Source organism: Macrotis lagotis, chromosome 3 (genome assembly GCF_037893015.1).
Source record: "Macrotis lagotis isolate mMagLag1 chromosome 3, bilby.v1.9.chrom.fasta, whole genome shotgun sequence".
NCBI lineage: Eukaryota > Metazoa > Chordata > Mammalia > Peramelemorphia > Peramelidae > Macrotis > Macrotis lagotis.
In genome coordinates, this window is record NC_133660.1 from 280563436 (window position 1) to 280707174 (window position 143739).

The window sequence follows — 143739 nt, forward strand, 5'->3', positions numbered from 1 at the left end:
AGATCCTTAATAAATGCTTGTTGAAAGGTTGATCCGAAAATAAAAATAAACAAAGAAAGTTGTGGCCTGGGTGACCTCTCAATAAGGTACTAATTAGTGGGGCAGCTAAGTGATGCAATGGATAGAACACTGGCCTTAAGTCAGGAGGACAGGAGTTCGAATGTGACCTCAGACACTTGACTCTTACTCGCTGTGGACCCTGGGTAAGTCATTTAACCCTGATTGCCTTGCAACAGGGCCATCTCCAGTTGTCCTGATTCCTGTCTGGCCACTGGACTCAAATGGCTCTGGAGAAGAAAGTGAGTCTGGTGACTTAGCACAGCCCCCCCTCACTCAAATCCAATTCATGTGCTTGTCGTGGCAATACCCCCCCCCCCCATGTGGTCTTCTTTGAAAATGAAAGACAAAAAAATAGTGTCTTGGATGAATAAGTAGAGACACTGAGATGCACTGGAAAGGAACTGAGAGTCATGGGACCCAGATTTGAATCCTAACTCTGCCTCTTACAGTTTGTGTGATCTTAGGCCAGTCTTAAGCCTTTTTGAGGACATTTCATTAGATGACCCCCAAGACACCTTCTAACTCTAAGTCTATGATCCTGTGAAATAAGCCTGATAGACTGAAGAATGAGCCACCATGTCTCATCCAAAGCCAGGTAATTGAATCTGGAGACAAATTCAAGGAGGACCCATCTCTAGATGGGAAAAATATGGAGCTGAAGAAAGGGTAGCTATAGGGATAAGCAGAAGCATTTGGAACAAAGAAAGGGGCCAGAATTCTGAGAATGAAGCTGCTGGGGCGAATCTGGCATGAGGTAAGTTAAGAAAGAAGCTGTATGGCTGAAACCATGCCCTGCTCCCACTACCAACCTCAAAACACTAATCTTGTATCTACTTTCCCGCCTTGAGATCCTTCCTAGGAGCCTGAAGCCTTTTGCTTAAGCAAGGGGAGGAACATAAGGTTTGACTTGTCTGTTCTTTTCCTTTATATACAGTAGTAACAGAAGGAAGTAAGGGGACTCTTCTTGTGAATATAGTTTAGAGGAAGTAGATGAGGGCGAAATAACACCACATAAAAGATGGACAGTGCTAACTCATAGGTGTTGCCAGTGTTTTGCCATAAGTGCTGTCTCTGGATGGTGCTCAGAACTAATAAGAGAAGTGGGGAGAGAAAGAGAGAGAGAGAGAGAGAGAGAGAGAGAGAGAGAATCCTTTCATCTTATTTCTCAGAGTGATAAAAAAGGATTTATATTTGGAAACTTATCCATGCAATGAATCAATACTAAGTTGATGGGCAGATAAGAATGGTTAAATAATTGCAATTATATGAAAATTTTTTAAAAAGTCTTTGACTTCATATTTCCATTTATATAGGTGCATACAAAGTAATAGAACTGGGGAGGGACACAAACCAGTGGGGCTTGAGAATTAGTTTCAAGTAGCAGGTGACGTCTGAGCGAAGTCTTGAGGTGAGATTGATATTCTAAGACACTGAAGAGAGAAGTGAGAGTATTTTTCAAGCATGGAGGTTAGAACCAAAGTGGAAAATAGAATGCCTTATGGATGAGGAAAGATGTGATGTGGTGCAGGAAGAGGCATTCCCTAAAAAGATGGTAAAGACTTGCAGAAGCCCCCCTTTCAGATAACAAAGTTCCAGAGCATTCATTGCAGGGACTCCATAGTGATATCCCCATCACGTAGCCATTACCTAGTTACTTAGGGGATCAATAGTGATGAAAGATTAGGAACAGTGTCCATGACTTTCAAAAGGTTTATCAGTAGGACTTGGAGGACCTAAGGAGCCTTAGGGTTAGGTCCATAACACTAACATATTTTAGATATTTTATAAATGATAAAGATGAAGATCCAAATAAAATAATAATAATTGTAGGCACTTGGTGGTTCCTTAAATAGTATTCTGGATTTGAAGTCAGAAACACCTGGGCTTCATTCCTTCCTCAGGTAACCCTAGGCAAGTCACTAAAATTCTCAATGACATCATGGAGATGATGATAATGATACCAAACTCCCAAGTCTGTTGTGAGGATAAAATGAAATAACATTTGTAAAATGCTTCACAAACATTAAATTACTATTTTACATCAATACTTTTTAAAACTGATTTTCTTAAAAAAAAACCTATGAAATAGTGAAAAGAATTCTAGTTAAGAAGAGAGGTCTGTGGTCCAAACCCAATATCTGGGTTTTATTTTTTTATGTTTCTGCAAGGCAATGGTGTTAAGTGGCTTGCCCAAGGCCACGCAGCTAGGTCGTTATTAAGTGTCTGAGACCAGATTTGAACTCAGGTACTCCTGACTCCATGGCCGGTGCTCTATCCACTGTGCCATCTAGCCGCCCCTTAATCAAGGCTTTTTGTGGACATGACCTTGTGTAAGCTTGGGGGCTTCTTGCCTATCATTTATAAAACAAGGGCATTGGATTGTATGACCTCCAGAGGCCCTCCATATCTAGCTCTGGAATCCCACATTTTCTTCCTTTGTTTTACCAGTTCTGTAGTTTCTTCCAAGCTAGGATCTTAGAGTGAGGCAGATCCTCCAATGTAGAAGACCAATGCCTTCTCTCTGATAGAAAATCTTATGGGGGTACCCAGATCACCAGGAAGTAGCAGAGGGAGAGCTTCAACCCAGTCTCCATCTTACTTATTTGAAGGTCAACTTTCCATCTCTTACCCTGGACCACCAGATGTGGTACTCTATAATAAAAAGGATTATTAGTTCTATTTCAAAGTTGAGAAAACTGAGTCTCCATGAGGGACTCTTTCATAGTTCAACTTGCTAGTAAAAATCTAGGGCAGACTAACAGCAACATGGGAGTGATGATCAACCCTGATGGACTTGCTCATCCCTTCAGTGCAATAACCAGGGACAATTTGGGGCTGTCTGCAATGAAGAATACCATCTGATTCCAGAGAAAGAATGTGGAGTTTGAACAAAGACCAAAGACTTTTACCATCAAATTAGAAAAAAAAGCGTTATATTATTAGGTAATTTTACTATCTCATACTTTATATTTCTTCCTTAAGGATCTTTTTCCCTCTCATCACATTCAACTGAGATCAATGTATACCATGGAAACAATGTAAAGACTAACAGAATGCCTTCTGTGTATGGGGCGGGGGAGGAAGCAAGAACAGGGGAAAAATTGTAAAACTCAAAATAAATAAAATCTTTCTAAAAAAAGTCTAGGGCAAAACTGGAACCCAGTCTTTTGGTCACTAAGTTTCAGGGTTATAAAGGTTTTGTGGGTCAGTCTAAGAAGCTCATCACTATCTCAAACATTATTTCCATGGGAAAATACATCCCAAATACCTAATGTGTCAACAATTAATTTTGGGAACATGATCCCTCCCTATGATGGCCCAAGCAAGTAGGTGAACCCCATCTTGAAGGGAGTTGAGATTTGAACCCAGATGGGGAACAGAGTGCCTACACAGTAAATGTTAGACAAAAGACAATAATATGGGGGTGGTCAAGGAGGTTATTCTGGCTCAGGAATTGGATCCCCAAGAGAACTTAGGAACAAGGCCAGTCTGGTCCTGTAGACCTTAGGAAATCTGAATGTTGAAATATCAGGCAGATGAGTTCCCTTGGGCTATTAATAACTAAATTTAGATAAAATTCAGCCTGTAAGGAAAAAGAACTGGGGATCTGGGATATAGGAGACCTCCCCCCCAGCCCCTGCCAGGAGGGAGGCCCCTCTCGCCTGCTTGCAGGCTGAGCTGGAGGGTAAGGTACCATTCCGGGTACCTGAGTCATACTGGGTTGTGCTGTCACTGGTACAAAGGTGAAAGTGCCACACCTCTTCCCAGGGCCCTGACTTGTTCTTGCTCCTGCTAGTCAATTGAGAGAAAGGAGGGGGAGAAGGAGGAAGAGATAAGGCTAGAAAGCACTTGAAAAACTCTCCAGGGATATCCAGAATCCTCAGCTACAGGTGAGGACCAAAGCCCATCTTGCTCACTCTAGTACCTTTCTGGAGATGCTCTGGGGCTTCGAATCCTGGAGCACAATGACCTCTGAAGGAACTGAAATTGCAGGGGACCCAAAGAGCAATGGGGGAATGGTTCTTGGTGGGTGTTAGCCAAATAAAGGCATATGAAAAACACATAAACACAGAAAAGACAGAACATGTAAATAGTTCCAGTTATGGATGGAGAAGACTACCTATGATAAAGAAGTGAGGGGTTGGGGATGCTGGGAACTTGAAGTAGAATAAGCTGACAAGAGTGGGACAGAAGTGTATTTGGAGCAAGACTTCAAGGAAGAAAGGAGAATGGCTTAGTGAGGAGGTGCCAGTAGTAACTTGGGAAAAACAGAAACAGTATTGTACAAGACTTGCATTGGTCCGAGTCATACTTATCGTTTAAAACTTCTGATTGATGAAGCCTTCTACTGTTTCAGGAAGGACTGTGAGTCATAGAAACTCACATTTTTCAGAAAAATAAAACCTGCACTCTCTCCCAAGACAGAGTTCAGATGCTCAACAGCAACAGAGAGTAAGAGGTGGCAGGAGAATCTCAGCCTCTTAAAATAATCTTCTAAGATCACCTGGCCCTACCCAAACTTGTACACACTCTCCCTGACAAAATCCATGGCAAACAATGGCTAATTATAATAACTAGTGTTTTCTCTGTGTTAGGGTTGTGCTATACACTTTAAAATTATTAGCTCATGAAAGCCTTATAACAAACCAGATTAGGAAACTGAGGCAAATAGAAGTGAAATGATTTCCTCAGGGCTATGTAGCTAATGTTTGAGGCTAGACTTGAACTCAAGTTTTCCTGACTTCTGTCCCTATTCACTGCACCTCTAATTGAACCAAGGAACCACCCAAAATTTAGGAAATGATGTCAGTGGCCAGGAGAAAACATTCCCTAAATGACTGGAACTCACATTTTTTCCCTTCTGAATCAGTTCATTTCATCTGCTAGGACCGTTTTCCTCACTTAAAACCTAAACATGCCACTTCTCTACCCCTTCCCCCTCTCACTTAAACTCTGGGTCCCCCTCTGGAGTCAAGTAGAACTGATAAGAATATTTCTCTGCCAAAAGACAGCCTTTCACATATTTGACCAGTCAACCATTCTGTGGTCTTAATGGTGTCCATTTGTGTATGTTTGTAGGTCAGTGAAGAGGGTGGTTGGTGTGAGGGAGAATGACCCAGCCCCAGGATGGTTCAAAGTCTAGGTCTGGGATCTGCTCCTAGACCTGATCTCAAAAACTGACCCAGATAGTTCTTAGTTGTGTGACCCTGAGTAAGTCACTTAACCTCTCTCTCAATTTTCTCACCTGTAAAATGGGGATAGCCCTTCCCTCCCAGGGTTGTTGAGAAGATCAAATGAGATAAAATTTATAACACTTTAGAATGTTACATAAATGCTAGCTATCATGATTATCATTGACCCACTGAGAAGACCTGCTATCCTAACCCTACCCTGAATCAAGGTAAGAGAGGCTGCCAGTCCATTGAGGGGGAAAAAAAATTGAGTAGAAAGGCCATTGGGTTTAGAGGCAAAGGTCCTGTGTTCCAAACCCAGCTCTATTTCCTATACATGTGACCTTAGACAAGCCACTTTTCTTTCTGTGTACTTCAGTTTCCTCACTTGTAAAAATGGAGTGGGGGGATGGATCATGACAGAATCTGGTGGAATCTCCTTCCAACTCTGAATCATTGGAGCTTATGGGAGCCTCTTGAGACAAAGTCAGTGTGGTGGATTAAAGCCATGGGTTAGGGGGTTCAGGACACTACATTCTAAAAGAAGCTCTGACACTTGCCACCTGTAGGATCCTGGTTGGGAGGTCTCTTCTGTTCTCTGGGTCTTAGCTTCCTCATGTGTCAAATGACATATTGGGACATCATGATTCCCAAGCCTTGTTCTGATTTGTAGGATCCTAGAATTTACAGCCAGAAGGAACCTTGGGGTTAATGTACTAGAACCCCTGACTTTACAGGGAAGGAAACCGAACCAGAGAAAGAGAATGATCAGCCCAGTCAGTCACAGCCAAGCTGGCTGGCATTGGAATTCTAATCTTCTGATCCCAAATCTGATTTCCCTACTCTCCCATATTGCTGTAATGCCAATGACTAAACTCAATGAGCAGGCAGAGGGACATAAGGAGGAGAATTCTAGATTCTGGGTTAGGGTAATTCTAATAGGCAGTGAAACCCTGGGGACCCCATGGAGTTGGAGGTGAGATGGGATTAATGAAACACATTCATCTGGTAGGTTTGTTGTAAGAAGCAAATGACTTAATGTATTTCAGGTGCTTTACAAACCTTCTATAACAGGTTTTTCTTATCTTAATAGTATTTTTTCCTCAATTACATGGAGAGTTTTCAAAATCCATTTTTGTAAAGGAGCCCTCCTCCCCTCTCCCCAAAATGGCAAATAATCTGATATAGGCCATACATGCCCCACATTAATTTTGGTGTGTGAGAAAAATCAGAACAAATGGGAAAGATCAGAAGAAAGAAAAAAAACAAAAAAAACCCCAAATTTTTTAAAAAAGTGAAAATCATCTGTTTTGCTTGTACACAGACTCCCTTGTTCTTTCTCTGCCCCTCTCAGGTGGCATTTTCCCATCTCAAGTCCTTTAGAATTGTCCTTGTGGTATAGTTGAGAAGAGCTAAAGCCCTTATAGCTGATCATTACACAATGTTGCATCCATTGTATACAGTGGTCTCTGGTTCTGCGCACTTCACTCAGCATCAGTTCATCCAAGTCTTTCCAGGTTTTTCTGAAATCCTTCTGCTCATGATTTCTTATAGGACATTCTTATATCACAACTTGTTCAGCTATTCTTTAATTGACAGGCATACTCTCAATTTCCAAGTTTTGCTACACCCCCCCCCCCCCCAAAGAGCTCTACACATATTTTTGTACTTGTGGGTCCTTTTCTCTTTTTTATGATCTCTTTGGGAAACAGACCTCGTAGTGGCAGTGCAGGGTCGGAGAGTGTGCACAGTTTTTATAGCTCCAAATTGCTCCAGAATGATCGGAGCAGTTTGCAATTCCACCAATAATGCATCACTATTCCAGCTTTCCTCCATCCCCTGTAACACTGACAATTTCCCGGTTCACAGATTTTATTCTAAACTGTGTATTTTGCTCTTAAAAGCAACCCAAAGTGTCATTTTGCTAGCAAAAACATGAAGCCTGGAGACTGGAGACTCAGCATATCTGGCACTTACAGAGGGCTTTAGGATTTTCGGAGAGCTTTACAAATTCTCTCTCCTTTGCCGCCCACCACACCCCGGGGAGAGTGGGGCTATTGTTGCCCCCATTTTACAGAGAAGGAAACCGAGGCGGAGCAGCTAGCGCCTAAGGCCCGCTTCAAAAGCAGGTCTTCTGATGGCTGTGGCACCTGACAAGCTTTCTGATCTCACTAGGTGCCCTTGGGTCCCCCTGTGCCTCAGTTTCTCCGGGTGTAAAATGAGAGGTTGGGACCGGGTGGCCGCTCCGGATCTACTCTGTGCTGCTGGAGAGGCGGTCCGGGGCCGCGCTGGTTCTCCGAGGCCCTGAGTTCCAGTCCGCCCTGCCCGGGTACCGGGCCTGCGCCTGGGGGTCAGTCGCTGTCTCAGGGCGGCTGGTCGGGAGGGGCTTCGCGAACCTCGGAGCCAGGCGGGGGGCGCGAGCAGAGGAGAAAGGGGGTGCGCTCCCCGGCCCCGCCCCGGCCCTCCCTCCTCCCCAAGCCCCGCCCCAGGGCGCCGCCGGGCCAATGGGCAGGCAGCCGGCAGGGAGCCCGCTGGCCAGGGCCCCGCTGCTCGGCCGGGCCCCTCCGCGCCGCCGCCGCCTCCTCCTGCCGCAGCCGCCGCCGCCCGGGCTCCGCCGCCGCCGCTGCCTCGGCGGCTCCCCGCGCCTGACTCCGGTAAGGGGACCCCCACCCTGCGCCGGGGGCGGGGGCATGCCGAGGTGCCAGTCACGGGGAGCCCCCCGGCTCGGGCACCGTGAGGGAAGATGAGGAACTTGGACGGGGGGGGCCTGCGGGTCCCGAACCTGGGGAGCTGAGGAGCCGGGCACGGGGAGCCCTGCGGCTCTGCCAGCATGGGGGGCCTTCAGGGCCCGAACCTGGGGGTCAAAGTTAGGAGCGGGTCGTGGGGAGCCCTGCGGCTCTGCCAGGAGAAGGAATGGGCAGGAATTTATAGTGGGGGCGCCCTCCAGGTCCTGAAATCGGGGGGCATGATTAGGAGCCAGTCGTGGGGAGCCCTAGCGGTCTCCCGTGAAGGGAAAATCAGGACCTGGACGGGGCGGGGGGCAGCTGAGGAACTAATAGCCATGGAGAGCCTTTGGGGTCTGACATGATGAAGGGGAGATCGGGACTTGTGTTGGGGGGTCCTGCGGGTCCCAAAATCGAAGGGGGCAAAGGTAGGAGCAAGTCATGGGGAGCCCTTCAGGTCTGACACGATGAGGGAATAATCAGGAACTTTTACCGGGGGGATCCTTCGGCTCCCGAAATTGGGGGGGGGGCAAAGTTAGGAGCTAATCATGGGGAACCCTTCGGTCCTGAAATGAGGGGGAACAGTCAGGTTCCTGAAGAGGCAGGGACGATTAGGTTCTAAAAGAAGGAATGCAGGGGAGGGACTCGGTTCTTGCTATGAAGGGCAGTGGGGAGTTAGGTTCCTGAAGCGAGGGCGAAGCCCTTAGGAGTGTCAGGGGAAAGGGTATCTGAGGTCTTGTTTGCCGAAGGAGGAGGAGGATGAGGGTACCGCAGTGGACTTGGCCACCCCCCTTTCCCCTCTGTTCTCCATCCCCTTCTGTTCTGTCTCCCTCCCCCTTTGGAAAGAATGTGGGAGGTAAAAGCATGACCATCTCTGTGGTGTCCCGGAAATGGACAGTCTTGGAAAGAATCAGAAACTTTTGTTCATAGGGGCTTGAAGGGCATCTCTCTCTCTCTCTCTCTCTCTCTCTCTCTCTCTCTCTCTCTCTCTCTCTCTCTCTCTCTCACACACACACACACACACACACACACACACACACACACTGACTCCTTGAAGACTCTGCCCTTCCTGTACCCTGGTGAGGAAGGTTGCAGGTGATGATGACTGGAATCTTCACAACTGCCACTGGGTGGTCTTGGGCAAGGTCAGGCAGCAACACCTCCCTCTTTCTTGCCCAGAGCTAGAAATTCCCATCTGCTGTTAGCTGCCTTCTCACCTGGAGCCTCCTTCCTCTGCCCTTCTCCTCTTTCCACCCGCCATTCTGGAGGTGCCAGCTGCTTCTGAGGCTTTGTCTGAGGGGGAGCCATTCCTCTCACTCAGGCCTGAGCCTCTCTGAGGAGGGAAAGGGCAGGTGGTATACCTAGTTTACTGAGCAACTGGCATAATGTGAAGCCTAAGGGCAGCCAGGGGATGTGGGAAGGTATGGGAGGAGCTGGTAGTCTGGGAAAAAGGAAAAGGAGACACACACACACACACACACACACACACACACACACAAAGACAGAGACTCCTTTCCTGCTTCTAACATATGTTATCCAAACTGAGTTAAGACTCAGTAATGCTACAGAAGATGCCCAGTCTTATTGAGGAGTGGCAGCTCATGAAATGCTACCTGGAGCTGGCACAACAAGATAAGGCAAGGGAACAGTTAGTTCTCTCCTAGAGGTGTCCCTTCCTGATCACACACAGCCACCACCCGGAAGCACACCTACCCTGTCTGGTCCGGTCCAGGGTGAGGAAAACGCACCTTAAGCTGCCCATTCTTCCAACGCTCAACTCCCCTGCTAGACTGTAAGCACCTTGAAGTCCCCGCTTCCCCTTATTCTGTATTTTCCACAGGAAACGTCAGAAATCTCTGGGATCTCACTGTGTTGACAGCAGGAGCCAAGCCTAAGCAAGCTGATTTTGTTTCATTTCGCTCCTGGGCTCACCCTTTTATTCTGCTTCACGTGTCTGGGGGGCAGGAGAGCACCACTTTTGTCATGTTTCCTTCATGAAAGCTATTAAAGAGAAGCAAAAATACTATTGGGAGCTCTGGTCCCCAGGCTGCCTCTGCTCCCAGCCCTTGCCAAGTTCAAAGACAAAGTGAAGGGAAGAGCTGGTTTCCAGGGTGCCTTTTGACTTCCCCGCTTCTCTGTAGACACATCATACCTAGTGAGGACTTCCTTTCTGGGAGGAACCCGACGGTCTGTGTGTTGGTAGGTTCCTTGGGAAGAAAGAGAATCTGCTGGAAACCTGTCTTTTGTTTCACTCTTTTCTTCCAGGGTTTCTGGTTTCTGGTCATTCCAGATAGACAGGGGTGTTTATGTTCCTCCGAGCAGCAAAACAAGTGACTGCAAATGTCTGCCTCCCTATCCAGCCCTGCTCCACACTGCCGGGGAGCTATTGGTTTTTCATGAACGCGAGTGCCCAGGGCACCCTTCTGTGCCAATGAGCCTGCAAGTGGCAGAACCCGAGGGCGGAAGGTGATCTGAGCTGCTTCTTGGGGCACTGCCTGCGGGGCTGTGTCTGAAGGGGGCACTCCTCCATGTGAGGCCTTTGGGGGGCCATGATTCTTTGTGGGCCCCTGATCCGGCCCCAGGCCGGCTTGGAAGGGACTGTCTTCTCTGATGTAAAAACCTGTCTCCAGGCTTTCCTTTGCCAGGGATTTTCTTTGAGTTCATAAGAAGGGGGGAAAGAAACCAAACCTGGCCTTGGGACTGCTTTGTGTGTCTCTGTGGAGGTTGGGAGGGGGAGGAGCCAGGCCGGGACGGGGCTGAAAAGGCAGTTTGACACCCCGGGGAGCCACTGAGGCCCGGATGGTGGCCCAGCCGCGGGAGGGCACGCCTGGCATTCCTGCTTGGCCGGGCCCGCTTTCCTGATTCATCACATTATGGTCCCAAGCAGCTGCTGGGAGTCCAGCGGGGGGGGAGGGGAGGGGAGGGGACTCCCCGAGTCTTCCTTCCTGCCCCCCCCCCGGCTCCAGAGTCCTAGCCCGGCTCCCGAGACGCGCCTCTGCCTGGCCCGGGGCCGGCCCCGAAGCCGCAGATCCGGCCTTGGCCCGGGCCGCCTCGGAGCGGGGCGGGGCTCCAGCCGCCTAACCTTTCACCTACTTTTCTGGGCTGCTCACGTGACGCCCCGCGCCTGGGGGAAGGGGAGGAGAGAGGCAGCCAACCAGCGGGGCGCTGAACTTGCCCTTCAACTCCCGCCGCTGCGGCTGCCGCTGCCCCCGCCCCTCTGCAGCCGGGCCGCCCAGGGAGAGGATGCTCCGGGCTGGGCCTGGCCCAGCCCTGCGGAGCTCCTTTGTCTAGTCACTGAGCGGAGGTGAGTCTCGGCCAAGTGCATGTGCCCATGTTGGAAGGGTGGCCTGGAGCCGGCACCTCAGGCTCTGCCCTCGGCCCGTGGGTGCCTGCGAGGAGGCAGGGGCAGGCCCGAGCCGGGCTCTCTGGGGCGCAGTAGATAACACGAGTCCTTTTTAGTGTGATGTTTTAGGTTTTAGTAAAGCAGCGGGGTTGAGTGACTTGCCCAAGGCCACACAGCTAGGTCATCGTTAAATGTCCGAGGCTGGATTTGAACTCAGGTGCCGCTGCTCTATCCGCTGCGCCACCTAGCCACCCCTTAATGGTAGCGCTCTACCACCTTGTGGCATCTTCTTGGAGCCGAGGCCCACTCGAAGGGATCCCACTTGAGGGGTTGCAAATATTCTCTCACTTGATCCTGGGAGAGGCGATCTACTCGCTGTGATGATTAGCTGTTATTGCCATTTGACAAAGGGGGAAATTGAGGCCAACAGCCTTAAGTGACTTGCCCAGGGGGTCGCCCTCGTCCGAGGTAGGGGTTGAACCCAGCATCCTTAAGATCCCCTTCTGTCACCCAGCTAGCCAGAGTGAATTTTGGAGTCGGAGAACCCAGCTTGAGGTAGCAATGTGAATGGAAAAATAGCCGGTCTGGTTTTAATAATGGGCTTATTCAGTGTGAGCCGCGGGGCTGAGAGGGCGGCCACAAGAATGCATGAGATTTTGACCGTCTCAGAAGGCTCGAAGGGGCAGGTGAGGCTTCCAAGGTTCTACCCTGGCCACACAAGAGCCGGAGGAAGGGGTTTTCTTGTACCTGCCCCAGGTTAAGGGCATGGATAGGTGGGGGGAGAGCCCAGGGGATGGCAGCCAGGCCCAGGAAGGACCTGGAACCCCTGCAAAAGGACCATCTGGAACTCAATTGCCTCATGCCTAAAATGGCCCCTGAGAGCTGCCTTTTAGCTGGAGATCTAGGAAGTCATCGTTTTCTGCTTCTGATATTGTGTGGCTTCTACTAAATTGCAGGGATGATAAAGAGCAAATAATGAGCTGCTGTGCTTTGGGGGACAGGGTGCTTCAGTCAAGCTGTACCTGTCTGAGGCGTGTTTGCCCCTGAGCCTAGATCCTGGGGAAGGTCCAGCTTCGCCTTCATTCTCTTTTATCGATGAGTTTACAGACAATAAGCATGTGTGTTCTTAGGCTCCGAAACGGCAGTGGGTGTTTTTTTAATGGCTAACCAGTACGACAGAGGTGTGTGCTGTTGGGATCTGAGCACCCTGTCCCCCCAGGAGTCCACACACTCCCTCAGCTGCCACACTATGAGAAGTTAGAAAATATTTTCCTAAGGATTAGCTATTAGCCACCCACGTGACCCTTGCTGCCCCAGAAGGCTCTGGGGACCTAGGAGATAGATCATCGTTGGGAATGAAAGGTTGCTCGAATCTGCCACTGTGGTCTTTCCAAGGCTGAGGGGGAGGCTGGAGAAAACAGTGTTCTGGAGTTCACAGTTCAGACAGGGAGTCAGGATTGTCCTAAGCCCAAGGTCATTGGCTAAGAGTGAGGGCTTCCGGGAGGGCAATGGCTCTGAGCCAGACATTGACGGATTTAGATTACAGGGAGGGTTTAGGAGGGTGGACAGAACAAGTTTTTATCAGGTGCCTAGGATGTATGCGAGCTCTTTACAGAAAAGATCTCCCTTAACCACATGTCTGTCTTTAAAATTGTATTCTGGGGGCAGCTAGGTGGTGCAGTGGATAAAGCACCAGTCTTAGAATCAGAGAACCTGAGTTCAAATGGGATCTCATACACTTCATACTCACTTGGCTGTGTGATGACCTTGGGCATGTCACTTATCCCCACTGCTTTGCAAAAATCTGAAAAAATAAAAAACTAAAAAATGAGATAAAAGGAAATACAATTCTATTCTGAAACTTAACAAACACCAAATAAAACTAACTTTTCCATCTTGGTAGAAGAACCATAGGGGCAGCTAGGTGGCTCAGTGGATAAAGCACTGGCCCTGGAGTCAGGAGTACCTGGGTTCAAATCCTGTCTCAGACACTTAATAATTACCTAGCTGTGTGGCCTTGGGAAAGCCACTTAACCCCATCTGCCTTGCAACAAAAAAAACCCTAAAAATAAAATAAAAATAAAAAATAAAGAAGAACCATGAAGGAGGATTGTAGAGGGAAGTGCTTATCTCTGAGTGACAGAATAGAAAGGTCTTTGGTACAAAATTAGGAATAGAGACACCCAGAAGGAACCAACAAAGATTACTAATAAAACCCACCTTGGAATTGGAATTAACCCAGGAGGATGCCTTCCTCTATTACTGAGCTTTGATGGGATAAGACCCATGACTTCAACCAAGCTTTGTTTTCTGCCAGCATAGGCAGGAAAAGACTTTAATAGGGAGCTGGTGCCCAGGATTAAGCCAGGAAATCCAAGGTGTCACCTACCTGCTCTTGATGAATTCACACAAGTCAGGATGAACTCAATTCTTCTTAATGAGGAAGGTGACTCCCAGGAATTGTGAAAGACCAGAAAGGTAGTGAATTAGTCAGTAAAACTTTATTAGGAGGGTCAGCTAGGTGATGCAGTGGTGGGAGCACTGACCCTGGAGTCAGGAAGACCTGAGTTCAGATGTGGCCTGACACTTCATACTTACTTAGCTGTGTGATCTTGGGCAAGTCACTTAACCCCATTTCCTTGCAAAAACATTAAAAAGTTTATTAAGTAGCTACTATTTATCTATCAGGTCCTTTACTCTCCACTGTTGAAGTAAAGGAAGGCAAAATGATTCCCTGCTCTCAAGAAGCTCTAATGGGGACTAGAGACCATAGAGCAGATGCTAATAGTTTATGGTTCATTTGATGGGAGGTCTGGGGGGGGCAGTCTCAGGGTTCGGTGTTGGCCTATTGGACTAGTTAATGTTTTTATCAATGAGCAGATGGAATTCTTATCAAATTTTCAGAAAAGAAAATTTCAAGGCCTAGCCTGGATGGTGGAATTCAAAGCAATGTTGTCGGACTAGAACACTGGACCGACTCTAATAGGGTGAAATTTAATGGGAATAAATGTGAAGATTTGAACTTGAGTTCAAAAGGCCCGCTTCGGGAGGTGCGATGAGGTGGCGGTGGAAACGGAAAGCTAGCCGGTCCGGTCTGGTCTGGCATATTCAGCGTGAGCTGCGGGGCTCAGAGGGCGGCCACAAGAATGCATGAGGTTTTGACCGTCTCAGAAGGCTCGAAGGGGCAGCTGAGGCTTCCAAGGTTCTACCCTGGCCACACAAGAGCCGGAGGAAGGGGTTTTCTTGTACCTGCCCCAGGTTAAGGGCATGGATAGGTGGGAGGAGAGCCCAGGGGATGGCAGCCAGGCCCAGGAAGGACCTGGAACCCCCAAGCTAGGAGGATCAATTGGAGGAACTGGGGATATTTAACTCAAAAAAGAAGGCAGTGAGAGGACTGTGTCTGAAGGGCTGGAACACCACAGGTTGATTCAATTTCATCTGCTTATCCCAGGAGGCAAGAATGAAGGGTAACCAGAGGAAGCTGCAGAGGCACAAACTCGGGCTGGGTCTAAAGAGAAAAGTGCTAATAAGAGCTGTCCACAGTGCTGTCAGCTGCTGCCAGAAGGACAGGGCTTCCTATTAGGAGCTGGCAATACCAACTCTCTCTCTCTCTCTCTCTCTCTCTCTCTCTCTCTCTCTCTCTCTCTCTCTCTCTCTCTCTCTCTCTCACTCTCTCTCTCTCTCTCTCTCTCTCTCTCTCTCTCTCTCTGTCTCACTCTCTCTCTGTCTCTGTCTCTCTTTCTCTCACTCTCTCTCTCTATGTCTCTTTCTCTCTGTTTCTCTATATCTGTCTCTCTCTCCCCCTCCCTACAGTGGAAAGAGGAAAGAACATATACAGTCGAAAGAAATACCAAATCTATATAGGGTCAGTACTGGGGGATGGAAGCCCTGGTAGCTGGGGGCTCAAGACAGCCTTCCTTGGTCTGAGCCTTGGAAGAGATTCAGGAGTTTAAGAGGCAAGGATGGAGGGGAGTGCACTTCAGGCAAGAGGCACCACCAATACAAAGATGTAGAGACTAAGATGGAATATAGAGTATGAGGACCGTTTGAAGCTGGACATCAAAACATTTGCAAATCTGTGGACTCATGGCCACAAGCACCTGAAAGGGATTTGAATGCTGTTTGTCTGAATTTGATCCTAGCCCAGTTGGAAGCACCAAAGCTTTTTAAGCAAGGGTAGGGTAGGGTTGAAGGAAAGCTTTCCAAAAAAGCCTGTGGTCTCGTGTGGAATGCATTGTAGAGGGAGAGTTGGGAGATGATTGATGATTGTGGAGGCTGTGCATTAGTCTAGGTGAGAGGTGAGGAGTTCCTGGAGCTGGAAGTGAAGAGATAGGCCCAGATATTTACCTATACTGTAGCCAGGGCCCTCCAGCAGCCTGTGTGGTGGCCCAAAGCTTGAGGCACAGTCCTTGGTGAGTAGTGTTGGATGGGAAGGAAGGAATGCTAGCTGGTTTACACCATGGCAGGAGTCTGGCCTGGTTCTCCTGGAGCTCCTTGGGCAGTGGAGGGGCAGGCCAATTAGACCCACCTCAAGATGTGGGATCTTGGCCTTTGCCATTTTCTAGGGGGAAACCTCTAGAACCACCATGCCTTCGTTTTCTCATCCCAAAATGGGGCTAGATATCTGCCCTGTGAAAAGAGTCCAAAAAAATCTTTGAGTCGTTATCAACAAGCAGTTATTAGGTGTTTACTGTGTTGTTAGCTGCTAGAAGTGCAAACACATGCCACAAGCAAAAAATGTTAATGTTTTCTTTAGTTTATAGTATTTTAAAATTTTATTTTATATCATTTTTACAATAACTTTATTTTAGATTATTTTAAAAATTATTTTAAAGTTTTCTTAATTTTTAAATAAAGTTTTCAAAATATGTGGCCAAGTCCTAAGCTGGACTAATAATGCCATATGCTTATTACTTATGCTTATAAGACTGTATTTCTTGAATTAAGGGGCAAGGAGCACGGTAGGATTTTGCAGCAAAGGGTTAGTTCCAGAGCATGGAGAGTCAGGAAGCCCTGGTCTTAGGTTCCAATTCAGATCCAAGTATCTATGGGAAACCTGGGGCTGTCTATGGCTCTCTGGGCAAACTGGTGAAGTCCCATGGTCCTCATGTGGAACTCTCAATTGCAGAGAAAAGATTGAGCCGCATTGCAGGAAGTTCCCAAGGCTTTTTGGGATGTCCCAAAGGCAAAATGATTTTCACAATAAAAACTAAGATATTTTCCTTTCTGGGATGGTAAACAGCAATAGATAGAAACAAAAGCTCTTTGGAGTCAATCTCTCAGTCACTTTTTAAGAGTGCCAAAGAGGCCTAAAATGACAACATTGGAGAACCATTGTGGTTATCCAGCAAAATCCCAGATACAGCCCTGTGCCTTTATGGCTTCTTTGAGTGTTTTGTTTTGTTGTTATTTATTTATTTTCCCAATTATATGTAAAGATAGTTTCAACATTCATTCGAGAACCATTTTCTCCCCCCCACCTTCTCTCCTCTCCCCTGCCCCCAAGATAGCAAGATATCTGATATAGGCTACACATAATTTTCATATTAGTCAGGCTGTGAAAGAAGAATCAGAACAAAAGGGGAAACTCTGAGAAAGAAAAAACAAAAAAACCAAATCTAAACAATGTGAAAAGCATCTTCTTTGATCTGCATTCAGATTCCATAGTTCTTTCTCTGGATGTGGATGGCATTTTCTATTACAAGTCTTTTAGATTGTCTTGGACCATCCATCCTAACTGATCATCACACACCATTACTGCTACATTACTGCTCACTTTATTTAGCATCAGTTTGTATAAGTCTTTTGTGCAAGTCAATAAACAAGCTTTTCTGAAATCTGCCTTCTCATCAATTTTTTTTACTTTTTTTTTAAAGTTTTATTTATTTAAGGAAATGGGGTTAAGTGACTTGCCCAAGTCACACAGCTAGGTGTGTCTGAGGCTGGATCTGAACTCAGGTCCTCCTGACTCCAGGGCCGGTGCTCTATTCACTGCACCACCTAGCTACCCCTATCATCAAATTCTTATAGAACAGTAATATTCCATTAAATTCATTTACTCCTTCAGTCATTTATCAATTCCCAATTCTCTTTTGGATACAGATCTAGTAGTGGTATTGTTGGATCAAAGGATAGTCCTTTGGACACAGTTCCAAATTGCTCATCAGAATGGTTGGATCAATTCACAACTCCTCCAACCACTTGGACATTAGTTTCCCAGTTTCCCCACATCTTCTCCAACATTTATATCGTTTCCCTTTTTTGGCATATTAGTCAATCTGATAGGTGTGACCTCAGTTACTTTCATATATATATTTCTCTAATTAATAGGGATTTCGAGCATTCTTTGATATGACTATAGATAGCTTTAATTTCTTCATCTGAAAACTATTCATATCCTTTAACCATTTATCAATTGGGCAATGAATTATATGCTTATAAATTTAACTCAATTCTTTAACTATTTTAGAAATGAGGCCTTTATGGGCAGCTAAGTGGCACAGTGGATAGAGCACTAGAGCACCGGCCCTGGAGTCAGGAGTACCTGAGTTCAGATCCAGCCTCAGATATTACCTAGCTGTGTGGCCTTGGGCAAGCCACTTAACCCCATTGCTTTGAAAAATCTAAGAAAAAAAAGAAAAAGAAATGAGGCCTTTCTTAGAAACACTTTATAAAAGATGTTTTCCAAATATGTTTAATATATATGTAAAACCTATAGCAGAATATTCATGCCAAGGAGAATGGGGGGAAAGGGGTAGAGAAAAATGTGAAACTCAAAACCTTACAGAAAAAAAATCTGCATGTAGTTGGGAAAATAAATGAATTCATTTTGAAAGTCAATAAACATTTATAAATTCTTAAGAAATAAAATGCTTTCCTGCTTCCTGCCTTTCTTCTAATCTTGGTTGCATTGGTTTTGTTTGTGCAAAAACTTTTCAATTTAATCTAATCAAAATTAATCATTTTGCATTTCATAATGTTCTTTCTGCTTCTTGTTTGGTCATACATTCTTTTCTTCATAGATCTGGCAGATAAATGATTCATTGATCTTCTGATGGCTTAGGTATCACCCTTTATGTCTTAATCATGTGCCCATTTTGGTCTGTGGCATCTTTGTTAATTCTTTCAGATTATAATTTCAACCCTGGGGGTTCTCCTTCCATTGCTACAGGTCTAAACAGATGATTTTTAAAAGAATTATTATGGCTGTCTCAGTGAGGCTGGTACTAGCCAAGACATGAGTGTATCCCAAAACCTGGCTTGAATGGCAGAATTCACTTGGCAAAAGCTACCAGACTTATATTATGGTGGTTATGGTGTCCTCCCCCTGCCCCAAGAAATAGAGGAAGGTATCAAGTTTTGTCCAAGATTTCTGCACTGGGCTGAGGTAGAGAGCTATTAAAAATGACCATTTTACTCTGAGCAAACCTGAGTATCCCCACTGTTTAAATGGCTCTCTCCTAGAATATTACAAAGTTTGAGCTAGTCCAAGCCTCTTCCCATTATTCGGCATCCTCAGCTCTTCACTCATTAATGAGTGTATTGAAGTGTATTTTCATTACCTCTCCACCCCTGCCTTTTGAGGTTCCATTGCCATTCCCCAGTCCCAGACCCTTTTCATCCCTGGCCCAGATGTTTGGGAGAATCTTTGAATGCATCTCTGATCACAGCATATCTCAGGAATTCCCCAAAACTTTGCTTTTTCTATCAGAGCTAGATCAGCCCTAAATCTCATTTTCCAGAATTTTTCAGAATTGGAAGAGACCTGAGAGGTTGTTTACTCTGATGTGTATGAAGGCACATTTCTCTTCTTTGACCCCCCCAGCCTTTGCTGAAGGGCTCCATAGCCAAAGGAGAATTTTGCCTCATTGTTCCAGTGATCCCTATCCTGGTGCTTTCTCCATGATGCCATAGCTGCCTTTCCTGGAGAGGAAAAAGATTTGACTGGTCACTAGTCTCCAAAGATCAACCCTCATTTGGTCATGCAACAAAATGGAGTTCAGCCTGGGGTGTCAGGCCACCCTAGACCTTAGTTGTGGATTATGATGGAAGTTAAGAGGGCAGGCTGGCAGAGGGAAAGGGAGGAAGGGGAGGGTTGTGTGTGTGACAGAAGAAGCCATGGATACCACTGAAGGAAACCGGTATGAGGTGGACAAGTGTAGCTTAGCTTTGCTAAAGGACACTGTCACCACCATGATAGATGTCTGGCAGCTGTTTCCAAAGTCTTTATTTCTGACAAGTGACTTGAAAATGATTTTTTTTTGACATTCATTACATGAAGAGAAACTAAAACTCATGTATCCGGTATCTAGCCTGGTTACAAAATGCAGTGGTGGCAGAGAGGGAGGTAGGATATTAACTGTGGCAGGTCTCTGTTTTCCCCCCTTTGGGATTTTTTATCAGCTTCATATGAATGAGCACAGGTGGTAACCCAGGAACTCTCTAGCATCAGACACTTCTGGCCCTGCTTGGCCTCAGACAGGAAATTCTCTTTTGGAAAATTCTGTTTTGGAGAAAATGAATTTGACCATGTCTCTTTTCTTGTGCTTGGGAGTGGTTCATTGCCTTTTCCTCAACACACTCAGTTCTCCTTTCCATGTGTTCCAGGGAGATCAGAACTAAGCTGCATCACAAAGCAATAGATAAAATTTTAATTTTGCATTACATTCTTAGTGACTAGTGGCACTAGCTATTGTAGAGGAGAAAACCCCTGTTGAATATTTCTATCACTGATATCTATTACAGAGAAAGAGAGGGAGAGGTGGGAAGGGAGAGGAAGAGTGAGAAGGAGAAGAGGAAAGGGAAGGGGGGATTGGGGAAAGAGGAAGGGGAAGGAAAGAGAGAAAGGGAAAGGGGAAAAGAGGAGGGAGAGAAAGAGAAAGGAGAGAGAGAAAAGGGGGAAAGAAAGAGAAGAGGAAGAGAAAAGAAAAAGAAAAAGGGGAGAAGGAGGTAGGGAGGGAAAAAGGAAGGGAGAGAGATAAGGTAGGGAGGAAAGAGAAAGAAAGAAGAGAGAATGAGGAGGGAGGGAAAGAGAAAGAGAAAAAGGAAAAAGTAAAGAAAGAAGAAGGGGAGAGAAAGAGGGGGAAGAGAGAAAGAAAGAAAGGAAAGAAGGAAGGAAAAGGGGAGAAAGAGGTGGAGAAGGAAAAAGGGAGGGAGAAAGATGAGATGAGATGGTAAAAGAAGAGAAGGAAGGAAAGAAAGGAAAGAGAAGAAAAAAGGAGAAAAAGAAAAGGGGGTAGAGAAAAGAGAGAAAGAAAGAGGGGAGAAAGGTAGGGAGCGGAAAAGGAAAGGAGGGAGAGAGAATCGAGATGAGAAGGGAAGGAAAGAGAAAGAAGTCTGTAGGGGTTGCTCTAGAGGACACATCAGTGCAAATGCCCCACTGTTCTTGCTCTTGAGGACTAATGTCTCCCATTAGTAAAAGCTTGAACAACTTGTTCCTCTCCCTCCAAGAGGGGTGTGTGTGTGTGTGTGTGTGTGTGTGTGTGTGTGTGTGTGTTAATGTGTCTATTTTTCTTCTATCTCTGTCTCTCCAGTGCCTAAGGGTCTTCCCCAAACTTCCCATTTCTGCCCAAGGTTCCATCCTCCCTTTCTTACAGGTCCATATTCTTGCCCTTTGGTGACAAACTCACATATCCAGTCAGTTGCCAGATGTTGTTTCTGTTGTTCTTCAGTCTTGTCCACCCTCCATGATCCTGTTTTGTTCTTTTGGCCCAGCTACTGGAATGGTTTGCCATTTCCTTTTCCAACAAACAGGGTTAAATGACTTGCCCAAGGTCACATAGCTAGTACATGTCTGAGATCAGATTTGAACTCAAGAGAAGTCTTCCTGACTCCAGACCCAGCACTCCATCTACTCCACCATCTACCTTCCCAATATCTGGCCCATCGGGCCCCTCCCTTCCTTTCCCACCCCATCACCTCTCACCTATATTATTGCAATGCCTCCTGCTTGGTTTTCTTGCCTCCAGTCTCTCCAATCCAATCCATTCTAGGCACTCTTGTCAAAGTAATTTTTCATTAACAATTTTCTGACCATGTGACTGCCGTCCTCAGTCAACTCTAATACCTTCCTATTGGCTCCAGGGAAAATATAAACTGTTGAGCTTGTTAAGCCTCCCCAGGCTGGCCCTGCTCCATCCTTCCAGCATCCTTGTTCTTAAGCCTCCGCCTTTCTCTCAGCACATGCTGCTTTTCTGTCCAACCTCCGTGACTTTGCCCTGACCATTCATGGCCCCCCTCAGAAAATCTTTCTCTTATGATGCAGTTCAGGTCCCCCCACCAACTGCACCCACTCTCCCTCCCTAACTATTGTAGAGCTAAATCCCTGGGTTTTTATTCACTTTTTTCTGGGTACATTTTTCCATCCCCTTGTTGTCTCCCCATTGGAATGTCAGCTCCTTCCAAGTAAGAATTGTTTTGTTCTTTCTCCTTGCTTCCCCAACACCTACTTCAGATCACAATACACAGTAGGGACTTAATAAAAACTTGATTGAGTTGGTGTCTAATAAATACTTGTTTCATGGAACATTTTCCAGACCTGGTGCTTGACCATATGTTCCCCATTGCCATACAGGAGATGCAATATTAAGCATCTATCAATTCTTTGAATAGGAGAAGAGTTCACAAGAAATCCTCTCCTTCAGCTCTGGATACATTTGGTCCCCATCCTATTCAGTCATTGCTCCCACTCCCCCATCTCCAAGTATATCATGTTTTTTCTATTTGTAATTGATATTTTATTTTTCCAGTGACACATTATGAACATTTTTCAGCATTCGACCGCATGCATATGATATTTATAACTTACATAATTTCCTTCCACCCTCCCCAGTGGTGATGCATCTGGTGAATATTGTAGATATACGTTTATGTTTAATATGTTGACTGATTAGTCATTTTCGGGATGAGTAATTAGGATTAAGGGAAAAGAAAGAAAACCATGGGATAGGAAAGAAAAACAAGAAATGTTTAAAAAGTGAATGTTGTGTTCATTCAGATTCTGTAGGTTTTTTATATTGTTTCATTTTGTTTTTCTTCTGAGGATAGCCTTGCCCTTAGCCAGTCTCCTAGGGTTGTCCTAGGACTCTGATCTGCTGAGAGGAGCTGCATTCAACAAGGCCGATCAATTCACAATGTTATTGTTCATGTGGATGACGTTCTCTTGGTTCTGCTCCCTTTGCTCAGCATCAGTTCATGTAATTCATCTCATGATTCTCTAGAGTCGGACATTTATGATGTCTTATAAAACAGTAGTACTCCATAACATTCATGTACTATGACTTGTTCAGCCATTCCCCACTGGATGGGCATCCCCTCAATGTCCAGTTCTTTGCTGCTATAAAAAGAACTGCTGCAAATATTTTGGAACACAATTGTTTTTCAGGGCTGTTGTTTTTTTAAATCATTTTTTTGGAGGCAAGTGGGATTAAATGGCTTCACACAGCTGGACTTGTACTCAGACCCTCTTGACTCCAGGACCACCTAGCTGCCCCCTCTAGGTTATTTAAAAAAATAACTTGCCCTAAAACTTTTATGAGCTGAAAAGTTACTTATAAACATAGTTAAAAAAAAAGCCAGGAAAGCTAAGGAAGGGAAGAAAAGGGAGACTGCCAAGACTGCTGAGATTACAGAGCAGTAATAACGACCTTAAAGTAGGATGGCAGTACACCTGGGCCAAAGCCTCCTCTGGCCAAGGGTTCAAAGAGTTTCAGGCTTGCCCCAGGAACTGGATCTTCTATCCAGGACATCAGTAGTAGAAGGGTGGTATCTGTAGTTCTAAAGTCAGGATTTTTTTTTTACTGCATTGCTTTGAAGCTTCAGTCCTAGTTTCCTATCTTGTCTCCCCAAAGCCCCTACCTTCCAGTCTTCTTGCCCTAACACCATCCAACATTTTTTCCTCTTACAAAGGATTTAAAGGTGTGGCTCAGAAAGGTTAAGTCACTTGTTTGAGGTCACACAGCAAGAGACATTCCTGTGCTGTTTTCTCTCCCTCTTGTAGTATCTCTACTTCCCAATGCTCCCATATCCATTAGCCCCAATACCTCCCTTGGCCCTTGTCTTTTCCCTTTCATATCTGCCCTCACTCCTCACTCTCTCTTCTCATGCCTCGCCCACTCTGGTGATAGGGTAGAGGTAAGGAGGCTGTGTACTAATCAGGTGAAATAAATAAATTCTAGACTCAGTTTATCCTCAACCTCCCCAGGACCCACTCATTCCACTGGGAAGGGCCTGCTGGTTACTATTGCCTTCCCATTTACTGGGAGATTTCCTTGATCTGAAGGATTTTTTTACCTTCTTAGATGGATAAGATGGGCCTGAGGACCCAAGCACCCCCTACTCTGCCCTTCTCCATCCTAGAAGCCAGCTCTTTAGTCCAGCAGATATAGGAGGGGGAAACCTCTTTGGTTCTGGCTGCCTCTGACACTGCTGATCCAGGACCTAAGGGCTTCCTGTTAAGTTTCCCTCCATCTAATTCAGTCTCTGAGATATAGAAACCAGCAAATGTACTCTTCCCTAACTGAAGTCTTAGCTTGGCTTCTCTGAAAGAGAACCTGTCCTGGAGACCTGGAATTAGCCTCCTCTGTCTTTTTTAATTGAAATACTCCCAGGAATCAACTGGGCAGTGCGATCACCCAAAAAACAGAAAATTATCTTTTTATTGATATTTTATTCTCTTTTTTTCCAGTTACAAGTTATGGAAGTTTTTCAGCATTCACCTACTTGCATTTATAAGTAACAGTTTTCTCCCATCCTTCCTTCCCACCCACCCCTCCCTTTGGTGGTGAACAATGTCAGTTGGTAAAAGATGTGTATACTTTTGTATTTAACATATTTACATATTAGTCATTTTGTGTAAGGAACTAAGATTAGGGGAAAAGAAAGTCATGAGATAGGAAGGAAAAAGAGAAGAGAAGTTTTTAAAACGTGAACATAGTATCCATTCAGATTCCGTGGGCTTTTCGTTTTGTTTTGCTTTTTCTTCAGGATGTCCATAAAGAACTCCCAGGGTTGTCCTAGATCTCTGAACTATGATGGAGCGGCAGCCATCAACTCTCAATGTTGTTGTTAATGTGAATGATATTCTCTGGGTTCTGCTCTCTTCACTTAACACCAGTTCATGTTTCCTTGCTTCTCCAAAGTCTGACCTTTAGTGATTTTTTTCTTTTTTCTTTTTGCAAGGCAATGGGGTTAAGTGACTTGCCCAAGATCACACAGCTAGGCAATTATTAAGTGTCTGAGGTTGAATTTGAACTCAAGTCCTCCAGGGCTGGTGCTCTATCCACTATACCATCTAGCTGCCCCTCATTCATGGTTTCTTCTAGAGCAATAATACTCCATAACATTCATAAACCATAATTTGTTTGACCATTCCCCCAAATGATGGGCATTCCCTCAATTTCCAATTCTTTGCCAATGCAAAAAGAGCTACTATAAATAGAATATCATCTTTGAAATTAGGCCATTCCTAGGTGATAGTGCTACTCCTGATGCCCTCTGACGCAAGACTGAACCCATACTTGATCCATGCACATCCTCACCTCATTCCCTTATGAACTTGCCAAGTTAGGGGCCGGGGAGCAGCAGCTTCGTGGCTTCCAGAAACTGGAGGGCATGGTGATCGGGTGAAATAAAGAAATACTATACTCAAGTTATCCTCAACCTCCACTCTGCCCATTCATTCCACTTGGAAGGGTCTGTTAGTTACCAGCGGGTTGTAACAGGAGGCAAAATTGGCCCAAGCTTAGAGTGACTTGTGTAATTCTTATGAGACTAACTGAGCACATAAATCATTTTAAGGTATTGGCACTGGTTGAGTTGTGTTTTTTAGTGCTTGTGGTCTCCCTGCCAGCTATCATGGATTTACGGCCTGTTGCAACAGCAACCTCAGTTTATATATCTCTAATCTATTCATTCAAATAGATGGAGATAGGGACCTATGGTCTCATTGGAAGACAAAGCAAGGAAACCCATCCCAGCAGTGCAGGCTGGTGCCTTTGATCCACCAACAAGCATTTTTTATGTCCCCAGCAAGAAGCCACCCTTGTACACTCACCACTTTCCTGGTGCTTTCGCCCCATGACCTATCTCCAGTTCTTCCTCTATAGAGTCACCATGTTGTTTTTCCTAAAGGGCAACTCTGATCATTTCACCCCCCCTCCCACTGAGTAACTCCAGTGGTTCCCTGTTATTGCTACAATAAAATATTATTTCATATTTATCTCATGTTTTTAAAAATGTATATTTATACACTTTTATAATATATATACTTAGTATAATGGCTTCTGAACATAGTCATAGTAAATAATAATTATTAAACAATGACACTATAGAGCAACACAGTGTACTCAGAACTAGGCACGCAAATAAAAAAAAAGACACGAAGCTTGCTATTTAATGGGAGAAGACAATACGGATACAAAAACATAACTGATGAATAAATTAATGTACACATAGAGAAGGCTCAATTTTTTCTTCCCAAGAAGTGTGTACAGGGGGGCAGCTAGGTGGCGCAGTGGATAGAGCACCGGCCCTGCAGTCAGGAGTACCGGAGTTCAAATCCGGCCTCAGACACTTAATAATTACCTAGCTGTGTGGCCTTGGGCAAGCCACTTAATCCCACTGCCTAGAAAAAACTAAAAAAAAAATGTGTACAAATAAAATACTTTGGAGATGCCAAACCCAGGGCCCTCCCTGCAAGGATATGTCTGAGGTGGACTTGATGGCAGGCTTTCCAGACTCCCAGGTTGGCTCCTACCCCCCCAAACTTCACTCCATAAAAATCTTAGGGCTATAGATAGCAGATGCTTTTATAGAAGAGATAATTATAAGAAAGAAAATTCCCTGATCAGAAATGAAGAAATCAGAAAAGAAGGGAAGGATACTTGATTCTAATTGCAATTCCTTAAGAGAGAGATTTTGGTAGAGTGATGTGATATCAAGGGTCATTCCAGAAATAGTTCTGTGCCCATCACTATGAAGGCACCACTGAGGCACTTTTAGAGCAAGATAGAGTTGTGTTGTGTTGGGGTCCTCCCCGCCAAGGTCACCCCTGTTGTTGTTCATGTCTTTCAGTCACATCTGACTCTTCTTAACCACTGTTGGGGTTTTCTTGTCAGAGACATAGGAGGGGCTTGCTATTGCCTTCTCCAGCTCATTTTACTGATGAGGAAACTGCGGCAAACAGGGTTAGATGTCTTCTCCAGGGTCACACAGCTAGCAAGTGTCTGAGGCAAGATCTGAACTGAGGAAGAGTTTTCCCGACACCAGTCCTAGTACTCTATCCACTGCACCTAGCTGCCCAGGTTACCCTGCAGTCGGTTTTTAAAGTCTCATATTTGGATAGAGTGTCTCTCCTGTCAGAATGTCCTCTCTCTGAAGGCCTGGCACCTTGTAGGTGATCAATCAGTGTTATGTGAATGACTAATACTCAAGGGCCTGGCTTGCAAATCCTATATTTGCTAGAATGGGGCCTTTCGTGTTGCTTCTCCTCCCTGCCCCCACCCAACTTGTCTCCTGGCATGAGGAAATAAATCTGAAAAATGATCATTTTGCTTTACAAGGGCCTCTCCCTTACTCCTTCAGGTGTCATATGTCTGACTCAGCATTGGATGCTGAGGGGACTAGCAAATTGTCAATAGCTTTCTGCCTCACAGGAAAATGAGTTTGCAGGCCTTAAGGATTATTTACCTAATTATGGGAAGGATTTTATAATGTGTAGATCATCGAATTTGGAAACAGTGCTTTGGATAAAAAGTTATTGATTGGGGTAGGATAGAAGGATGTAAGGATGAAGACAGGATTAAGAAAATAGAAGATGCTCTGGGTTGTTTTTGGGGGGGGGGGGGCTAAGACATCAGTCCTAAAGAGTAGGTGCCACTCTTTGTGAAATGCTTAACAAACAATGGATGCTTCTGAAGAACCACTATTCTTTTTTTTTTGGCAAGGCAATGGGGTTAAATGACTTGCCCAAGGTCACACAGCTAGGTCATTATTAAGTCTCTAAGGTCATATTTGAAATTAGGTCCTCCTGATCTAAGGCCGGTGCTCTATCCACCGTGCCACTATTCTTGTCCTTTAATTGTCATGGAGAATGGTGGGTTTAGTGAGAACCTACTCAAAAGAGGACCAGGTCTGGCAGGGTCCTGACCTATTCAAGAAGACCCATCAATGGGCTCTCAAAATCTCATCTTCCTCATTTAGAAAACTAGAAGTGGTTGTTCTCGATGACCCAAGGAAAGGCTGCTGGAGGACTCTCAACATTGTGTGTCTATTTTTGTTTCTAGAGCCAAGCCACAGGTTGGGCAGATGGGATTCCCTCCGACTGACATCTTCTTCTTATGTTTTTGGAGCCATGCTTTGTTGGGGGAGGGGGGAGGGAGACTGGTCAAAAGGTGCATCACCATGAAAATGACATCCCTATGGGGGGACTGTAAGCAGAAGACTTAAGGAGGAGTCCCTGACCCCAAAGAATTTGTATACTATTCTTTAAATAAAATAAATATATAAATACGTTTTAAAGAATCAAATGCATTAAAAGTGAAAAGTTAAATACTAGTCCCCGTGCTTTAAGGTCATCGATCTTGAAGTAAAGACTTAAGAAAAATAGGAGATGGGAGCATCTAGATGGGAGTCAGGAGTAACTGAGTTCAAATCCGGCCTCAGACACTTAGTAATTACCTAGCTGTGTGGCCTTGGGCAAGCCACTTAACCCCACTGCCTTGCAAAAACTGAAAAAAAAAAAAAGAAAAAAGAAAAATAGGACATGATGAATTCAGAAGATAAAGCCTTGGAGGAGGTGAAGGAAGGGACCCACCCAGAGTGAAAGAGAACACAAGAGAATGTGAGCTAAAGCCCATAAAAATGGGAGAAAAAAGTTTGTGTAGAAGAAATTCACAACAACCTCACCACCACCCTGGATTATTTTTTATTATTATTAAGTTCTGTTTCTATCCATATTTTACAGCTGAGGAAACTGAGGCAGAGAGGTTAAGTGACTTACCCAGAGTCCCAGCTAGAAGGTGGCAAATGTCTGAGGGGGATTGATCTTGGGGATCCAATATGGCAATGCCTGTAAAATACTTAATCAAGTTGAAGGTTTGTATTGTTAATGAATATTCATCTAAAAGTTGCCAACTCTAGCCTCATGCTCCCTTGAAGCTTGGGATCATTTAATAGCAGGGAAATAATCTACAATAAGTTATGTCAACAAGAGAAAAAAGAAAGACAGGAAGATCATCTAATTATATGTAGAGAGAGGAGGCCTTGGATTAAAAAAAAAAAAAAAAAGACAACCAGTATCCTCTCATAGGAAAGAGGCCTGGGTTTGGAATCACAGATGCTGAATTTGGATCCCTGGGTATCAGTTTCCTCAAACACAAATTGAAGGCGCTGACCTGGGCATCCCCTAAGATTCCTTTCATCTTTTTTGACCCACTGCAATCATAGCAAGCCCCATCCTAATCACAATTATTCTCTCCAGCTTCTCCTGTCTAGAGCTCCCTTTGAATATATTTATTTAATGTTGTCTCCCCCCATTAGGTTGTGAGTTCTCTGAAAGCAGGGACTGACTTTTGCCCCTTTTTGTAAAAGCACAGAGAAGGCCCTCAAACCCTCAGATTTGTTGACATAGACGTCATTTATTTTGGGGTATCAGCTTGCAGTTCGGAACATAGCTCACAAGGCTGTAGTTGGGTGAAGGGTAGCAATGAATCTGGATCATAAAAGGAGAGGGATTCTGTGAGGCAATGGGAGGAAAGAGAGCTTCCTAAGCATAGAGGGCCACCTGGACAAAGGCCCAGCAACAGGAAATTAGTATTATGGACAAGCTATAGAGAAAAGGCGATTTTGGTTGAATAATGGCATATGGAGGAGGGGGTCACATATCATACTAAACAGAGAACGTTCTATTTGATCTAGAAACAGTCAGGCGCCATTGAAGTGTATTGAATAGGGGAGACACATGGGTCAGACCTCTCTGCCTTTGCCCAGGCTGTGCCCAGGTCTGGAGCACCTTCCTTCCTCATCTAGTTTCCTCTTCATGAGATCTAAATGATTCCTTTATCTAAATGATTCTCCTTATCTGTGGAGGCACCATTTCCCAGAAGTCAGGGACAGTTCTGTCTTTGACTCTCCCTCCCCATTGCCTGCCATTATTGAAGTACCTGCTTGTTTGGGTGAGAGCCTCAGTTTCTTCTTCATCTGTAAACTGGAAATGATGCCTTTGGTACTTACTGCCTCCTCCACTGGGGTAATACTGTGTATAAAGAGATTGGCCAGAGTCCCGTAGCTAGTAATTTCTGAAACTGGATTAAACTCAGGTCTTCCTGATTCTAGGCCTAGTTCTCTATCCATGGTACTACCTAGCGTAATCCAAACTGGCTAAACAAGTAACCCAAATAAGGACAGAACATAGCCAGAGACAAGAGCTGACCGTCAGAGCAAACCTGCTAGGCTTTTAGAGAAGAGACTCTTGGATCCAGTCTTGGCTTTTGCCCTTGAAGGTGTGTGGTGTGTGTGTAAGTTATATAAGACTTGACCAAGCATAGACCAACATTTCACAAGATAGGTATATCAAGAGAGGTCAAAATGGGTACGTGATTTAGACACACAGAATGATATCATAAACAAATTAGGGGAACATGGAATAGTTTACCTATGATCTATGGATAAGGAAAGAGTTTATGATCAGGTGAGAAATAGAGATCACAGGAGGTAACATGGATAATTTTCATTACATTAATTAAAGTTTTGTGGAACAAGCACAACCATTACAGCCTAAATTAAAAGGGAAGCAGGAAACTGGGGGGGGGATTTTTATAGCTATTTCTTTGATAAAAACTTCATTTCTTAAACATGTCTAGAGAACTGCATTGAATTTATAAAAATGAGAGTCATTCCCCAACCGATAAATAGTCAAAGGAAATGAACAGGCTGTTTTCAGAAGAAGAAATCAAAGCTATCCATAGTGACATAAAAAATGCTCTAAATCACTATTGTTTAGAAAAATGCAAAATAAAGCAACTGAGGTATCACCTTACACTAATCAGATTGGCTAATATGAAGAAAAGGGAAATGACTAATATTCGAGGGGATGTGGAAAAGCAGGGGACATTATTGTACAGTTGGTGAAATTATGAATTGATCCAACCATTCTGGAGAGCAATTTAGAACTATACCCAAAGGGTTATAGAACTGTACATACTCTTTGACTCAGCAATGCTAAGTTTGTATCCCAAAGAAATAAAAGGAAAAGGACCTATTTGTATAAAAATATTCATAGCAGTGCTTTTTCTGGTAGTAAATAATTGGAAACTCAGGAGATGCCCATCAGTTGAAGAATGGTTGAACAACTTGTGGTGTAGGGTTGTGATCATCAAATTTGTTGACATAGAAGTCATTTATTTTTGAGTATCACCTTGCAGTTTGGAGCATAGCTCACAAGTCTCTAGTTGGGTGAAAGGTAGCAATTAATCTGGATCATGAAAGGAGAGGGATTCTGTAAGGCAGTGCTAAGGAGGAAGGAGTGCTTTCTAAGCATAGAGGGCCACCTGGACAAAAGTCCAGCAATGAGAAATTAGTATTGTGTACAAGCAATAGAGAAAAGACCATTTTGAGTAAATAATGACATATGGAGAAGGGGGTCATATTTCCCATGGCTGCTAAACAGAGGAGGTTCTATTTGATCCAGAAACAATCAGGAGTCATTGGAGTTTATTAAGTAGGGGAGAGACATGGGTCAGACCTCTCTGCCTTTGCCCAGGCTGTGCCCGGGTCTGGAGCACCTTCCTTCCTCATCTAGTTTCCTCTTCATGAGATCTAAATGATTCCCTCTGTATCTCCTTATCTGTGGAGGCACCATTTCCCAGAAGTCAGGGACAGTTTTGTCTTTGTCTCTACCTCCCCAGTGCCTGCCATTATTGAAGTACCTGCTTGTTTGAGTGAGAGCCTCAATTTTTTCGTCTTCAGCTGTAAATTGGAGATGATACCTTTGGTACTTACTGCCTCCTCCATTTTTTTTGCAATGTGTAGATGTCACTGTTATTAGTGGGAGTCACTCATTCCGTGTTCTAGGTCAGGAATGGCATGTTTGAAAGTGGTGGTTGGACTTGGAGAAGGAATGGTCAGTTAGAAGGCAATTGTTGGTGTCTGACTTAAGTGGAAGAAGACCTGGAGATGAGCAGCTATATAATAAGGAAGGAGCAGGGCCAAGAGAAGGGCCCAAATGTGAATTACCAGGAGGTGTTAACAGCGGGTTGGAGGTAGGGCTTGGGCACTGGACTACCATGTTGTTCAGTGCCAGTTGGGTGATGGACCAAGTTTGAGGGGCAAGGTCAGATGGAACCAGTGGAGTTTGTAAACATTTGATTTTCATATATTAGCAGAAAGTCTCAGTGGGCACCAGTGTTAAAGAGTCCAGGACATATCTGTGTGATTTCCCTGGGTCAAGGAACTCCCAGAGGCAGAGAGCCCCTTCACTAAATCAGACTTGACCAGTCACACAGACAGTAAAGGTGTCATAGTGGCCCCTTTAACTTGGGTCTTCCTGGTTTTGAGGCTGACTCTGTCCAATAGGCATGAGTAAACCCTACTTCAGACACGACTTTTCTGTATTTAATTAATGTCAACTGACCATCCATGGGAGTGGAGCCCAAGATCCGAGGGTGGGAGGGTAAGAGAGACTCATGAAGGAAATAGAGGTGGAGACTAGTCAAAGGGTACATCAGTGTAAAAATATTGGCATGAAAACCAAGAACGTGATGCCAAACACAAGTGAGAAAAACTCATTGACCTTAGAAATGAGAAGGAAATGGTAAGGAGAAAGGGCATGAGGAGGTGTGGACTGCTGAGGTGCTTGACCTTGATCTCATTAAGTTAATCTGTTGGATCCACTCACTGAGGGCTGAGCATTCTCTGTGACCCAGTAGCTGTTTATCTCATCAGAATACTTTTCATTCACGTCTGCCATGAAGCATATCTGTCTGCCACTGCTGCCCGGACTGAGGACGATTATCAAATAATTTACTAAATGAGGATCATTTAAAATAACATAATTGAGATTTATATTATATGCCTAAAAGATGTCATTATCTCATTTGATCCTTACACTTAGTATCTCGGAGATGATTATTAATCACATTTTACAGCTGAAGAAACTGACCCTCAGGGAACCTTCCTCTTTTCAAGTAATCTTACATTTTCTTTTCCGTGTAAAAGTTGGATATCTCCATTGACTATAGACTTTCTAAGAGCAGGAAAAATGTTTTGTGCTTTGTAATTGCTTGCTCCTACTTGGTTGAACCGCATTAAAGTCTCTCTAGCAACCAGGTGGGTGGTGGTTGGCAGTGGGGTGGGGGTAGGGGCTGCTTTCTTTTGAACCCATCCTTCCTCACTAGCAGAAAGGAAAGCAGAAGTCCTTCTCCTCTCCTTCAAGGCCATTGGTTTGGTTTGAGAGCTCCTCTCCCAAGGAGGGCATCTTCCCCCTCAGGTCCAGAGTGTAGCCCGTCCCAGGGCAACAGTCACCACTGGAGTCAGGGCTCCCTTGTAGCTAAGCAGGGAATGCGGGAGGATGACTTGTCCGTTCTAGCGCCCCCTACGTGTGTTTGTCCTCTGCGATGTAGAAAGACTGGTGGAGCACAGAAGCAATGGTTAAATACTAGCTAGCCTCATCACATTTTATTGTTGTGATTCCTGCCTCACTTTTACGGCAGCACAATAAAAGGCGGGGCACCGTCATCAGCGTTATTTAATGCAGTAAATGTTTATTAGAGGCAAGTATGTAGGCCAGAAAGCCGGCTTTCCTCATCTGTGAGGAGAGGAGTTGGACTAGATGAGATCTGGGGTTCTACCAGCTCTAGACCCTGTGTTGGTTTTGCTTCCTTCTCCTTGAATCCAGCCCAACCCTTATTAATCTCTTATATCCGGTAGGTGCTTCATTAAGGCTAGAAAGAAAGACAATAAATAACATAGTTCTTGCCTGCGAGGAGCTTTCATTCTGCTGGAGGAAGGGCAAAATGTGTATCCTAGGAATTAATACAAGTAGAATCTGACTTTGTTCTCTACTTCCCCTTGCAAGCATGGATGTAGCCATGAGGTTGGTCAATAATGTCTTGCTCCCTGCATCTTTCGGGGCCTGAGATCCATGCTCCAGTGGGTTAGGTTCAGGACAAAGAGCATAGTGGGTGACACCGTTATAAGGTCACAGTTATAGCGCTGGATGATGTCTTATCAGTGGCATGGTGGAAATGAGACACTGAGGCAGGGTAGGTCACTAAGAAAACCATCCAACTCACAGGTGTTTATTCAGGGTATCCTATCTGGCCAGCAAGTACCCAGCTTCCATTCTTAGGAGGATACAACAGGTAAACATATAAACAGATAAAAAATATATACAAGGTGGTTTGGGGCTTGGGGGAGGGAAGGAGCCTCAGTATCAGAAGGGAATGAGAAAGGGCCATGTGTAGAATGCACTTGGGCTGAGCTTTGGATGAAACTAAGGTGATGGAGTGCTTTCCAGAGTAGGATTGAAACCTATGTAAAGTCTGAGAGGCCAGAGATGGACTCTTTTGTATGAAGAATAGACTGAAAAGTCCAGTTTGACAGTACTTGCAGGGAAATAATATGTAATAAATCTGTCAAGGTAAATTTGAGCCTGGAAGAGATAGACCTGGAATACCAAAGGGCGGCAATAGGAAGCCCCTGGGGGATTTGGAGAGGGGGGAGACTTGAAGAAGGGAGCTCACTAAGAAGATCATTGGCACTGGCCAGGTAAGAGGTGCTGGGACCTGTGCCAGAGGGATGGTACTGCTAGTGGAGAAAATGGGAAACTTTTGGAGGCAGAGATGATGTGGGAGGAGATTCTCCAAGACTTGGCCTTCGATTGGATGGAGGCAGTGCAGGGAAGGAGTCCAAGAGTCTCTTTCATTGTTTTCTCAAAGTCTGAATACCTCATCTGCTAATGGGGTAACCATTTGCACTAATTGGCTTTTTCAAAATGGCTTCGGTTTTTCTTTTGGTTTTTAAGTGGTTCTTTAGAACTATGGGAAGATCTTTATTTGGACATGGGAAGGTTTCTTTCCATCTTTTCACCCTGCTATCAGGACTGTTTTGCTTTCTCTCTTCCTCTTGATTCATCCATTATCGTTGACTTATGCCCTACATTCCAAAGGTATTTATGGAGAGGTGGAGGGAGGGCATTGACCTCAGGGGTACTGGCAGCTACCAGGAAGAGAGAGTACAAATGTGATGGCCTTGCTGGGTATGTGGAGGGATGAAGTCTGCTTCTAAAAGAATTGACCTTGACCAGGGTGACCCCCAGAGTAGTGTGGTGCCTCTAGATCAGCCATATAGTCTCTGAGGCTTTGGTGGTGTGACCTGAATACTGAGGACTATCTAACTGAGTCAGGCCCAATAGATACTATATATAGTTTGTTGTTGCCTCTCATAATCAATATTTGATGAATTTAATTGAAAGAAACAGTGGACATGGCCTTTCGTGGTATGTGCTCAGGGGAAGCTCCAGATTTAGAATGAGTCAACCCCCAGAGTATCATAAGCTCCACAAGGCAGGAACCAGCTCATTGTTTCCTGAGAGGCTGGTACAATATCTTGAGCTCAGAATGGTATATCTTTCTTCTAAAGACAAAATTCATAAGTCATCCATGTTCTTCCTCACTCTGTGGGTTGCCAGCCTCTGGCCCCCTGGATGCCATGAGAGTAGACAAGTTGTCATTGGTTCTCTATTTATGATTTAAAATCTGAGCTCATTTGGATTAGGGATTGTTTCATTCTTTGAACTCAGAGCCCGGAAGAGTGGCTGGTACATACTGGTCATTTAATAATACTCATTAACTGGTTGATTATCTTTGTCACTCTGTGAAGGGTCCATCTTCTCTTCTCTGATGACTTTTAAGTCCCTTCTTTGGGGTGACTTGCAGCCTACTTATATCCTTCTCCACTGGATTAGTCTCAGCTATGGGTCTCTCATATAAAACCTGTGGTTGCTTAGCCACATGAGAAAATTCAAGTGGATGAGAATACCTGTTGGCTGAACTGCTGTTGAATGAACCCCTGAATTTTCCTGTGGTATCTCTATCTGAAGCAGTCACTGCCCTGAGGAGAGGGAGCTGCTAAGCCCCAAATGGAATCCTATAAAATTAGCTAAAAAAACTTCTTGAAACAATGAACAACTTTGGCAATGTTGCAGGATATAAAACAAACCCACAAAACTTATTGGCATTTCTGTCTTTTACCAACAAAGCACAGCAGCAAGAGAAAGGAGAAATTTCATTTAAAGTAACTGTAGACGATATAAAATACCACCAAGAAAAATCCAAAAACTATATCAAAATGATTATAAAATACTTTTCAAAGTCAGATCTAATTAATTGGATGAATGTCAATTGCTTGTGAGTAGGCAGAGCCAATATAAATAAAAATGACAATCCTGCCTAAATTAAATTACTTATTCAGTGCCAAACCAAAAATTATTTTATAGAGCTAGAAAAAACAGTAATAAAATTCATTTGGAGGAACAAAAGGTCAGGAATATCAAGAGAATTAATGTAAAAAATACAAAGGAAGGTGACCTAGCTAGTACCAGATCTAAAATTTAATATTATAAAGCGGCAGTCATCAAAATTGTTTGGTACATGTTAAGAAATAGAGTAGTGGATCAGGGGAATAGACTGGGTACAAAAGAAACAGTAAACGAATATAGTAATCCATTGTTTCATAAACCCAAAGACTCTAACTTTTGGGATAAGAACATACTATTTGACAAAAATTGCCGGGAGAACTAGCAAATAGTATGTAAGAAACTAGCATACACCAGTATCTCACACCAAGATAAGTCTAAATGGGTGCAGGATTTACACATAAAAGGTGATACCATAAGCTAATTAGGGCAACAAGGAATACTTTATTTATCAGAGCTATCCGATGTCCATCTATCAAATAAAAAGGGGAGGAGTTGATAACCAGAAAAAAGGTGGAGAACATTATAAAATGCAAAATGGATAATCTGAATTACATTAAATTAAAAAGATTTTGTACAAATCAAACCAACGCAACCGAGATGAAAAGGAAGGCAGAAGTTGGGAAACAATTTTTATAACTAAAATTTCCGATAAAGGACTCATTTCTAAAATGAATAAACTATATAGAGAACTAAGTCAAATTTAAAGAATACAAGCCATTCTCCAATTGATAAATAGTCAAAGGATATGAACAGGTCATTTTCAGATGAAGAAAGCTATCTATCATATAAAAAATGCTCTAAATCATTATTGATTAGACAAATGCAAATAAAAACAATTCTGAGGTACCACCTCAGATGACAAAAAATGGCTAAGATGACAAAAAAGGGAAAGACCAATACTGGAGAAGATATGGGAAAATTGGGACACTAATACACTGTTAGTAGAGTTATGAACTGATCCAACTATTCTGGGGAGCTATATGGAACTATGCCCAAAAGGCAATGAAAATGTTTATACTCTTTGATCCAGCAATATCACTACTAGCTCTGTATACCAAAGAGATCATAAAAAAGGGGGGGAATCACAGGAAAAAATATTTATAGCACTTTTTTGGTAGTATCAAAGAATTGGAAATGGAGGGGGTGCCCATCCATTGGGGAATGGCTGAACAAGTTATGGTACATGAATGTGATGGAGTATAATTTTTCTGTAAGAAATCATGTCGGTCAGACTTTTAAAAAGCCTGGAAAGACTTATAGGAACTGATGCAGACTGAAATGAGCCAAAGCAGGAGAACATTATACACAGTAGCATTAACATTGTGTGATGATCCATTGGGATAGATTAGCTCTTGGCGGTACAACGATCAAAGACAATTCTAGAGGACTTGTGATGGGAAGTACCATCCTCTTCCAGAGAAAGAAATGTGGAATCTGAATGCAGACCAAAGTATACTGTTTTCCAATTTTTAAATTTGTTTTATTTTTTCCCTCTATTGTTTTCCCTGTTGTTTCTATTCTTCTTTCACAACATGACCAGTATGGAAATACGTTTAACATAGTTATACATGTATTACCTAGATCAGATTACTCACTGCCAAAGGGAGGAAGGGAGAAAGACGTCTAACTCACAAAAAAGGAATGTTGAAAACACTTTGCATGTAATTGGAAAAATAAATTTATATTTAAGAAGCACAAAGGACAAACAGCAAGTCCTATTTAAGAAAAATATTAACAATCAGCTCTCAGAGGACATCATAGGGTTGCATTAACTATTTTAAAATATCCTCATTTTAAGTTGCATTTTCCCACAATAAATGCAAGATTCCAGTGTCCTCTAGTTATTTTTACCCCTCCTCTTTTGGCAGGGTGCTGAACAAAGATGGCGGAAGCTCACCAAGCTGTAGCCTTCCAGTTCACAGTTACTCCTGATGGGATTGATCTACGCCTGAGCCATGAAGCTCTCAAACAGATTTACCTCTCAGGCCTGCACTCTTGGAAGAAGAAGTTCATCCGATTCAAGGTTTGTCTGTTTGGGGGGGGGCTGTTTTAATCAATGATGCTTAGAAGATGCTATGAAGGAGCATGAGAAAAAGTAGCTAGAACCACAGAAGTTTGGAATGGGAGAGGCATCAGAAATCCTCCATTATCAATGGCTTTTTCCTTTCCTAGTCTTAATATTATCTCTGCTTTTCCTCGCTATCTCTAAAGCTTTGGAGGAATACATCCTAAATAGAGAGCCACCCATTTAAAAAATTCAGTAGCAGTGCCAACCCAGGGCTGACCTAAAAAAACTAAAAAGCGTGGGGGTCTTGAGTTTAAATAAAACTCATTTTACTCAATCTCCTCCTGAGGGTATGATGGACTTCCAAAGCTTTTTGTTCAATTGGGAATCTTAAGGCAGGACTTTGCAGATTTGAGGAAATCCTGTGTAAGATGGGGGCATCATCTTTTGCCTGTGTGAGTTACCGCAGCTCCTAAACTGCAAATAGTTCCCAGAATGTCAGACTCTGTGATTTTGAAAGTAGTTACTGTGATCTAAGAAATACTGATAACTAGAATAAAAAAAATTGTGATTATCTCAACACATGCCCCTCAAAATGCTTTTGTTGAAAAATAACCCTCATTTCTGTTTAATATAGCACAGGAATAAAAGTAATTTTCCTTGATATGACTATCTTAAAAGAAAGATAATGATTCAAAATGATGAGATTATATGAATCCTCAAAGTTTTGCATAGGGAGGTATTAGATTGTGAGCTCCTTGAGGGCAGGGACTATCTTTTGGCTCTTTTTGTATCCCTCAGACCTTAGCTCACTGACAGTAGGTGTTCACTAAATGATAATTGATTGGGGGGGCAGCTAGGTGACCCAGTGGATAGAGTACCTGCCCTGGATCAGGAGGACCTGAGATCAAATCCAGCCTCAGACACTTAATAATTACCTAGCTGTGTGACCTTGGGCAAGTCACTTAACCCCATTGCCTTAATAAATTTTTTAAAATGATGATTGATTGTTTGAATGATTAATACAAGTAGCATATAGGGTGCCTTCTTTGTGCTTCCAGTTGAGAGTATGGATATCAAAATAGAAATTGTAGTCGGGGGCATTCCAGAGTCAAACATCCCTGGGCCTTAGGAAGGAAAGAATAGACTGTCCTAGCAGAGACAATGCTGCCAAAACAGGTGCTTTGGGGACCAGACTGTCAGGAGACATGCCCTGTTCTCATCCAGGGTTTGAACTGTCTATTGGAGGATTGTTTTTATCCATGGAATTGTATATTCAAGATTTTAATGAAAATACTGCATATAGGAAATAGAAATTGCTTTAAATTTATGTTTTTCGCTCTGATGTTGTTTTGTTTCTATTCTTCTTTCACACATAACCAATATGGAAATATGTTTAACATAATTATATATGTATTATCTAGATCAGATCACCACTGTCAAAGGGAGGGAGAAGGAAGGGAGGAAGGGAGAAAAATGTCTAACTCAGAAAAAAGGAGTGTTGAAAACACTTTTGTTAAAAGTTAGAGACCTAGAGTAGTTGTGCTTAATGAATTCCCAGGTAAAAAAGTACATTTTCATCAAAACCTATTTAAGATGAAATTTTGGGGGGTGGCTAGGTGGTGCAGTGGATAGAGCACTGGCCCTGGAGTCAGGAGGACCTGAGTTCAAATCCGACCTCAGACACTTAATAATTACCTAGCCGTGTGGTCTTAGGCAAGCCACTTAACCCCATTGCCTTGCAAAAACCTTAAAAAAAAAAAAGAAAAGAAAAGAAAGATGAAATTTTTGAGCACCACAAACAAGTTATTGATGGGGATGGTGGGTTTTAAAAATTGGGTGAAGTTCAAAGACCCATTTAAAAAAATAAAAGCATCAGGGAGGCTAGGTGGCGAAGTGGATAAAGCACCGGCCTTGGAGTCAGGAGTACCTGGATTCAAATCCGGTCTCAGACACTTAATAATTACCTAGCTGTGTGGCCTTGGACAAGCCACTTAATCCTATTTGCCTTGCAAAAACCTAAAAAAATAAAAGCATCTATGAATTTGGATTTTTCAGATTAATCCTTCCCACATCCTTGTCAGACAAAGAAGGAATATATTCTATTATCCCTGTTTTACAGATGAAGCACCTAAGCTTGGGGATGTTTAAAAAAACCAGCAGGTTTACACAGAGGCTTAACTCAGTATTAGATTGTCATTTTTAGGTTCCATTTTTTAGCCAAGTTAAATGAATCATTCCTCGGTGAGAATGCTTATTTAAGCTCACTGAATTTTCCTATTAAGTTGGGCAAGTTAAGGCAAAGATTGATAGACCAAAGGGCCAGGGTGCCTAGCCTGAGAGCTTTATTGGAGGTCCCTAAAGAAATGTGGGGCCCTTTGTAGCCTTTGATGGAAGCTGACCAGAGGATTAGATAATTAGGAGTTCATCCTGAGAAGAGGATGGAAAAGGCTAGTCTCTAACAACGAATAATCAGAAAAATCACCTGCATTTTCTTTGGAATAGATCTAGACTTTTTCCTCCTGGGACACTCATATTGGATTCAGTGTGAGTGACTTAGTGCTCAACCAGGGGCCAGTGAAAGGCAACTCTGGGTCACCCTTGGATCAAGATAAGCTGCTTAGAAATGCCAGGGTCGTGTGATGCTTTGAGCGAAAGCTTTGAGTGAAACTGGTCTCCAAATCTACCTCTGTTTTTATTTTTAGAATGGAATCATCACTGGCGTATATCCAGCAAGCCCATCCAGCTGGCTTATTGTGGTGGTGGGGGTGATGTCAACCATGTACGCAAAAGTCGATCCTTCATTAGGAATAATAGCAAAGATCAATCAAACTCTTGGGACAACGTAAGTAGGCCTTTCCGCCTCCAAATTCTCTTGTGCTAATGAGTTTTATAGGCTGATTTTAACTCTTTTAAGTCTATAAAGATTATTAAAATCACATGGACTTTGATTTGTGTAGCTCATTGTTCTATTTGTTTTCTTGTCATTTTTTCTGATGGGTGTGTCGACACACTCACTACTTTCCTCTTTAGAATCCAAACAAGTCTCCTGCAGCTTGGGGGATCTCAACCTAAGGAGCCTCAGTAGGAGATGCTGTTTTAAGGAGTGGGTTCCTTGGACTAAGATTTTCTTAGGATGGCAGCATTCTATTGCAAGATTCTTAAAAGCTCTGACTGCCCTGAAGCAGCTTTGGGATGTCCTCCGAAGATTTTTTTTTTTTTGCAAGGGGGAAGGGGAAGGTTGTCTAGAAACACCTTATTGTTTTAACTGTCTGAATTCTGAGGGTTGACACAAGCTCTGAGTATATTGTGATAAATGCCTTTTTGATTATCCCGCTTTTGAGGAGACATGGGAAATATCTGTATTTCTGTATGGCTATCACTTTGGAGTGAGAGCAAGTTGGATAGCAAGAGACTGAGTCATTTCAGTATTGGGCTTTGTTCCTCGATCCTCTGCCACATTCAGATCACAACCAGAAGACTGTTCAGCTCTGAGTATCACATTTTAGAAAAGATATAGTTCATTTAGAAAGTGGTCAGTGGGCTCCAGCCAGCATAGCAGATAATCAATAATCAACCATCAATCATCAACCAAAGACCTCGAGATCATGTCACATGAAATTCTGATAAAGGAGTGTAGTGTGTGATCGCTATCTTCAAGTGTTTAAAGAACTTTTAAGATTTATTCTTTTTGAATCCTGAGGACAAAACTGGAAGCTGCTTGGGGTAGATTTAGATTCAACATTCTGCTCAGGGTGGCTAGGTGGCTCAGTGGATAGAGCACTGGCCCTGGAGTCAGGAGGACCTGAGTTCAAATCCAGCCTCAGACACTTAAGACTTGGCTGTGCGGCCTTGGGCAAGCCACTTAACTCCATTGCCTTGCACAAACCTAAAAACCCCCATTCTGTTCCTAGATTTAGGCATTCAATTAGAGTTATTGGTGATAAGAAAAGTGGAAAAAGAAGATAATTAATTACTTGCATCTGATCTCAGAATTTATGAGCCAAGCAGGCTCAGGGATCGGGAAGGTTAGGACACATAGAAATTGTGATTAAGTTTGCTTCCATAATCTGCGAAAGTTTAGACAGCAGTGATAGGCAAAACCCCTGCCACCAAAGTCACCTTGAATTGACCCCTAATCAATGAACCTATGCTGAAGTATGCTTAGCTTTTGCAGAGTGGCTCAGTTTGGGGTATAGAATAATTTTTCTTGTTTATCAAATGATTCATGTTCTTATTTCATTTTTTTTCTCCTTATTGAATATTCTTATATCATTGGAATTGTTTGGGGATACTTAAATTGCGTCCTATGGCCAATGAAGAGATTCTTCCATTGCCTATGAAGATTTGAGAGCTGACAACATTTCTGGTGAAATTAATTTGGGATTCCTCCCTGTTCTCATCCTGTGCATTTTCTTGATTTGTGCTTTGGTCTCTGTTTCTAATACTTACGGAAAGTTTTGTTTTGTTTGATTTCATGAAATGTGTTCTTTGGATTCTTCCATCATCTTTTTCTTGAAGATGATAATCCTATAGGATTTTGTCCTCTAGATTTGTTGGCTTGGTTTATTGAGTTCTGAGGTTTTCTAGAATTGAAATTTTAAAAAATTTGACTCTTCTGCCATCTTTTCATTTTCCCTCTTTTCTGCTGGTTTATTTCTCCAGCTTTCCTTTAAGTTATTTGTGGGTGTGGGTAAGTGAAGACTTCTTTCTTTTCTCCTCCTTTTTTCCTTCATCTTAAAACTGATGTCCTTTGTTTTTTGTTTGACATCTTGTAGGATTTTGAGGGAGTACAGGAGAGCTCAGCTTAGGCAGGACTGCTTGTTCTGCCTTCTTGATAGAAGCCTCCCCTGAATAGATTCCAAATAGGAACCAAGACTCCCAGCAAGGCCAAAGACCCAGGACTGGATCCTTGCCGCCACCAGAAGAAACGAGAGGAGCTGTATATATATCTCCTATATCAGATTTCTCACTGTCAAGGAGAGGAGGAGAGAACAGAGAGAGGGAGAAAAATACAGAGCTCAAAACCTTACAAAAAATGAATATTAAAAACTATCTTTGCAGGGCAGCTAGGTGGCACAGTGGATAAAGCACCGGCCTTGGAGTCAGGAGTACCTGGGTTCAAATCCGGTCTCAGACACTTAATAATGACCTAGCTGTGTGGCCTTGGGCAAGCCACTTAACTCCGTTTGCCTTGCAAAAACCTAACCCTGGGGGCAAAAAGCAAAACAAAAAAAGTCAAGCCTAGGATTCAATTCTGATAGCCTATTAAGAACTTGAGTTTTAAAATAATTATTTCCCTCAGAAAAGAATATTTCTTGTTCGAAATTTAATTTATCCCAAACTTGGGAAAACGTTAATTTTTTTGAAAATCTTTTGTTTGTTTATATAATGACATAAGTAATAATTATGAACCGTAATCATATTTTTAAGTTAATTTTTAAAATATTGGTTATGTTAAGAATAATCTGCAGGGGTGCCTAGATGACACAGTGGATAGAGCACCGGCCCTGGAGTCAGGAGGACCTGAGTTCAAATCCGGATTCAGACACTTGATAATTACCTAGCTTTGTGGCCTTGGGCAAGTCACTTAACCCCATTGCCTTACAAATACTAAAACAAAAAAGAATAATCTTCTAACTCATTTATCTACAATGGACAGTTACAAAACATGTAGATCTAATTGGGAAACTCCACCTTCACTAGAAAGATTGCAATTCTGTGGAGACTACATTCATTTTTCATGTTGCATTTTTTAGATATAACACATCCATAAAAATGAAGGGGAAAGGGGCATTAAGGTCCAATGATGCCCTCTATCCTAAATTTGAAAGGACCTCTCTCAGTCAACATCATAGCAAATACATAGAAGAGTAGACAGACTTGCTCAGAAAATGTGGACAATGAAAGTGATTTGAGTGAGTGGCATTTAATCCCTGGTGAATAGACAACTATTTTCTTAGGCTTTTAGGGAAACTAAATTAGGTTTTTGAAGTCTCTTAATTAGTCAAACTAAAATGAAGAAAGTTCAGCAAGGATTGGGTTAAAACAGCAGCAGCAGCTTGGAAAGAATTTATTTAGATTGGATGGAAGAACCTGCAAAGAGGCTCAACACCTAACTTGCTTTCCAATAGGATGGCCTCAGTTTGCTTTCTTAGCCCTTGTTCTGGAATATCCTCTCCCTTGGAGAGCAAGGAGGCTTCTTTTTTGTATGTGATCAGACACTGTGTGCTAGAACACCCAGTGTACCCTATGACCCAGCTAATGAAGAATTTATCCTATCTGCTTTGCAGGGGTTCCATGTCCAACCAGACTAAGAACATTGTCAGCGGCATCCTCTTTGGCACGGGGCTGTGGGTTGCCCTCATCATGACCATGCGGTACTCCCTAAAGATGCTGCTCTCCTACCATGGCTGGATATTTGCCGAGCATGGCAAACTGAGCCGAGCAACTAAAATTTGGATGGTAATGATGCTTGACTGGTTGGCGCCATTCCACTAGGGTTGGGGGTTGGGATTTCAAGGCAGTGGCTTCTGTGAAACCCTCTGACACACTCCTTTTCCCATTTGAATATCATTGCCTTTCCTCCATAGCAACTGTCCTGAATTGCCACAAGCTCATTCATTCAGAACCAAATCATCCTTGTGAATGAGTTAGCCCTTTTTTTCTCCCCCCCAGGTGGCTTGTTAATGCTTCCCAAAAATGTGAAAACTCTCCAACAAAAGGTGAACAAAACAGTTTCTTTAACGAAGTTCCAAGATGAGAACTGTCCTGGTTTTGAAGAGCATTGTGAATGGCAGGCACACATGTGCTCACACACACACACACACACACACACACACACACACACTGCATCAGTTATTATTGTTATTATTAATAATAATAGTAGTAATAATGATAATAGCAACGGTTGGTTTTTCTGGAGTGCTTTAAAGTTTGCAAGGCAATATACACATATCTTATTTGTCCTATTAGCCCCATTTCATAGCTAAGGAATCTGAAACTGAGGCAAATGAAGAGACTTGCATGGGTCTTACAGCTAGTAAATATATCTAAGGCAGATTCTAACTCGTTTCCCTAGCATCAAGTCTAACACTATTCACTGCACCATCTTGCCCTTAGAGAGGATGTCATCTTAGAGTTCCTCCTAACAGACAATTCTGAGCTCTTGGGGAAGGAGGCTTGCCATCCAGCTGTTGTAGAGAGCATAAGGACTGGTTGAGGTAGGGGCAGAGGGTGGGTAAAGTAGGAGCCAAGAGGTGTTGAAAAGGTCACTTACAAGATCCCAAGGGCGGTTCTCTGGGAGCTCTAACGTATTAGATTCCAGGGCTGACACTTGAAAAACAGGAAACAAATGTTTACAAGAAAAGATTAAAATACTTGAGTTCTAAATTGTTTGATTTTTTTTCCTTTAAAAATCTTGGCATTAATTCAGATAGATCCGTGGTTTTTAGGCCAGTGAAGTTTAGGTATATACTGTGATCCAGATAAATATGCTTTTGCTTAAGAAAAAGCAAGGCTCTTATAATTTCTGTTTCCTTATCAAAGTCCAAAAGAGACCTATCAGCTCTATAAATGGTCCTCAAGACCTTACTGCTCCTTACTGCCCCTTGGCAGAGGTGGAGGCATCAGACCCCAACTGGGACCTTCCCAGGTCCCCTTCACAGTGATGAAAAGCCCATCAATTGGGTGAGGGCAGTGCGTCTGGAGTTTTTGACTATGCTACCCTAGGCAAGCCACTTCATCTGTTTGCCCCAGTTTCCTCATCTGTAAAGTGGGGACAATAATAGGACTTACCTCCCAAGGTTTTTGTAATGATCAAATGTGATCATATTTGGAACCCTTTTCCCATCTCAGAGAAGTCAGGCCCAGTCACAATTCCAAGAAAGGGCTCAGTTCTGTCTTAAACTAAGGGTTCCAGAAGAACTGTTGTCTTGTTTCCATAAATCCAATCTGGTAAGCATTTATTAAGCACCAACTATATGCCAGATACTGTGCCAAGCCCTGAAGATACAATTAATTTAAAATCAACACAGTCCTTGCCCTCCAGGAGCCTAAAATCTAATGGGAGGAGTCAACATCCATTGACTTTTACACATCTTGGCCAGTCAGGGAGGCCTGACTGGCTGGCTGCAATGACACTCATAGGCTATCTTCAGAGGAGAGATGTTAGAGGAGGATCTCAGGGGTCAGCTAGTGCATGAATGCCCTTCATCCACCCCTCTCTGCCCTTGAATGAACCAAGGCACAGCCAGCCAAGACACCTGTACCAACTGGGTTGGCATCTCCTTCACCTGTCAACTGGGCACACTGGTCCTAGGTACATTCACCAAAAAAGAATGGCCCCATTGGTCCACATTTCAGCTATGCCAAATATTTAGAAAAATCAGAAAGAAAACAATAATAATGAAACTAACAAAAATAATGAGCCATCAGATGAAAACATCAGCTCTGAAGCCTGGGATTCATATTTATTTGAATTCAAGAAATATTTTTTAGAAAACCCCTCTAACTATATTTTATATACAGTAATTTGGGAATGATTTCAATGTAGATAATGTAAATGTAAATAAATTTCAATATTTTATCTTTCAAGGAGATCTCATATTAAAGGTGTGTCTTATTTGGGCCAAAATCAATTTTCCATTGATTTCTTTCTTACCTTAAGAAAGCGAATCCAACCAAGAATACAGAACAGAGGGGGGGGGTGTTTTTGGGGGGGTCCAATATCCACATGGACTGGCAAAGTATTTTCTTACAGTTTACTTGCAATCATTCTCAAATAATGATACTGTGTAATAATGGAGGCAGGAAAACTTGGATTCAAATCCTGATAAGAGATCTGAGATTCTAAGCAGGGTACTGAACTTACCTGGCAGTCTGTTTCCTCACCTGTAAAATGAGGGGGTTGGTCTCTGCTGGGCCTTTCTAACCTTGTCTACATTTCTGGTGGGGGAATGGTGTGGCTAAGATAATCTCACAGAAAATACTCTGGTTTTCTTGCTCTTCTCAAACTGTTTGTCTTCCCAGGGTGGGTATATTAACATCCATTTTCAGTTCAAATGTTTATCAGACTCCTAAGGATGGCTGGAGGAGGCTTTTAGAAGAAAAAAAAAATTCCCCAAATAACCCTCCTATTGGTTCTTGTCCTTCATAATGGACAAAAGAACAAAATAACATCACAGCGTTAGAGACAAGTCAGTGTGTCCGTCTGACTATGGCTGCTCACATAAATAGTAGGAAAGGGACAGACTTATTTTGTTCTCCAAAATAGATTTTTATTGCTAGCTTTTATTTTTAACATCACATAAATTTCCCTCAGTATCTCTCCTCCCCCTTCCCAGAGAACCATCTTCCTTTAAAAAAAAAAAAAAAGAAAGAAAAGGAAGAGGAAAAAATCAGTAAAAGAAAACAATCTGTGGGCAAACAAATCTGACTAATAATATTCCATGCTCATGGTTTGCCTGACCCCAAGAAGTGGCAGAGAACTAATAGAAGAATAGAATTCGAATTCCAATAGAATTAGAAAGGTGTGACTGCTCTTGTTTTTCCATAATCTTATTTAAAAAGCTATTAGTTCATGTTGGAAACATTTATTAGGCTCCTACAGTATACAGACACAGGATGTGAAAAAACTTTTCTTGGATTCCAGGGAATGGTGAAGATTTTCTCAGGGCGAAAACCAATGCTGTATAGTTTCCAGACTTCCCTGCCCCGCTTGCCGGTGCCTGCTGTTAAAGATACTGTCAAGAGGGTATGCTTTTCATGGAATGGCGGGCTCCACGTTCTAATGCTTTGGTTCTTGGTGGGTGGTGCTCAGGGAGGCCCTGAATGTCTTCTCAGGGCTTAGATTGCACGGCGACTTTCTCCTAAAGGTGGGCATCGGCTCTGCAAGCTTCCTGGGGCCGTTATTCTTGGCCACAATGAACTGGCTTCCAGATAGTCGCAGGGCTAAAGCAGACACTGTGTCTGAGGGAATAGGCTCTTGGAGGGTGGTTTGTGGCCAGTGATGTGGAGATGAACAAGCAGAGATCTCTTCCTTCACTGTCCTGCCCCCGATGGGAGGATATACCTGCCAAGAGAGTCTCCATTTCAAGTGCTGCTGCCTCCTCTCCCAAGCATCATCTATTTGAGATAACTGGGAGCAAGATTTTGAAAACTTATGAGGCCCCTCTTGTGATTCCCTCACTGTACCTGGGGGTACCTCTCTCCCAACCTTTCACATGGTCAGAGAATGAACCATCTCTGATTTAAACCACTTCTGAAGGTGTTGGTACACCTACAGCCAATCTGAGGCTGCAAACAAATTAAACATTGTCTTCCTTTGACTTTGTGGGTGTGAATCTTCAGGTATGGAAATTCCCCTTCTAGTGTTACAGATTGGCTACTTATCCATTTAAATTCCTAGAAATTTAGGCTATTGTGAGGCAAAGGAAACTGAGGCTCAGGGAGATTATTAACAGGCTTGCCTATTTTGTTAATACATGTCAAAGCTGGACCTGGAACCAACTTTTTGACTCAAAAGCTGATGAGAATTCCTAAGTCATAAACAATCTCCTCCGGCACCCTTCCCAACATTGATTTTCTGCTTATTTGATTTGATTAAATCCAGTATCTAGAATCAGTCCAGCCTCTTCTGAATAAAGAAGACTTTAAAAGAATGAAGGGACTTGCTGAAGATTTTTCCACTAATCTGGGCCCGAGACTGCAGTGGTATCTGAAGCTGAAATCTTGGTGGGCCACGAACTACGTGAGTACCTAAGACGGGCTCTCGGCTTGGGTTCCTACGCTGTCATCATTTCATTAGTCCTTTTTCCTCAACTTTCTGCAAATGGAATGCCTGAAACAGTCCCTGGGAGTCATCTGCCATAGATGACCCTTAGGACCTTGGAGCCAATGAGGTTCCCCAAGAGAATGTAGAAAGAAGGCATAAGACAGAAACTTGGAGACACCTACGGTTGATGAGTCTGCAAAGGAATCTGGGAAATGGTGGTCAGACCAACAGCAGGAGAATCAAGGAGAGGTGGGCCAAACCCCATAGGCTCCAGGACGAGCAGGTGGTCCCTGGTGTCAGATGTAGCAGGAAGGTTGAGACCTTTGGTAACTTTGAAGAGGCAGTTAAGGGCATGGGGGGGTGGGCAGTGACTCAGACCTATATCCAGAACTTTGCTTAGGAAATCTAGGGAGTGAGAAAGGATCTCCAGGTGCCTGGAGGTGGGACTTGGGGACTTCTCCAAGTACTGGGGACGTCTTTAAAACTAAGAGAAATCATCTATAGAGGAAACACTTAATCAATGTTGAGTAGAGCTTCTTGGCAAATTGGAAAACCTGGCACCATCTGCCAGTTGGGCCTGTCCCTTCACCCATAGGACAATAGCTATGTCCCAACCAGGTGAAAGAGGAATTGGTACCTCATTTCTTGCATTCTCTCTAACCATTCCCATTTTCCCAAATGCCCAACCAGAGCATACTTGAACTGTAAGTATATCTAGTTAAATCAGCCTTGTCCACTCCACCATATTCACCCTGACTCATGTAGATGACCAGTGTGTTCCTATTAAGAAACTTGTGTTTGCGTCTCCAATATAGGTAAGTGACTGGTGGGAAGAATATATCTACCTTCGAGGACGAGGCCCCATTATGGTGAATAGCAATTATTATGCCATGGTAAGTAGGAACAAAATATGGTAATATCATTTTGAGACCATCTTCAAGTCGTCATCTGTGTGACAGATCCTATGGGGGAGTGGGGAAGAGCTCTGGGGCTACCTGGAAGACTCAGCTCCAAATCACAAGGAAAGCTGCCTCAAGGACTCTGTCTGCCAAGGACAAATTGACCTAGAAGCTTGTTTTGTAAGAGTGAAACCCTCCCAGTGCCTTAATAACTCTACCTAGCCCTGGCCTGGGACATACAAAGGGCATCGACTCAGGGGCCCATCTGCCAGCAGTAAGTGAGGGCCCAGGACTGGTTGCGCCCTCTGGTTGGAATGGGGAAGTTACTATGCCCTTGAATCTCACAGACTCCTTGAGTCAGTGACTGGAAGGCCTTGGGAGTGTGATAAAGGATGGAATTGACCCATCGAAAGGGGAGAACTGCTTTTTCCTAAGAAACAAAAGCAATAGAGATTTTGGAATAAGACAAGTCCTCCAAGGAGAAGAAACTGTGCTGGAGTAGGGCCTTCCACAATGTGTGGGGCAGTCCACAGTGTGGTAGGGCAGACAGGCCTCCTTTGTCAGACGCCTCCTTTAAAAGTCTACAAGGATCAAGACAGGTGTATCTAGTCCTCAGCTTCAGGTCAGCCACCCTCAAAGCCCATTCATGTGTATTATCTTTTATTATATCATATCATATCATGTCATATCATATATCATAATATATTCTAATATATTATTCTTATTGGTAATATGGGTTACCTTATGGTCATAAATAAACATTAAATTCCAAGAATGGCCTTTGACAAGATTTTGTTGGGTACTATAGTCTTGAAGAACTACAAGTTTGAATCCCCATGGATGAGGAGGTGGGAATCAAGCCTTGACCCATGAAAAGTACTCCCAGGATACCTCTGGGAAAGGTGGGCCCCCTCGGAGTCAGAGCAATACCTCTGCTACTACATGTCCCATAGGCTTTGTCTCGCCCTTGCCAGGATCACGTGGCCAGTGTGGGTCAGAGGGACTCTGGCCTGCCAAGTTTTGCTGGCAAGGACAGAGCATGTGCCCAAAGTCTCCCAGACTGCTGTTACTGTACAATGTTTACAAATGAATTTGGCCCAGAGACGGACAGTACTGGCAAAGGGCACCAGAGATTTGCCCTTGGGCTCAGGCTTTAGGGGCTCCTCATTTCTCTGAAGTCAAAAGGAACCCTGGGCATCCTGGTCCCATGTTCTTTGACTCCTGTGCCAAGGCACAGGGATGCCCTTGGTGGGGCTTGAGAAGGACCATCTTTAAAACCTAGAGACATCGTCTGCAGAGAAATGTTTGATCAACGTTGAGTAGAACTCCTTGGCAGGTTGGGAAACCTCGCCCTGATGGCCAGGCACCATCTGCCAGTAGAACCTGTCCCTTCACCCATAGGACAATGGCACCTACTGTCTAGATCCTAGTCAGGTGGAGGAGGAATTGGGGACTCATTCCTCGCATTCTCTCACACCATTCCCATTTGCAAAATGTTTGACTGTAGCTTAATTGGACTGTAGGTCAGTTTTTACTCTCTGAGTGAACCTTTCTTTTTTGCTTCTAAATGGGAGCCCTGGGAAAGATCTGAAACATGGAAGGACCTAGGGAAGAGCCTTCTTCCCCTCTCCTCCCTATCACCCCAGACTCATGAGGATGATCTGTGAATACCTGGCTAAGAGGGCAGGTCCAGGATCCAGAGGCAGAGTAGGCATGTTTTTAAGGGACTCATCTATCCTCTGGAGAAGAAGGAGGAGAAGGTAGACAAAGATGGTGGCTCGGAAGAATGATTAGCTGCAGGCCTGGCATGTATGGAATCATGGTCCTGATGGCTAGTTTGGAAACTGCCTGACTTTGCCTTTCTTTCCTTTGCCTCCCCACTCTGTCTTTACTCTGGCTTCCCTTTACCCTCCCTGGTCAGCCAGCATAGCCCAGGGTGGGTCCCTGCAACCCCATGGAATGAGGGAGCACAAGGAATTTAGGGCAGGGATCTCCTCCAGCTCTGCTCCTTCACTATACCATCCCGGGAAGTTGGCAGTATTCCTTGAAGATCCTGTGGTCACTTCCAGCCTCCCCATGTGTGCAGCCATTCAGAACTTCTCTAGGAGAATCAGAGTCCTCCCAGTAGATAAGCCCATTCCACACCTTGCAGGAGTAGAGGACCATGGTTCCCAACAGAATGGTCTTCCAGAATGTTCTCTTGACCACGTTCCCTTCTCTTACCCTTCCTCCTTTTACCTTTTTTTTCCTGTATATTTTCCCTGTGAACTCAGATGATTTGGTTGAATTTTTCCTTCTCTCCGCTCTCTTCTTCCATTTTCTTCCCTTCCAGCTTTCATTTTCCTCCCTTCTGTCTCCCCCTTCCCTTCCCCATGCTCTCCTTTTGGGGTCTGCTTCTCCTTTGGCCTCTTCCTCTTCTGCTTCGCCTCCTCTACCTCTCCTTCTGTCCCCTATTTTAATCATCTTGGAGAAGTGTTTTCAAGATTCACTAGTCCTTCTATTCTTCTGTTTCTCAGCTCCCCATCCCCCAATCTGACATGCCCACGGACCTCGTAGGCATCAGGGTCCTTGGCCTGGCCCGGAACAAGCAGTTTGAAGGAGGTTATATTACTGCCAGTGAAAACCTAGCAAGTCAAGGTCACCTCTAACTCACAGGTGCCAAGTTATTTCGTCTCTCTAGGGCAATGTGGGACATGAAGTAAGAGATGCTATCCTGTACCTGTGTAGGGAGTTGCCTCTCACAGAAGTACTTTACCCCTATCTCTTTATCTCTGATACCTGGCAAAGAAAGTGTGAGACTCAGTTCACTCTTACTAGCCTGGATGGCATTCTGCCTCCTCCAGTCAAAGGTCCCTGCTCCCACATCTGAAGGATTGCAATGATACCTGTGACATATGTAAAGGCTTCTCCTGGGTGATTTCTTCTACCCAATCTTCCTGAGCATTTACAAGTGAATTTTTTTCCTTGTTCTTTGTCCCATATCCTGACCCCTCCTTAGGATTTATTATACGTCCTACCAACTCACATTCAGGCCGCAAGGGCGGGGAATTCCATCCATGCCATCCTGCTGTACCGGAAGAAGCTGGATCGAGAGGAGCTCAAACCAGTAAGTAAATCCATCTCGTGTCCAGAGGCCTGGGTCAGCTGGCCTCTCCCCCCACCCCGTTTGTTTTTGAAGTGATCAGTTTACAAGATTATTATTTTACTTTGAGAGCTAGTTTTTTTTTAATGAAAAATAGGATAAATTTTGGAGGAAATGGCTAGATGGGAAACTTCGCAGCACAGCTTAAGGCCACATCTAAATAGTTACTCAGCTGGAACATGGCATTCCAGGGGAAATAGTTTTCTTTCTTTAAAGAGCCTAAAAAATGAAGTCAGACTATATAATTGTCCATTAAGATGATACAGTGCCATCGGGCTGGTAATAAGATGCAATATAACTTTAAAAAGCAAACAACAATGATGAGGAAGAAGCCCAGTTATGGATTTCTGACATTGTCTGTGAGTGCGTGCGTGTGTGTGTGTGTGTGTGTGTGTGTGTGTGTGTGTGTGTGTGTTAGAGCGACAGACACAGAGAAATACACTCCATTTGCTTGGTTTTTCATTTAAAAATTTATTTGAAATATCCATTTATGGTACAGATTCTTCTTCTGGGGTCCACTGTGCCCCTCTGCTCAGCCCAGTGGGAGCGGATGTTTAATACCTCTCGAATCCCAGGAGAGGAGACAGGTGAGTCATGTCTGGGGGCTCAGAGCTACCCCTGCTGTGCCTTGACCTGGATGGGCTTTGGATTGGATTGTAGGTAACATGTCTCCTTGGCATCTTCTTTCTTTACTTGATGATGACTCTCTTGGGCTGGTCGTCTTGACCCAACCTCTGTTTGGTGGAGGGTTGGTTTGTTTTCTGCCTTCTCCATGTGATTTCTTTAGTTACTTTTGATCTCGTATGATTTCTGGCCTTCATGGCCAAGATATCCAGCATGGCCACAGGTTGGCTGTGTGATCTGAGGACATCATTTCCCCTCTGATTCTCAGACTCCTCATTTCCTTTCCAAGAGGGGGCCTTTGAGCTCTAAATTTGGATGCTTCTATAATCATAACAGTCTCTAGCTTCCTTGACCTTGGACCTTCATTTTTCACAAGTCAGCTAACAATGGCAGGATTCCTGTGGGCATGTTGCCTTTGATGGTGGCATTTGTAATAGCATAGAGCTGTACTGTTTGATGATATTACAACTGTCATGCTCATCTAAAAGGAATTGTCTTCTCAGTAATTTGGCACTGATTTCCTCCATTTCTTCATGACGTTTGCGTCGGGAATCTCTCCTTCCCCTCTCTCCTGCTCTGGTGGCCAAAAGAGCAGAGTCCTCTTGAGTCAAAACAGCAACAAGGAGGAAAAGTGGATATTTAGCTGCGGTCACCAACCAGGCCACTGGGTGTAGCCACCATAGGTCACCCCTCCCCACCCCCAGCTCTTCCTCCCATCTAAGTGTTGAAAGAGACTTGGAACCACCTTCTTCCCCTGGTGCCAGGACATGAATCTTTCCTGACAGGTGGCCACTGATGACACCTCTTTTGGAAAACCTCCAGTGACAAGGGGCTCCCTACTTCCATTTCTAAATGCTAGAAAGTTCTTGTAGTGAGTAGAAACTTGGCTTGTGACGGGCATTCCTCTGGCAGAGCTGCAAACCTGGAAGAGCTTTCAAATGATGTTGACTCCCATCTATTGATTTCTAGAGCCCCTTTCCTCATAGGAGCCCTGGGAATTAGGGAGGTAAGAGGGTATTGTCCTCATTTACAAATGCATTTCTTGAGCCTTAGACAGAGCAAGAGATTTGATTGGTACCATATAGCCCTGTCAGACTCTTGTCAGAATTCCAAGTCCAGGGTCATTTCTACTATACAACCCCCATCTCATGGGAGAAGGATTGGAATATCCCCACCACCGCACTCTGGAATGCCCCATCAGTCCTAGAGGAAAGCCTTGTCAGAGAGGAGCTGTCGGTCCAGAGGCTACTTTTTGTGATGTGGCTGATCAAGGACTGGACAGGACTGACCCTGTGCTTTTCCTAGTATAGAAGACTCACATGTGGGAAGCTCCCCCTATCAGTGAAGATGGTCAACATATAATTCATTACAGGACTTAGAGAAATGAGGGCACTATCCAAGGCTGCCATGTGGTTGAGGCAGCACTGGAACCCAGGCCTGTCTGCCATGTACATATCCACCACACTATGTTGATGGCATATCATAGAGGACACAGGAAGGACCTGATAGAAAGGACCTACTAAGTTACTCAACGGTTGTGTTTCTGGGACAAGGTGCTTTCTTTCTCAGGGTCTTGGTTTCTTTATCTGTAAAATGAGGATGGGATCCCCTTCCCCTTCCCTTGCAGGCCTCTGAGGCTGAAGCTCCTGGGACAGAAGACTGTGGCGTGCCTTGCAGATAGTAGCTAATTGTTCATTCAGTTTTTGTTAGAGACTGGAATGTTCAGAAATTAGACAAGGTACCAGCTGCTCATCCCTTAGTGATATAGCTAGAAATTCATACAACTCCCAAGTCCCCAAGCCCTTCTGCCCTTTTAGGTGGTTGAGAATACATCCCTATTTCTAGACACTACTTTGCTGTGAATGGTTTTCTGTTTGCTTTCCACTGGGGAAGAGAAGGCTTATAATAGTTTATAATAATTGATGAATGCCTGCCATTGATTTCTGCCATTTTCAGGATTGGTTCATGTCCATTTTTCAATGAAAACCACCTTTTATTTTAACAATGCTCTTCCCCATCTTTCCCTGATGGCCTCTCTCAGATACCATCCAACACGTGAAAGACAGCAAACACATTGTGGTATACCATCAAGGGCGCTACTTCAAAGTCTGGCTCTATCATGATGGCAGATTGTTGAAACCTCGGGAAATTGAGCAACAAATCCAGAGAATTCTCGATGACTCTTCAGCTCCTCAACCCGGGGAGGAGAGGCTGGCTGCCCTCACAGCTGGTGAAAGGTGGGTGCTCGGCTCTGGCATACGTCTGGTTTTTTCTTCTAACATTTGCTGTGCCTCGATCTCCCCCAAAGATTTCCAGGATACTGTCTGTAAAAGGCAAGGTTCCAACTGGTTGGACTTGAAATCAAAGCAATTCTGTGATTCCAGCTGTGATTCTGTGGATACAGGACAGAATTTATAACTCTGGAACGGTAAACCAGACCCCTCATTCTGGATCAACCTTGTCATGGTTATGTGTCCTTGCTCACAAGGACAGTGGAGGACAATAGAGTAGAAAGCTGTCTCTTGTCCTGGAAAAAGCCAAATGTCCTCCATGGATGGACAGAAGGAAGGTCAGACTCTGTGTGTGTGAAGGACATGTTGACAAATTATTGGCTCTAGTAAAGAGCCAATACCAGCTCCTTCCTCTCCTCAGCCAAAGTGGCTCCTCTTTGTCCTGCAAACTTGTACCACCCTGTTCTATCTCTCTAGCTTTATTTGCAAAGCCCATCCTTTCTTGCAGTGGTCTCTTCTTCCCAGCTGCTGGCGTCTTTCCTTCAGGGCCTAATGCAGAAGCAGAGGAAAAAGCTCCTTTGTCATGCCCATCCCCCTCGTTTCTCCCAAGATTTGGGTCAGAAGGCCCCTGTACGTTTTGCTCTTTCCCCTTTACATAAAGTGGTATCCCCTATCTGAGGCAATCCATCCCTGAGCTAAGCCCAACTCTGCCTTCTGAGGTAGCAGTTGCTTATCTAGAAGCTAGACCTAAGTGATTTGCATGTGAAAAGTTGAGAACTTTGGGAAATAGGACAGTAGAGCTGTTTCTTAATTGGGGAGCAGACATAAGTGACCTAATTAGAGAGAGAAGGTGAGAATTTGGTTCCTAACTATAAGCTCAGGTGGATTTGTTCATGGATGAGACTGCTGTTGAAAAGGAGATGGGAGAAGGAAGAAGCCAGGGTCAGTTCATTGTCAAGATGGTCAGTGGCTCTACAGTGTCACTTGTTGCCAGGCAGATTGTCTACCCAAGGACAGGCAGGAGTGCCCTCTGCTGATGCCTGTTGTTGAGAAGAAAAGAGAACGAAGCCAATGAATTCTGTTCTCAATTATCATTGAGAACATCATGTCATCATAAGAAGAGAAAGGAGCCGGAAACATGGAAGGCATTTCTCTGTTGTCACCTGTTGTTGATAAGTGATGGAGAAGGAGAAGAAGAATCCTGCAAAGGCATAGAGTTGGAGAAGTTTATGTCGACCCTAGGATCAAAGTCATTCACTGGTTTTTTCCTCCAAGAGTATAGCACTTTAGCTGAAGGCATCAGTTAAGGCTAATGATAGAAGTGATGGACCCTACGGTTGCTGTCAAGGATCCAGTCCAGCTTGGAAGCAGAGTGCGAAAAACTGACCAGGGGTTGGCTAGCCTGGGTGAGGCTAGAGCAGTGATGGTTGAGCACAGATGGGCTCAGTTAGCCATGGAAGTTAGTTGTTTGTCACAGATACTGTGCCCCTTGGGAAACTGTTCTGGAAAATTGCTGAGACCGGAAAAGGGTTTTTAGAGTTCTGAGTAGCCCCACCTGCATATATCCACTATATATGGGTACTTGCCTAGTCCAGGACTTTAGATATGTGGCCATTCTCCAACACTAACACATTGGAAGAAATTGTAATTGGAGTTTGTATAACCCTATACATAACTATAGTGTGTTTACTTTGCATTTCCAGGAAATATTTTGGTTAAGATTAATCGAATATTAGTGGCTGTTTTGTTCACAGGAAATAGACTGGTGGGGGCTTATGAGTTTTAGTGTTGATGAGAATAGTCTCTTACAAATTCTTCCTACCTGAGATTTCTTGTAGCCTTCTGGGGAAATTCCCTAACCTGCAAAGTGGGTATGAATGAGGTAAGTGAGTCAGTCTCCCCTTGAGGGAAGTTGGGATGGGTGCCAAATTTTGACTTACACTATTATTATAAGACTTGGTTTCTTTCTTTCCTTCCTAATAGATTTTTGATTTCTCTCTTTCCTTCCTAATAGATTCATAAGCTCCTTTGGAGTTGTGTCTGCCCCTCGGAGGACTCTTTGGGCCCTCAGCACTTGGCAGAGAGTAGGTGCTTGGGGAAGTTTGAATTCATTTGGACCCAGTGATCACACCCCATTCTGATAAATGCTCTTTGAGCATCAGGCGGAAAAAGTATATGCCCCTAGTGACTGAACGAGAGCAGCAAAACAGCGGATTGTAAAAATGAATGTAGTTCCAACCAAGGACATGTTCATGGATGGGGTGAGCCTTGAACTCCCCATGAAAGCAATGGTGCCCATGGTCAGGGGACTTTACCTTGCACTAAAGTGGTTCTGTGATCTTATTGACATGAGAACTCCCGCAGGCCACAAACCTCATCCTGTCCCATCTCGTTTTTGTCTTCCCGTAAGCACGGACCGGCTCTCAGCCCCTCCATACTCCCCGGGCAGGAATGCAGGCCGCCAGCCATCCACTTGCTAGTTATTGTTCCGCCACTGACCCAGCTTCTTTTCTCACCCCGCGTCCTCCCCTGACAAGATCCTCTGAGATACCTAGAGAAGGTAATTGGTCAGGCCTCCACATCTTGGGTTCCTTGGTGATGGTGGTGATCTGATTTGTTGTCAGATCGATGGGCTTTTGATCCAGGGAGAACCTTGGAGCCTTTGAAAGTGCTGACAGTTCCCCTGATGCAATTTCACTGATCCTTTTCCTCCTGTTTGGTTTGAAACCCAGCTCACTGTCCAACAGCGGCATCTGCCTGCCCTAGATAGGCAAACCATAGAGGTAGCAGCTCTGCAGGCTGTCCGGCCTTGTCTGTATGGGTTCTGCTTCTCAGTTATTGAAGAGTTCGATGCAATCACCCCAACATCAGCGACTTTTAATGCCATCACTCCTAGGAGGCTGAACAAAAGAGAGGAAGTGATGATCACCCTCCCAGAAAGGTTCCAAACTTCAAAATCTCAGGGCTGCTGAGATATTTTTTTTTTGCGAGGCAATGGTGTTAAGTGACTTACCCAAAGTCACACAGCTAGACAACTATTAAGTGTCTGCAGCCAGATTTGAAATTAGGTCCTCCTAACTCCAGGGCCAGGGCTCCATCCACTGTATCACCTAGCTGCCCCTAGCTGCTAAGATTCAAAGAAGGAGAAGTTAGGTGAAATGCCATCCATCAGCCATTTAAACCTAGGACTCTTAATGGAGTAACAATAACAAAGCCACTATTTTTCACTTGCCTTCTTACTTGTCACTCACTGCAATAAGAATTATAACAAGCATTCCAAAAGTCAGGAAGGGGAGTAGATGATTTGACTGCTACTGATGCTTCAGATGACTCCTCAAGGACTTTGAGAAGTGCTTCATCATTGCAGAATGTCCGGACTCCCAGCCAGTATAAAACTACAAGCATCAAACCTCATCTGTTTTAATGAGAACCCCTTGGCTCAGGCCCTGGGAATGGAAAAGACCCCTAAGTAACTGAGTCTGCTGATCTTCAGACCCCCTTCTCCTCTAGGACTGAAGGTTGACCCAACACCAAAGTGGTGCTACTTCTATCCAATTCTAACTTCTATCTAATCTGTGAAGGCTTAAAGGATTGTCACAATATGGTCTTAGGGTGCCCACCATCTCACCTCCTAGGCCACCTCATAGTCTGGTCTATCTCATTGCCCTTGGTGTAGGAATGCCCATCTTATTTATCTGGTTCCTTATGAAATAGCTGATCATAATAAGGTTAAATAATGAGTGATCCAGGGCAAAGGCAAACTAGGAGCCTGGGCAGCAAATGTTTCTAGGGTTTCAACGTGGGGCTAAGTTGATAAATCCATCAGCAAGCATTTAGCAAGGACTCTTGACATGGGAGGCAGTGGTGATAGTCCAAAGATGAAAACAGTCCATCTTGGCAAGGTAGCAGCATTCTAATGGGGACATAGACCACACAGATACAGAGCTTGTAATGCATACCCATGCACCCAAGTGCATTAGCTACAAGGCATTGGGAAGGAGGGAGGGAGGGTCAGGGAAGGTTTCATGCAGAGGGTGATCTCTGGTCCTCATTTTCTTTTACTTTTTCAAAGAAAGATTTTATTTATTTTGAGTTTTACAATTTTTCACCATTCTTGCTCCCCACCACCACCAAAGTCAGTCTGTTAGTCTTTATATTGTTTCTGTGGTATACACTGATCTAAGTTGAATGTGTTGAGAGAGAGAAATCATATCCTTAAGAAAAAAAAATAAAGTATAAGAGAAAGCAAAATTACATAATAAGATAAGTTTTTTTAAATTAAAGGTAATAGTCTCTGGTCTTTGTTCAAATTCCACAGTTCTTTCTCTGGATACAGATGGAATTCTCTATAACAGATACCCCAAAATTGTCTCTGATGGTTTCATTGATGGAATGAGTGAGTCCATCAAGGTTGATCATTGCCCCCATGTTGCTATTAGGGTGTACAATGTTTTGGTTCTGTTCATCTCGCTCAGCATCAGTTCATGCAAATCCCTCCAGGCTTCCCTGAATTCCCATCCCTCCTGGTTTCTAATAGAACAATAGTGTTCCATGACATACATAGACCACAGTTTATTAAGCCATTCCCAATTGAAGGACATTCACTTAATTTTCTGGTCCTCATTTTCAAGGAAGAAGGGACTTGGTGAGGTGGGAGTGAGGAGAGACAACATTCCAGGTTGCCGAGGTGGAAGATGGCCAAAAAGCCTGGATGAATTCCAGAGTGTGGAGGCTGAGAATAATAAAGTTCAGTGAGACTGGAGAGATGTTTGGACCAGCTTAGGAGGGGCTTTATATTTTAAACTTGAGCATTTATATATATCAAAGGCATTAGAGTTGGTTAAGTGATGTGATCATAGACATCTTCAAGGGAATGACTTTCCCAACCCATCCCAGAGTGGGAAGGATCTAAAGGCAAGGAAGCCAGGGAGGGCCTGTGGAGTTATCCGGGTCAGAGGTGATAGGCTCTGAACTACATAAGGTGGGAGCTGTGGGCGGGAGAGGAGTCAGATGGAAGAGATATCAAGAAGTTGGAAAAGGCAAGATCTGGCAACTAAATTAATCTGTGGAGGAGGAAAGATGAGGAGCCATAAAGGTTGAGACTGGAACCTTTCATACCCATTCAGAAGGAGAATGGTGCCATTGGCAGAAAAAGGGAGGTTTGAAAGAAGAAAAGGTTTAGGGAAAAGAAAACCATTCAATTTTAAATGTCATCATTGGCTGCCTATAGTTAGGGACAGGAGAGGAAACAGAATCAGTGCAGACAGCTTTTCTCAAGGCATCCAAGAAAGGGAGGAGAGATACAGGACAACAGCTTGGGTGATGGCCAAGTCTTGGGAAGGTTCTTTAGGCTTGGCAGAAGGTCAAATATATTTGAAAATAGTAGGGAATGCATAGCTGAGAAAGAGTGGTTGAAGATTTGAAGTGCAGTGGGGAAATGAATGAAGATCCAATCTGCTGGAGAAAATGGAAGGAAGTAGGAGGGTCAACTATATATGCCGGGGTTGACTCTGGAGAAGAACCATCTCTTTGTTAGAGATGAAGGGAAAGAAGGAATGAGTGGGAGATCCACCTCGATATTGAAATCACTTAGAAGGCATCTAGATAGCTTAGCAGATACAATCCTGAACATGGAGTCAAGAAGTGAGTTCATAGTTGACCTCACGTACATGCTAAGCAAGTCGTTTAAACCTCAGCTACCTCATCTACAAAATGTAGATCATCACAGCAGCTATTTCCAAGTTGTTGGTGTGAGGTTTTTCCTTACATTAAAAAATCTTTTTAAATATTTTTCCCAATTGCATTCATTTGAAAAAAATTTTGAGTTTTACATTTTCTCTCTTCTTTCCTTCTTTCCCTCCTCCCTGAGACAGATAGCAATTTGATATGGGTTCTACATGTGCAATATACAGGATATATTTCCGAATTATATACAAGATATATTTCCAAATCCACAATATTTCCAAATTTACAAGATATATTTCCAAATTAGTCATATTGTGAAGAAAGACAGACCCAAAGGAAAAAAACCCGCTCACAAAATTGAGAAAGTGAAAAACATTGACTTCATCCTGCGCTCAAACTCCGTGGTTCTTTCTCTGGAGGTGGGAAGCGTTTTTACTGGTAGTCCTTTGGGATTTCCCATGGTGTTGTGAAAAGCACACGAGCTAAGGCATTTTGCCATGCTCAAAGTACTCTGAGTTCTTATTATGGCAATTGTTTATGTTGATCATCACCACTGTCGGTTATCGTTAATCTTTTCTCTTTTCTTTCTGGGTTTGTTGTGAGACTTCTGTAAAGACATTTAAGGCTATTTTACCTGGTCACCCTAGAGATCAAAGGAAATGCAATGTCGTCCACCTGGAGATGTTTGCCTCTGGTGACTGGTGTCTCCTTTTTTGCTGCAGGGTGCCTTGGGCCAAGGCCCGCCAAACCTATTTTTCCCGTGGAAAGAATAAACAGTCTCTCGATGCCATTGAAAAAGCGGCGTTCTTCGTGACATTGGACGACACCGAGCAGGGCTATGATAAAAAGAACCCAGTCACCTCCCTGGACAGCTACGCCAAGTCTCTGCTCCACGGCAAATGTTATGACAGGTGGGGATACTGGCCTGCCGAGGGCTACTGGGCGGCCCATTCTTTGACCTCTAGGAAAGCTTCCTGCCTCGTGTGCCAGTTATCTAGATAAATCAGAGACTGCCAAAGTTTAGAACAACTCCAAAATATAAACAGCTTAGCATTTTAGCCATTTTGGTACTTATTTCTTCAAATCTGTCTCAGAAAACCCTCCTTGATCCTGTTTAAGAGTTCTGGCTTTATCAGGGCAGGGAGCTCTTTCCGGGACAGAGCACCTTTCTGTGACTTAGGAAACCAGTCCCCAGGTCTTTCTTGAAGCATAGAGAGTCACTTAAGTAGCTTCAGAGACAGTATTTGAACCCAGGTCTTCCTGATTCTAAACCTAACATTTTAAAAGAATTTCATCCTTTCTTTTATATCAAAAAAATAAAATTAGTATTAACAAAAAGTATATATTCTGCTTTCCCTAGACTGCTATTATCCAGGAGATCACATGATGCTTATATGAGAAACAAACCCACTAAGCCTTTTGGCAAAGACTGGAGGAAAGGCTCTATCTCTGAGCCCTCAGACTTCATGTAACATAACCAGAATGAACAGATGTGGATATGGAGTGAGGAATGCCTTGGTTTCTCAGGTCCAGCCTCTTAGCATATGACTCTGGGCAAGTCACTTAATCTCTGTGCCTCAGTTTCCTCATCTGTACAATGAGCATGACATGCCTCATTCCTCATCAGATTGTTGGGTGAGGCTCTCATGAAGTAATGTACAGAAATTGTCCCTTGTATGTAATAAGTTACTGTATGTAAGAGTCTTATATATTTCTCTCTCAATAAGAGCTGCATCTGATTTTCCTCTAGCAAATAAGAGTAATTAATAGAATTATGAATTAGATACATCAAAAATCTGTTGCTCCTTCTGCCTTCCCTGTTGTTCTCCTGTTACCCAAACTCAAAGCCTGATGAATCATTAGCAAAAATTGCTTCATTTGCTCTAGGTCACTCATTCACATTTGATCCGGGCTCCAAAATTCTCGTCTCCCCCCATTTAATGCATTCCTTGTGTGAGCATTTGACCCAGAAGCACCAGGAACTGGGTGAGATGCTGGCAGTGAGCACGCCCCAAAGCTGGACCTTTGAGAGAAGGCAGCTGTGGAAGGCTGCTAAAGCAAACTCAACTGAGAAGAAGTCTGAGTTTCTCCCTCCCCTGACAAGGCCTCAGGGGCTACAAGACTGGAAGGAAACCCTGACCTCCATGAGGATCCTGCCCTCTGCAGGGGTTCCAGGCAATCAGTCAGCCAGCAGCTCTGTCCACCAGAGCTCTAGAAGCTGCATTGCCAAGCAGTGATAATAGCTGAGGACCAGTGAATCCACAAGCATTTATTAAAGGCACTGTGCTATGGTTGAGGGTACCGAGGCACAAATGGAACAATTTCTGCCCTCAAGGAGTCTCCATTCTGTCTGTAACACTTATGTAACCAAGTGTATACCAAGTGGATACAGAATGACCTTGAAAGGGGAGCTGTCAGCCAACCCACCCTTCAGGAAGGTCCTTTGGCAGCTAAGGGGAGAATAGATTTGATAGGAGTGAAAGCCTGGGAGCAGAAGATGATAGGAATATTCAGGTGAGAGGAGGGAGCCTGTTGCCTTCTAGCATCTTGTTGGCCATGTGGGATGAGTGTAATGAGTGAAGAGGGAAGGACAGCATGCGGCACTACCTCTATGTTTCACAGTGTTGAAATTTGCTGAGTCTGATACATTTGTTTAAAACATCTATTTGTCCAGGAGATAGTTGATGGTTTGAGCCTAAGACCTGGGAGAGAGGCCCAGAAAACAAAGATGCATGGGAGAGTCTCCTGTACAGAGATGGGAGCTGATAGTCTTCAAGAGAGGGAACATGAGAGCTGATCTGGTTTTGGTTTTCTTTTCTTTCTGTTTTCTTTGGGTTACAGGTGGTTTGACAAAACATTCACATTCATCGTCTTCAAGAATGGCAAAATGGGCCTGAATGCAGAACACTCTTGGGCAGATGCACCAATTGTTGGTCATCTGTGGGAGGTGAGAGGCCATCGCTTTAAATTAAAAAAGGAATTCTGTAAAGTCTTAGTTCAGTCAACAAGAGAGTCAATGTGGAAATAATTTTTGAGTGCCCATACAGCTCATAAACCATCCCCACAAGTGTTCAGTGGTTGAAAAGGTGACCCACCCACTTTGGTTCCCATCCTTTCTTTCTTCTAGGGATGTTTTTGTACATATCAGTCCTTTCTTGCCTTTAAAAAAAAATCCCTTTCATGAATACGTCCTACAGGGGCATCAGTCGTGGAGTCAAAGTCAGGGCCATTGGAGGTTTGGTTCTGAATTGCTTTCCATAATGGCTGGACTGTGTCACAACTCTGCCAACAGTATCTTCACATACCCGTTTTCCCAAATGACCTCAACAATGACAATTTTTCTCTTTTGTTTTCTCTTTTTCTGTAAGATGGAATCATAGAATTATTTTAATTTGCCTTTCTCTTACTATCAGTAGTAATTGGAAGCATTTTTCATATGGTAATCGATAGCTTGAATTTCTTTGCTCTCACATGATTCCCAGGTCTCATTGCTGCACTGGCTACACTCTCCTCCTTTTCCCATCTTGACCCTGGGTGAAGCAATTCAATCTGCATTGTTCTCTTCTGTTGAGTCTCTTGCACTACCAAGCCCCAACCTTAAATTACTCCCTTTGTCCACTACTTTCAATCCTATTTACATCCTGCTAAACAAAGCTAGAGAAAATCATAAAAGTGAACAAATTTATGTCATATTATCTCAATTGGGCTTTCACTGCCACAAAGTAAAACTTATATTGCTCCAATTAACTCATTCTCCAAAATTCTTTTCCTTCCTCAAAACTTCCATGGCCCCACCACCCCCACTCTCTAAGCTAAGAAACTTGCCTCATGGGGCAACGAGGTGGCACATGTAGATAGAGCACCAACCCTGGAGTTAGGAGGACTTGAGTTCAAATCCAGTCTCAGATGCTAAATAATTACCTACCTGTGTGACCTTGGGCAAGCCATTTAACACTATTGCCTTGCAACCCCACCCCCCAAAAAAAGGAAACTCATTTTACTGAAAAAAGTTGATGCCATCTTCTTCTTGCTTATCCATTCCATTCACATCTTCCTTCGCTCTCTCTTTTCTTTCCTGACTCACCCAAAGAGGCGGTCCTCCTTACTGAGGCAAATCTCTTTTCATGTACATGTGACCCCATTACATCTCATCTCCTCTGGCACACTACCTCCTCCATCATCTCACTGACCTTCACTCTCTCCCAGTCTACTAACTGCATTCTTACCTAAACATGCACCAAGTCTACATGTGTTAAACCCTCACTTGATCTGTCCAATCCCTCTAGCCATGGTCTGATAGCCGTGGCCTTTCATTGATAACTCCTTGAGAAAGCAGTCTATGATTGGGACTTCCACTTCCTTCTCCTTACTCTTTTCTTGACTCTCTGCAATCTGGCTTTTGACTTCTTTCTGCTGAATTTCTGTCTTCAAAGTTATCAGAGATCCTTTGACTGCCAAATCTAATAGCCTTTTCTTAATCCTCAACCTCTTGGTCTTCTCTATAACCTTTGATCACCCTCTTCTCTGGATATTCTCTTCTCTCTAGGTTTTTGTGACCCTATTGTTTTCCTCCTCTCTGTCTGGCCTTTCCTCAGTCTCTGTTGTTAAATTTTCATCCATTACATCAACTAGCTATACGTGTTCCAAGACTCTCTCCTGCTCTCTCCTCTGTATTACTTTATCAACTCCTATGGATTCAGTTATCATCTCTATGCAGATGCTTCTTGCTTCTATTTATCCAGTCCTAACCTCTTTCCTGCTTCCAATCTCACACATAAATATTGTAAACTCAATGTGTCCAAATTCATTATCATTCTCCCCAAGCCACCCCTTCCCAACTTCCCTATTACCTCTCAGTCACCTGGCTTCACACTGAGGCAGTTTTCAAAAGGGGGCACTACCTGCTAGGGTGATTCCCAAAGCCTTTGTGTCAAAGTAGCCCTGGAGCTGAGTTTTGAAGGAAACAGCCTTCTCAGATGTAGAAGTGAAGAGGAAACTGTATTCTATGCATGGGTAATAGCCATGGAAAGAACAAGAACACCATTTCTCTCCTCCCCTCCTCCCACTCTCAATTTATATTTCTTCCTCTTGTCTAAGATATATTGGTTTTTAACCCCCCATTAGTTTCAGTATTTTGATAGATTTGTAGCAGTTTGTACATTTATTTAAAATATTCTCTTTCTACTTCATTCTGTTTAAGTATAAACAGAAAAATTCCAGTTACAAGAAAATGTTTTTAAGATTTGGAATTTGTCTATAATAGTTCAGGTAGTCTTGAATGTCTTCTTAGATGGGCAAAGCTTTTGACTTAAATCTCTGGAGAATATCTTAATGCCATCAGCTATAAAATTCCTGCCGATTCTTATAAGCACTCCCATGGTTTCATTCTCTGCAGTATGTGATGTCTACAGACTGCTTCCAACTGGGCTACACAGAGGATGGCCACTGCAAAGGAGACACCAATCCCAACATCCCATGCCCCACAAGGCTCCAGTGGGAAATCCCTGAAGAAGTGAGTCTAGTGGGAGGAGCAGGGTCTGTGGGATGATGGGCTGCATCTCACATTGGTGTGGAGGCACCTGGGAAAGGAAACTGAGTCAGCAACTTCTCCCTGTTTGACAAGAGTCCCATCCTATTCTTAGCATGACCAGGAAGAACCCAGTGCCCTTTGATGGGAATTTAGTCTTGATTTCCATATAGACTTTGCTTAGGATGGTGAATGAAGTAATGAGTAAGTCTGCCAGCTAATACCTAGATAGAGATCTTGGGAAATAAGAAAGAAAGAGCATTATTAAGGACTGGATGTGTGGGAGTCACACTGCTCAGCTGAGACTGAGGTTACCCCAAGAATAATGCCACACACTCAGAGTAATGAACACTACTTGGGCATTTTGCCTTTGTTATGCTTCATGCTCATTGTTGATCTAACCATAAGTCGAGGCAATCAGTTTGGCAATACCTCCAAATGAATAGAGTCAGAGACCTCTTGGCTATGACCATAATGAGTTCCAGGATTACTTAAATGAGATCTAATTAATCATCCAAACAACAAAAACAAGATGGATGAAAAAAAATCTATCTTGTCCAGACCATGCCATTTACTGGGTGATCATTTCATTGAATCAGTTTATAAATATTTGGGAGAGGACTTGCCAGTGAAGGAAGATGATAGGCTAGATCAGATCTAGATAATTGCTCATAGTAACCCCAAGTTGTTCCCCAATGTAAATCTTGTTGGGCAATAATCTCAGAATGCAACAATCTCTAAAAAGTTATGTTTGCTCAGGGTTCAAAGAGTAGGGAAGACATGCCTAGAGGTAAAAGATGACTGCAGCTTACTTCCAGTGATGACCACCTCTACAGAAGCCTCAGTGTGAGGAATATTATGGTGGTCATGTCTAATTAGAGAAGGAGATGGATTATTCATGTGGTGAGAACAGGGAGAGAGGGAGAACAAAGGAGTTACCCACCTGGAACTTGGGGTCTAGGGACTGGTCTTAGCATCACTGCTATGGACTGAGGATTGTTAGGGTTTGTCTCCCTGTGGCTGAGATCATGGATCCCCAATAAGGTTGCAGTATGAATGTATTTCCCAAGGATCTCACTTCAGCTGCAGACTCCAGTTATACTGGACATCAAAGGAAAGGAGGGCAGTGCATGGAACAGCCACAAGCCTTTATCGTAGCTGCTGCTATGATAGCATTTCATGGTCCCCTTTGAGAAGCTGGACTCTTCTGGGTGGTGAACCCCAATAGGAGAGGTTGTCTTTGAAGACCAAACTGGGGGATCTCATGGTGATGTATGCTGTCATGTTGAGAAGAGTCAAAATTCTTGACCATCTTGCCTCTGCTATTTTCCCACGGTCCATGGGAAATGAGCTTTGACTCTCCTTCTGACTGATATCTTGGTAAGGTGTCTTAACGTCTTCCTTTTAGTGTCAAGATGTCATCGAGAAGTCCCTGAGCTTGGCCTGCACCCTGGCCAATGATGTGGATTTTCACTCCTTTCCATTTGATACGTTTGGGAAAGGGTTAATCAAGAAAAGCAGGACGAGCCCAGATGCCTTTGTGCAGCTTGCGCTGCAGTTGGCCCATTATAAGGTGAGCCCCACTCCCTCCTCTTCCTCATCCCAGCCGAGACAGTGGTGTGATAGGGGAGAAGCATTCCAGGTGGGATGCCAGCATTGGGTGAGGGCAGCTTCCGTGGGCCTTGGAATTCACCCCCTCTGGTTGAGCTTCCTCGATGTTGAGCTGGGGAATGGGGGGGGGGGGAGAAAGAGAGAGAGAGAGAGAGAGAGAGAGAGAGAGAGAGAGAGAGAGAGAGAGAGAGAGAGAAGTGGGGGGTAGAGTGACAGAAACAGAAACTGAGAGACCCATAAGCAAAGCTAACCCTATTTCAGACAGTTTTGCTAAACTTATGGGTCTGACTGCCTTCCTTCCTTTCTTTCTTTTTCTTCCCTCCCTCCTTCCCTCCCTTCTTTCCTTCCTTCCTTCCTCTTTCCCTCCCTATTTGTCTAGAGGGGGGAGGGAAGACTTATTTGGCTTGCCAGAAAGCCCAATGGTCCCCTCTAAATGTGACAATGACAAGAAGCAGTGCCCTGTCCTGCCCTGCTCTGCCCTGCCTAGCCAGCTGGTCACTTCAGAAAATGGGTCCAAAACTTCTTGTGAAGTGGGCTGCCTGGGCCAGCCAGTCCCACTTTGTGGTTCCCACTTCTCTATCTTTGGGGCAACCCTTAGGTCTGTTCGCTCAGAATAATATCTGTTTTTTCATTGAAAAACTATTTCTCAAATTTCCCATTTCAAAATGTTTTCTCTTTCTATCCTGATAAATATATTTGAATGAAAGTTGTACCCTGATCCCTTTTACAAGTCGCTATTCCTATGTTGCCTCTCAATATGAGACTTGAAAAAGTTATCACGTGGAAGGATCAGCCTCAGGCTGGTTGACCTCCAGATGGCAGAACTAGGGTCAATGGGCAGGGCCACCGAGGGTTGAGTATGAAAAACACCTTCTAGGAATGAGAGCCATCCCCTAGCAGGGTGGGTTCCCTTAGGAGGCGACAGGATCTCCCAAACTGGAGAGTTTCAGGAGAGGCTGGGTGAGCCCAGACTGGGAGAAGGTGAAGGCTTGCCTCCCAGTTTCCATCCTGTTCTGTCACCACAGTCATTGCACCCACCAGCACTCTTCGATTTGTTTTCTTTGCCTGGGGCTGGAAACACACCTGTGGTTCTCTTCAGCAGACCCTGTCGATCCCAGGGAGAATCTGCAGGTGGCTGGTGGTTTGTGGCCTGTGCTCGGGCCTGCCTTGCCCGGTCTCCAAGGATTCGGGGCCAGGAGGCTGTTTTCTTTGAGGCGGCTCAGGAGAAGTTGGTGATGCCGGGCTGCCCGCCTGTAGTCGCCTCTCTTCTCAGTGCCTGCAGGGAGGTCTGGGCCCTTCAGGTCGGGCAGCAACGTGAGTTGACTCTTTGGCAAAGTCTCAGCTTCAGTGACGTTTGTATACTAACCTGCAGTCCTTGCTACCAGGCCCTGGTGAGCTGGTTCGACATCCTCCTTTGTCAAACTGGATTTGAATGCATGACAAGTCTGATCTGTGTCTGCCCCTGTGCTCTGCCCTGACAAGCTGGGCCATCAAAATGGGCATCTTTTGTTTCAGAGTTTCTTTTTAAAAGGATCGGAGGGCTTGGTTTGACCTCTCAAGTTCCCATGTTCTGATGCTCCCTTTCTCTCTTTACATGGGTGGTTTGTAGGTGGTTTGACATTCCTGGCATGGTAAGGCCTGAAGAAAGAGGCGTCGATGTTCCATTGAGTCCTCTCACTGGCCTTTCCTAGTCACCCAGCTCATTGTGGAGAAAAGGACGCGTTTGGGTTACAGGCACGCACTTCCCCTCCCCCAGCCCAGCAAGGCCAACTCAGGGTGGACTAAAAGAATTCGTTTTAAGATGGTTTTTCCCATGAAACTTCTCTGTAATGGACCCAAAGGGCAGGTTGATTGTGAGAAGGGTTTCATTGATAAAAGCTAGAGGCTTAGAAGCAGAAACCTACTTAGAAAGCATGCCTGCTCCCCCCCACCCCCACCTCCAGTCACCCTCAGGTCTCCTTTCCTACTCCCTACCCCCTAGGGAAAACCCCATTCAGGTAGCTCATGAGGACCTGGAATTTGGGAGGGAATTCACTTATCAACAGGCTATCACCATCACTCCCAGTCCTGGTGGAAGGTCTCTGATGTTCTGGGGAACTGACTAGCAACACCAGGTTTAGGGTGCTTCCCACTAGAGTGGAGTGAGATTAGTTTTGGTGACCGGAATATAGAAACATTCAAGAGTCCATGTCCCTCTTAGAAACCTCCGGAAAGTGCTGCCAGCTATAGCCTTTGGGTCATCCTTTGCCCGCCGGGATGATAGAATCAGTGTCTGCTTACCCTAACTCCACTCCCTGAAAGGGGCATGTGGTGCTTCCTCCAGAGCTTGACAGAGGATCTGAAAGGAAGTCTCCAGTCTCTTGACCCCCAGTTGGGTGGTCCTGCCTCTCTGCCTGGTATCCAAGCCTCCTTTGCCCAGGAGATCTCTGCAGGAAGGGGTCTTGGTTCCTGGACAGAGTTATTCTTCTAGATTGAAAAAGGGTGAGGCATGAGGGTTGTTCAGCCTGGCTCCCAAGGGAGAAGTTCTCCACACCTGGAGTGGTGTGACTCATCAGCCTCCTTTCTCCTTCCTGTCTCTCTTGACCCTCTCAAGGCTATACCAGCCTCATTTGGTTAGGGACATGGGTGCTCTTTGTTTGAGTCTTCTAGCCATGCCACCTGGGGCTTGTTTGAAAACCTGACATCCCATGCACATTACACCCTCTTGGCCCTCTTGTCATTCAGTAGATGGATCACTGCTATAAAATACTTGGCAAGAAAATCCCAAACTGACCTGGTGTTGACCTTGAAACCAGAAGACTGGGGTGCAAAGCCTCATTCCAGCACATACTTCTCCAATCATGTGACAGCCCCAGGCAGTCCCTTCTTGGGAGCCCAGGGAACTCGATGGGCCTCATAGTCTCAGAGCAGCTGCTGATCAGAACACGTGAGGGAGTTCCTTCACTAAGGGTCCCCTCTGGCAATTAAGAAACAAATATTTTCTCTCTGGAACTTCCATATGGAGTTGAGAGGACAGTGTGTGTCATCTAGATGACACCTTGGCAGGAGACAAAGATGGATATGTTCTGTTAGATCCTTCCTTGGGCTACCATGGGTTTGCATGCTTGTGGTGCTCCATCTTCTCATAGACTCAGATCACTTATAGATCTCCCTTCCCTGTCCCCTCTTGTTCCCATAGAGGTACTTGTCCAGTATGTTCAATCCCAAGAGGCCTTTCTGGAAACTCTGATTCCCCAAAGGTTGAGCTTGCCCAGACTAGGGAAGAACATACATACATACACATACATGTAATACATTTATGCATGTGCATGAATGTAATCAGATGTTTTAAGTCCAGGAGTGGAGAAGCTCAGTGTTCATTACTGTCCTCCTAAAAAATGATTATTATCAACAAAGGGGTATTGATAAGCGGGATGGTCTTTTCCTTTCTAGGACAAGGGCAAATTTTGCTTAACATATGAAGCTTCCATGACCCGCCTTTTCCGAGAAGGACGAACAGAGACGGTGCGTTCATGTACGATGGAGTCTTGCAACTTTGTGCTCACCATGATGGACCCCACCCAGACGGTGAGCGAACACAGTGCCTTTGCCTCAGTTTGCCAATGACTTGTGCAGTCCAAGGTTCCCAGCCTATCCTGTCCCATGCTTCCCTACAGTACTACTAGTGTGGGCAGAGGGAGGCATCATGTCATTCTTCATCAGTTCCATGTTGATGCTCTACATTGGGATGGCCTGCCTCCCTCTTGTTTGAAGCAGAAGGTATCCAAACGAGAGCAGTACAAGCAAAAGACATTATCTCCCAAAGGACTGGGGAATTGTTGGCCTCAAGAAAGCCAAGGGGTAACTGGAGAATGGGAAGAGAGTTTTGAGGGCAGTGACTGGAGCCCTGAAGAACAGGGGGATGGGATTAGGGTTAAGCAACATGTAAAGTCATAGCAGACCACAATGGCACCTGCACACTGAGAATCCCAACAAGATGGCACCCCTCCTTTCATGAGGCATTTCCACAAGCTTAAATAGGGATTCTACTCATGTGGGTCTTGGTCAATGACCTGGTCAGTCAATGAGCAGTTATTTTAGTCCAATGATTTCTGTGCATGTTTGTCGGCCAACAATTTCTTTTTTTTTTTTTTATCAAATATAAACACAACTAAAATAGTGTTTTAAATAGAAATACTCCATTACTGACCAAACCATTTATAGCCTATGGCAAAGATGAGTGTTGGTGATAGTGCCAAGGAGCTAGAGGAGATTCAGTCATCTGAACTGATGTTATTATGGACCAGAACTTGTCTGGGCCCTAGGTCTGCAAGGGCAAAAATAAAACAGCCCCTTCCCTCAAGGAGCTTTCAGTCCATTGAGGGATATAAGATGGATGCATAAAGGGAAATACTAATTATAAGAGACAGGAACTAGACCTGTGATTTCCTTGTTAGGGGTAATGCCCTCTGTCAATGAAGGTTGGCACCTTCTTTGAAATTTATAGTCTCTGCAAGGTGCCTGAGGTACCAGGAGATCAACGAATTTGCCCAAGGCTATGTAGCCTGTGTGTCAGAACTTCCTAGCATCAAGGCCCCCTCACTATCCACTACACCACACTATCTCCCAAATAATGAAATATATCCAAAGTAATTTTGTGGAAGGGAAAACAAGTCTAATATGGAGGGCAGTTTCCCAAAGAATTATTCTAATACCACCTTAATGATGAGTGTGGCATACAAAGGCTTACCTGATCCTCTCAATAGTAAAGGTAAGGGTAGAGGCAAGCCTTGAGAATGTCATCAGAAGAGGAAGGAGGAGGAGGAAGAGGACAGAATGGGCCATGGGCTGTTTGATCCCTTCTCTCATAAAGACAGAACCATTGGGAGCATGGACATTAGGTGAATACTGGGGCTTCCTCTACTGACTCAAGTGAAAACTCTCTACTCCTTCATCTGGGACCAACCATGTGAGGAACGCCCCTGCTCTCAGCTTCCCTCAGGTGGCAGCTCATCGCTGACCTCATACACAAACTTTTATCCGTTTGTGATTTCTGCAAATGCTCTATTGCTGAAGCTTTTTGGAAGCCTTTTTGAAGTCTGATCCTCCACATTCCAATGAGGTACCAGAGCAGGACTTTTGTAGAGGACTGAGTACATAATTCATATTTCTTTTTTTTTTTTTTTAGGTTTTTGCAAGGCAAATGGGGTTAAGTGGCTTGCCCAAGGCCACACAGCTAGGTCATTATTAAGTGTCTGAGACCAGATTTGAACCCAGGTACTCCTGACTCCAAGGCCAGTGCTTTATCCACTACGCCACCTAGCTGCCCACAAAACATTTAATTTTTTTTTTAGGTTTTTTTTTTTTGCAAGGCAAATTGGGTTAAGTGGCTTGCCCAAGGCCATGCAGCTAGGTAATTATTAAGTGTCTGAGACCGGATTTGAACCCAGGTACTCCTGACTCCAGGGCCAGTGCTTTATCCACTGAGCCACCTAGCCGCCCCCCATAATTCATATTTCTTAAAATTTCAATAAAGAAGACAAGAGTAAAAAATTATCTCATTTTCATGGGACATTCTCTACTACAACGGTAAATCAATTACCGATGGGGGTCTGTGCTTTTGGATCCCACTCACTGGTGAGTCCTAGAAGACAACTACAGCTTGAAACAGCCACACGTGCTACATAATTATTTTCTCCCTCGTTGCTATTTAGGTTGAAAAAAAGCTCAAATTATTCAAAGCTGCAGCTAATAAACACCAACACATGTATCGTCTTGCTATGACTGGTGCTGGCATTGACCGCCATCTTTTTTGCCTTTATGTGGTCTCCAAATATCTAGCTGTTGACTCTCCTTTCCTGAAAGAAGTAAGTAATTTTGACAGAGGTATTTGTCTTGTCTAATTCAGCTAAACCAAACCCCAACTTTGGTATCAAAGGGGTTAATTGCTTTTTTGTTTTTGTTTTTTTTTTTTGCAAGGCAAAGGGCTTAAGTGACTTGCCCAAGATCACACAGCTGGGTAATTATTAAGTGTCTGAGGTCACATTTGAACTCAGGTCCTCCTGACTCCAGGGTTAGTGCTCTATCCACTGCACCACCTAGCTGCCCCCAAAAGGGTTCATTGCAAGCATTAATGAACCCTTAATGTAACTCATTAATGTACCACTGTACCAAGCACCCAAAATACAAAGGCAAAAACAGACTTTCTAAGAGTTCATATTCTAAGGTGAAAAGACCAAAATTTAGGATTATGAATTTTAATAAAAATGAAAACTATGACCCAGAATTCTAGTGCATTAAAGTTCCTTGTAAATGATCAGATACATGACTCTTTGGGCATAAGATGATACAGGAGTGAAGGACTGGTCCCATTTGTGGAAGGGGTAACATGCTGCCATGTTGATTGGTTAAAACAGAAAGGGCATCAGATTTTTCCAGGGTAGACTCTTCAGAGGATAGATGAGGACAGGAAACGTTGGGATATCTCCAAGTTTGTTTGTTTTTTCAAAGGATTCAGATTTCTATGACTATTCTCAAAACAAGCATTTTTTTATGGAATCCAGCCTATTCTCCCCCAGTTCTCCAATTACAGCTGAAAACATGAAGTGTGAGTTGAACAATGAAACTCCATGTAATTTGAGATGTGGTTATATCGGGGGCCTCGGTCATCCAAGGGATTAGATTCATGTCCTTTCTTCTGACTCCTTACTTTGTGGGAAATTCCTTAGTCTCTAAGGATGCCATTTTTTCTCATCAGATATGGGGTAGAGGTGCAAACAGTGATCCCTAAGGACCTCTTTCAGTCTTATGATCTTCCTCTATCTGCCATACATAGTCCTTGGTGTGGGTATGAAGTGGGAGAACATATCACAACTGAGAGCATCATGAAACATAAAGTTTTTGGACAACATACAGTTATCATATATGAAGATGAATCCTTCCTGGGCACAGAGACAAAATAGGGTTGCCAGGGACCTCTTCATCCCCTACCAATTCGACTTTCCCCAACCCAAAATCTCTCAGTATATTATTTTAAGTAGAGGTGGAGAGAAATGTCATTGTATGTCCCTAATTTCTACCTACATTCTACTCTAAAGGTTTTATCTGAGCCATGGAAACTGTCAACTAGCCAGACACCTCAACAGCAGATAGAACTCTTTGATCTAGAAAGGAATCCAGACTATGTGTCCAGTGGAGGTGGCTTTGGACCGGTACGTAAAATAGTTTGTTGTTATTGTTCAGTCCTGTCTGACTTCGTAACCCCGCTAGGGCATTTTTCTTGACAAAAATACTGGAGTGGTTTGTCCTACCCTTCCCCACTTCATTTTACAGATGAGGAAACTGACGCAAATAGGGTTAAGTGACATGCTCAGGGTCAAACAACTAGTGAATGTCCAAGGGCAATTTTGAACTTGGGTCCTCCTGACTCCAGACCCAGCACTCTGTGGACTGGGCCACCTAGTTGTCCAGATAAAAGCTAGAACTGGTAAAATGTGCCAAGTATTCTGAAGGGGGCATCAGCTACACCAATATGTATGTATGTATGTAATGCCTTTTTTGGTTGAGCGATTTCATTTTTGAGGTTCACACACACATCTGTTCATCTGTAGGGAAATTCTTCATCTCGTGCCCATCTTTCCTATAGGTTGCTGATGATGGTTATGGGGTATCCTATATTATAGTAGGGGAGAATCTCATCAATTTCCACGTGTCCTCCAAGCTGTCCAGCCCTGAGACTGTAAGTATGAAAAATGGGCCCTTGATTTGCTATGATTTCCTTCTTGCCTTTCTTTTTAAAAGTTTGTCCTTTTCTACATGTCTGACATCTTAATTTAGATTATCTTCTATTGCTTGTGAATTGTACCTTTATTAAACTTCTAATCTGTATGAAGGACTGCAAATAATCTTTGCCCTCAATAATTGACGCAATCGTTGTTGAAAGCAAAATCTTAATATGGGTCTATGCTATCACATCAACTTTATGATTTATGGTGTGAGAATGTCTTAGAGTTGGAAACCATCTCCTAAATGGATGAGGTTCTTTTAGGCTCTTAAGCAACAAAGTCCTATTTGATGGAGTCCAATATGGCTCTGTGGTAAAAAGGTGGTGTGTGAATATTACATTTTAGGATCATTCTGCTCTCAACACAATCCGTTTCTCTTAGCTACAAGTGCTGGAATTAGAGTTTGACCTATATGATTTTTCACAATGGCTTCCCTTGCCTTTGTGGGTAATTATTATTGCTAATGGCATCATGTCCCCATAATTCCATTATTGGGATGTTGATGCCCGTCATCTCTGGGAATGGGAGTGGTTGGGAGACCTAGCAAAGAGTTGGCCATAGAAGAGAATGGAGTTTCTTTTTAGGCACCGCCTCTCTGAAAGAAAGTCGATTATTGGCTGGAGAAGTGAGATGATTCTCAAAACATCACCAAGAACAAAAATCTTCCAAAGTCCTTGAGCCGTTTACAAGCCATGTTTTCTCCTCTCTTCTATCCCTGGCCTACGGCTGCTCATAAGAGAGACTGAGCTCAAGGGGTGGGGAATGAAGGGAATGCCATGAGTTTCAGTAGAAGGGAGCCCATGGGGCCAGAGGCATAGTGACTTCTGCTTGTCAACACAGGGATAACAAAGGCCATTCTTCACTTTATTGATGTTGTCCCTTCAGACTCTGGACCAGGCCTGTACTTGGGTGTTCCCTGCCCCACCACACAGAGGGTGGAAGCCTCAGTGGACCTTTCTGTTCTCAAAATAGAGGATCCACCCAGCAATCTGGGGGCTTTGCCACCACCTTCAGGCTCACCATCGGCTGCTACTTTTTCTCTGTGTAGTTTCACATCCCTCCTCCAGCCATGCTTGTCCCTGATGGGACGTCTTTGAGGGCTCTTCTTAGAAACAGTCACATCTCTACGTAGCCCTTTGATCCTCCTGCAGTTGTTTTTTGGTAGATGGGGGTGTCCCACTATCAGAGTTCCATTATAACACGCACAGCCAAATATTGGTGTGGAAAAGAGGTGCTTTTGTAGGCAGTCACAAGTTGTGACACCCCAAAGGTAGCCCAGTCTGTTCCTCCTCTTCTCCTAATTTATGCTGAGCCCAGATCCATGTCTGTCTCTTAATGGGGCACATTTCAGTCTAGTTCAGTAAATCCTGATGTGCAGGATGGACTTACATTTGTTGGACTTGCTAGCCAGGGATGTCCCCTTCCCCCTCATCTCTCAGTAGTTGTGATCCTACAGGAGCCCCACAGGGTGAGATAAAAACTGTTTTCTCTTGTTGATAATAAGCATGAGGTGAGACACTCCTCTCCCACCTTCCTTTATTGTTCTCCCAGGAAAACCTGGGAGCTGTTCTACCCTCCCTTTTGATGTGGATGTGGCTTTATTCCATTCTCCAGTAGGTGTGTAATGAGGGATCACTCTTAGGGGAAAAAAAAGATGACTCGTACACAGAGTCTCTAAATCTAGATTCTTAGAACTGACAAAAATGCTATTGGTAGATGGTAAGCCAGCTGGGATAAAGCCTTCTGCATGTTCTGGAAAATGGGCTAACAAAAGAAAAGTGTGGGTAACATCAGACCTCAGCAGGGAGAATTGACATTGAATGGGGCTAGCCTTGGATGGAGTCCTTCAATCAGACTTTCCCTTACATATAGAGAATGAAGTATGCACCCTTGCACTGGGAGCAGAGGTGGGAAGGGAACTGACCACCACCTCTAAGCTGTCATTTCATTGACCACTTGATTTTCTGGGGTACATGATGGGTTGAGTCCTAATTCTACGGATCTGAGAGTGGTGTATATTTTGGGAAAGCAACTGATGTGGCAAGTATTAACCTTGTGTTTTGTTCTCCATCCACATGGAAGGATTCTCATCGGTTTGGAGCTCACTTGAGGCAAGCCATGATTGACATCATCACCTTGTTTGAATTCCATTCCAACGCCAAAAAGTAATTCCAGTTATCCCATCATGGAAAAAATGGAACTCTTCTGAGAAACCAAATAAGACTAGACATTGCATTCCCTTTTGTAGTCGAGGGTAGAAGTTGCTCTTTTCCAGAGAGGATTTTGTCCCTGGGTGTTTTTTTTTTAAATATATCTATAGAAAGAAAGTCGATAATATTATGTGAAGACATGTAATTTTGCTCCTTCTAATGTGTCCTAATTATGTGAATGCTTGATTTTTCTCTAAAAATCTTTGTTTGCTTCAATTTAATAAATGAAGGGTTTGAAGTATTGTCAAATTAATGTAAGTAGAGGAATTTTGATGTAATATATGTTGGGAGCAGAAATATCATGTTTCCTCAGTTGTGACTGTATATCTGGTACGTTCAGGCCTTTAACACCCATGATCAGAACAGTTATGTATACATTATATATTTTTAAATTGTTTAAATTAGAAGTGTAACTGGTGGACGTAGCCATGCTCTGCACTAACCCAGAATGGGGCAGCTCTTTGGAACAAGCTTTTTTGCCATGATGGATAACTCGGCTACTTACACTACCTAAGACAATAACAGCCCCTTGAATTTCCTTCATCTCAAGTTTTATTGATATGCAAATAAACCTTGAGTGTATTTATAACCCCAGTGCCTTAAAAATGGAAGGCCCTAAACACAAGAAAAGTCTTACTTGATTGAATGATGACTATCAAGTCTATTATTGATTTGTGGGATTACTAATTCCATTCTCTCATTTTTTTTTTCTATTTGGGTTCAGTTCTGAAATGAGTTCGTTAGCAGAGTATGAACCACCCTTTACAGGCAGGTTTATGGGTCTGGTTTTCTTCTCCCACAAAGAATCCAACTTCATTGTGAGAGAAAGAAAGGCCACATCAATCAGCTTTCCCTGTTTGGGAACCCTCCTCCCAAAAGTGGGAGAACGGCATTGGCCAGTGGAGCAGATTAACCATCGCCTCCGTGTTGGCCATTGTCAGACAGAGGATGATGGGAAGAGAGGGAAGAAAAGCAGAGCAGAGGGAACCCAAATGATAGCAAGTAGAACCTCCTCACCCCCACAGGATTGTTTTTAGACTTTAAGTGATGAGATCAAGAGAAAACACAAGAAAACAAACAAAACCCCATACCCTCTCATTCCCAAAGGAAGACAGTACAAGGATGAAATGACCTAGAACCTAGAATCTGTGAGTGCAGGAATAGGAGTTGACTTCATGAGGAAGGATCCAGTTGATTTTTGTTTTAATCCTCTCTGGCTTTAAAACCAGAACTGAAGGATCAGGAAACTCAATGACCACTGCCACTGGACTGGACTGACCGTGTGTTTTCTTCCAGCGGTGGGTTTCGTTTGGCATCTCATCACCTGGCCCTGCTTGGGTTCACCTCCTCAGAGAGGTGGGCTCTCCAGATATACATAGAATACCTGGAGCCAATGGAAGGAACCTGCTGAAAAGCATGTGCAGATTTAGCATGTTTATATTGTACTGGAGGCATCCCACTCAAATGGGCCGAAGACAGGTTTTTTTTTTCTTTTTTCAAAGTAAAAATAAAAGGATTGAATGTAGTATCTGGGCAAAAACAATCATGAGAAAAAGCCTCTACTACAGGCACCCTTGACTGAGACCACTGCAAGCAGCTTTCTGACTGGAGGAATCGTGCACTATTTCTATTGACCACTGACCCATCTGTATTAAAATAACACTTCAATGTGTATTAGCTTGTAGGAGAGATTTTATTATTAAAACTAGTGTTTGGGCTTGACTCTCAGGTTTTAAGTGTTTCAAATGTAATTGTAGTTAATCAGAGCAGTTATCAATGCAACTTTATATTCTTTAAGAGAATAGAAATATAATTGGCAGCGTCTGTTAGTATTGTATTTGTTGAAAGGGACAGGAAGAGTGTTATGTATTTAATTTTTATTTAGAAGAGGGCCAGATTCTTAATGGAGATGTGGTTTATATTCATTGCTTTCTTGGAATGTCCACTGCATGTAAATAGAATATGCCCTTCGGGATGTAAATCTTGGAAATGCTTCATGAATGTAGGCTCACATTAATAAAGAAATTAACCTCAGTCTTCAATGGTACTGTCTGTTGGGTGCCTTTCCCAGTGGGGTGGGGTGGTTTATAATCTTCATATCACCCCACATGTCCCAGGCTCAGACTTCCCAGCAATCTCCACCATATCAGGATATAACAAGAACCCAGTTAGGAAAAAGGTTTCTGAAAAACCGTTTGACTCTTCAAAGGTCTTTGATCCAACCATGCCACTAGTGACCATAAACTCCAAAGAGATCAGAGACAGAAAAGGGCACGCCTCGATACAGCAGGGTCCCCGCCAGCACTTGTGTTAAACATCCTAAACCACTGAACAAATTGTAGTCATAAGATCATAGCTTTAGGGTTGGTATACGTAGTGCTCATCTTGTCCCGTGGACTAGAAATGGACATCATTGACCAAAGTCACATGGGTCATAGAGCAGGAATTTGGTGATGCCATATTTGTTGTTCATCACTCATTTCAATCATGACCCCATTTGGGGTTTTCTTGGTAAAAATACTAGAGAGGTTTGCCAGCTCATTTCCTCATTTTTAAGATGAGGAAACTGAGGCAAACAGCATTAAGTGACTTGTCCAGGGTCTCACAACTAGTGTCTGAGACTGAATTTGAACTCAGGTCTTCCTAATCTCAGGCCCACCACTCTATTCCCTGGGCCACCTGGCTCTAAAATTTGGCTCCAAATCCATTGTGTTGTCTATCATATCTTGGGGATTTCATGGAAAATTGCAGTACATTTGAAATGACAAAGCCTTGTTTCAGAAAAAGAGAAAACACAACAAAACAAACAACCCCCCATACCCTCTCCTTCCCAAAGGAAGATAGTGCAAGGGTATGAAATGACCTAGAACCTAGAATCTGAGTGCAGGGATAGAGTTGATTTCATGAGGGAGGATCCAGAAAAACATGAGAATTATATGAACTGATTCAAAATAGAACACAATCATTTTACACAATTGTGCTGATGAAAACACTAAAGGGCTCCTGACCCTAGTTCAATTGCAACACCCAGGCTTGGTCCCAAAGAGCAGGAAGAGAAGGGGGGTGGGGATAAATCTTGCATTCCCTCAGCATGGCCTCCATTCGACCATGGAGGGAGGGTTGGATGGGGATGGGGAAGTGGCTTACCTGAAATGAAAAACAAAAACCATTAATAGAGCATTAAAAAATAAAATAGGACCTGAGATCTTTTCCATCTTAAAAAGACCCGGAGCTGCCCTTAAATGGCGAACATTAAGCATCTTCTCCAGGCTATGGGCTAGACAGTGATAAGAGGACAAGGCACCCAGCCTGAAAAGAGTTTGTGTTCTGGGGGTGAGGGGTGGGGTGGGGATGTGCTAGGGGGAGTAGACAGCATGAATACACGTGATGGCGCGCTTGGGTGGTTTAATGGATGGTTTCAATGGGCCTCAGGCATTTTCTTCTGTGTGACCCTGGGCAAGTCACTTCACCCTATTTGACTTGGTTCCTCACCTGTGAAATGAGCTGGAGAAGGAAATGGCAAACCACTCTGGGTGTCTTGGTCAAGAAAACCCCCAATGGGTCAGACCATTGAAATGACTCAACATCAAAAATTACCCATAATGTGTCTTTGGCCCCGCTTCTCTGCATCAGTTCGTCCAAATCTTCTCATGTTTCTCTGAAGTTTTCTCATTCACTAGTTGATATTCTTCTGGTGGCTGGGTGGGGGTGGAATTCAGGCATAGATAAGTGAATCTGAGGAAATCATTAAGAGAGCAAAGGGGATCCAAATAGAAAGGAGGAAACAATCCTAGAAAGGAGCCTGGGGCTCCTGGATGGGAGATGAAGGGCAGGAGGGGAAGCTGGGCAAAGGAACAGCCGCGGGGCTGTGTTTGTGCATCAATATGGAGTGACTGAAGGGAAGTGATGACCTTCTGGAAAGGAGCCTGTGTGCGGAGCTTTGCTATCTATGGCAGAGGCCAGGCTTTGGAGCCCCAGGTGCCGAGTTCAAATCCCAGCTCTGACGCCAGGGGATCACAAACCCTCCTTGGCCTTCACTTTCTTTGCACAGGACAGTGGTCTGGGCTGCACCCTTCATTGCCAGGATCCACAGGCCTTTTTCTCCAATCTCCTAGAGCCGGTCCCCTCCTGCAGAGGAGGTGGAGGTTCCTGCTGCCTCTACAACTGAGGGCAGATGCCCTGGCTCCAGGCCTGGCCCCAGACCAGACGGTGGTCGCCCAGTCGGCCAGCGTGACGTCTCCACTCTCCCTGGCTGGGCCAGCCTGGCTCCCTGCAGCTTCTCACACGTGCTCTTGACCTGTCTAGTAGAGACTGACCCCCCGCCCCGTGGTCTGTGTCCAGTGTAGACCACCCCCGTGACCTGTGTCCAGTGTAGACCAGTCCCATGGCCTGTGTCCGGTGTAGACCACCCCTGTGGCCTGTGTCCGGTGTAGACCATCCCCATGGCCTGTGTCCGGTGTAGACCACCCCCGTGGCCTGTGTCCAATGTAGACCAGTCCCGTGGCCTGTGTCCGGTGTAGACCACCCCTGTGGCCTGTGTCCAGTGTAGATCAGTCCCATGGCCTGTGTCTAGTGTAGACCAGCCCTGTAGCCAATATGTAGTATAGACCATCCCCATGGCCTGTGTCCGGCATAGACCACCCCCGTGGCCCGTGTCCGGCGCAGACCACCCCGTGGCCCGTGTCCGGCGCAGACCACCCCCGTGGCCCGTGTCCGGCGCAGACCACCCCCGTGGCCTGTGTCCGGCGCAGACCACCCCCGGAGCCAATATGTGGTGTAGACGCGCCACTCGCCCCCCGTGTGCAGTGTAGACACCCCAGACCTGCCCCTCCCCCAGGCAGGCCTGTCACGTGACAAGGAGCCGCCTCCGCCCGCGGCGCCCTCCCGTCTACATGGAAAACTCGGTATTTTTCTCCTTGGGGTCCAAGTTGCCCAGCCCAGCCCCCAGCCCCCAGCCCCCAGCCCCCAGCCCCCAGCCCCCAGCCCCCCAGCCCCCCAGCCCAGCCCCCAGCCCAGCCCCCAGCCCCCAGCCCCCCATGGATAAGGAAACTGAGGCCCAAGGGGGGGCTTAAGACCCCCAGCTGGGGTCTGAGCCCGGATTCCGGGTCCCCGGGGCTTCTCTGAACCCAGCGGGGGGCTCCCGGGCAGGAGTGCGGGGTCCCCCTGCCCTCCCCAGGCCTCGCCCACCCCCCATGCCCAGCGGCCCCGCCCCTCCCCCAACGGTTGCCCTGGGCTCCGCGGGCGCGCGCGGGGCGGTTGGTGCGGGCGCGCTCCCGGGGGGCACGCTCCCGGGGCGCGCTCCCGGGGGCCGCGGGCACGCGCCGGGGCGGCGGGAGCGCGCTCTGAGCGGCCGCCCTTCCTCCCCCCGCGGTGGGTCCCCCCCCGCCCCGTGGGGGCCGCGAAGACCACTGAGACAGAATGGGGCCAGGCAGAAGCCGAGACCCTCGGGGCTGCCCCTGGCAGTGTGCCCCCCGCCCCTGGCAGTGTGCCCCCCGCCCCTGGCAGTGTGCCCCCATCCCAGAAGTGTGCCCCCCGCCCCAGAAGTGTGCCCCCGCCCCTGGCAGTGTGCCCCCCCACCCCTGGCAGTGTGCCCCCCGCCCCTGGCAGTGTGCCCCCCGCCCCTGGCAGTGTGCCCCCACCCCTGGCAGTGTGCCCCCCGCCCCGGAAGCGTACCCCCCCGCCCCTGGCAGTGTGCCCCCGCCCCTGGCAGTGTGCCCCCACCCCTGGCAGTGTGCCCCCCGCCCCTGGCAGTGTGCCCCCATCCCAGAAGTGTGCCCCCCGCCCCAGAAGTGTGCCCCCCGCCCCTGGCAGTGTGCCCCCGCCCCAGAAGTGTGCCCCCGCCCCTGGCAGTGTGCCCCCACCCCTGGCAGTGTGCCCCCCGCCCCGGAAGCGTACCCCCCGCCCCTGGCAGTGTGCCCCCGCCCCTGGCAGTGTGCCCCCGCCCCTGGTGGCATGTCTCCCACCCCTGGCAGTGTGCCCCCCGCCCCAGAAGTGTGCCCCCACCCCCTGGCAGTGTGCCCCCACCCCCTGGCAGCGCGTCCCCCACCCCTGGCATTTGGGACAGTTGTCTGGCCCAGGGTGGGCCGGGGAGAAGCCCTTTGGGGCCCATTTCAGAGCCCCTTGGGGTTCCCTTGTTTTGCAGATGAAAGGCTTGCTGGGAAGAAAAGCGATTTTGGACAAAGAGAAGTGTGGAGAGGAGCAGTTCAAGATGTCCTCGGTGGAGCTGGAGGAGCAGCCCCTCCTCGGGGGGATGCCAAGCGCCGAAGACGAGATCGTGACGGAGATGTTCAGCCAAGAGAGTCCCTTCATTTCCGAAAACATGGCCCTGAAAAGCTCGGCCATGTGCAAGCAGGAGGAGGAGGAAGATTTCCACTCCTTCAAAGAGGCCTACTTCTCCGCGGACCCCCGGGAGCCGCTGCTGCACCCCTTCAACCCCCCCCTCAGTGCCGACTGCGGTGGCAAGGTGAAGGTGGAGGAGAACCCCGACGACGAGATCCTGGAAGACTATGCCAGCCTGCCCGAGCTCAACCCCCTGGAGGAGACCATGCTGCCCTCGCCTTCCCAGCTGCAGCTGCCTGCCTACAACGTCCACTTCCTGTCCTCCCTGAGGACCCAGCACAGGACCCCCCCCAGCATCCTGCCCCTGGGAGCCTGGGCGGCCCGGGAAGGAGCGGCCCACCACAACGTCCGGGTGATTCCGGTAAGATTCCCTCCCTCTCCCCTTTGTAGGGCCCAAAGTGATCTTGTCCCCAAGCATCACACAGCACATGGGATCCCAGGCCAGACCCAGTGACCCGGGACCCATGACTTCGAGGGCCAGTGCCCATCAAGTGAATGAAGAGTGGCTGATTCAAGGTAGCCCTATTCATGGGAATGCCACAGGAGGACTGCCCACTCTAATAATAATAATAATGTTTGTCCTTCATTTTGAAGGAGAACCATGACCTCAGGGAGCTGATGCCATGACAAGCCCATGAATGGGACTTGAGTGGGCAGGGGGGGCCCTTGGCTATGTTCCCAGCCTCACTTTCTCCTCCAGAGCCATCTGGATCCAGTGGTCAGACAAGGATCTGGATGACTGGTGATGATGGCCTTGGATGTGAGGCAGTCAAGACTAAGTGACTTGCCCAGGGTCACTCAGTCAGTGTCCGGTGTCTGAGGCCACATTCAAACTCTAGGCCTCCTGACCCCAAGGCCAGTGTGCTATCCACTGCACCACCTGGCTGCCTTGACCAATTGGCAGTCTTCTCAAACTAAGTCCATCATGGAAACTAGATGGCACTGCCCCCCCATACTCCAAAAAAGTGGGAAGGGGCTGAGTTGAGCTCCTGCATTAACATTTGGATGGCACTTTATAGCTGTCATCTATCCTCAGCCCACATCAGAGGGCCTGGTGGCTGTGGGTTAGATTTCCCCGCTAGTCCCAAGATTTATGGGGATTAATTTCTTTACCTCAACTAACTTTCCCAAATGCACCAACTCATGAGGACTTAAAGTGAGAGGGAAGGCCAAGGAGAAGTATCCCACTAATGTCATGAGTGGGATTGATCATTCTATCTCATGCTTAACGCGGAAAACAGTGTCAACATCATCTCATTGGTGCGTTATTTGAAGTGAATTCATTTATTTTTTTATTATTTTATTTTTTATTTTATTTTATTTTATTATTTTAGGTTTTTACAAGGCAATGGGGTTAAGTGGCTTGCCCAAGGCCACACAGCTAGGCAATTATTAAGTGTCTGAGGTCAAATTTGAACTCAGGTCCTCCTGACTCCAAGGCCAGTATTGAAGTGAATTTAAACAGGATTCTTCTACTAAGGAAGGGCGGCCGTGGTTGGGGATTGGGGGGGGGGGTCCCACAGAGAGCACCTGATCCACGGCAGGGGCTTCTGATTGGTTCCTAATTGACTTCCACTCCTGCTCAGATGCTCCTGGGGTGGAAGCGATCCTGTCCTCGAGCTGGGGCCGAGTCCCCCAGAAGGCTGCTGGCTTGCAGGCGGTGTTCTCTCTTTGTCTCCCTCTCCTCTCTCTGTCTGCTTTGCTAACACCCTCCCCCTCCAGATCACAGTAGTCCACATGGGATTCCTCAGTTTCAATCAACAAAGACATCCATTGCTTAGAAGGGAATCCTATGGCCAGTCATGCCTTTCCCCCTTAACAGCAGACATCATCTGGCTCCAAGTGAGTACTTGCAAATTCAGATTTCTGGGGCAGCCTATAATGAACAGGGTGTCCCGGAAGTCTTAGGGTAGGTTTACACCTGGAAGCTTAACACTGCACCAAGACTTTGGAAACCCCCTTTATACAAGGACAGGAGAGAGGCCTGGGGATAGCAGAAGGAGGGGGGTGGAGAGGACAGGAAGGGAAGAATCATTGACTTTCAGTGTCTACAAACAAAGAAAGGAATCTGAGGCCTTTGGATCTCATCCTTCCTAATTATCTCCATTCACACTTGCCACTGAAACCCCAGATAATTACTGGAGCCAAGTTTGCCACCATGTTCTCACTTAATGAGCAATGAGCAGTCATGTTTGACTGGACAGGATGGAGTAAATGGCTCTAATTATCCAGACACAAGGCCAAAAGGGAAGAAACAGAAAATGGGCAAACTCATTCATTATGATTCTCTTTACTCCTTTAAGATATTATAATTAATATAGTATTACCCACTTTCCTTCATGACTGACATTAATATTCATGAATAAATTTGATAATATGATGCCCCCCAGACATATGGACATTTTGGAGCATATTTCATAGAACTTTAAAGGTGGACAGGACCTTGAAGGTTCCACAGGCCAAGCCTCTTAGGAAAGAATGATCCCCCCACCAGTAATCCTCCAGTGACAAACCACTTACTCTCCTCCAAGGAAGTCCAGTGGATGTTCAGATAATTCTAATCATTAGAAGCTAAACTCAGCTCTTCCTCTCATTTCAGTCCATCAGTCTTAGTTTCTGCCCTCTAAAGTCAAACTGAGAAAATGCCACCTTTCTTCTTTGATGCCCACTCTCTAGACTGTTGCTTCTCTAAGCTGATTTCTTCAGCAGATTCTTCTGGGCCCTCATCAGTTCCCTCACAATCATGGGCTCTTTGGAGGAATTCCAAAGTCCATAAGGAAGGACTTTGTCCTTGATGTCCCTCCCTTGTCTGGATTAATTGAAGTATGCTGTATTCAGGAGATGAAGAACCCTCCAAGATACAGAGTATGTTATCAGAAATATTTTTGTAGGGGCAACAAATGCAATATGCTTACCTGCCTCTCTCTTCTATTTCCCTTTCATTCCCCCTTTGGGGGATGCTGGGAGAGACCCATGACCCTCTAAACCTGCCTGATGTACTCAAGGGAGTGGGCCCTCAGTCCCAGATCCCCCAAGCTGTAAGAAGGGGCATCTCTGCTCAGGAGGGGATAGACTCTCTTCACATTGTTATCTTGGAGGTTTCTAGGCAGAGAAGAGCCTATGGCCCAGGCTTCTTGTGCTTCTTGGGCAGCCTGGCCCTGTTAGTTATCATCCAGTGGAATTCCCCAGATTGCTGGTGTCCCTTTCAGGCTCAAATGTCCAGAACGGAATATGGTCCACTCATGGGTCAACTCTTACTTCTCTCCACTCCAATCACAGCCACGGTTCCCTTTGAGTGTTTGACCCTCTTATCAAACAAATCTGGTGACTTCAGATCTTCAGGGTTTTTCTTAGGATGCCCTCCATGCCATGAACCTCCCATTCTCTACCTGGGCAGCAGGGATCTAGCATCCAAGATTCTGTTTTTGTCTGTTGATTTTTTTTAAGGTTTTTGCGAGGGGTTAAGTGGCTTTCCCAAGGCCACACAGCTAGGTCATTATTAAGTGTCTGAGACCGGATTTGAACCCAGGTACTCCTGACTCCAGGGCCGGTGCTTTATCCACTGTGCCACCCAGCCACCCCATTGTCTGTTGATTTTGAAAGAAGCATCTGACTTGGGAGAAACAAATCCACAGAACCCAGAGCCTGGCCCTTGGAGATAGAGATGAGGATGGGAGCTCCAGTGCGTTCTTTATACAAGATTCCTGGACAGAGATAATCTCAAAGGCCAATACAACCATAGTGTGAGGTGTAACACAGGGAAATGGCTATCAGGGCACTATTTGATATCATGGAGGTGGATCCTTATAAAATCTAAAGCTGGCTCTCCTCATCTGACCTCTTGTCTTTGCTGGTGACATGGCAGTTCTGCACCAGAACACTGCAGGGCCTTATCTTGAAAACCCACAATCACTCAGGAGATGAATAGCCCATGGAGGAAAAAGGAAATGGAGAAACTAAAGAATACACACTACCTGAGTGTAGCATGCAGTTGAATGGATGGCCCCATTGCATTAGCACAAAAGGAGATGGATAAGGGGTGGTGCTTAATCCTGAAGATTGGAAATAGAGGAAGGAAGAAATGGAAAGAAGGGAAGGGGGAAAGGAAGGAAAGAAAGGAAAAGGGAAAGAAACAACACTTGGATCCCAAAGTTTGGGGCTTCCTACCCCAAAAGTCATCTTGTTTTTTAGCACCAATATTCGTAGTAAAGTTGACACATGACTGTAATTCATGAAACACAGAAGAATCATAGGCAGGGGTATGAGGCCTAAAAAGGAGGTGCCCTCTTGCCCAGGAATCATATTTGCTCAATATCAAATGGTGACAGAAACTGGGCACTGACCCCTACATTACACTGTCCTCTCACTTAGTTTAAAAACTTACTGTTAGGGGGGCAGCTAGGTGGCACAGTGGATAGAGCACTGGCCCTGGAGTCAGGAGGACCCAAGTTCAAATTCAGTTTCAGAGACAATAATTGCTTACACACCTAGCTGTGTGGCCTTGGGCAAGTCACTTAATCCCATTGCTTCAAATAAAACAAAACATAATGCTGTTTCATTGGGAGTATGGCAAGCTGTAGCCATGGGCCTTGCGTTTAACACAAAGTTTGGTTTAAAGGAAGGTTTCCACTGTGTTATTTATGAGAGGACCTGAACAGAATCCCTGAGGCCCTCCTCATGGAAAGGCTCTTGGCTTTAGAAGACATTTAACATCGTAACATAGCCATTTATTGTCTTAAGTCTCATTGCTCCAACTTGCGACACACTTTGTGGATATTGGTTCTGTGGTCTGCCCACTTTTGTCACTCATCTTTTTGTCCACCATAGAGTTGATAAACAATCTGTGATGTCATCTACCTCATTGATAAAAATGTTGACTAGGGCAGCGTCCAGCCCAGAGCTCCGTAGCTATGCACCAGTGACCAGGGCCGCTGCCATTCCATTAGTCAGTGTTGTCAGGGTCAACGGAGACAATACCATCCTCGTTTCCCCGTGTTGTCCATGAGGATTTCCATAATAAGATTCCAAATGCTTGTTGAAACCTAAATATCATGTCTTAGTACATTGCCTTGCAAATAGCCACTTGATGCATGCCTGTTGGCTTAATTTAATTTGCTGTCTGTCTACGCATTCTCTTAACCTCCCAGGCTAGTACCATAGTACCATATCGAAATAAGGAAATTAGTTTAGTCTGGCATGACTTTTTCATAATAAATTCAAAATTGTCTGGGAGATCCTTGTTTGCCTTCCTAAGTGCTCAATTTGAATTTTCTATGACTTGTAATTCATAGCAGGGACTTGGTCTCGGTGTATAATCTGCCTCTGCTATTTCCTTGAACTAGCAAATGACTTATCTTTTGCAAGAAGTAAATGTAGAATCCTATGATGAATACATTTTATAACTAATCATGGCTGTGGGCATAATATCTTCATCAAAGGGTTTACTTTTTTCCTTTCCTTGGGTTCCTGCTCCAATGAAACAGACTGAGCTTCCCAGGAAATAATTAGAATTTAGCTTGAGCTGCCAGGTCAGACTTTATGAGTGTGAACCTGTCCTCTTCTTTGGCTCTGCTCTACCCAAGCTCATCCTGACCCCTTGGCTCCTCGGTGGCCATTCTGTGGTGCCAAATTTCTGCAACTTTAGGAAGGTGAGACTGTCAGGTGGCTGACATTGATGCAGAGAAACCTGGGCATGGGAGTGATGAGATCAGTTGGAGACTAACTTTGTAAATCTTTTGTTTGCATGTAAAAGGTATCTTCCTTGACCTTCCACACCTGAGGGCCTGACCTTCAACCTGATTTGGATTTCATTGTTTTTTTGGTGGGGTAGCCAGGGAGCACAGGTCCTGGAAGACCACCCAAAAGAGACCCCTCCCCAAAATCTCCACCCCCCTCCCATGGACTCTGAGAGAATTTAAAGAGATAAGGGGGATGGGCTGGTCCCTTTTACCTTCCAGTCTCCACGTGGTCTACTCTTTAAACTCTTTCTAACTTTCCTATTACTTTCTTAATATGCTGTAACTTCCTTTAATAAATCTCTATTTTCTTTCCAAAAACCTGCATTTGCCAGTCACAATTCATCTCAGGACAGAACCCACCCAAGAAACAAATCAGCAGCTATAGCATAATTGGTATCATAGAGATATTTTAATAGCTTCTTATATGCTTGGAGCACAGATGGATGGCTTGGTGTTGCCACAGTGGAGAGAGTGCTGGGAAGACTCAACTGAGGTCAGATCCAGTCTCTGACATTTCTTAACTGTATGACCCTGGACAAATCCCTTCACCCCATTTGCCTCAGTTTCCTCATCTGCAAAGTGAGTGGAGAAGAAAATGGCAAATCTCTCCAGTATCTCTGCCAAGAAAACCTCACATGGGATCACAGAGCCCAACATAACTGAAATTCTTGAAAAGCAACAATAAAAAAAATGGAGCCTAGAAAGTGCACCTCAGCAACCTTATAGGGGTTTAAGTTACAAGGCCAGATGGATACTATAGAATTTTACAGGGGGAGGAAGGAGTTGTAAAGGTGTATACAACAAAGAACAGGAGAAGGGGGAGATTGAGTCACTGGGAATAAGGCTAGATTTGGCAGGCTAACCATTAAAACTAGAAGTATACATGGCTACTTAAGTAAAAAGTAAAGTAAAAAGCAAAGCTGAGAAATGTTCATCTGAGTCAGAAATTGGCTTATTGCTAACCGGTCAATTGTTGAGCTGAAATTTGATGTCAGTCAAATTCTGCAAGCTCCATCTAATCATGTACCTGGCTGTCTTAAGAAAATGACGATCACACTGGCCCTGGAGTCAGGAGGACCTGAGTTCAAATTCGGTCTTAGACACTTAGCTAGCTGTATGGCCTTGGGCAAGCCACTTAACCCCATTGCCTTGCAAAAAAAAAAAAACCTTAAAAAAATGACAATCATAAAGTAAATTCAAATAATTCTCTTATCACACCACCTTCTAGGACATGCCTAAAACTTTCTCTCTACTGACCAAGAGTTCGAGAATCTCTGTTCATCTGAACCTCAGAGTGAGATGTGAGATATTCATCCAGCCATTCTTCCATCTGTCCTTCCATCCATTTGGCTATACATCTCTCTATCCTATACATCTGTCCATACATCCAACTGTCACTATACTGAGATTTCATGATTGATCTTCTCCTTTCCTTATAAGCTTAATGTTTTCTCTCTGTCTCATGGACTGACACAATGCTTTCACAAGAATAAACTACTTCTGTAAGTAATTCCATTTGAATTACTCAAGAGAATTTGGGGTAGCTTTTATTTCAGATGCATATCTTAACTGACTGGAGGAGCCAGTAGTGGGTGGATGTGTCAGACACCTCTGCCCCTCTTTCCTCAACAACTGAATATGGGGTTTATTTGAATGGAAGGTGCTTTCCAACGTGTTGTGGACACAACTGCCTACAAGGCTAATAACATGGATGGTCATTTTCATTTCAGGGTCTGGAGTCAGAAGGACCTGAGTTCATTTTCATTTCAGGGTCTCTCTCTGGCTTCTGCTCTGAATTTTTAAAAATATCTTCCATACTATATTTCATTGTATTTAACTTCCTTTGTACTCCTTTTATATTTATGCATAAAAAACATGATTCTGAGATGGGGTCCCTAGACTTTGCCCAGCTGCCAAAGGGGACCATGGCACAGTAAAGGCCTTAAGATTGGAAGACATGGACTGTTGTGTTTGAATCCCTCTAAATAAATGTTTTTTCATTCATTCACACATTCAGCTTTGTGCTGGGTAATGTAGTCTTAATGAATATATGTTGACTTTTACTGAATGTCAGTGAACTGAAGAATGGACTTCTTCCTTTAGCGGTCCATAGCTTAGTTGGAGAGGGAAAGCAGAAGTGGTTTCCTTGGTAACAGTAACCCAGAACTCTTCATTGTTATTAAACTACTGTACATAGTATTGGATTACAAGCAATGGCTTTGAACCCAACTAGAACCCTCAAATGAACCTTCTAAGCATGATTAGGGAATGGGGTGGTCATTCCAGTCAGTTTCAGTGACCTCTATGTATGAGGGTTCAGCCAGCCCTGAACCTCCTTAAAGATGGGGGGTATTAAAGCAGGTCAGAGGGGCTTCATCCTTCCAACAGAGGCCCCTAGGGTGGACTAATTGCATTACAATTCACTTCATGATAACCAGTGATATCTGTTAGACAAGGATGTGACAACTCCTTTCTGATATATTCCATCTCCCCCACCACCACCAAGGAAAATGAGAGCTGTTCTCCTGCCACAGAAGACAGTCACTAAATTTAGTTAAGGACCATGTTTACTTAGCATGTCTTCTTTTTAATGGAACTAGAATTTGAATTTTCAGTCCTTTCTATCTGTTGAGGTCAAATAAGTCAGACTCTGAAGTGACTTTGCTTTTCTTAGGTGGAAATAAGGGAAGCAGTTGGTACTATTACCACTAACAACCAGGAGGAGGCAGTTTTTCAGAATGCACATGCACAGGAGGGCTGCTGCAAGTTCCCAACATCACAAGAACCTATGGAGAATTCCAGCTGTTCCCATAAGAAGGAGTCTAACCCAATGGTAAGAATGCCACAGAGTCTAGGAAAGTGACATTGTGTATACACATGTTAATTCATTAACAAGTTTGCTATTTTCCTCTTTTCCTGGGGTCTACTCTCTACTTAACTGGCACCCTTCTTAGTTCTAGGAATGCCAGTTCTAGAAATGATCAAAAGCCTCTGTTTTTATTCTAATCTGTGGAGTTCTTGGTTTGGACTTAGATCTTGGAAATATGAATTGACTGTAAATGGCAGTCAGATCCTGGGTGGGTACTTACCCCAAAATGAGCAGGATCATGAGGCTGGACTCAAGGCCAGAGACTGGGGATGAGTCATCTGGGGAGCCTTTTCTGAACTGAGCCAAGTGGCCTTGAAGAATGGAAGTAACAAACCTCCTTATTGGTCCATCCTTCAACCCAGTTGGCAGAATGAGCAGCCCATATGGTGGGAACCAAGGCAGGAGGGTCTCCAGGGCCTAAAACTTCACCAAGAATTCATCAGAGCTTCACAAGAAGTCATGATGAAGAGGAGAAGTAACTTGCCCAAGGCCCTACAGCTAGTGTCTGCCTGCGGCATTAAACATTAAGTTTATAAGGAAAGGGGAAGATCAATCATGGAATCTCTATATAGTGACAGGTGGATGTATGGACAGATGTATAGAAGGATAGAGAGATGTATAGACAAATGGATGGAAGGACAGATGGAGGAATGGTTGGATGATGACAGATTTGCATTCAGTCTTACTGCTAAGGTCTGCCACTGCACCACCTTACCAGAAAGGAAGGCAAGCCCTGGTTCTCAATGAGCATGGTGAAGACTCAGTACACTGCAGAGTGACCAGGCTGAGTTTAGCTATACAGAACCACTCACAGCACTTGATGGTTTACCTTGAGTCCCAATCTGGCTTGCTGAGGTTGGAGTAGAGACACCTCCCACCCCATAATCCCAGCCACCCCACAAGCAGAGAGCACCCAAGATACTTGGAGACTATCTACAAGGCAGACGAGTGGCTGGTCTCAAAATTGTATTGGTCTAAGAGCCCCAGCCTGAATCAATCCTTCTGACCATTGTTGAGGCAGGAAAGAAGGGATATCAGAATCTCAATTTTAATGTGACAGCAGAGTTAGCACCTTGTACTCAGTGGGCAGGACTAGACCCCACATTTTGGGTATTGTGTGTGGGTATGTAGCTGTGTCCTTTGTGGTGCTTGCTTTTGGTCTTTCCAATTAGATTAAAAATTCCTGGAGGGAGGGGCGGCTAGGTGGTGCAGTGGATAGAGCACCAGCCCTGGAGTCAGGAGGACCTGAGTTCAAATCCGACCTCAGACACTTAATAACATAGCTGTGTGGCCTTGGGCAAGCCACTTAACCCCAGTACCTTACAAAAACCTAAAAAAAATTCCTGTGGGGCAGGTGGGTCTTTCCTTCATTTTGGTATCCCAGAAAGCCAGCCCCACTGGAGGCTTTGTTCAGGCCCTGAGGACAGGTGGGACCCCTGGGCTTCACCCTCAGTTCCAGCTTGTCATGAGACAGATGCCCATGGAAGCAAACATGTGTGCAGCAAGATAACTAGGAGGTTGGGAGGATCTGCAGGAAATTAAGTATAAAGTGTATCTTTAAAATGGATCATTAGAGTAAGATGTGGTTTTAGTAAGACCAAGCATTACTGTCCTGTATGAGTGCTAAGAACAGTGGAGACACAGTGACCAACCCTAGAGCTATTCTTTGGGAAGCAGAGTCATCCTGGGCCCCCAAGAGTTTAGTAGATTGACTTACCAGAAGAATTCCCAATTCCACACTCTCCCTGGGTTCCAAGGATGATGTTGCAATGTTTTCTGACATTTTTCAGTTGTGTCTGACTCTTCATGATCCCATATGGGGTTTACTTGGCAATGATACTAGAATGGTTTGCCATTTCCTTTTCCAACCCATTTTAGAGATAAGAAAACTGAGGCAAGCACATTTGTATGACACAGGGTCACACAGCTAGGAAGTATCTGAAACTGAATTTGAACTCTGGAAGATGATTCTTTCTGACTCCAGGGCTGATGCTGTAACTATTCATTGCAGTGAATATCTAGTCTTATTTTTTTCACATGAAGATCAGACTGTCAGAAACCCCTCGGGAGAACCCAGATGTGCACAGGTTTCCAGAGAGCCCAGCAATTTGTTACTAGCAGCACCTCCCTCGCCATCTAGGGACAGGAAAGGGACTGGGGGGGGGAGCTGGGAAGTTATTGGGCTGCAACTCTAGAGAGCAAGAAGAAACAGGGCATGGAATTAAGACCATGAACATTGCTGCCATTTTTTTCCTAAGACTCCAAATTCTCAGAGATTTGAGGCATTTTGTGAGGTTTTTCTCTCCATATCATTGTAGTTGCCCTTTTAAAATATTGTGTGATTTCTTTTTTATTTTAGGTAATATGTCAATTGAAAGGGGGCACCCAAATGTTATGCATAAACAATTCCGGCACAAGAGAACTCAAAGCTGTTCATTTGGTTCCTCAGTATCAAGAACAAAATAATTACCTGCAACCAGGTAAACAAGAGTCAATGAAGAAATAATGTCTTCTTTATCTTTTATCTGTCCATTTGAGTGAGTAAATGTGTTTGTGAGGATGGAAAGAACTATGATGGGGTTGGGGACAACCCAAAGACCTAGGCTTTCATCAACTCTCCTATCCCCCAGAATAACTGGCACAGACTGGTACCCATGTGTCTCTTTGGAGCTGATCTTAATTATGGGCCAGAATTGAAATGAAATCAGCAAATAGAATGTTCAGAGGTTGGTCTAACCTGTTCAGTTTGGTAAAAGATGATTAAAAATGTGACTGTGGTCACTGAAAAAACAGTTCTTACTATGAAATCTATACTATCTATATTAGAAACCATTTTTCAAAATGCTGAACACTCCAGATGGCTCTTAATGGGCCCTTCCCGGCTTCATCAACAGGATGATAATTGACAGTGGCTCACTTAGGTTGTTTGTGATAATGATGACCTAAAGTGTGTTATGAGAAACTAATTGTGGTTTCTGAGTGATCAGAGATAAAACCCAGCATAATTTGTGTTATAAGTATTGAATTGCATGTTCTGATAACCTCAGTAGGAAATAGAACTTTTAATGAGGCAAATCACAGCCTTCCTTGGCCTTAACTAAGCACATCCACCTGTCTTGTCAGTAATTTCAATGGAACACTTTGACCCCAGACAAGTCCCATCCCCTCCACCCCTCCCACCAAGGACAGCAGCATGTTACAGTTCATCAGGACAGATGAGGCCCAAAGAGAAATGATTCAAGGATGTTGAAGGAATGGCCTTGCACCTCCTCCTCCTCAGCTCTCTGGGGTTTCTGCTTCAGGCATCCGCAGCTCATTCCTGCAGGGTTATGGAGCTGCCTGGGCTTAGGAAGGACCCTTTTGCCATCTCTAGACTCCTTTGGATTACCAGAGTCCCATCCCCTGGAGTCACAGAGGAAGAAGCCAGAGGAAGCTGTTTTGTTGAGCATGTGATCATTACATGCTCTGGGTCCGTTGGATGTCAATATATAGAACCCCCCCACACACACACACACTTAATGCAGGAGATGGAAGAAGCTGGGGCCAAGAAAAGGAAGGTGGTGGGAGGATGCAACATTACACATATAAAACTGCCCAGTTATGCAAGTCATGTCATCATGTATATGACATTGTCATCTTTGATTCTGAAGGATGAACATCATCATCAAAACTGTCCAGTTGGGAGCGGCTAGGTGGTGTAGTGGATAAAGCACCAGCCTTGCAGTCAGGAGTACCTGGGTTCAAATCCGGTCTCAGACACTTAATAACTACCTAGCTGTGTGGCCTTGGGCTAGCCACTTAACCCCATTTGCCTTGCAAAAACCTAAAAAAAACTGTCCTGTCTTTTTTCTGAGTTCTCAGACCAGGATTGCCTCATGGAATCCCAGGCTATTCACCAACCTGGTCAGAAAGCTGGTGCCTCAGGAAGTTTTTCAAGGAAAAGAAAATATTATAGAATAAATAAATAGATAAATCAACCTTATGATCCATCCACAGCAGTGGATACTTAGGTTTCCATTCTTCAGTTGATAAGTAGAAGATGGATTTTATATGCTACAAATTTAAATTGTTTTCCTTGCAGATGTGCCTAAACCTTTGACTACCTTAGTTGGAAGATTTCTGCCGGTACCAGCTAAATTAAATCTTATCACACAACAAGTGAGTCATTGTTTTAGTTTCTTAAAAAAAAAGTTAATCTAAATCCAGACTGTTGCCATCAAAATAATTTGGGTTTTGGAGGGTTAACCTAATGTTTTCAGTCAGCAAACATTTATTAAATGTTCATTGTATTGTTAAATATCATGCAAAATGCAAACAAGATATTAGGGGGTCTTTAAAGACCTTACTATTGAACTAAAAACTAAATGTAGATGATACAGTGAGTGAAAATCTTTAAGTGTATGAGAAAGCCTTTGAATCCTGTTGGAGTTCAAATAAGCAGCAAATGGTGATTATTCAGAAAAGGGGAAAACCTAGTACACACACACACACACACACACACACACACACACACACACACACACACACACCAGAGAGGGAAGAAGAGGAAGAGAAAGAGAGGGAGGAGGTGGAAGGAGAAGGAAGAGGAGGAGGATCAATAGGAAGAGTTTGGTCTTGGCTGGATGGGTAGGCTGTATACAACAGAAGGAGGAGGACATGCTGTCTAAGTGAAGCCAGGCAATATTGACAGATCTATAGCAAAGGTGCTGTTTGTATGTCAAAGAGATGAATTTTGTCCTTTGCTCCCATCCCAGACCCTGAGGTGGGAAGAAATGTGGCTCTGATCCTTCCTGACTGTTTGACTATGAGAAAATCATTTCACCTCTTATCTGTAAAATGGGAATGATGGAGATTCATCAGGGACCTTTCAGGATAGTTAGAGAAGTCCTTCATAAGACTCAGTTCATTTTTACAGTAGTAAGTCAAGCATATCACAAAGACTTGGGTCTGATTCTCCATGGAGGCCATATAGAGCCCAGGTGCTTAATGACAATTTTGGTGACGGTCTTGTAAACATAAATTTTAGGACTAAAATAAAACTAATCTAGTTTTAGACATGAAGTTTATTCTCTTAAGACTTACCAAGAAACCTCCAAGTGGGAGGCCATTTTGGAAATGATCACCCTGGATATATTTATACATAAGAAAAAGGATAAGGAAATCACTAAATCTCCTTGGAGGCCAGTCTATTAGGTTGCACAATTGCTTATCAAAGAATATCATCCTTACACATAATTATCTTCTTCTTGAATGAACTTCCTGAACTTCCTGACATTCTGTCTCTCCCTCCAATTTACATATGAAAAGATATTATTTCAGACTTTTTTACAGAATTATAGATTTGAAAGATAGTAACTTTGACATTTCCCCCATTTTGAGCAAGATTGATATCATTACGTCAACTGTAGAGCAATTAAAGGTGAAGGGAAAAATGAGGCATCATGGAGACAAGGGTTGTTGGAGGATAGGCAGGCAACATATAGCCCATGAGGGGCATTTATAGAGTGGATAAAGTTAAAAAAGGGCGCAGTTCCCTTTGATTAAATAACCCGTACAGACAAATAGTGCAAAAAGGAAAAGGTAAACAGTAACATAAAATTCTGGTCATTTCTTTTTCTTTTGGAAACATCCTGATATACTTCTGTAGCTCTGGTTCTGTCAAGGATCAGGCTCTTCCTTGTGGATTATCTTCCTTTCCGGTAAAAGAAATATCCCAACGCAAATTTTATCAGGTTAAAACTTATATTTTGGAACCTCTTAGATCATGGAAATTAAAATTTGATCTGCTGATTGTCATGTTGATAACTTAGTTACAAATACAAAATTTTATTTAATTCAGTTCCAAATTCTCTCCCTCCCTTCTTTCTCCTCCACTCATTGTGAAGATAAGAGAAATAGAATTCATTAAAAATATATCTAAACATAGAAAAACAATTCTACATTAGCTCTGCTTGAGAGGGAGATGGAGAAAGAGATAGAAAAGAGAAGAGAGAGTATGCTTCAGTCTGCATTCAGAGTTCATCCATTTTGTTTCTCCAGATAGAGAATATTTTTCTTCATGAGTCCTTGGGATTGTCTTGAACATCTTCTTGATCAAAGTCACCAAGTCTCTTAATAGTACTTTTTCTAGATTCTAGATTGTTCTGGTTCTGTCACCTCACTTTGCATCAACCCATAGAAATCTCCCCAGTTTTTTCTGAAACCATACCCCTCCTCATTTCTTATAATATAACATCCATTCCCAATTGATGGGCATGCTCTCAGTTCCCAATTTTTTGCCCATCAGAAGAAAAAAAAGTTGCTATAAATATTTTTGTATTCATGGATCCTTTTCCTCTGATCTCTAGGATACAGACCTGAAGGTATTGCTGGGTCAAGAAGTATGCATTGTTTTTTGGTCATAATTCCGAAGTGCATTTTGTTGTGGTTCAGTCACTCTCAATCGTGTCCAGCTGTTCATGACCCCGTTTGGGGTTTTCTTGGCAAAGATACTGGAGGTGTTTGCTGTTTCCTTCTCTAGTTCATTTTACAGATGAGGAAATTGAAGCAAACTGAGTTAAGTGACTTACCTAGTGTCATGCCGTGAGTAAATATATGAAACTGAATTTGAACTTGGATCTTCCTATACTAGGCCTGATGCTCTATCCACTCTGGCACCTAAGTACCCCAACAGCATATTAGTGAATCCATTTTCTCCCATTCCCTCTAGGAATTTGTTGTTTTTGTTATTATAAGCAATCTGGTGAGTGTGAGGTGATATATTTTCATTTACATTTCTCTATTGGTGATTTAGACTTTTTTTTTTCATATTGCCTAATCAAGAGGCAGCTATATGGTGTGGTGGATAGAGCACCAGCCCTGGATTCAAGAAGACCTGAGTTCAAATGTGGCCTCAGACACTTAATAATTGCCTAGCAGTGTGACCTTGGATAAGTCGCTTAACTCCACTACCTTGCAAAATCCATATTGCCTAATCATATCTTTTAAACATTTATCAACTGGGGAAATGGCTCTTTTTCTTCTAGATTTTACTAAGCACCTTATATCTCTTAGAAATGAAATTTTTATCAGAGAAACAATGCTACAAAGACTTTTCCCCATTTTCCAGCTTTTTATCTGATTTTAGCAACCTTGGTTTTGTTTGTGCAAAACCTTTCAAATTTTGTATAATCAAAATTATTCATTTTACCCCTCCATTTGGTCATAATGTCACATTCCCCAGCGTAGTAGGACTGACACATAATTTCTTCCTTACTCCTCCATTTCTGAATCTTGTACCTAGTTTCTCTTTAAAGATGTAGTGTGAGGTACTTTTCTATACCTAGTTTCTGTCAAACTACTTTCTAGTTTTATCAAGCATTTTAAGATGAGTTCTTAAATCTGATCTATTCTAGGGGCAGCTAGGTGGCGCAGTGGATAAAGCACCGGCCCTGGAGTCAGGAGTACCTGGGTTCAAATCCGGTCTCAGACACTTAATAATTACCTAGCTGTGTGGCCTTGGGCAAGCCACTTAACCCCATTGCCTTGTAAAAACATAAAAAACAAAACAAAAAAAAAATCTGATCTGTTCCAATCTAACTCAGTATCTAATTGTTTTGACAATTATACCTTTTTGTATAGTTTGAGACCTACCACTTGAAGGACCCTTTCCTTCCCCTATTTTTCATTGATTCCCTTACTATTTTTTCCTTTTTGAATGTTTTTTGTACTTCCAGATGAATTTTTCCTAGCCCTATAAAAGTAATCTTTTGTTAGTTTTACATGACACTAAATAAGCAAATTAATTTTGATAGTATTGTCATTTTTATTATATCCATTATATTCTACTCTCCCAATTATTTAGATATTTTTGTGTTGAGAATGTTTTGTAATTGTGTTCATATAATTTGTTTCTGACTTGACAAGTAGACTCCCAAGTATTTTATATTGTTTGTTCATTTTAAATGGAATTTCTTTGTTTCTTCCTGCTGGGTTTTATTGATAACATAGAGAAATGCTGATAACTTGTGGGGCTTTATTTTATATGCTGCAGATTTTCTAAGTTGTTCGTTGTCTCCATTATTTTTTAGTTAACTCTCTAGGTTTTTCTAAGTAAACCATTATATTTTCCCAAAGTGATCTTTTTATTAACTCTTTGCCTATGTTTATTCCTTCGATGATTTTTTTTTCTTGTCTTATTGGCTATGATGGTGATGATGTTTATCCTTCATTCTTGAAGAAGGCCATGACATCAGAGAAGTGATGCTATGAGGCAGGGCTGTGCTAAGTCACCAGCCTCACTTTCTCCTCTGGAGCTATCTGGGGCCAGTAGTTAAATATAAATTGAGACAACAGGAGATGGTCCTGGATGTGAGGCAATGGGGATTAAGACTTGTCCAAGATCACACAGCTAGTAAGAGTCTGAGGTTATATTCGAACTCCTGTCCTCCTGACTCCAGGGCTGGTACTCTCTATCTGCTGCCCCACCTACTCCTAGCTGCCCTATATTGCTATAGCTAGTATTTTAAGTAGTGTTGAATTGCAATAGTGATAATGGATATCCTCCCTGATTCTAATAAGAAAGGCTTACAGATAATGCTTGGTCTTAGTTTTAAATAGATAATCCTTAGTTTGAGGAAAGCTCTATTTCTAGGATTTCTAGTGTTTTAATAGGAATGGATTGTTATATTTTGTCAAAAACTTTTTCTTATCTAAATAATTCAATGATTTGGTTGTTTTTGTTATTAATAGAATCAGTTATGCTGATGGTTTTTCTAATACTGAACCAGCCACAAAACCTGGTAAAAATTCCTCCTCGTCATTGTGTATTATCTTTGTGACATATTGGAAAATTGGTCTGTGGTTTTCTTTTTCTATTTTGACTCCCCAGTTTAAATGTTGTCAAGACCATATTTGTGTTAGAAGAAATTTGGTAGGACTCCTTTTATCTATTTTTTAAACAGTTTATGTAGTATTAGAATTAATTGTTCTTTAAATGTTTAATAGAATTTACTGTGAATCCATCTGATCTTTTTTTTTTCCTTTGAGAGTTCATTTCTGACTTAGTCAGTTTCTTTTCCTAAGATAGAGCAATTTCAGTATTCTATTTCCTGTTATTTTGATAATCTGGTAAATAGTTTTTGTAAATATTTTTCCATTTTATTTACATTGTCAATTTTATTGGCATATAGTTGGACAGAAGTGTTCCTAATTGTTTTGATTTCTTCTTAAACTTTTTCATTTTTCTTTTTTTTAAATCAAATTTTAAAATTAAATTATTTTTGCTTTTGTTTTGCCTGAAATTCTAGTTTCCACCTCTGCTTTTTTTTTTTTGGTTTTTGCAAGGCAAACAGGGTTAAGTGGCTTGCCCAAGGCCACACAGCTAGATAATTATTAAGTGTCTGAGACCGGATTTGAACCCAGGTCCTCCTGACTCCAGGGCCGGTGCTTTATCCATCCACTGTGCCACCTAGCCGCCCCCACCTTTGCCTTTTTTACTCTAAGTGAAGAATAATAGATTCTACTCCAATCTGTTCTTTTTAACTCCATGTGTATATTTTTAAGTGTGTGTTTTATGAACCACATTTTGTTGGATTCTGTTTGCTAAGCCATTTTACAGGTGAATTCATCGCATTCATTTTCACAGTTTTTGATCATTAATTTTGTATTTTCCTTCATACATTTCCTTTTCTTTTTTCCCTATCCCCTCTTTAAGAATCTTGTTTTATTTCCATCATCTTCCTTATTCTATACTTATTTCCCATCCTTTCCCCGCTTAATTAATGTCCTTCTTATTTCCCTATTGCTAAAATGAATTTCTGTAACTGTGTATATTGCATTTTTTCCTCCTTTAAGTAGTTCAGATGAGAATGAGGCCCAAGTATCACCCTTTCCTCCATATTGCTCCCTCCATTACATAAACTCTTCCTTGCACACTTAATTTATGTCAGATAGTTTTCTCCATTCTTCCTCTTCCTCTCTCCTCTCCCAGTGCATTCCTCTTCTCCACCATTCCAGTCTTCTTTTGAGAACATTTATCCACAATTGAATCACATCCAGGCCCTCTTGTCAAATTAGACTCCCTCTACAACTTCTGGTGATAATGAAGTTCTGAGAGGTTACATATAAGAATATAAATAGTATAACCTTGTTTTAATCCCTTATGATTTGTCACTTGTTTATTTGTCTTGAGTATTATGTTTCAAAGTCTACTCAGCTCTTGTCTTTTCTTCAAGAATACTCAGAAACTTATTTCATTAAAGGTTCATTTTTTTCTCACTTATATTAAGTTTTGTTAGGTAGGTTATTATTCTTGATTGTCATATTCTAAGACCTCCATTTCCATAAAATGTTGACTGTTCAATCTTGTGTGATCTTGACTGTGGCTCCTTCAGTATTTCAGTTCTTTCTTTCTGACTGCTCGCAGTACTTTTTTCCTTGACCTGGGAGCTCTGGATTTGGACTATAATATTCCTGGGAATTTTCATTCTGGATTTTCTTTCAGAAAGTGATTGCTGGACTCATTTAGTTTCTTTTTTTGCATTGTAGTGCTAAGATATCTGGCAGTTTTATGATTTTTTTAAAAATAGATGTATGTCTATAGATAGTTCAGTGATTCCCTTCTCAATCTTGTTTTCATGTCAATTACTTTTCCTCCATTTCACAGTTTCCTAATTTTTCAGTCTTTTGGCTTTCTATTATTATTTCCTGGTGTCTCATGGAATCATTAGCTTTGACCATTTCTAATATTCAAAGAGTTATTTTCTTCAGTAACTCATAAGGGATTAATCTCTTTTTCCAAGCTGTTTAATTCTTTCTTCATATATTTTTCCCATAGTTCCCACTTAGTGTTCTACTGTTATTTTTAATGGGCTTGTTATTTTTTTTTCCCATTTGGTTTTTTAATGTCATTTTTTGGCTCTTTTAAAAAATCTCTCTTCTAGCAATTCTTGTTGGATTTGGTTCAGTCTTCATTTTCTTTGATGTTTTCAAGTCACAGAAGCTGTATGGTCAGCTTTTTTCCCTTTTTCTACTTATTGAGCCAGCCTGTTTCTTGACATTGGCCTTTGTGTTGCTGTTGGGCTTGGCTCACCTCTGACAGTGGGAGGGCATGACAGAGCATTTTGACCTGACTACCTGCATTTTGTCTTTCTGCTATTTTCATATACAGTCTGGCAACCTTGTGATGTGATCCAGGCTAACTGCTCACTGCCCTCCCAGTCTGCAAATTCCTGACCCAAATTATGGCCTCCATATCTTTTTCAAAATTGTTTCTACAGGGGCAGCTAGCTGATGTAGTGGATAGAGCACTGATCCTAGAGTCAGGAGGACCTGAGTTCAAATCTGTCCTCAGACATTTAATAAAAATTACCTAGCTGTTTGACCTTGTGCAAGTCATTTAACCCCATTGCCTTGCAAAAACCAAAAAAAAATAGATTTTAAAATTATTTCTGAAAAGAAGAATGAGCAGATTTCATAATTTATGCTTTTTGTTATTCACACAAAACTAATGGGGTAAGGAGAGTCTCTTTAGAACTTTGGGAGAAAAAGTCTTAATAAGCAAAGCTAAGAAAATATATTAAAAACCTACCTTCCAGCAAATCCTTATCACCATCAAACATTTCTCATTGGGTCCTTTGTCATATTAAAACAAAGGAAGTCAATGACGCCTTAAGGCAAGAAGGTCTAACATTGGTCACTTTATCTCAAGTAAAGGGAGAGGTGTTTGGATTGCACTCACTGTTGCCGATTCATTTTTTTTTCCTTGTGAAAAATTATTGACTGAAACTTTTCTATAATTTACAAGACTATTTGGGGCCTATGCAAATACTTCTTAAATATACTCAGGTTTTATTTATGTTTATAAGCTAATATTTTTAACTGTATTCTACAAATCCTTTGATCAGAGCTACTCATTGAAAAGAAATAAAAATAATATAAACTTATAAATATAAATTTTGCTTTTTTCATTTTCTTCTTGGGTACTGTCTATTTGCAGATCTCATGAGCCATGTAATGGCAAAGGAAGAAGTTAAGAAAAAACTGGCTAATTTGTCTTGAACTAAGGAGAATTAAATGAAAAATGTTTGTTGGATTGAAAGAAAAAAGTTGTATTTGAAAAAGTCTTGCCAATGTAGAGGTTTCAAAATGAAGATTTCTCCAAATGTTAATAATATCCCTATTATTGGACTCCATCCATTCCTTTCCTATCGAGGTCTCAGCCAAAGTGTTAAATAAATATTCTTGTGTAAGGGGGAGTGGGGCAGATAGTTGATTTAATTCTATTCGAAATAGACTGTGGTATTTTCTATAAACATCTGTAACTCATTTTTTTGTGGTTCAAATAATTTGAACTTTCTGACTAAGAACACATTGCTTCAAACTTACTGGTCCAAACCCAAACCTGAATTGTTACATCTATCCTAGCTAGCAGTGAGGATAGTGGAATCACGCCAATGTATAGAAAACTGCTCCATGGAATGTTCAAGGGCACCAGATTATTTATTAAGGAAGAGAATGATCACATAAATTTCCAGAAAAATTCATACTTTTTGCCTAGAGGCTCACCGGTTGGCATTCCTTTATAATCAACCCTTTAATTTTTAAAATTCTTGCCTTTCATTTTGTACAGCTTGATAATGGCACCTTATCATCTGTAGTTAATGGAACCACCTTTCCTTCAGGATCAAATCTTCAAGGGCCAGCAAAAATAACTTTAGCTGGGTAAGATTTAAAAAAAAATAATAGAAAGTTATTTTAATATAAGAATGTGTGATTTATCTGTTACAGTATAAAATTTACTTTGTATTTGAAGCTTTGAGACATTGTCTTTATGTTAAAAGATGCTTCCCTCCAATTTCTCACACATGTGCATATGTGGCTAACAAGGTTGATGGGTGTGACCTGTATTTGTTCCACACTAATTATCTTGTGAGTTTGTGCTGTTTGAAGTTGTTCTCTTGGTTTTATTTTAGTTCACCTTGAACCCTTTGGTTTTTTTTATTGCTTATTAATGCAATTAATCCACCGCTATCTCTCCTCATCCACAAATAGTCCTTATGCCTTCAGGATGCTATTTTAATTTAGCCTCTTTGCCCAAGTAGTTTATGATGACCCACTAATGGCAAATGACTGGCTCTATTGTTGTTCCCCATCAGATCTGTAAATTGGCTGCATTTACCAGTGACATTCTTCTCTCATGTATAGATAAGGCTCATAGATGTTACTAGGAAGGCTAAACCTGAAGCCAATTGGAGGGTTAAGTTTAGCATGTCGCCTCCCCACCTGCAGAGTGGTCTGGGCAGTGCTGGGGACATTGGAGTTGCAGGCTAAGCACATGTCCTGCTCTGTCCTAATAGCCCAGGGTCTGAAAGGGGACATCAGGCAAAGTGGGAAGGTCTGGCCCATGGCCTGCTCACTGTTTCCTCAGGACAGATGTCTCTGTTCTAAGAGGCATCTCCATTTGGGGTATTGGTAAGTGAAAGGAAACGTGTTTTTAGTCACAGTCACAGACACAGGCACAGTTGGCATGATTCCTTCACTGGGGTCACTGCTGAGACCAAAGAATTAAGTGACAATCATGAAGTTAATGGGACTGGTCACTCACTTTACCTCTTGCAATTCAGCAGAATGGGCCTTTTGGTTGTGCTTAGTCAGCTGATGACGATCTGTATGCAAATGAAATGAGCCCCCGTCGGCGGTTATTCTTGCTTTGATGCTGTAGGTGCTGGAAAAGGGGCTAAACATGAAGGTCCTAGTGCCCACTCAAATGGCCTGAGCAACTTGAAGGATGGGCATGTCTGAGCTCCCAACTATTGCTTGGGTTTTATGAGTGAAGGCAGCATGAAGGCTCTCTTCTGCTTCTCAGTTGGCAGTGCCACCTCACCACACATTATTGAGGGTTGAGCACATTTAAAGGTACCTGATTCTTACTCGGCGTGACGTTGGCTTTTTTAACGCATGTCCTTTCAAAACGAGTGCGGCTTCACATCAGTTGTATGAGAAGAATGTGAGTGTGCTTACACACATGTGGTGACCCAGACACAGTTGTCATTACAGCTCAGAAGTGTTTGTGTTGAATATCAACCCTTGTCTTTACTCTGCAGTAACTTTGCAGATTCTAATGGATGTTTCAGAAATTAGATAATATGGATTGTTTTTCTTTTTAGTTTTGCTGCAAATAGTTGCTTGATTTTGAGGTTGTTTTCACTGAAATAAATCCTGATGACACCATCTCGCTTATGTCTATAATGCTGATGATCTGCTGGAATCCCAGAATTATCGTCTTCCCCCTCCCTGTTTTTGTCAGAGATTGTAATTGGGAAGCAAACTTAGGTAGCTGTTTGAGGATAAGTGAATTATAATGCAAATTTTCAACCATATGTCTGATTTAACATATCCATTTGCCTCTTGAATGACTTCCACTCACGGAGATCCTTCTCTGACCCCTAGGTTGTCCCTGGAAGCTAGACTAGTTATGGGGACTTTAGAGCAGCAACTAACTGCTATCTCAGCCCAAGCTGATTCAAAAATGTCTGATCAGAAAGGAGGCTTAGAAGCCAAGTCAGCTCAGGTCCCAAACAATGATCTGGTCTGACTTTATTTACAGAGAAGGAATGAATTCAGTGACTAATGAGACAGTCCTCTAATTTTCATCATGCTGGTCCTCTCATTCCTTATCTTAGTCATGAAAATTTGACATCCCAGGTAGCTGGACATCCGTTGTCAGACAGTGGTTTGAATTACAATACTTTTTCCTTCTTATATTCAGTAAGAAGATGATGATGTGTGTTGCTAGTTTGGAGTTTAAAATGATTTTTTTCCTTAAAAGCACAGACAGATTTTATTGTGGATGGGACACTTGAGCTGTAATTCTGTCCAGAAGCATGGATTGTATGCAGTGAGGACAGATTCCCTCTGACCTCTCAAATCCCCTGATTCCCCACTATCTATAGATTAGTAGTCATCAGAACATTGCTGATAATAAGGGTTCAATTCTACAAGTATTCATTTAGTGTTCACTGTGTGCTAGGCCCTGGAGATATAGCCCTTGCCCTCCCCCCAAGGAATGTGCATTCTAATGGGAGAAAGGAGGGAGCATGGCATTTAAAATAGATAAATAAACACAGAATAAATCTAAAGTAATATTGTGACAGGAACAGAGAGTACCAACTGATGGAATCAGGAGGCAATGGTAAGCTGAGTCTTGAAGAAAACTGGAGAGACTGGGGCAGGGAGTGGGGATGAAGATCCTCTGCCAAGGCAGGGAGACAAGAGATGGGATGTTCATGGACTGGATTAACTGGAAGACAGAGTATGTGACATCAGCCTGGAGACACTGTTGGAGGTGGGTTGTGAAGGAAGTAACAAACAGGAATTTGTATTTTGTCCTGTCAGCAGGAGGGGTCATAGGCAGGGGGGTGGCATACTCAGATCTGGATATTATACGAATCATACTTGTATAGGGGGGTCATTCAGGAGACCCTACAGTAATTATAAGTGGGAGGTATGAGAGGCTGAATTAGGGTGATAGATTTAGAGCTGGAAGGGGCCCCAGAGACTAAGAGCAGCTAAGGGACTTGCTTGCCCAGGGTAGATGAAGGCAGGATTTGAACTGAAATCTTCTGTCTCCCAACTTCAGCTAGGGCAGTATCTGAAGAAGAGGAAAGAATGAAGTAAAGAGGCAAGAGATGTGGCAAAGGTAGATTTACCAAGACTTGGCAACTGTTTGGATATGGAAGGTGCAGGAAAAGGGGTGTTTGAGATTGTGCACTTGCTCTTGATAGAAATAAGAAGAAAGGATGGGTTTGGATGAAATATGAGTTATATTTGATGCAGAGAGCATCTGTGAGGCATATGGGTAATGTAGACAGGGACGTCCAATCAGTGATCAGGAGAGAGGAGAAGACTGGAAGCCCATGGAAACTGGGAAGCCGCTGGTTTGAAGGCTTGATGCTCTTCCAGTAGATACTATTAAACCAGTGTGGAGGGAATCCATTTTCATTCAGCCGATCCAAGCATTTTATTAGGGGTCTTCCAGGTGCCAAAATTGTTGGCCATTGGAGGTACAAAGACAAAAAAGAGACATCCCTTGACCCCAAGAAGGCTGGAAAAGAGTCCAGAGGGCCATCTCTGCCATGTTTGTGGTAGACATTCCCCTTGGTGTTATTTATTTTGTTTTATTTGTTTAAATTTTTTTTAAGGTTTTATGGATGCCTTTTGTTTCTGCATTGCAGTTATTTCTGTAAATAGTCCCACCACCACCCAGGTCAGTGTCAGTTTTTCCTCTCTTGCTATAAAAAAGTTGAGCAAAGGACTCCCAAGAGAATGTCCATATCTGATAGTGTCTGCTCCATTCTGCCCTGGTCGTTCGCCTACCCCCTCCTGGACGCATTTCATTGTCCCTTCCTGGTCTCTGTTGTTCCTTTATTTGGCACCTGGTTTCCTCTGAAGACCACATCTCTCTTCCCATTTCTCTGAATTTATCACATTCTGAATTTCTTACCATTCATGCATTGAAGGGCCAGGCTCTGTCTCCAGGAATTTGCTACCCACAAGAGTCTGGCTATGAATATTTTAGTAAATGTAGGATTTTTGTTTCTGGCTTTTGACTCCCTTGGGGCACATCCAGAACAGTGTGGTGGGGCCGGTGGGCCCAGGAGGTCCCTGCCCATTCCTTGTATAATTCCAAACTGATCTGCGGCAGAAACAGCACAAATAACTGTTCCACCAAGAGTTATTATTAGACCCTATTAGGTGAGCTCCACCCCAGTCAAAAGCCCCTTCCTTCCTCTCTAAACCTTCCTCTCACAACTCCCACCGTACAACTTTGGTTTCATTAGATTCACCCCCTTATTCCCCTCCCCTCATTTTGGTGCTTGTTTATGTCATCGCCTCCTTGATAGGCCCTTCCTTCCCCACAATATCAATTTGGGGTTGTGTCCAGACTCAGTTCAAGCCAAATTCTCTCCAGGCGATCTTTGTCTACTTCAGTCTAATGAGCAACCCTATTTTGACACACTTGGATCCTGGAACATTGGCTAACACCATTATAAGCTCTCCCATAGCCAGGGCTGGTTTGCTTATCTCTATCTCTCCTCCCTAGCTCTAAGCTTAGTGCTGTGGGTAACAACCATGGACAAATTACAGCAGATGTTTCTTGGGGAGACTGTAGATATTCATTTGACTTAATTCCTTCTTACACCCAAAATGGCCCATTCTGCTCTTGCCTGGAAGGGAAAAGAAATCATTATTCCTTTATTTAAGGACTGCTAGGTCACTGTACCCCAGCCAAGCCTGGAAAACCTTTCCAGGAGCCAGATTGGGGAAGAACCAAGAGAAGGGAAGCAACTGCTGATCTCCACTCAATTGCTGCCCCCCCCCGGGCTACAGAATTGCCCCCCCTCAAAGCATTGTCACTAGGAACATTGGCTCCAGAACCCCCTAAGCAAGGGTCCACCTCTCAAGGGCACTTCTTTTCCTGGCTAAGGGTTGGTAGATAATTGGTGATCACAGGAATATTGCCTGACCACCTTACCCAGGATGCCAGAAAACTTACCTTTCTATACTTAAGGGAAAGAAATGAACCAAGTAGATACAAAATCACTCATTGATTTAAACTATTGGGTCATGATTTTGGTTCATGAGAGAGGACTCTCCTGGAGTGATGCCCAGGGAGAAAAAAAGCGATCAGCACTAAACAGTAGCTAATGACCTTGGGGACATGGCTCTTGGAAGGAAAGTAACAGAGAGCTTAGGAGGCAAGGACAGATTGAATTAGCTATCAGCTAATGTGAGGACACACAAGTGAGATGTGGATTGAGAATCTGGGATCCTTCCCAGTTTTTGTGTCTAGGACCTCTTGGGTGGCATTCTGGTGAAGACAGCGAAGTCCTTCTCGGAAGGTTTCTAAGTATATAAAATAGACTCTATGGGATTACCAAGGAAACCAATTCTATTTGAAATAAAAATGCAATTTTTCCTATCCAAGTTAAAGTTCACAAACCCCAGGGATCTGAAAATGGAGCCCTGATCTCGAGAAGAGAATCAAAAGGTGGGCACACGGGGGCCCTTGGAATGACAAAGGGCAAGATGAAGTGGTTAGGGTGCTAATAACAACAGCTACATGAGCACGGCAAGAGTCCCCTTGTTCCCATAGATAGATGGGAAAGCTGAATCAAATCAGTAAGTAGAGGGTCCCGGGCTCCCTGGGGAATCGCATAACAGCTGAAGAACATGGCGCCCAAGCTTGGCAGCACCTACAACGTGAGGCTATTGGACGATCCCACATTTACAGGGTCCCGATATGCCACACATACACACACACACAAACTCACATGGACATACAGAGAGGTATACATCACACAGAGACACACATACACATGTACACCCCATTTTATCCAACATGTATTAAGCATCATCTGTATACAAAGCCCTGGGCTAGGAGTTGTGAATAAAAAAACATGTAAGGCATTGGAAGTTTACATATTAGGAAAAATCAAATTTTCACCATTTATTTAGTGAATATCTGAATCAAGAGAGGATTCCTGGGTTAATGCCCACACCTGAGTGAAGTCTCAGCTTAGATGCCCCTTCTCTTCAGGTCTTCTTCAGTCTCTGGTCTAGGGATAGGAATTGGCCCACTCTTCCTCATGGACATTCTCCTGTTGCCTCAGAGACCCAGAGCTGTCTTATCCTTCACATGACAGGCCAACCAGATAGATAATCACTCTAAGCCAGATGTTTGGAGTAGCTCTTGTATCCCCTTTCTCAAAACAGCTCCGTCCCTGTCTGGTGACTTCCTCTCTCTTCCATCCTGTCTTTCTACATGCTGAGATCCCCTCCAACCCTCTGGCAGCTCCCCTACAAGGATAGCCTGAACCCTAAAGTCATTACCTGTCCATTATCCAAGATGCTGACATACTTCTATCCACAGGCCATCCGTGGTCATCTCACTTCTCCTTCCCTCCACGCCCTCCCTCCCTTCAGCATCAACCATGTCATTAATCAATTCATTTTTATATTGACCTGTATTCATGACTCCCTTGTTCTTCTCCACATCCCTTTCTGTTCCTCAGTCGTAAATTGTTCCGACCATCCAATTTTTCCATAATCTCTGCCAAAAAACTCTGACTCTTAGATTCTTTCTCCCTCTCCCTCTCCTTCCTCACTTGTCTTACTTCGAGGCTTCTTCCAAATCTCCATAAGGCATTTCCCTCTTGGGAAATTACCCCAATTCATACTCTCCAGAAAAAAATGAAGCCATTCTCCCTTCTCCATAATTCTGTACCTCATGTCCCCTCACTATTACTCCCATTTTTTTCTCCTTTACCCCAGCTTCAGAGGTCAGGGTGACCTTTCTGTTTGTTCAGCAAGGCCAACCCCATTCACTGGAGCACTTGATCTGACCCCTTCCTCATTGACCTTTGGTCACCCTTTCTCATTTAGGATATCTCCTTATCCTCCGGCTCCTTCCAGTTTGTCTGCAACCTGTTCAGATTCTACCCTGCCCCTCTCAAAATAGAATTCAAATTCCTTGACACCCTATACTTCCTTTAAGCAACCATCTTCCTTTCTCAGCCAAGCTCCCCTTTGACCCTCTCCATTCACTTCTCAGTCACTTGCAACCTTTGATCTCTCAGCTGCCAGATCCAGTGGCCAGATCCTGGTCTTCACCATTCTTGGCCTCCCTGCAGCACATGGCATTGTTGACCATCATCATCTCCTCCTGGGAAGATTTTCTGAGTTTTTGTGATCTCCTGGTTTTCTTCTTACCTTTTCAGTTCCCTTTATAGGATCATTACCTATTTTCTGTTCTTTTTGTGTGGATCCACCCCAGGACACGCTATCTCTGTCTCTGTCCCCTTTCTGTCCCTTGCATTTTCCTTTTCTTCCCTCCCTTTCTCTCCTCTCTCTCACACACACTCATTTTCTCCTTCCCCTTCTCTCTGTCACCTTTTATTTCTAATCAATTCGATGAATTAAATTATCATATTTATTCCATATGACCACCCAAGTCTACATTTTGAACCTTCATCTCTCTTCTGAGCTCCAGACGCATATCACCGAACATTTCCACCTGGAAGTCCTAATGGCATCTCAAATTCAGCAGTCATTACCTTTGAGTTTCTCATTGTTCTCTTTTGGTTTTCCATTGCACCCATGTCTGCCCTCTCTCAAAAGAATAACAAAGAAAGGAAAATAAGGCACTTCTCCAAACTAACCAGCCCATCAGCTGAGTCTTTTTTTAATTTAAGGCAATGGGGTTAAGTGACTTGCCCAAGGTCACACTGCTAGGCAATTATTGAATATACGAGGTCAAATTTGAACTTGGGTCCTCCTGACTCCAGAGCCAGTGCTCTTTCCACTATATCACCTAGCTGCCCCTCCACTGAGTCTTGATTGTATATATGTAGTTTCTCTTCCATAGTGATTCTCCTCTGAAAAGAAGAGAGGGAGATGTATTTTCTCATTTCTTCTTTGGGGCCATGCCTGGTCATTATAATTATAAAGAATTACGTTCTCTTTGACCCTGAACCCCCTCCTCCTAACTTAGCTGTTTGGTGGGTACTACCTTCCATCCAATTCTCTGCCCCCTTTCCCCTTGCAGCCCCCCTCCCCACAATGGGTCACCAAATCTTATCAATTCTTCTTTTCCCAACATTTCTCCTATCTTCCCAGACCCTGGTACAGACCCCTTCACCTCCCACCTTGACTATTGCAGTAGCAGCTGGTGGCTGTGCCTTCCTGGAGCTTCTCCCCACTTCTGGTTCAACTTGGCTGCCAGGGACATTCCTAGGGCACAGGTCTGATCATGTCACTCCCTTACTTAGAAAGCTTCGATGGTTTCCTGTTGCCTCCAGGATAAAAAATGCAAATCCCTTTGTTCAGCATTCAAAGCCTTTCACTGCTTGACTCCTTCCTATCCTTTCACATTGATGTTCTCCCTTACTGAGGCAACCCAGCAGCCAAAGCCCTCCATGACGTTCCCTCTTTATAACATACCATCTCCTGCCTCTGCTTGGGTAGATTCCCAAACCCACCCTAGCCATGCCTGAAATGCTCATCCTCCTCAATTCTTAGCTTCTACTAGAATGTCTGATTCTACAAGAAGCCATTCCCAATTCCTCTGTAATTACTTCTTGTCCCTCCCCTTCTAAATTACTTTTTTTTGTATTTAATTATTTGCATAAATAGTTTTTTTCCAACAGAATGTAAGCTCTCTTGAGGTCAGAAACTTTTGCTTTTTTTTTTTTATCTTTGAGTGCCCACCTTGTGTAGTGCAGGTACACGCTAGGGGTTTAATAAATGTTTGTTAAATTTACCTGAGGATGACACTTTGGCCTAAGGAAAACTAACAATGATCAAATTATTGAGTGCTTACAACGTGCTTTGTTAGTATGGGTCATATTAAAAGAAGTCATTGGAAAGCCTTCCCTTGGTCTCCAGAGGACAAGAAAGGGTTTTCTTTTAATTAGTCTGGAATACAAAATGAATCCAGAAATGTCCATAGTTAATGGCATGACTCTGTGAGGCTTCCTGGATAAGGGGAGCAATGACCCACACACAGCCACACAGCTGAATTTCCAGCCCACAGTTTCCATCACAAGGGTTTTAAATAGCTCTCCTCCTCCACAATGATCAAACACACCAACCAATAATTTAAATAGTTGGTGTTATACATTTCCATATTTATTAGCACAAAGACAAAACACTTCTCAGAAGCTTAATGACTTCTCTCTTTTTTCCAAGGCTAACTATCTGAATACATTTTCTTTTTTAATTCTTGTAGAGTAACTCTTAGTTCATGGGACTCAAAGTCTAAAAAGCCATGTAACTGTACCAAGTCCCAGTGTCTGAAATTGTAAGTAATCAAAAATACTTCATTATTAAATATGAAATAAGGTTGTTTAGAAATCAGTAAATGGAGAAAAGTCCAGACAATGCCAGGCTGGCCAGAAGTGTCCTTGTGGTGATGTTCAGCCATGGCGCTGATGAGGCCTCTGATAGTCAGTGGGAACTCGAGGCACATTTGGGTGTGAACTCACTTTTGACTCCTGATGCTTGGATGGAGGAGCCTCCCTCTGCCTTTCAATTGCCTTCCCATTGGACATTCGTTGACCCTCAGAGTGGGTCATTGACACACTGCTGAACATTAGCTATAAAAACATCTACACACACACACATACACACACACACACACTGTTTTATGGAAACGTTTGTGGCATGGTTTACTTTAGGCATGAATTTTCTTAGAAAACTAGTAGAGACTTTTGCTTTGCCCACCTAGGGCTGGAGTCTGGGTAAGCAGAGAGGTAGGATTCTGCCTGTCTTAGACACACAGATATTGGCTGGAAGGAGAGAGAGAGAGAGAGGTGGAAATAGGATGTGCGCCTAGAAAACTGCTGTAAACAGCACTACAGGACCCGAGGCTTGTTTCTGTTGTCTGCCCAGCCCTGCCCAGCCCTCAGCTCTTTCCATGGACAGCCTCCTGTCTTTAGCTTGGGACCAAAAGTCCCCAATGGCTAGCAACCCTAACCATGTCTCTGTGTGATTTTTCCATTGCAGAACTCCTTGAGAAGTCAAAGTTGTGCAACAGTGGGGCTTGGGTTGGAAGAGAAAAAGGGAACCAAGGGGTGTTGGATTGGACCAAAATGGATTGACCATCTTTAATTTCCTACATTCCAAAGTCCACAAGTCATTGCCAACAAAGCTTTTACTAGTGGAAAATTGAATCAGCATCAAGTAATGCTGGAATACAGGACTGAAGATATGTAGCTGTTTTGAGCTATTGATGACATAGCCTTTATGAATGCAAGGCGTGTCCATTCATGGAGAGAATGAAAAGTTTGGAGACCAAAAAGGCAGGTTGGGGAAAGTCAGCCTGTGACCCACTGTACTTCTCCTTTGGAAAGAGGAAAGAATTAGAGGACAAAGTTGGTTTGTTGAGGAATCCTGGAAAACAATCGAAGGCCATTGGAATGGCCCATGTGATATTTTTGAACCTGGGGTCAGGGGAAAGCTTAATTACAGGGAAGACAGTAGAATGAATTCATTGAGAGGGAGACTAGGTGACCCCTCCTAGGAACCTTCCTTCTTTCCCCATTCCTGCATTTTTGATTCCCTATAATAAGCAGAGCTCTTGCATAGGGCAGTAGCATGTCTCCACTCTTTTTAGAAATCTCAATTGAAAATAGGTTGAGGCAAGAATGGCTACTATTGACTCTCTTGCATTAAATATGAATGTTTTTCATTTATAAAAGATGGATTTGTGTTTTAAATAGTTTGCAGGTTTAATAAAATAACAGTTGGGGGCAGCTAGGTGGCGCAGTGGATAAAGCACGGGCCCTGGAGTCAAGAGTACCTAGGTTCAAATCCAGTCTCAGACACTTAATAATTCCCTAGCTGTGTGGCCTTGGTCAAGCCACTTAACCCCCATTTGCCTTACAGAAAACTAAATAAATAAATAAAATAACAGTTAAAACTGAAGGGAAAAATATTGAAGAATCATTTGTTCACAATACTCCATCAGGTCAGTATAAAATACAGGTCTTGTGGCGTCCTTAATTTATGTTTTCCCAAGTTTTTAAATATTGATGCTTCTAGATGAAAGGCTGTTGAAGCATCTAATATAAAATTCACTTTCAGAATAGGAAGCTATCATTTTCATTTGGGCAATTCATTGCTATTCAGCAAATGGATATTAAGTACCTGCCTTCAAGGATCTTGAAGTCTATCGAGGTGAGTGAGCCTCAAGCAGAGTTTGTAGAAAACGACTCTGAGGGGCCAGTCGAGAGAGACACAGGATGTGTGGGTGACCTTTGTACTCATGGATGTGACTATATGGAAATAGATTTTGATAACAGCATGAAAAAAAAATCAGTGCTGCAGTGAAGTCACTTCCTAGTAAAATCTAAAGTTTTTCAAATAAACCACACCTACCCCTTATTTGCCAGAATATGGGACTTTGACTACCAAGTTGCAGTAGGAGAGTTAGAAGTCATACGTTTGCTGGACATTATTCTTCTTTTTGCCCTAAATAAGGTTCCCAAGATCTTCCTCCATTTTTCCCTGTCAGAGACTGAGAAGTCTCCAATAGAATCTCTCTCTTTAGTCTTCTGACCCTGTCTCTGGATAATTTGGCATGGACTTCAACGGATGAACTTGCCTGGGTCTTGTCTTTCTCCCCTCCTAGTCATGGATTTTCTCCAAAACTGTACTGTAGTGTGAGGACAGGTATCTTTTTTAGGTCTCATCTAAAGAAGGGAGGAGTTCTGAACCATTTGGGGGGTCCTGAATTCCCTTGGTGGCATTCTGGAGAAGCTTGTGGATCCCCTTTCTCAATGTTTTAATGTGCACAAAAGCAAATGTGTAGATAATAAAACCAATAATATTGAAGCACAACTATCCAGAAATAAGGTCCCCAGGCATGAATGGACATACACAGATACTTTCCAAAGTATTTCTTTTCAGAGCAAATGTCAAAGGGCGTGCGAAACATGAAGATAAGATCCCCAAATTTAAAATTCTTCACTCTAACAACCCCACTTCTTTCATACCAAACCTTGTTAATGCAGCTGCTCACATCAGCCAAATATGTGGGCTCGAGTTGCTCTCTGGTTGGTTGACAAGCAATGAACTGGCCAAAAAGGCAGCCGGAGAGGGAGGAGGAGAATCAGAGGTAAGGAGGAGACTGGACTGAGCCCAAACTAGGGAGTCCCTGGAGACTGTCCTTAGGTCCAAAGAATCACCCTACTTTGTGTCAGAGTGGATATTTTCCCTTAAGAATTTTACATAACTGGTCTAATAGAATTGGGGTCTTGAGTGCTTACAGGGAAGAAGAAAAGGTTCTATAATAATCATATTCATCGATTACCCACAATTTCATTTTTCAGAGGACAAATGTATTTCCTTCTCCTTTTTTCTAAAACAAGTTTTTGAGAGATTTATGATGTGGTAAATGAGTTGTAAGATTTATTAGTAAAAGTAGCCAAAGAGAAGGGCACAATTAAAAATAATTCTTTACCCTCTGGATTATTTACCCCTTCGCCCCTTTGTCTCCCCATTAAGTCAGATGGTGCTGAATATACCTGGGTGGGAGAATCATCATCTTCCTCATCTGTAGACGGATTGGATGAGCTGGCCTCCAGGGCTCCCAAGGGCTGACTTTCCAACTCTGAGTCAAGGAGTCCATGAGTGGAGTCCTTTATATCTGTCATGTTTTAAAGACAGAAACTCATGAGCCTGGAGGAGAGAAGAGGGCATGATCATAGCTGTAGCCATTATCAATCTGTTTTGGGAAAGGCTGATTTTGGGGAGGGATAATGGACATTTTAACTCCCCATCAAGAGCTAAGAAGACTCAGAAAGGTCAGCCTGGAGACAGAGAGAGAGCAAGAGAGTGAGAGCAAGTGAGAGAGAGAGAGAGAGAGAGAGAGAGAGAGAGAGAGCGAGAGAGAGAGCCCTCACTGCCAGGGTCCACTCAGAGGCTTAATAACCATAAGCCAAGAATGTTAATGGAGAAGATTCCCCCACAGGGTAGGAGAATGGACTGTCCCCTTTAACTTCCTTCTCTTAAGATTCTCTGCTTTTCTGATCAGGGCCTATTTGTCTATTGGCACCAACTTTGAGAATAGGCTCATTCCTTTTCAGAGAACAGAAAGCCAGCCTCTTAGAGAACACAGGCAGGGCAGGCTCTTCACTGTTGCTGGTTTCCCCTTCTTCCTAGCCATCCTCCCCCCTCCTATTTAAATGATTCTTTTTATTTGCCTTTTTCCTTGGGTAGGTTTACCCTCAACCAGAGATGACTGCAACACTTTAGAGCTCTGAATACCTGGTAGGTCATGAAGGGTTAAATACTGTGGAGTAGAGAGAGCCTGCAGAGAGAGGACACCACGGGGCCCAGAAGGATGGGAACACTCCTGCTTGCAGACCCACCACCATCATCTTGCAGGGAGAGAGCTGCTATCTCTTTCCTTTGTTTTTTTTCAAGTACTGAAGAAAGGCTACAGGATGTCAAGGGACACCAGTACTGTTAACATCTTTTAGAAGGAAGAGAAGGAAGCTGAGGGAGCACCTTGCTGTTTTTCCATGATCAGCAAGACCCTGACCTTCCTCTTTCTGGATTAGCTTTTGAACAAATACATCAAGTGAGTCCTTGTGGACTCATAGTATATTTTAAACACCAGTCAAAAGACCACAGCAGACAGGGTCTTGGCTGAGTGACAGGTAGAGGAGAAGCAGAAGAATCAGGTACAAAAGAGTCTTCTTTGCACAATGTTCACTGACCACCAAGGCCTGCCCCTTTCTGGCTCTTGCCAACCCCACTGAAACTTTGACTGTGCTGAAAATCCAGTCCAGTCCACCTCATTCAAGCTCACAGGTTCAGCACTGTCCAGGATGATAGGGCCATAGATTGAGATTCTGGAAGGGATCTTGGAGGCTGTCCCCCCATTCTCACTCCCATTTCCCAGAACTCTCAAGTCCAAAGGAATTAACTGACATCTTTGAGACCACTCCATGATAGTAACCCCATCAGAGTGGATGATCTCAGTCAAAGAGTATCTGGTTTACAAGGAATGTAAGGGTTCACAAAGCCTTTTCTTCACAACAGTATCCCTAGGTCATCCAGTCTGTAAATATTAGAACCCTGACTTGAACCCAGCATTCTTCCTGCTATTAATAGTTCACATTTGTTTGCATCCATTCTCATGTGAACCCCATAACAATCATATGGGACATGCAGGGAATATAAGCCTTATTTTTTCCATTTTTACAGATGAAGAAACTGAGGCCTATAGAAGTCAGATGTCAAATTTAGGATCAGACAGTCACACAATGGCTCTGAGGTCTCCTCTAGTCTTGATCTTTGTTTTCTGGATCCCAAGTAGAATCATCATTTGCTGGTTCACAGTGGTTACTAGCTTGTTTTTTCTCTTTGGGGTTGGGGTGGTGATAGATTGTTGAGGGGTTGCATGCTGTTTTGTGGTGAGTAAGAAGATCCAGATAAATTTAGGGCTTTTTGTCATCTTGACTCTGATTCCAGGCAAGCTTCCTAATCCACGAGACCATCACCAGGGCTACTAAGCTGCTGAAGACAGGCAGGATTCTGGTGTGACAGAGCATTCTTTGGGACCCCTTCCCACAGTTGCCATGCCCTTTGGTGTTATCTTAGGATGATTTCCCTTGGTGACTCTCAGGGCTCTCATTAGTGTGCTGGTTCTCCAGTATCAACATCCAACATCTTTGGTGTCCTAACCCTTCGTATCTATTCTGCATCATGGAGATTTCCATTGATTAGGTCTCTCCCAGGATTGAATCCCTTTGGATCTAGCCTTGGTGCTTACCTAACATCCTGGTGTGGATAAACAGAAACTCTCCTCTTGTTTAGTCCCTCTATTCTCTCTGTGTTGCTGGAAGATTTTCTAGAGTTTCTGGGGAAGGCAGGCCCAAATAGTATTGCAGTTTTACCTCTCTGCCTTTCACGTTCTTTTGGTTATTTGGTATTCCCACTTTTGAGGAGGCACTCATGAAGCTGAAGGGCCAGTTTCCTGGGGACAGGGTCAGGCTCCTTAAGGATCCCCAGTGAAGGGTCCTTTAAGTCCAACAGCCCATAGCTACTGGGTCAGTTTCCAGTCAAGTTCCTCAAGGCTTATGTTGACACTTGGGATAGTGCTGTGAGTGGCCAGCAGGGGGCAGGTGGGCCCCTGCTAATCTGGTACCTTGACCAGCTCCTTAAGGAGAGGATGCCAGGACCAAGGAACATTCCTGGATTTTGGAACTAGAAGGATTCTTGTAAGTTACTAATAGAAAATTGTGATGGTACAAATGAGCTTAGAGGATTGACACCAAACTGCAGAGTAAACCGTGACTCGTTGGCATTGTCTGATTGAATTGTTTGATTTTGTGGAGAGAGGGCAGACTTTTCTGAATTCTATTTCCTTTTCTGTAACATGGGATAATATGCCAGGGCTGGCTTTAGAGAACTTAAAGGTTGCATAAATATGAATTATAATTTCTGCAACCAATGGTGAATCCCAAGGTCAGAGAATTTTCGAACTAGAAGGCACCTCAGAAGTCATCCAAATGCCCCACGAGCCTGGCAAATGGTCATCCATCTCACATCACCCAATTCTCAGGAGTAACATGCTTCCTCTATCTAGATTCTAGAAGCAGCCCATTCCTTTTTTGGGTAACACCTTATTCTTAGGAAGGTTTCCTTTATCAGTCTTAAATTTGCCTTTTTATACTATCCACTCTGCTCATTTTACAAATGAAGAAACTAAGGCCTGTAGAGGTCAACCATCAAGTTTAGGATTAGCCAGTCACTTAATGGCTCCTGCTTGTGCCTTCTAGAGAACAAATACCTCATCTCCTTGACAACCCTTTGAATACTTGAGCAGAGCTATGAAACTTGCCCAGCCCCAACCTTACCAAGTCTTCTCTCTCACAGCTTCAAGATTCCTTAAATTGATCACTAACTGTGATCCACCATGCTGGCCACCCTTCTTTGAATGCCCTCTGGGTCCTAAAGATCTTGTCTAGACTATTGCACCAGAAATGGCCCCGGCAACCTAGAATATGACATAGTGCAGTAAGAAATTCCTAGTTCCTAGAAATATTCAGAATTCAGTTTGTGATCACATTTGTTTTTTCACAGTCATAGTATACCCTTGATTCATATTGAACCCATCAAGAGCTCTAGGTTTTTTAAATCTTCCCCATCTTATATTTATGAAGCTGATTTTTAAACCTGTGTTCAAAAAAATTAGGTCATTTACCCTTCAGTTTAAATTCAGCTCTGTCATTTTCTACCTATATGATCTTGGGCAAATCAGTGAGCCACTATGGGCCTCATTTTCTCCATTTGGAAAATGAAGGGACTGGAAAAAATGTCCTGCTCTGAATCTATACTCCTATGATGTCCTTTTAATCCCTATTAAATTTAATCAACTCAGTTTTCTAGCCAATAATATTTGGGGGGATTCTGACTGAGATCCATTGTGTTAGCCCTATCCCATTTGGAGCAAGTAATGTGCTGATTTGATAAGCATGCCATCTGAGTCTTTATTAAAGTCACTGATAAAAATGTTCAGGGGCAGCTAGGTGGCACAGTGGATAAAGCACCAGCCTTGGAGTCAGGAGGACCTGAGTTCAAATTTGGCCTCAGACACTTAATAATTACCTAGCTGTGTGGCCTTGGGCAAGTCACTTAACCCCATTGCCTTAAAAAAAATCTAAAAAGAAAAATGTTCAGCAGTATAGGGCTAAGCCCAGACTAGGTTTTGAGCTCTCTTACTTTCTCCTCATTTCTCTCACTTTTCTTATGTCCTTTTCTCAACTCAAAGATCATTCTTCTTGGCAAAAAAAATGGGATTAAAATGAAAATGGAGCAGTTCTGCCTTTTCTCTGTTCTTGCTTATCAACGTCCCATTCATAACAAGAGCAGTCTTCTCCTTTCTTACAGTGGTCCGCCATATTGGTGTGGGCATACAGGGAACTCACCTAACACCTTATTTGAAAAAGCCACAGAGAGAAGATGGGATGAAGGGTAGGTACCCAATGAATGCTCAAGTGTGTCAAATCCCATCTGTCTGGTGCTGGCAGTACTGGGTGTCAGACCAAGGGCAAGACAACAAAAAGTTGGGGCCAAAAGAATTGCCATTACTGCTTCAAAATCAGCTTAGGTATTCTCCAATGAAGTGTCCCAAGAGGGCTTGACCATTTGCTATTTCATATGTTTATTAACACTTGCAGGAAGACATAGGTGAGTGACCTTACAGATTTGCAGATGACGTAAGAGTTAGGAGGGAGATCTAACACTGAATGATAGGGTTGTGATCAAGAAACACTTGACCAGCTAGAACATCAAGCCAGCAGTAAGATAAAATTTAATAGGAATAAATGTTCAACCTCTTTTGAGTTTACAATTTCATAAGAGGAAAAATGGGGGAGATGGGATTAAGATTTGGACTGTGACTCAGTGGTGCAATAGGGAAGCCAAAAAGTGAACGTGATCATTTTGACTGTGTCCTTCATTTGAGAAAGGTCATTGATTCATGGAATAACATCCAGAGAAAGGTAGCCAAGATAGTGAAGAAGGGTCCAAAATTTGTGCCATGTGAATATGGGTTCAAGGAATTAGGAGGGCTTAGTCTAGAGAAGATAAGACAACCCTTGATAATCTAAAGGGTCATCCTGTAGAAGAGGGATTTACTTTGTTCTGTTAAGTCCCAGAGTGCAATGCCTAGAAATAATGAGAGGATGTTAAAATGATTTAGTTTGGACATCAAGAACTTACTGTCCAGAAGTGGAAAATTTCAGCTGCCTCCAGAGGCAGTAAGTTTTCCCTCCTTGGAGGTCTTCAAGTAAGTATGACTTCTTTGGGGTACATTTTAAGAAGGGAGTCTTTTCTAACAGGAACTAGTTAGGCAATGAGGTTTCTTCTGGTTCTGAAATTGAGATTCTGTGATAGTGCATCTCTCAAGAAGGCTTCAAGGGAAGAGAATCCAGAAGGAAGCCAACTCCACTGGTGGAACAAGCACAGGAGGATGAGAGTTTGGAAGGACAGAGCAGGTCTGCTTAGTGGAGAACTAGTTCTCTTGAGCAGCTTTTGGACAGTCTACAAGAATCAAATGGGATGGGAAGCTGCTCTAAGATCATTTGTTGATATTGGGTTGAAGAGAACCAGCTACAGATTCAAGGAGAGCCAAATGGACCCTGAGTCAGAATCAAATCAGCCCAAGAACCAAGTGGGAGTAGCTATGGGGGACAAGGCCATGTCAGAAACCAAGGATAGGTCTGGTACAGAGGGAAGCCCCATTTAAGGGACCCTTCTCTCAAGGGGCCATGAGGAACCCTGCACCTCGCTTTTTCCAGAGAAAGGTGGTGGAGGTGACTGATGTGTGTGTGCCATTCGTTGCAGCTGTGTTTTCTGATTGATCGTTTTTAGCACAGTGAATTGGTGGGTCCATTAGAAAGGAAGCAAATGTTGCTATATCATTAAGCAATTGTAAATCTGGCCTTGTGAGGAGCCTGGGCCCTCACTTGGACTCCTGTTCCATCCCTGATACATGCTGGCTAGGAGGTGATTCCTCAGGCCCCAGGCAGCAACCAAAGCCCTTACCCAACTGTACTGGTAGAGTTTCACAGCTGATGTCCCCTCCCTGATGAAATCCCAGCCCCAGTGGCTAGCGGTTACCTTTGCCGAGAATCTGCCAATTGGTTTCTACAGCATTACGTTTCAGAGTGTGGAGAGAAAGTATGGAGAACATATTTGTCATAAGCATAGACAGACTTTCCAAGACCCAAATCAATGTCCTCTATATGTCATCTTTGGCAAATAGCTAAGTCTCTGGAGAAGCCTGGCTCCATTTGGTTTGAACCCAGCATGGGGTGGCCTCCTGTTATTGGCAGCAATGGTTGAAATACTAGGACCGTGGCTGTAGATTGTGTGTATGTTTGTATTTGTTTGAATATCTTTTTCCCTATCTGACTGGGCAGGGCTTATCTTGGCTCCTAATACATAGGAATGTTGCCCGACTGACTGGAACGGGCAGGAAATGATAATGGAATCCTCCAGAGCCATGCAAGATTCTGTGTGTTGAATGTTCTAGCACATATTGTCACCTCCTGCACAACCTTGTTATTAAACGCTATCATTAAGTGTGAGTGATGGTGCTGTGGGGTACCCTGGGGGAATGATGGGGGAGATGTGGGCCAGACAAAGAATCCAGTTATTTGAATTCAAACCTGTTTGACTTTCCAGTCAATTCACCAGCAAGACCCTCCCAAACTACTTCCTATTCTGAACTTGTGGCTAAAGGACCAGGGGTGAAGGGTCTCCAGGCCTTTAGTCTCAGCAGCAGTTAGAACGCCCTTGGGGGAGCATGTAGAGGAGCCAGCTCTTGATGCTCTCCTCTGTCTGAGCTAGATATCCGAAAAAGTGGTTGGTCTGAAACAAAGGTGGCCTCCCTCCCCCTTCTGACCCGCAGAGTCACAGGGGCAGAGTAGCTAGTCCTTGGTTGGAATTCTGCTAGTAAATCTGACAGGTAGAAGCTAAAGTAAGTGTGACACAAATGGTATCATGCTCAGGTTCCTTTCATGGCTCTTTGCTCTAAAATCCCTGTGCTCTGTGTCCTGATGTAGTGACATCATTGACCTTCTCTTCATGAAGCATGATGGGAAAGGGGCTCCAAGGTTAGATACCCTGTCCACTGCCCCCAGGAGACATTGGGAAGGACATTGACCAATGACTAGAGAAGCCCAGTGAGATGGTTCTATTGGAAATGAAGCAAGTGTCACCTCAACTTGAAATGTCCAGGAGGGATTTCTGTGTTTCGTTCCATCGATCAAGGAGGGAACTTTGGCATGAGCTGGGACCCTCCCATGGCTCTCCAGGCCCAGTTAACTCCCAAAGGCCAGGCTAATTTTATTGCTGACTGTTGCCTCCCAAGGCCAGCCATCCCAAAGGCCCTGCCTGGTGGCCCTAGCCGTGGGCCAGTGGCCCCCACCCCAGTGGTAGGACTGCACCCATAGCTGTAGGGGCTCCAGTACTTGCCGCCCTCCCGTGCATCCTGGATGTTTGTGGACCAGCACCAGCTCCCATCTCCTGGGGCCTTGGCCTCTCTGGCCGGCCCACCCATAACCTCCATTTCCTTGACAGGTACTGTGACTGCTTCGCCAATGGGGACTTTTGCAACAACTGCAATTGCAATAATTGCTACAACAATTTGCGCCATGAAATCGAGCGGTTTAAAGCCATTAAGGTAAAGTGCCCACCCATCGCCAGTCTCAACCACTAGCCCATAAGGGCTCCAAGGCTGGGAGTGGCATGGCTATAGGTGGATGAGAATCTGCCCCAGGTGGAGGGGTGAGGCAGATGGAGTTGTCCCACAATTGGAACTGTGCCCCCTGGCACTAATGGGCAAAGGTGCAAGAGGGCACTTCTTCCATGGGGTTTGTGTGCCCCCTCCTCTCCCAGATTGCCTCTTTGCAGACTTGAAAACAGACCAAAGGAGAAAGGAGGGAGAGTTAAGGTTGATCAGTGTGCCATCATGGTTAGAGAGCTAGATTTGGGAGTCAAGGAAGACCTGGGTTCAAATCCTGAATTAGACATTGAAGAGCTGTGTGACCCTGGGTGAGTCACTTAACTTGAAGCTTCAGTTTCCTCATCTGTAAAATGATCTGGAAAAGATGGCAAATCTCTCCAGTCTCTTTTGCCAAGAAAAGACATGACTGAACAGAGATACTATTAACTATATCATTATTCCCCACAGCATGTGGTGTAAAATTAGGAGCCTGGGCTTCTCGGCCCCCTTCTAACTAGATCTTTGGCTTCCCACTCCCATTAGGAAAGGAAGAAGGGTCTCAGTCTTAGAAACCCAGGGGCAGCTTCACTTGCCATAGTCCTTTGCTGTGGAGGGGGCAGTGATGAAGTTCATTGAAGAAGCTGAGGCCCAGAGAGGGAAGTGATTTGCCCACACCCCCTAATCAATGGAAGATTGACAGCTAGGAGCCTATGAAATTTCCACCTAGCTTCTGAAAAGAAAGTTCTCATTATGCAAAAAAGAAGATGATGTGATGACATGGTTTGTGAATTGCAATCAGTTCAACTCATTGAACAGTCCATTTGCATTGGGGAGAAATGAGACCTTAATGTGACTGAACATTCCATCCAAATTCTACTGTGGATGAATAGCCACAGAGAGAGTCAGATAACAGAGTGCCACCTTGAGCTTCAACCAGGAGTACGTTTTTCTTAAAGGGAAAAAACACTCTAAGTAGAAAAGTATAAAAATTACTTTTTTTTATGAATGTAGCTATAAAAAGAAAGACAAATTTTTGAAATTGCATTTAAAAGATCAAATAATGGGGGTGGCTAGGTGGTGCAGTAGATAACGCACCAGCCCTGGAGTCAGGAGGACCTGAATTCAAATCCGACTTCAGACACTTAATAATTGCCTAGCTGTGTGGCCTTGGGTAAGCCACTTAACCCCATTGCCTTGCAAAAACCTAAAAAAAAAAAAAAATCAGATAATGTTTTGTCTAAGCCCCTAGAGTTTGTGGAAACATGGGTAAGAATGTAGGTACATCGAGATGTAACTAAATTGCCAAAACATATCATTTACTAATTCCCATCACAACTTTGAGGGAATTTCTCATCTGCCGCCTCCTCCTCTTTCAGGCCTGTCTTGATAGAAATCCTGAAGCCTTCCAACCCAAGATTGGGAAAGGGAAATTGGGGGATGTTAAGCCTCGCCACAACAAAGGATGCAATTGCAAGCGGTCGGGCTGTCTTAAGAATTACTGTGAGTGCTATGAGGTGAGTCATTAGCACCTCCTGGCTTTTCCAGAAAGTCCTCCCTTTTTCTAACTCATATAAAACTATTTGCCCTATTTTAAAAAAAGAAAACTGTGGCTAATCTCTGACTACAGTTTATAAAAGGCTGCCAGATTATATTTGGTTTTGGAATCTAGTCAACAAACATTTACTATTACAGCCCCTACTAAGGAAGGGATCTCCTAAAACACTATGCCAAGGGCTGAGTGCACAGAAGCAAAGAGAAGATAGCACTGCCCTCAAAGGCTTACAGTCTTCACAATAGCTAACATTTACATAGTGCTCTAGGAGCTACAAGCAGGTGAAGGAGCTGCTATTATTATAGGAAAGGGAGGTTAGGAGACGGCAAATGATTGGCTCAGGGTCCCATAATGAGTAAGATCCCAAATCACCCACCTCTGACCACCCCTCTACCTGGCTACCAGCCCATGTCCCACTCACTAGACAACCCACAGGTTGCCTTCCAAAGGATGCCATTAGAGCCTTCTAGGTCTGTCTGAGTCTCCAGGGATATATATGGATGAGTCACTTTCTCGATCGGTTCCAAGGTCCCAACCAGTCCTGGACATCCTGGTTCCTTTAGACCCAGAGAGTGCCACCTGTGGATTCCCCAGACTTTCTCTAGGGCTATTCCACAATGAAAAGACCTCTGTAGTGAAATGATTGATCAATCTGAACATCCTATGTTAACAATAATATTGCTATTTTAGATTTTTCTGGCTTGCTCTCATTCAAACCTCTGGGCCATGGGCCTGTCCTCTCGGGACCTCTTTCAATGCCCCATGGCATGGTGCTTTGGTTGCAGGAAGCTCTTTAACAAACTGCTATCCACTTGGAAGATTACAAGGGGACTGGCACAGGTCACTACCAAGCCTCCCTCCTCCACTTTTGAGAAGGTGTCAGGTGGTTTCTTAATGCATAGGTGAGGACCAAACTATGGGCATACTGTATGGATAGTAGAGTAGGGGGCCACCATTCTTCTCTATCTTCTTCTCTCCCTCCTCCCTGTCTTCTGTCTCCTGCCATGTTGGAGCTGGAAATAAAGAAAAAGAGGAACGAGAAACGAGGAACCTTGACCTAAAAAGGGAGACTTGTCTGTCTTTGGGGTCTTTTGTGAATATTGTATATAATAGGATTCCCCAGATTCATCCAACCTTCCTAACAAATCTGAACCCAGATGCTGAAAGATTGTCTATTAGAGACCTGAACTAAGAAAGACTAAGGACTCATCACATGCCTTTGAGAAAGTCTTCAAGGTGGCAAAAGAGAAGTCTGAAAGATGACTGTGAACCACTCCCCCAGAAACTAGCCCGACAGTGCTGGCTCTTCTTCTTGGGGTCTCCAAGGCTTCTTCATCAAGCATTTATTTTTCACTGTTCTGAATCATGATAAATGGGCATGAAAGCATTCCATTTTACATCCAGTTGACTTTGATTATCAATGGTCAATCATCACCGTTGTCCATGCCTAATTAATCTTTACTTTTATTTGATAAAGATAAATTTCCTTTGGAATATTTCTTTGTTAGGTGGACTTTGGCTTTGGGATTGTGGCCCAATTATTGGAGTTTCATGAACTGTGACATCAGCCACATCTCCTTGGTTCACAGGCAGAGAACAAAGTAGGGGCTGTCTCTCTGGGGAGGGCTCAGATAGGAACCCTTTTGGCTCTCCCATGTGCCCCCTTGCAATAACCACTGTACCTGTTGGGATTTCTAGAAGGAGTCCAGACACAACCCCTTCTTCCACTTTGCTCAGGACCTGGATCATTTGCTGCTGAGCACACACTCAGTTACACATGCATGCTCTCTCTCTGTGTCTGTATCTATCTCGCTGTCTCTTCATCTCTGTCTCTCCCTCTCCTCTCTTTCTGTCTCTTTGTCTCTATATGTCTCTTTGTCTCTGTCTCTGTTTCTCTCTCTCTCTCTCTCTCTCTCTCTCTCTCTCTCTCTCTCTCTCTCTCTCTCTCTCTCTCTCTCTCCCTCCCTCCCTCTTCCTTTCTCCCATTAATTCAGGGTCCTGGAGAAAGCAAAGAAGCATCATTTCACAAAAAGGAGAATATCATTGTGTTCTGCAACTCCATCTCCCTTCTCCCTCTTTCTGGTCCACTCCTCATCTTCTGGCAGATTCTCTATGGGATTGGAGATTAGTCTTCATTGATCGCTTCTCTTCTTGAATCCTCCCCCTCCAATTAAGATTCAAAATGAAGCGCTCAGTTTTCAATGTTGCCCTTTGGGGGCTGGAGCTCTTTCTCCATCATAAGCCCTTACTAAGTGTTTGCTCAGTTGAATTTCTTTTAATCAAAGCATTTATGTTTTCAGGCCAAAATTATGTGCTCTTCTATTTGCAAATGTATTGGTTGCAAAAATTATGAAGAAAGCCCAGAAAGAAAAACCCTCCTGAGCATGCCCAACTATGTGGAGATTGGAGGGGCTGAAGGCAGCCATCTTTTCTCACCATCCAAGTTTGCAGTGTTGCCCAAGTTCAGGAAGGACAGGTAAGTGACTTTCAATTGTGGCTCAGGAGAAAAGAGAAACAAAACTTGGAGGGAAGGAAGAAGAAATCTGGACCTGGCGAGATGTGTTTCTCAGCTGTCAGCACCCATGTTCCTGATGGGGGCCAACAGCAGGACTCGGGGAGTCTGTTTAGAGACAGTGGGGTGAAGTGACTTGCCCAGAGTCACACAGCTAATAAGTGTCCGAGGCCGGATTTGAACTGCTGCTGAGTGGGGTTCCCCCTCTGCTTTGCTTGTGAGCAATTCCCTCCACCCCCAGCCATGTTGGTAGATTTGTGTCTGTCCCGGTTTTGTTTGTCCAAGTAATCCTGAGGTTTGGCTGCGTCACCAGATTCTACCACTTGAATTGCTCGTGAAACATGTCTGCGGATTCTTTCCCAGGTGACAGGAGCTGTTTTATAGCCGCTCCTTTGCTCAGGGGAAACCCCACGGCTGGGCCTCGAGATAATGATAATGGTGCAAGGATACTAGCTAGAGTGATGAGAATGATAGGAACAACAGCACTAATAATGATGCTAATCCTAACAATTATAATAATGGCAATAATAGCGATGATGATGATGATGATAACATGTGTCATGTGCACCTCACCACAATGCCAGGAAGTAGCTACTATCATTATCCCCATTTTACAGATTAGGAAACTGAGGCACTGGGTTACACACAGAGTATCTAAGACTCAGCTTTGGATCTATGGGGGGCACCAACCCTCCACAGTGTTGTGTCATTAGGCCCTCCCTACAAGTCATAATAGACATAATCTAGAGACCTCAATTCAAAGGTGACTAAGCTAGTTGTAAGGACCCATCTTTGCAGTGGACCCCAATTAAACAATAGATCATATGGTTGACCCCAGGGAATTTTGATGTCTCTGATTCTAGTTTTGCTTAATAATTGTGATGCCAAAGATGCTCAGAACCTGCCAGGGTCAGGCCTGGGAAGCCCAGATTTATCTTCCCTGGTGATTCAGGAGACCCAGAGCTGACCTTGGCTCAACACTTTGTGCTGAATATAAATGGAATTTTTGAAGCACCCGCACTTGAAATGTCACCCTTGCAACTGATTTGCTTCCAACAGGCAACCTTATTCATGCATCTCCTGGGAAGTGGTGGAAGCAACGTGCGCCTGCCTGCTAGCCCAAGGAGAGGAGGCCGAGAAGGAACACTACTCTGAATGCTTGGCAGAACAGATGATCCTCGAGGAGTTTGGGAGGTGTCTGTCCCAGATTCTTCATACAGAATTCAAATCCAAAGGGCTGAAAGTCGAGTAGACTGGGGGCATCCTATTGATGTGCGGAGGTCTCTCCCATGACTGTTCAGAATGGAATCTGTGTTGGTATTTGTAGGAAACGTGTCATCAAAGTCTAGCTCCTATCTTCCCCTGGAGCATGACGGGCAGTACCACCTTCAGGCCCCATGACTGTGGGCATAGCCCCAGCTGACCATCTCTTGAAAAGACATCTGGGAGGGGAGTGAATTCCTCTAGCACCTGATGAGGTGGGCTGCCATGAGTCCCCACCTCACCCCCTCCAGAGAATCCCCTTACAAAGGTTGCCCCACGTTAACACCCTTAGGTTGTGATCTGCTCTTTGGAAATTGTTGGGAAGTTCATGTCGCTGAGGAATTATACGAATCGTTGAATCCCCTGAAAACGTTGATGATATGAATGGTTCCATAGAGTCCCCTAATTAGCAGGTGGAATAGAGGCTCCCAGCTCTCCGTCCTTGGGGTCTGGTTCTAGGACTCTGGCCCTTGGTGAATTGTGTAAAGGCCCCCTTTTCCAATGATCCCCTGCATTTTTAGTGGTGGTTGTCGTTATTTTACTATTGTTTCTACAACTTAGACCGAAGAGGTGGCCCAGCACTGACAGGCAGACAAGCTCCATTAGCACCCATTAACATCCCCAAGTGGTAAAAAGTCTTCTCCATCCCCACGGTGAAAGCTGCATCAGACCCACTCCCCTCGGTTAGCAGCAGTGGCGGGAATGATCCATCGATCCAGTAAAATAGACTGGTGGGGAGGGCCTGGGGGGAGGATGACTTCCCATTAGGCCATCCCTACGGTATACACAATTGGTCATTTCAGAAAGGGCTGGCTCTAAGGCAGCCTGAATGAGCAGGCTGTGCACCCCACAGGGACCCTGAGCCTGACCCGGGGAAAGGATCTGGGTGCATCCTCTACAGTCCATGACTGGGAGGGAGAGGGCCTTGATGCCAGCTCAGTTCATAGGGATTCCTTCAGGCATGTCGTTCCCCACCCCAGGACAGGGGTTTTCCAGGGTTTTCTCAGTGAGTCGTGGTTGTGATGCCAGGAGACCTTCACTCAAAGCTAGGAAATCGGGAAGGTCCAAGAGTGAGTTGTCTGCCTTTCAGGGAGGGCTCCTCCTGCTAGAACTCTATCAATCCAAGGGAAGAGTCAGCCATGGGCAACCTTATTTTAAAATCAAATCTGAGATGAAAATCTCTTAAGTAAAATATAAGTAACACTACAGAAATGACAAATGGAGTCATCTAGGATGACTACAAACCATAGACAGTCACACTTTATTTTCAATGGAGAAAACAGTAGTTATTTAGTCAAGCCCTCATTTCATGCTGTGTGGTCAGGCATCTTTCTCATACCATCAGAAGCACCGATGGGGTAAACCCATGACCTGGGATTGGGAAGAAGCAACACAGTCCATCCCAAGCTGGGCCCCTTCCAGAACAGGACAGTCAAAGTCACTGAGGGGAACACTGAAAGGCTTCTCCATCCCTCCTTCTTTGGAGTCTGGGTAGGGATGCAGCAGGGCCTAGCCCACTGGCAACTCCATCTCGTTCCATGCTCCTCCACCATTGTCCTATTTATTCTCCTGGTCACCTTCAGTGAGCATTGTGATGGAGGGAAGCAAGCCTGGAGCATGAGTTTTGGGGTACAGGACCATCTCTCTCAATTGTTTGCAAAGCCCTGAAATTAGTTTTTCCTTAACCAGATGTCCTAAAGGATAGAGAAGTGAGAAGGGCCCGTTAGCCACCAGCACTGCCTACCCTCCAGGAAGGCTCCCTGATGACCGGAAAGACATTCCTCCTCCCCTCTTTGGGTAGCATTGGTCCAGGCAAAGCCCAAAGTAAAAATCTTGCCGTTTTGGATGTCCCTGCACAGGAAATGATGATCCATTCTAGTTTCTGGCCTGTCCATTGGTCAGTGGGCTGGTGTTCAAAGAGTGGGGCAAGAGCAGATGGGGGAGGGGGGAGATGGCTTCTCATCCTTCCTGGGAACCTGGGTTTGCATGTCTGCATGGATAGTTCTCAGGCATCCTCTGAGAGCCCCAGTGGAGGGTCAGAACTGACCCAGTATCCCCAGGCTCATGGTTAGGGAAAAGGGGGTGCTTTTCCTCTTTGGGTCAGAGGTGAGTGATTTGCCGTCACGCAAAGTTGAGGCCTTAGTCTGAGTTGTGATTGTCCTTCCTCCCGGTCGTGGCGGCTCTGCTCCCCGTCACTTTTCTAACGTCAAGAGGCCCCTTCCACTTCTCTGTATTGACTCAGCCACTTGGCTGCTATTATTTACTAACGTGGCACAAGTATCAGTTCACTTAGAGCTAAGTGAAATGTGTTTTTTCTTTGGTTCTTGTTACTCGTTTCTTATTTTGAATTGACAAAGGTATTATCCGGGTAGGATAAAGTGAACAAACTGGTTTCCTTTCATAGTTAGGGCATCACTTGCTAGTACAATTTGCCTAGGATTGGATGTTTACATGCTCTTGTCTGCAGTCTACACTATGACTCAGATTCTTTATTGTTGAGAAAAGTTCTATTGGTGTTTTAAATTAGAAAATAAATGCTTCAGAATTTTAAGTTCTGTGTTTTTATGATCTAATATTAAATATTTTCATTTTCATTTTCTTATTAAACATTTCCAATAAGCTATGAGATCATTTAGGGTTGTGTGGAATCAAAATCACTTGGGAGCGGGCATCTCTTGGACCCATCCACTGAAGTCCCGTCAGTGACTGAAAGTTTTGTTTTCTGCCAATCAATTGGACAGATGTGGAGCTTCCCCATGGTTCTCTTCTTCCCTTCATTATCTGCAGGACGTATTTGGAGTCCCATTTCCAAAACTCTGAAATCCCTTTTGGGGTTTCCAATTGCTCCTGAAAAAACAGAAAGGCAACAAACATAAGCAAAAAACCAAACACCTCATTTGGACATAAAAGGAGCTTGTGTCATCTGCTCTGTACCCCCATTAGAAACATACAGTCATCTGATCTTTTCATAGTCTCCCCCCAAATTGGTGTACTCATTTCCTTTTAGGTGCTCATTCCCCTTTAGGAGGATGAGATTCTGCTAATCCGATCTCAGCCCACACAGGGAATTCTTGGTAGGCAGGTCACACATGAATTTACCTAAGACATTTATTTTATTCCAGCTGGAACCAAAGGCAATGTTGGGATGGATTCCAGATTGTGTCTTGTGAACTGCCTAGAGTAAAACATGTTTGTTTACCAACCATGTTCAGATGAACCAGGAATTTCCCCCACATGGCCTGCGGCTCGCCTGTTCTCATGGAATCGGCTTCCATTTTAGACCTTTAGACCTCCACATAGTGTTGATTCTACATTAAATAACCTTGAGTGAAATTGGACATCTCTTTAAGGTAAGACGCTCCCCTAAGATAACTAATTCTGCTGAAATTCTAACACTGAATGGAAAGTATTTATGATATGAAGCTCCCTGAATAGTCACATGGTGGTCTCACAAATCACTGCTTAATTAGTCCCAGGCCATTGTGAGAGATTAAAGGACCTTATTTTAGGAATATATAAGTAACAGGGCAGATGTCAAAGTCAAATGCTCATTTCCTTGATTAAACTATAGAAAGGATTCTAATAGGCCGAATAGTTCTGACCTTAAAAACCTCCCTATCTTGCAGTAACATAGAAATGCTCCAACATTGACCTACTAAAACAAGACTAATATAGACTAATAAAGACGAATCACCTGCTATGATTATAGAAGTTTGCTATAGATGGAAAATAGTGGCAAGGCTATAGAAAAGGGGAAATGTTCCCCTACTTTGAGGTGAATTCCAGACCCTAGTCATATGGACAGCCAGTTCTATTGAGAAAACGTCAGACCTTAGAAGAGTCTGGAAAGACTTGCTTGAACTGATGCTGAGTGCAGGGAGCAGAACCAGGAGAACCTTGTCCACATCAACAGCAACCATGAGGGATTTGGCTCTTCTCAACAGTTCTGTGACAATCCTGAGAGACCTAAGAAAAATGTCATCATCCAGAGGGAAAAAACAAACTATGGAGCCTGAGTGCAAAGCAAAGCATACTACGTTCCCTTTTTAAAATTTAATTTTTTCCCTTTTCTAATAGTTTTCTCTTCTTAGTTCTAATTCTTCTTTCGTAGCATGACTAATAAGAAAATATGTTAAGCATAATTGTCATGTACAGTCCTGGTTGGACTGTACGTTTGTCCATTTGAAGAAGACCACGACATCAGGGAGGTGAGGCCATGACAAGCACATGAATTGGATTTGAGTGGGGGAGCAGGGTGCTGTGCTAAGTCACCAGCCTCACTTTCTCCTCCAGAGTCATCTAGGTCCAATGGTCAGGTGTGAATCAGGATGACTAGAGATGGCCCTGGATGGGAAACAGATTTAACCAGGGTCACATAATAAGTGGCAAGTGTCTGAGGCTGGATTCAAACTCCTGTCCTCCTGACTCCAAGGCCAGTGCTCTATCCACTGTACCACCCAGATGCCCATCCTGATTGGTAAGCATTTAAGGGGAAGGTGGGCTAGAAAAGTTCGAGCCCCTCCTGCTGAAAATGTGATTGGCGGCCTCCAGCAATTTGGATAGGGGGAGCCATTGGCAGCCAGATCTCTCAAGTAATTTTTCATGAGCCAGGTTACCCCAAACTTTAATGAAGGGACCAATGTCCAAAGTTCTTTCTCCCAGGGAGGAAAGTCACCTAGTTTGAATTCTGTTCAAACAGTAAACAAATCAGTTTCCCAGTTGGGCAGAGTCCAAGCCAGATGCCTACAACCCAGCCAGAATGGTTCTGATACTCTTTAGCCGGAGAGAGAGACTCCTCTCTAAGCCAGTCATTCTGTGAGAAAAGGAATACTGCAAATTGTCACTAATAATCAAATGAAACATCATTAAAATTAATTTCTCTCAGGACGCAAGTGTGACTGGGTCTACTTGGAGGCTCCAGATGATACCTGCAGAAGCACTGAAACCAGTTTCCAAGAAGATCATTAATGTTCAAGGCCACCTGAGGTTATCTCCAGAGCACAGGCGCCAGATTTCACTTTATGGAAAATAAACCAACAGCAAATTTCTAAAAGTTGCTAAGACGTGGTTTGTGAGAATTCAATGTAAGGTCAAAGAGCACCTTGGTGCTTATAAGGGACTGATGGTGGTTAGCAGAACCATCCAGCTCATGATCTAGTAATGATGTAAGAGAATGCCCCTGGAGTCTCCTGCACCTCATTTTCCTGGGCAAGATCACAAACATGCTCACAGTTATTTCTTTATATTTTGTTAGGTTTTTGCAAGACAATGGGGTCGAGTGGCTTGCCCAAGGCCACACAGCTAGGTCATTATTAAGTGTCACAGTTATTTCCAAAGTGTAACATGAGGAATTGGGTGTTTCACCCAAGGGAGAGAGGAAAAGATATGTGGGGAGGGGAAGAAAGGAGTGGGGTAGAGGGGCTAAACAGGAAAAACCCTTGACTCTATTCCCTGCTTCTAAGAGACTTGGGGGAACATTCACATATGATACATCCTTTCAGTAGTGACCGGGTACCTCTACTGAGGCCCCAGCTAAAAAAGAATACAACAAATTAAATACTGGATTTGGAGTCAGAACACAGTACAAATCCTGCCTCTGACACTAGTTGTTTGACCCTGGTTCAATCAGCCTCTGCCTTAGTTTCCTCATCTGTAAAAATGAGGGTAATCCTACTCCCTTCTGGACTGATTGTGTAGATGAAGTGAGATGACAGAGAAAGTGCTTTGCAAACAAAGTGCTATGTAAATGTGAGCTACTGCTAGTGAAGAAAATGGCAGGACAAAGGACATTGCCCCGCTTCTCTACCAAGGGGTTACTCAGGCCTCAGAGGCAGCTTCCCCAAAACATACATATCAGCCTCAACAGCTTCCCTCAGCTGAGCAGCTGAAGAGTTGCAGGCTCCTCGGAAATGTTCCCCATGAACTTCAGGGCTGGGGCATCATCCTTGGTTCTCTGAGACTTAGGGGTGCAGTGGAGCAGCCCCAGAACAGGGGCCAAGGGTAAGAGGGCAAGTGTGTCTTCACACTTTTGTCAGAAGGGGGAAAGGGAGGTGGGAACTTAAGAAGTGAGCACAAAAGCCTCTGGCTCAATACTCTCTCCCATTCTTGGAGATCGGGCCACCAGGTGGTGCCAGGTCTCACTAGGGGGATGATGAGGCCCAAAAGAGAAGCATTGTCTAGTGAGGGAGAATGGCAGCAGCAGCACCAGTAGCAATGGTATTAAGGTAACGTGAAGGGCGGCTCGGTGGCGCAGTGGGTAGAGCGCCGGCGCTGGAGTCAGGAGGACCTGAGTTCAAGTCTGCCCTCAGGCACTTCATAATGACCTAGCCGTGTGGCCTTGGGCAAGTCACCTAACCCCACGGCTTTACCAAAACAAAACAAACAAAAAAGGTAACTTAAAACTAGTCACAATAACTAGTAGCGATTAGCAACAGCAACAGGAGCAGCAGAAGCCCTGCCCGCAGGAGGAGGAGGAGGAGCAGGGTGATGCAAGCGGTGGCACCAGTAGCGGTGGCACCAGTAGTCATGTCACTTTAAAGTGCGACCTAGAAATTAGCCCCAGAAGTAGCCGTAGGAGTAGGTGTGAAAAAATTGGCAAAAGGAAAATTTGATTACAGGCAATCTCAAGTTATTTTGTTTGTTCTTGGCTTGGTTTCTAGACGGCAATGGGGTTAAGTGACTTGCCCAAGGCCACACAGCTAAGTCAGTATGAAGTGTCTGAGGTCCCATTTGAGCTCAGGTCCTCTTGACTCCTCAACCAAGGGAGTGCTCTATCCACTGTACCACCTAGCTGTCCCCAAATTATAGTTTTTACACAAAACCAAGAGACAGAATAGCTAATGGAGAAAAGTCTTTGCAGCAAGTTTATCTGACAAGGCACTCATTTCCAAGATACACAAAGAATTGATTCAAATGTAAAAGACTAAGTCATTCCCATTAGATAAACTGCATTTTCTAAGGAAGAACAAGCCATGTTTAAATAAACACATTTTTTTTTGGACAAGGCAATTGGGGTTAAGTGATTTGCCCAAGGTCACACAGCTAGAAAGTGTCAAATGTCTGAGGCTGCATTTGAACTCAGGTCCCTCCTAACTCCAGGGCCAGTGCTCTATCCACTGTACCACTAGCTACCCCAACCATATTTTTATTAGTGCTCTAAATCTAAATTTTTAAAGGAATGTAAAGAAAATAAAACAATTTATTGTACAAAAATATTCATGAGATGTCCATCAATTGGGGAATGGCTTAGCAAACTGTGGTATATGTATGTGATGGAACGCTATTCTATTAGAAGCCAGGAAGGATGGGAATTCAGGGAAGCCTGGAGGGATCTGCGTGAACTGATGCTGAGTGAGAACCAGAAAAACACTGTACACCCTCACAGCAACATGGGGGCGATGATCAACCTTGATGGGCACACTCATTCCATCAGTGCAACAATCAGGGACAATTTGGGGCTGTCTGCGATGGAGAATGCCATCTGTAGCCAGAGAAACAGCTATGGAGTTTAAACAAAGACCAAGGACTATTACCTTAAATTTAGGGGGGAAAAAACTTGCTGTCTTATTGTCTGATCTTGCTCTCTCTTATACTTTCTGTTTCTTCCTTAAGGATATGATTTCTCTCTCATCACATTCAACTGAGATCAATGTATACCATGGAAACAAGATAAAGACTAACAGATTGCTTTCTGTGGGGGGGGGGGGGAGTGAGATTAGGGGAAAAATTGTAAAATTCAAAATAAAGCTATACAATAAATTAAAACAATTTATTCAGTAGCCTGACAGAGTTGAACCCCTCCCCTCAATGACAAACTATTGGGAGGGCTGTGGGAAAACAGGGTGATGTTAGTGGAGCTGTGTATTGACTCAATTATTCCGGAAAGTAAATTGGAACTCTATCTCAAAAGTCACTAACCTCAACATCCTTAAACCAAGGAGTATCACTACTAGGCCCATACTCCCGAAGAACCAACAAAGAAGGAAGTATGCATATGTATAAGAATATTTAGAGTAGCGCTTTCGTGATGGTAAAGAATTGAAGACTGGGGAAGTGCTCATCAATTGAGGAATAACTAAACAAATTTTGGCATATGAAGGCAACGTGATATCAGTGGACTAAGAAAAAATGAGGATGGTTTTAGAAAGGCCTGAAAAGACTTTTCTGAACTAATGCAAAATAAAATGAGCAGAACCAGGAGAGCAGTTTTTATAGTTAAAACAAAGATGATAGATGGATAGATACATGCATACATGCATTCATGGTTACTGTAGGATTTCTTTTGTTTAACTATACACATTTGTTTTTTAAAGAGGCTTTTGTTTTATTTTTCATTTCTTAATGAAGAGGGTGGGTGAGAAAGAAGCAAATAGATTGTTAAGTGGGGAAAAAAAAACATTTTAAAGGGCTGGTTGATGTAATTGAAGAATTGGCTGAGTGCCAGAATGGATAATGAGGCCTTGGAATCAGAAAAACAAGTGAAAATTCTGCCTCAGAAGCTGTGTGACCCAGGGCAAGATACTTCTTGATTTGCCTCAGTTTCCTCATTTGTAAAATGAGGGTTTAACAGCACCTACTTACCAGGGTTGTTGTGAGGCTCAAATGAGATAATATTTGTAAAGCATGATATAAATGCTATTACTTCCTTTAATAGGCAACTAGTTGGTGCAGTGGATCAAGTGCTGAATTTGCAATTGAAAGATCAATGAGGGGTGGCTAGGTTGCTCAGTGGATAGAGCACTGACCTTGGAGTCAGGAAGCCCTGAGTTCAAATCCGGCCTCAGACACTTAATAATTACCTAGCCATGTGGCCTTGGGCAAGCCACTTATCCCCATTTGCCTTGCAAAAAAAAAATGAAAAAATAAATTAAAAAAAAAAAGAAAGATCAATGAAAGGGCAGTGGGGATGACAGGGTCAGCTGGGCTTCGTCCAGGACTGAGTCACCAGACAAGCCACAGTTTCTTTTTTTTTTTTTTTAAGTTTTTGCAAGGCAATGGGGTTAAGTGGCTTGCCCAAGGCCACACGGCTAGGTAATTATTAAGTGTCTGAGGCCGGATTTGAACCCAGGTACTCCTGACTCCAAGGCCAGTGCTCTATCCACTACACCACCTAGCCGCCCCTCCAATTTCTTTTTTGACAAGACTACTAGATGAGGGGAAGACTGTGGCTACAGACTGTCTGTTCAGTCGTCATGGAGAGATGTGGACTCAATGAAAGGACAAAGAGATGAATTCAGCCTGGTGGCATGGCCAGCCTCAGAGAGTCATTAGGGATTCAGAGACAGCATGGCAGATCTCCAGGGCAGAGCCCCAGGGATCTGTGGCTGCCCTGCAAGTGATAGTTTTACTAATGACTATAGAGGCAGAAAGTTGGTCTCACTGGACAAAAATGGGTTTTGTCCTTCATTATCAAGGAAGACCAAAATGACATCACTACATTGAGACAAATGACAGTGTGTCCAACTGTGGCTGATCAGACCAATATGAGCTCAGATGCTGTGCCATAGATCAGGCACAAATGATCCATGGGAACATCTGGGTTGGTTACTCTAAACTTATTTACATCACAGACATAAATTAACCTCCAAGGCCCAAGGTAACTAAGCCTTCAGGTTATCAAGCAGATACCAGCCTCCTTGTTTCCCAAGGAACGGAATATCTATCTGGAAGTTCCCTATGCTAAGGAATCACAGCTCTGATAGGAAGAAGTCAGTAGTCTGGATGAAGTTTCTTCACTCACAGGTATGTACATATGGCACCAAATTGAGAGGGGAAGCAAGTACATGGGGAACATTCAGGTTCCAAGGAGATGGGGGGAGGCCTGCAGAGTCTCATATCGACTTGGATCAGGTGAAAGTCAATAGAAATGAATGTAAGGTCTTACTCTTGGGCTCAAAAACCCAGTATCACAAGCCCAGCCTCAGTGAGCCATGGCTGGACAGTGGTGTGTGTGAAAAACCATCTGGGGATTTTATTAGGCTGTATTGGGAGAGTAACCTGACCCAACTTGCAGGAACAAGGAAGTGATGAGGTTCCTTCATTCTGCCCTTGTCTGACCCCAGATGGAGCTCTCCTCTGTTCATTCTAGGAGCTGCAGTTTAGTTGGACAACCATAAGCTGGAAGGCAGCCAGGGTGGTTGAGGGCCTGGAGTCCATGAGGACTAATCAAAGGAACAATAGATGTTTAGCTTGGAAAAAAAAAGACTAAAGGTGGCAGAGCGGGAAAAGATCCAGAATGGTCACCATTCTTGTGTATTTGAAGTGTTAGCCTGTGGGGAAGGGGGTTGACGTGTTCTCTTTGATTCCACAAGGTAGAAGTTGGAGCAGTGGGTGGAGATAAGATGAGGAAGAATGGAGGGAAGGGAGAATTGCAAAGAGGACAATTGAAACTGGAGGTCAGAGGAGGCTGATCTGTAAAAGGAAGGAGATAAATGGAGGATCCACCTCCTTGGGGCTCTTCAGGCTGATCTAGGAGAGATTTCTTGGGGAGAGGGGTTGATCTGGATGCTTCTGTCCAATTCTAAGATTCTCAGTGGTTCTGATTGTTGCCTGTTTGGTGTCCTCTTTCTGCAGGACTTCAGAATTGGGATCAGCATTGTGCCCTCTGCCTCAAAAACCTCTTTCCTTGTGAAGAAAAACAAATAGGGTCTTAAGTTGTCTGTTAAATACTCATAGAGTCAATCTTGCTTTTCTCAGTTATGGAACAGTTCCATGAAAACTCAGAGGGAAAGTACTCTGCAGATCATTTCTGTTTGTCTTTGGGCTATGTTCTCAACTTCTCTTATTTCCAGGAGCTAATTTGTTTTTCCAATTACATGGATCAAATTATATTAAAATTAAGTTGCATTCCTGAGTGCTGTCTTTCTGGTAAGAGAACAAAGTGTCCCAGACTTATCTGGAATGACAAAAAGCCCATTTGACACAAAAACAGGAGGCATCCATATTTTAAAACATGATTAGGAAGGAATAAGACAAACAAAATCAATTGCTATTTTTTTATTTTATCACATAAAGTAAAATATTTATGAAAGCAAAACATTGGATTCTAGCATCACATCAGTAAGGGCAGAAGAGACAGGAAGAATTAGTTTACTACATGTTAAGTTTATAGATTACTGCAAACCACCATACGTGGAACTCCATTCTGTCAATGCCCTCTATAAATCTGACCATAAAACACACAATCACAGACAAAAAAAAGCCACATTCTCTCAGGACTGAGTTGTTTCTTCTGATGAGATTGCAGAGGGCAGATTATCAAGGGCCCCAGCTTCTGCAAAAGTTCAAAGAAAGAATTATTTCAGTGATATTTAAAGGACACATATGTCAGAGTGGGATTTGTCTTGGGGGGCTTGGCTACATTTATGAATTAAATTGTCATAGGAAGGGCATGGCAAACCATGGACTGCCTTCTCTCAGCATGCACTTAAATATAAATAACACAGGACCTGAAACCTGAGTATTTTTTAACTCGGCTGCATTATTGGTCTTCCAAATAATTTATTTCAGACAGCACTACACATGGCTGTTTCTAAATTGCTCTAAGGACAGAAAAATATGATTTCTACAGATTGTTTTCTACTATGGTACCATTCAGCACAGTTGCCATTTGAGTCCTCTTCCAGAACGAAGGACAACAACCAACCACTCAACCCAGCAGATGGATCCTTGATGCAAAATCTAATTTGACATCACGGACACAAATACCAGGGGGTGAAAAACTAATGTCGGGCTATTTTAGTTTCAAGCATCTCTGCCTATTTTCTGAAACAATTATTGATCTAAAAACAAATATCTAAATGAGTGGAACTTAAAATGGCTTTTTAATCCAATAATCTGCCTTCAAAAAGAATAAATGAATATGAGTATAATTTCTTGATTTTGATGGTCCAACAAATGGCATTTGATGTGCTCGCCGCTCATAAAATAGATAAATGCTCTTGCTGAATTCGTTAATTTTCTAGTAATTACACGATTATAAATTCTGGTTATGTGTATATAAATATGCAAAACTATATTTGTACATACAAAGTTTGCCCATTATGATTACATGTTTGTTTGTTTTTAGGTTTTTGCAAGGCAATGGGGTTAAGTGGCTTGCCCAAGGCCACACAGCTAGGTAAGTATTAAGTGTCTAAGACCAGATCTGAACCCAGGTACTCCTGACTCCAGGGCCGGTGCTTTATCCACTTCGCCACCTAGCCACCCCACCCAGTATGATTATAAAACAAGGCAGCCAAGTTCATGTGTGACTTGAGGTAGTTGCTGGTACAGTGGGTTCCAATGATTCATCAGAATTAATGAGGTTTTACTTCATAATTCAATTTTCTCTGTCAATCTGATACTTTTATGTGTAGCATCACTTGGACAAATTTGCAAGAAGTGATGAAATTAAATGGGGTACTGGTACTTTAATTTTTTAAAAAAAATTTTTTTAGT

At 43.8% G+C, this 143739-nt stretch overlaps 3 protein-coding genes across 10 annotated transcripts in view; 2 read left to right on the top strand and 1 right to left on the bottom strand.

Annotated features, from left to right (window-relative positions):
• The first annotated feature begins 7796 nt into the window (after positions 1-7796).
• CPT1A (carnitine palmitoyltransferase 1A) lies at positions 7797-78337 on the top strand. Of its 3 annotated transcripts, none has more exons than XM_074230885.1 (19): positions 7797-7885; positions 37641-37795; positions 40483-40622; positions 44071-44242; positions 47430-47531; positions 48390-48527; positions 49367-49444; positions 52449-52556; positions 53092-53179; positions 55258-55453; positions 61855-62043; positions 63974-64079; positions 66528-66644; positions 68068-68232; positions 71703-71837; positions 73964-74116; positions 75347-75460; positions 75895-75987; positions 78116-78337. In XM_074230885.1, the coding sequence occupies exons 2-19, from the start codon at positions 37655-37657 to the stop codon at positions 78200-78202; spliced, it is 2322 nt and encodes a 773-aa protein (XP_074086986.1). In that variant the 5' UTR covers positions 7797-7885; positions 37641-37654; the 3' UTR covers positions 78203-78337. The 3 variants fall into 3 exon arrangements, with proteins under 3 accessions (XP_074086986.1, XP_074086987.1, XP_074086985.1); XM_074230886.1 differs by lacking the exon at positions 7797-7885 and adding an exon at positions 8992-9746; XM_074230884.1 differs by lacking the exon at positions 7797-7885 and adding an exon at positions 11159-11258.
• Positions 78338-82954: 4617 nt separating this feature from the next.
• Positions 82955-133852, top strand: TESMIN (testis expressed metallothionein like protein). Of its 6 annotated transcripts, none has more exons than XM_074230887.1 (12): positions 82955-83147; positions 84386-84943; positions 92995-93153; positions 95549-95669; positions 97271-97347; positions 105800-105891; positions 114959-115030; positions 122632-122715; positions 125830-125932; positions 127351-127488; positions 129827-130002; positions 131098-133852. In XM_074230887.1, the coding sequence occupies exons 1-12, from the start codon at positions 83136-83138 to the stop codon at positions 131288-131290; spliced, it is 1785 nt and encodes a 594-aa protein (XP_074086988.1). In that variant the 5' UTR covers positions 82955-83135; the 3' UTR covers positions 131291-133852. The 6 variants fall into 6 exon arrangements, with proteins under 6 accessions (XP_074086988.1, XP_074086993.1, XP_074086992.1 ...); XM_074230888.1 differs by lacking the exon at positions 82955-83147 and adding an exon at positions 83261-83613; XM_074230892.1 differs by lacking the exon at positions 127351-127488.
• An 8631-nt stretch (positions 133853-142483) lies between these two features.
• Positions 142484-143739, bottom strand: part of GAL (galanin and GMAP prepropeptide) — an 8660-nt gene continuing 7404 nt past the window's right edge. The window contains exon 5 of the mRNA XM_074227622.1: positions 142484-142573. Within this exon, the coding sequence (XP_074083723.1) occupies positions 142512-142573 (62 nt within the window). The 3' untranslated portion in view covers positions 142484-142511. The remainder of the gene's footprint in view (positions 142574-143739) is intronic.

Excerpts from the sequence above, each read along its gene's own strand:
- CPT1A (XM_074230885.1), top strand. The coding sequence starts at position 37,655 with ATGGCGGAAGCTCACCAAGCTGTAGCCTTCCAGTTCACAGTTACTCCT. Across the intron at positions 74,117-75,346 it reads ACTCTCCTTTCCTGAAAGAA|GTTTTATCTGAGCCATGGAA; the intron begins GTAAGTAATTTT and ends TCTACTCTAAAG. Across the intron at positions 75,461-75,894 it reads GTGGAGGTGGCTTTGGACCG|GTTGCTGATGATGGTTATGG; the intron begins GTACGTAAAATA and ends TCTTTCCTATAG.
- TESMIN (XM_074230887.1), top strand. Across the intron at positions 84,944-92,994 it reads ACAACGTCCGGGTGATTCCG|GTGGAAATAAGGGAAGCAGT; the intron begins GTAAGATTCCCT and ends TGCTTTTCTTAG. Across the intron at positions 93,154-95,548 it reads AGAAGGAGTCTAACCCAATG|GTAATATGTCAATTGAAAGG; the intron begins GTAAGAATGCCA and ends TTTTTATTTTAG.